This window comes from Cupressus sempervirens, chromosome 3 (assembly GCF_028749045.1).
Source record: "Cupressus sempervirens isolate cs-2001-9-10 chromosome 3, ASM2874904v1, whole genome shotgun sequence".
Classification (NCBI taxonomy): Eukaryota; Viridiplantae; Streptophyta; class Pinopsida; order Cupressales; family Cupressaceae; genus Cupressus; species Cupressus sempervirens.
The window spans coordinates 570,436,598-570,578,167 of NC_143120.1; the positions used below are offsets into that span (position 1 = coordinate 570,436,598).

General features: G+C 36.4%; 2 protein-coding genes across 2 annotated transcripts; one reads left to right on the forward strand and one right to left on the reverse strand.

Annotated features, from left to right (window-relative positions):
- Positions 1-3,559: 3,559 nt before the first annotated feature.
- On the forward strand, positions 3,560-112,990 carry LOC149567704 (uncharacterized). The gene is made up of 6 exons (XM_089820964.1): positions 3,560-3,899; positions 3,983-4,036; positions 45,645-45,718; positions 46,103-46,220; positions 46,380-46,438; positions 112,605-112,990. The coding sequence occupies exons 1-6, from the start codon at positions 3,798-3,800 to the stop codon at positions 112,681-112,683; spliced, it is 486 nt and encodes a 161-aa protein (XP_089677090.1). The 5' UTR covers positions 3,560-3,797; the 3' UTR covers positions 112,684-112,990.
- On the reverse strand, positions 105,287-107,038 carry LOC149567705 (uncharacterized). Its single transcript, XM_089817504.1, has 3 exons — positions 106,163-107,038; positions 105,669-106,076; positions 105,287-105,567 (listed from the first exon to the last, which is right to left on the reverse strand). The coding sequence occupies exons 1-3, from the start codon at positions 107,015-107,017 to the stop codon at positions 105,421-105,423; spliced, it is 1,410 nt and encodes a 469-aa protein (XP_089673630.1). The 5' UTR covers positions 107,018-107,038; the 3' UTR covers positions 105,287-105,420.
- Positions 112,991-141,570: the final 28,580 nt, after the last annotated feature.

Sequence of the window (141,570 nt, forward strand, 5' to 3'; positions counted from 1 at the left end):
TGAATGTTCATACTCTGATATTTTTTACTTTAGTTGTTGAGATCCTATGGGATGATGTATCTTATCATGATGTATATTCTTTTAGCATTGCATACCCTGCAACATGTGCAATGGATAAGTATGCAACCTTTTTGTACTTGTATATTCTTTTGTGAGATTTTACACATGTGGTTATTCCTATGCCATGGATTGACTTAAATATCATACATAAACTTAATAAAACTTATATATGTGATTGAATGTTATAGAACCCTAGAGAAACGAAACAATTATTATTTTGTTTATGTATGTATGTGATGTGTATTTTGAGTTATTGCTATTACATTATTATCTCTTGTATGTTTAATCTTAAACAAAAAATGTTTAGCAAACTTAGCATCATTATAGGTTAATTTCTCTCGGTTCTCTATCGGGGCATTACAATATAAAATGCTTAATGTTCAAATATATTTACATAGTAATCATTTTCTTATAATATAAGTAAAATAAATCAAATAAAATTATTAATTTTAATGAATAGGATTTATGTTAGATATTTGCTCCAAAAAAAATGAATATCTCAGTTTTCTTGGGACCTTATCCTCATATCCTATGTGAGATATATTGACATAAATTATAGTAAATAATATCCCAAAATATTGGGAAAAAGAATTCTAAGCTTGTATTGTATAATGCTTTTATGGAATCAATTAACACTAGGTCTAAAATTAATATCCATTAAAACTTATGCCTAGTTGTATTACCTTGTGATTATATAGTTTAATTTGGGTAAGAGATTTGTTGAAGGTTTTAATTTTTTCTTATCTTATTAGTGATTTTGATTTCACTTTTACTTTGATTGTAAATCTTGTGGCATTCTATAATTTCCTTCTATTGATTTAAAATCCAAACTTAGATTTTATATATATATATATATATTTCAATCTTCTATCTTGTCTAATGTGAGGATGTACTATCAACCTTGGTATATAGTTTACAAGAGAAACAACCTCAACTCTAACTTAATATTCACACCCAACAACGAGAGGTAATCAAACCCTACAAATTGTAACATAATTGTGATAAATATTTGTAACTTATGTATCAAACTAGGAGGACACTAGACTTACTATGAATACCATTAATTACAAGAAAATTAATAATTATATCCAACGAGTCATATGAATTGCATGTCAAATTTGTCCCCATGTAAGATATTTCTAGGCATTGAAATTTCTAAATGTCTATTAGTATAATTTAGTCATAGCTTATAATTAGAGCATAACTAAATTGAGGTGTCGAATTTAAGTGTGTGGGATGTAGGATAAACAAGTCCAAATTTGTTATATGACTACAAGAGTAAATAATATAAGTTCCTTATTATATAAATTTTAAAATAAATCTATTGACTCATTGTTACATGTACAAAAATGTATGACTATTAGTTTATTTATATTTAAATAGCTGATGGACTAATTTTTTGGGAATAACCTCAGGGAAAATCCTCCTATCTCACGCTTTGTCTGACAATGGTGAATCGACAACCAACACAATTCACCACATACTTGATGAAAGCACTCTCAACTTCACCTCCAATGGAAATCTCACCCTCTTCGATGTAGATGCCACCCTCGTCTGATCGACCAACACTTCCAACATGGGCATCATGGGGATTGAACTTTGCACCAATGAAAATTTGGTCCTCTTCAACTCCCTAAGTAGAATCAGTGGCAGAGCTTCAATCATCCCTCCAACAATGGCCTCCCAGTAATGATGGAAATGCGCCTCACCAATTCCATGGCTCCACTATCAATGAGAAAGCATTGGTACACACACCCATTTTGACAAAGCTATCAAGCACGACCTCACTCTGCATACCATGCCTTACATCATTGGTTTTTCTGCATTGGGTGTTATTTCCACCAACACACATAGATGACAATAGGTACCCTGTATTTTATTCTTCAAATTTTGATAGAGATATTTTATATTTAATTAAAAAATGCCAAGTTTTTTATATTATTTTTTCAAAAAAATAGTTAAGTGGAACAAGTTTTCTTTCCCTTTGAGCCCACCACAATGTTTGAGTTGCATAGAAACCCCAGTGCAACTCTACTGATCAATACAACGAGAAAATTTTAGCAAAATAAAAAAATGTCAAATCAAAAGTTATTTTGAGAAATCAAAAAATCAGAGAAAGGAAGCTTACATGACCTAGAAGTGAAGAAAGACAAAATGTTGAGCTTCATAGAAATCAACACTTTCTATGTCAAGATGTTGAGATTCTATGGATTGGTAAATCCTCGATACACACCTTGGCATTTCTGAGCTGGTGATTGTTATGATCACAAACTCCACACCCACACTAACATCTGTGGAAAGTGAATTAATTTCATAGTTGTTTTTCTTGGCTAATAATCACTTTTTCTTTTGCTTGAGGAATCACGACAATGATCAATGAAAATGAGACCATGTGGCAAAAATATTTAAACGATTTTAAGAAGAGAAGACATTAGTGAAAATAAGGAATATTACTAGGGCACGAGGCAATGAATGTTGAGGAAAATTGTATGAAAATTAGAGATTATGCATGGTAGAGGGCTAGATGGCGGACGACACAACACTTGCATATGATTGTGTTGCTTACAAGATGAGAGGGGCTAAATTTTCCTCTCCACATGGTGTCGAAGTTACAATAGTAATGGTAATAATGTGGGTCAAAAAAGGGTTAGTTAGGAAGGGGTTGGGAGGAGTGATGATTGAATCAGTTTGCACTCTTGCCAACTGTTCACAATTGTGTGTGAATAAAAAAGGGTTTTCTAAATTGTATATTGTATTTGATTCATTTGAATGACATGTTTAAGTTATTTCATAATTATGCTTAAGTGTCTAACAAATCATTCAACCAAAATACCCTTAATTTTTAGAAGATATTGATAATTTATTGAGTATGAACTATTATATGCATTGCATAAGATTACTATTGTTGTACATATGGTATTGGGTGTATAAATTATTGTATGAATATATGAATTATTAATCATTATAAAGTGTTGGGCCTATGAAATCATATTTAGACAATAGAAAATAAAGACAATAAAATTATGCATGTTTAAATTAACAAGTAATTGTAAATGTCGTCTCTTAATATTGTTGAAGAGTGAACAATATATTCAAATATATATTAGAAAAGAAATACAAAAGTCAACAACATTTAAAAAATGGTTCAATAGTTTTTATAAAATTTTATTTACTTCTAAGAGATTAAATTTCTTTAAAATAAATGAGGTACCTATTCTAAATTTTTAAATCTTGCACTAGAAAACAATATGTTGAAATTACTACACTGTCTAGTTGTAATAAATATGATGACCAACACTAATGAAACCATTGACTTGGAATGTGGTGGGCTCATGCCTCAATGTTCTATTTACTCTAAAAATGTTCACTCCAAAATGAACATATTCAAGATGTCCTACTAGAAGTCAAAATTCACTTTTCTTATTTTCCTTCAACAATATATCATAGAATAATATCACTATTCCACTTTTTTTAATACAAGTACTCCTTTATAATTTTTGCCCTTTTTGTTTCCTCCAAAGCTTTCTTAACACTCATTTTTATTAATTTATGGCCATAAGCGAATTCGTTTTCACCATAACTTATTCCTCAATTTTACCTTTGTAAACTCTTCTTATTTCCTGTTCAGATTAAATCAGAAGCAATCGATCTGACAAATGAGGAGTGAGAGAGGACCGTGGTTGACGAAGGTAAAGCACCGAACCTATCATTCGTTTGTTGTTTGCGATTGAAGCAGCATGAGCAGAACAATGAGGAGCCTCAACTCCCTCCTTGGAGGAGGAGTGGAGGAGGAGGAGGAAGAAGAAAGTGATGGGCGATGTGGCTTATCATATCAGGAGGTAAGCTAAGTCCGCACAATATAAATATCAAGATTTTTACTGATGGTACTTGGATTCAATTTAATGTTTTGTTGGTGTGGCAGAGGATTTATGGATTCGCAGCATGCTTGGCAGGTGGCCTGCTCTGTACGCTCTTGGTAACATCTACTCTCCGTTCCTCCCAACCGATGCCCAATTTATTTATAATGGAAAACATGGGTTGCATAAATGCTTCTTGTTATATTTACTGACACTTCGCTTATTCACCTCTTTGTCCGTGTACTCATTTCAACCATAGACAACATTTCAAATCATCAAATTGTTCAACTGTGTAACGTTGTATATAACATTTCAAATAATTATAACTGTTTAAATGAAATCTTATTGCTGTGATCGGATGATTACTCATATATATGTAATTGTTTTATTCTTTTTAAAATGTTAAGTTGTACATGGATGGGAACATAGGAATCTACCACGGCTATAGCAAGAAAAGAATGTTGTTCCCAAATGCAGATTCGATCAAAGGGAAATAATATGCCTGTCCACGTTTGAATCAGAAACCACAATGAAAAGGCTCAATGTTTAGAGGTAGATTTCCATATAACTTTCTAGACCAAATATTTGCATACTTATTGCCACCATTATTTTGATAGCAAATTGTGTAGGTTAAAAATTCTAGTCTAAAGACGATGGAATGACTAATCAAAAGCATTTTCGGCGAGACACTCCTTATAACAGTCTCTCCCCAGAACTAGAATTGGGGAGGTCTAGATGTAGTTGAGTGGCTCAATCCTCTCCCTGGAGTAAACTTGTGAACCGTTTTTATGGTAGCTTCCTCAGTTCCAGAGGTCGCTACTCTTTGAGCCACTACAGCTGTGGATGACTTGTTAGGGTTGTTGTGAAACTAAAATGCATCCTTAGGACCACTAGCAGCTTCCTCTATATCTTGTGCCACTTCGAATTCAATGCCATTGGATACAATCTTGTTAATGGATGGAAGCCCTAAGTTTTTTTGCTATGGAAAGCCTCAGTGGCGGAAGTTTTTCAGTTGTCATTGGGAGTGACAAGGAATAAGATGATTAATTTCATGTGGTGCCTGGTAAAAGGGACAATTATATTATATTAATGAAAGGAAATAAAATACAACTTTTCGGATGATCTAGGTGTGGATAAATGTAAATATACAGTAATAAAAAACTATGCTAGATTAAAGAGTGTGACAGGGGCAACACTAAACATGCTTTTTGAAGTGACAGAAGAGAGATTAAAGACTTAGCTGTAAAAGGCAGAATACTTTGTTGGAAACTGGTCCTAATCATACAAAAATGATGCATAGTGAGATGATTTGAGATTTTATAAACTTTGATGAATGATTAGATATTCTGTTCTTTGTTTTGGGTTCATATTGTGCTTAGGGAATTAATCTTTGTGTTTGTAGAAATGATCCTGCTGATCCTTTTGAGAGGCTCCTGCCTATATAAGGGCAGTTGGGAAGTTTCGTAGGAGTGGGACAAATTGTGCCTTGTGAAACAATCTCTAGGATTTTACAAGTTGACTCTTTGTGTTGGGGGTTTGGAGGAAAAGGAAGAGAGACTTGCACAAGCAAACTAAGATAAGGGCAGCAAAACACCAAAACAAAGCTTTTAGGACAGGGTCAAGATTGTGTAAGATGACATTTATAGAGGTTTACCATCCCTGGTTAGAGATTCATGCCCTTGCCCACAAAGAAATGATTTACCATAGACCTTTCACTGTTGGATGGGAGAACAAAATGCCAAAGTTGAGTGACATATGGCAAACTATTCAGATCCTAGCCTTGGGAAGCACCTACAGTGGTCCGAATAAAGACACAAAACTTCTAAGGACAGCGCAAGTTCCTCCATACACAGACATGGTATAAGAACAATATTCTTGAAACACCTAGAATGGGCTCTTGCTTCCAGATAGAAATACTTCATATAAGGGTCAAGTAAAGGAACAACGACCCCCCAAAACAAATCTTCCTAAGGAGTAGGCTGTGGTGCAATTCATCTTTTGTGTTAGGTGCATTATAAGGAGAAAGAGACATTCATGACCATATTTACACCTAGAGAAATATGAAATAATCACACCAACATAAGAAAACCGGATGAGACTCCTAAAAGATTAGCATAAGACACATTGATTAACAAAAAAGGAAAGTTAGCATAGAGAAAACATGCCAAGGTTGGAGAGAGATCTCTAGGATACAAATGCTACAACATACACCTCCGACTGAAAAGCCATGGATTTCTTTTTTAAGAAATTAAAAAAATATCTGCCAATCTATGAGTATATCTTAACTAGTTGAACTTGAGCTCGATCTTCCACCTAATAACAACCAACCCCTAATACAATGTATGCCATTGAGATTTATAACACATGACCTTTTTCAATCATATAATGATCATTCTTCAGTTACAATCGAAGGGCATGCTGAAAAATTAGGCAGGAGTTTATCAATTTTCCATGATGCAGGCATGTGTAAATCTTTATTTGTTGTTCGCAGCATGCTTGTTAGCCGTGGATGAAAAAGGCAATTGTGGTGAGCTTTTACGGAGATGGTCATGATTGCTAATATTAAAACTGTCTATAACCCATCTTGTAATGCTCCACTCGGAGATCCTTGGAACAAGGATAAACAAAGCTAACACACACACACACACACACACACACACACACACACACATATTTAAAGGATTAAGGTGCAACAAACAACATCCACACAAGAATGCAATGGAAGACTAACATAAAACCAACAGCCAAAGATCCCCAAGTGTCACTACTTACCAACGCGTGCATTACCAACTATATGAAATAAACATACATTGTTCATTCCAAATTACCATCTAGTGTTCATTATGATATTCATTTTAAACCCAAAATACAAGTTCTTAGGTAATTAATCATGCAAGTTAATCTCCAATTACCACGACACAAACTTTGAGGGTAATTCCCGAAATACAACCCCCAACCGATCTGTTTTGATCTAGGAAGGTGCAGGACCCAAAAGGGTATCCAAAACCACAACTCAACTTTTTGAAAAGTCCGTGTACACGTTCACTATTTGTCATACGACCAAACAACTTATCAAGCTCGTACGAGTCAGGATTGGCCCTTGGATGAGCTTTCCCCACAAGTTGTACGAGTTACCTTCCCAACGTACGAGTTAGCAAAGGTTCGTACTAGTCGTTGCATCCCCGTACGAGTGAATGGTTGTTTCGTATGAGACTTTGCATTCCCATACGACCTCAGGATGACAACAAAAAGTCAAAACAAAAGAAATGAATAAAGGAGAACCTCCACACCGAGGAGTATTGGATCCGCGAAAATCTAGGAGTGATCTCGCTAGAGCATAGAAATGATCTCGCGAGAGCATTGAAATGAATCTAAATATCTAAACATGCTAAAATACAAACATTACATATAAGGTCTAACTCAATTATGAACATCATCAAGAAAGCAAGTACATAAGCAACATCGCAATGAAGGGAAATGTACAGCTAAAAGATGCATCATCTAATCATGGCATTGATAATAACGTAAATCACAAGGAAACATACTCTGACAACCGATGAATCCAAGTGAAGCATCAAGCTTTGGTCCTGAACTAGAAGTAGACCAACTCTTAACATTGGTCCCCAGTAGTGGTATAGGTAGCTACACCTCCCAACCACGTGGTACCCGTAGGCCCACTCTTGCCATGCTGATCGAGGTAGTTTTTAGATCACAAACACAAAGTATAGTCATCCAAGGATAACACTCATGCCAAGCAAAACAAGGGACTGAGACCTAGATCACAAGACAATGCAATACAACAGGTCCTGGTGAGGCACTCTAGGGGATAACCATGTAGGGACTCCAGTGGAGTGTAAATTGCTTGGTATCGAGAAGCCCAAGCTATAGGTGGTGCAAAAACAATTTCTTTGGGAGGCCATCACATTGTGCCCTTGTACTAACTTGCGTAGAAGACTAGTAATGTACAAGCACCACACCCTCGTATCGACTTCTTTGGGATGCTTGATAACCATAAACGTGTGCACTTATCTTATCATTAAGTTTATTTCCCCATTAGTTAATTTGGTTATCACTTATTAGAACCTCTTTACATTACCTTGTCGTCCACTTTCCTGCCAGGTACACGAGAGAAGCCACTCCACTACCTACCCTACATACCCATGCTCATCACGCGATGAGTGCCTGTAAACCATGCAAATTCCCAACCCAACCCTCAAATGGACAATATTTCCACCGACCTCTATCGGGGAGCTTGGGTCTTGCAAGATCCTATCATACACACGCGCAGATGTTTGTGTGTGGGCAGAATCAACTTCACAAAGGATTACATAATACCAAAACAAGCATTGGATGAGAAAAGCCAAAACAAGTATAAAAATTTTCTCAATAGGGCATATTGTTTGGAGTACGAGTTTGACATGAATCCCAATGAAGACTAAGTAAAAACATGTTCGGATTGGAAACCTAGCAAACATTCCAAATCCATGACCAAGTCAAGTGCCAAGAAATACTCGAGAAAATTGAGTGGCACACAAAACGAGGTGATGTAAAAATTGCTTAAATATTAAAGTTGTCGAAATCAGACGTAATAAAAATCCACTTTCCAAATGGGATCAAACACCCAAAAATCAACTAAAATTTGAGCTACAAGCTCATATGCAAAATTGGGCAGCATAACACTTCAAAAGATTACAAATTAAATTCAAACAAACTACAAATGCTCATACCCTCCTAACCAGGTCAAATTAAATCATGCAAATGGAGGGGAACACTAGTTCTTATCCTCCAACCATTTAGCAACGAAAAACGGAACTTAAAACGAGCTAAAACAATTAAAACTAAAAAGCACTACCTCACAGCCAAGAGGGCAAACGGAAAGGGCCACAGTAAAATAAACATGCTACTGAATCCGACAAAATGACGGCAAGTGAAGATCTTCCCGATATGGATCCAACAAGATCACTCTTGTGTCAATCTGTTGGGCCAATCTCCCCCAATGAATAAATCAAGAAATGCTCACAAAGGGGTTTGAGCAATTTCTCTCCTAAGACATAAAAAGACAAAGTGAATAATGAACTTTAAATAAAGTTCAAACATTTCATTATAAGCACTTTCTTTTCAAAGTGGCTCATAAAATAAAACATTAAAAGACTTAACCACTTAATTTAACCTTTTCCCAAGCAAATTAAGCAATTCCAATTGCTTGGAATTCAACTACGACAAATTAGATGGTAAATATAAAATTAAATTTAAATCAAATATAAAAAATGCCCAAATAATAAATCACAATTGCTTAACATTTTCTGTGACAACTGAGGACTTCTAAATGCATAGACACGCTCACGGGCCTAACATGAATGCATAATGAATCCAGATTTACCAAATTACCAGAGGGTATTATTATTTAAATACATCAGATATATCGCCCATAGAGGGACGACATTGGCTTATTATGAATTGCCAAATCACTAACTCCATGTGCTATTGCCGGGATATAAGTCCTCCATAGTAAACAACCCAATCAAGTGTAGATGCACAATAAATAATATAACCGAAGCAATAGTGTACAAAATTGCTTAATAAACATTTAATTAAATTTATTAAAATACTTAATTTAACTCAATCATTGCATCATAATATGAGTTTATTGATAAAATGATATAAATATTAATAGCTCAAGCACATCACAATGAGTCCAAAAAAATCCATCCAATAACCATAAACAAAGTTTATATTTGAATACAAAACAAACAGATACCATCATAAAGCATCATGTCACATCACTAGCATCATCATGTAGATATGATCAAATTGAACTGTATAGCATCTAACATTTATTAGCTATGATACTGGCAATCAAAACAGTGTCATGTCATCGAAACATCTCAAATGCACACATACATAATATCATAAAGTATCTCTCGAACCAAATAAGCCATGGTACAAAATGCAAACATGGGAGGCTCTACATCCTCCCCCACTAGGTATGGGTTTACTCTTGAAGCCTACAAAGAGATACGGGTACAAATCTCTCAACCATGTGGCATCCTCCTAACTAGCCGAAATCTCATCGTTCGGGTCCCATTGGACCCTTACTTGCTCTATGTCCCGAACTCTGATGATCAGCCTCCAATGTTGAAGGATGCGAATGGGCTCCAAAGAAAGCTACCCATCCTCTACCTCCAAAGCATCCCAATCAAGTATATGTGTCACATCAGGGATACACTGTCTCAAAACATAAACATGAAAGCCATTACTGATGTGCAATAAGCTAGGTGGCAATGCTAGGTGATAAGCAACAAGACCGATCCGCTCTAGGATCTCAAAAGGTCCAACAAAACATAGTGCTAACTTAGAGCCTTTCCCATAACGGCTAGGGGTCTTTTGCGAATGCACTCTAAAAAACACCCGGTCACCAACAAAAAGGTGACGATCTAACCTACGGGCATCTGCATACTCCTTCTACTTGTCCTAGGTGGTAACTCAATGCTCTCTAATACGAATAACCTATTGTTCTATATCTTGAAGCATCTTAGGACCCAGAACTACTTGGTTCTCCAAATGATCCCAACTCAAAGGGGTACAACATGGTCTTCCCTACAAGGCCTGAAGAAGTGACATGCCGAGAGAACTATGATACCCATTGCTATAAGCAGACTCTACCAAGTATAAATAGTCCTCCCACTTTGCTTGTAGATCCATCACATACATGTGAAGCATGTCCTCCAAAACCTGGTTCACTCTCTTAGTCTAACCATCTGTTTTTGGGTGATAAGCTGAACTAAAATTGAGTTGCGTGCCTAACGCATACCTGAGAGATGTCGACAGTTCTGAAGTAAACACTGGGTCTCTATCTAAAATGTTCCTATGAGGGATCCCATGCAACTGAACAATATCCTGCAAGAAAACATGAGCCACTGAAGTAGCTATGTAGGATGCTCTCATGGGTTAAAAATATGCTACCTTGGACAACTTGTCCATTGTTACCATAATAGCGTCATGACAACGCGATGACATAGACAATCCTGTGATGAAATCAATAGATATCATGTCCCATTTCCACTCTAGAACGAAATGTGGCTACAAAAGACCCGCAGGATGTTGATGCTCTTCCTTCAATCTTTGGCACTTAAGACATCAAGCAACAAAATCAGTAATATTGCGCCTCATCCCTACCCAAAAGTAAAACTGTCTAAGATTGGCATGCATCTTCTTGACGTCAAGATGTGGGAATATGGTGCACGATGTGCCTCTAACAATACTAAGGAACAAAGATCTCCTAACATTGGCACATATGTGCGTTCTAAGTACCACAATAGTCCATCAGACTCGAAAGAATAACTTGCAAACCGTCCCTCAATGGTACGTCCAGACTTAATCTCCGCTCTAACCTCTTGATACCATGTGTCACTAGGCAAAGACTCTAAGATATGGCTGCACAAATCCACATGCTTTCTCCTACTTAGGGCATCCGCAACAAAGTTCTCCTTACCCTTGATGTAATGAACATTAAAATTGTACTCTCTCAAAAACTCCATCCAACAATGTTGTCATGCATTTAGGTTTGGCTGAGAAAAAATATACTGCAAGCTATGATGGTCATTGTGTAGCTCAAACTTGTGTCCCAAAAGGAAATGTCTCGCACACAAGCGCTGCTAACTCCAAAAATGAGTGGAGTAGTTCAGCTCATGGTCCTTGAGCTTTCTAGATTCATATGCAATCACTTGACCATCCTGCATCAACACTGCCCCCACACCCTTTAATGATGCATCTGTGCACACTAGGAAATCACCTGCAGGATTGGGCACTGCAAGGATAAGTGTACTGGTCACTTGCTTCTTAAGAGCCTCAAATGTTGACTCTCACTGATTGGTCAAAACATATTTCTTCCCATTCCGTTGAAGAGAAATGATAGGGTGAGCCACTTGTGAGAAAACCTTTACGAATTGATGGTAGTAGTCCGCCAACCCTATGAAGCTATGAAACTCGGGAATACTAGTGGGTGCTGGCCAATCCATAATAGCTCGGATGTGTAGCAAGATCCACTGCAATACCATCACCGTAATGATGTGCCCCAAATACTTCACCTCAGACTGGAAGAATTCACACTTGCCCAAGTTGCCATACAACTGATGGTCACGTAAACACTGCAAAACCTAGTGCAAATGGAACTAAGGTTCCTCTACAGTCCCCAAATAGATCAGTATGTAATCCAGGGATACAAGGTCAAATCGATCGAGGTAAGTGCAAAATACCCCATTCTTCAAACTCATAAACACTGATGGCACATTGGTCAACCCAAATGGTACAACCGTGAACTCATAATGCCCATAGTATGTACGAAAAGCTATTCAATGAATATTAGCCTCATCGATTCGAAGTTGATGGTATCCCGACTTAAGATCAATCTTTGAGAACACTCTCACTCCCTTCATCTGATCAAACAAGTCATCAATCCTCAGCAAAGGATATCGGTTCTTAACTTTTACCTTGTTCAAATGCCAGTAGTCAATGCATAACCGCAATGATCCATCCTTTTTCTTTACGAAGATGACTGATGCACCCCATAGGGATACACTAGGAGGAATATGGCCCTTGGTCAATAACTCCTCTAACTACAACTGGAGTTCACTCAACTCCTGAGTATTCATGCGATAAGGCGCCTGAGATATAGGCTCTGCTCCAGAATGAGATCAATATGAAAAACAATGTCACGCTATGGCGGCATACCCAATATCTCATCAGGAAATAGATTTGTGTACTCATGGAGGAGTAGATGATCATCAAGCGACACCTCTCAACTTTCAAACCTCCTCTAGGTCATTAACAAAGAGTGCAAACATGTAACATCTATGCACACACTCCATTTCAGCTGCTTAGCTGAGATCATCCGAAGTGAGATTGGTCTCTAGACCCCTAGTAGTTCAACTTGTCCACCTATGTCATCAACACACTAAACCAACTTTTGTCGGCAATGAATACTCGCCTTATGGGAGGCTAACCAATCTATACCCAACACGATGCCATAAGATCCTAAGGGTAGGATATGAAGATCAATTGTGGTGGTGAAGGTGCCCAAGTCCAACACGCAACCATTGACTACTCGCTTTGGATCCTGTGGCTAACTGAACATGCCACCTATCTACCTATTGTGTTGCCGCTAGCCCACATCGCTAAACAAGGGATGGTGAAATAAAGGAATGTAAAGTACCGGAGTCAAAAAGTACTATGGTGGAGAGACCAATTAAAGTATCTGTGGTCTCGACTACAGTACCGTGATGTTCAACGCGACAATTGTCAACCACAAAAATTTTATGGAATCTACCTGCATCCCCTATTGTAGTCTCTGACATGGCTGCACCTCTGGTTGGTCTTGATGACGTCTTCAGAGGGCATATTGCCGACTTATGGCCAAGCTGACCACAAGAGAAACACGCCTCATTGCCATAACTATAATCATACTTGTGTCCTTGAGGGGTGCTAGACTACTGAGCGTTCCCTCTGCTAGAATTTTGTTGGCCACTTCTGAGTTAAGCGATTCTGTTGTGACTGTTGACCTCAATGGAAGTCATTGCCTTCCCTCTTGTGGTGTCTGAACCCTAATCTCTTTGTTGGCCCTGTGAAAAGCATCAACTACTATTCCGACTACGTCCACCTCTCAACGATACTGACTAAGTACGAGTCTGTCTTGCAGATTGTGTTTGAGAAGGAGGTGCAACTGACTCTGTAGGCCATGCACTATGACTGCGAATCTGCTTTGCTGCTATAACCTCTAGCCACATTACTCTCCGCAATCCTTGCCTTCTCAGTGACAAATGCAAGTGTCCTCGGGTGGTGCATACAGACATCTCCGATGATGGAGTCCTTAAGATCCCGAACAAAATGCTGAGTGAGGAGTACGTCATCATGGCTATAGCTCGAGTATTGCCTTAACTCAAAGAACCTCATCTTGTATTGCTCCACTGACATGTTCCCCTGCCTAATCTCATGGAACTCATCAGCATGTGCCTCTTTGTACTAAAGGGATAGGAACTTCTCTTTGAACCTCTCCTCAAAGATCTCCCAAGTGAGATCTGCTATGTTGAGTTGGAGCTTCTGCTTCTCTATGTTCCACCAAATAGATGTATGGTCTCTCAATTGTGTCACTGCACAACGGGCTCTTAGGTTGCTCACATAAGGATGCACAGTAAAGCAACATCCCATATCAAGTAAGCAGGTTTCGGTCTTATTGCCGCCTCCTCTACCATCAAAGTATGGTGGTTTAGACCGCTAAAGGTCTCTCATCATGTCAATTTGGATGGCATCCTCATCATCACGGTCTCGACCTCTCCTATGGTACACTCTTCCACTAGTTGGTGTGTAGGAACACTCACGCTTATGCACACGCTCCTCTTTATCCTCATGCTTTGACATGTGGGAGTTTGCACCCTGTTATCCCTCTCCCTATGCACCACCTTGTTGAGAACCCTCAACTCGAGGTCCCAACTCCACCTTGATTATTTCCTTGTCTTTCGCCTTCTTCCAGATGTTCTTCCTCGTGGTGCTTTTCATTTTGTTCTTCTCTACGGTTATTCTATTGGGTTTTCCTTTGACCACCACGTCCATGTGTCAGAGGCATCCTTAAAGGGACAACAAGCCATGAGTTAGAATTCCACAAAGGCGCAAAAGAATATCAAAATCACAAACCATTAAGTAAGATATCACTATATAAGAAATTCAACATCCAATATCATAGTGGGAGCATAACATGAAGATCCCAATGTTGCAACATGGGCTTTGATACCAGATGTAATGCCCTGCCTAGAGATCCTTGGAACGAGGATAAACAAAGCTAACACACACACACACACACACATATTTTATAGGGTTAAGGTGCAACAAGCAACATCCACACAAGAATGCAGTAGAAGACTAACACAAAACCAATTGCCAAAGATCCCCAAGTGTGAGTACTTACCAACGCGTTCATTACCAACTACATAAAATAAGCATACGCTGTTTATTCCAAATTACCATCTAGCATTCATTACAATATTCATTTTAAACCCAAAATACAAGTTCCTAGGTGATTAATCATGCAAGTTAATCTTTGATTACCACGATACAAACTTCGAGGGTAATTCCCGAATACAACCCCAAAACCGATCTATTTTGATCTAGGAAGGTGTGGGACGCAAAAGGGTATTCAAAACCACAACTCAACTTTCTGAAAAAGTTTGCGTGCACGTTCACTGTTTGCCATACGACCAAATGGCTTGTTAGGCTTGTAGAGTCAGGACTGGCCCCTGGATGAGCTTTCCCCACAAGTTGTCTAAGTTACCTTCTCGGCTGATACGAGTCAGCAAAGGTTCGTACGAGTCTTTGCATCCCTGTACGGTGAATGCTTGTTTCGTACAAGACTTTGCATTCCCATATGACCTCAGGGCGACTACAATACCAAAAGTCAAAACAAAAGCAAGAAATAAAGGAGAACCTCCACATCAGGGAGTATCGGATCCACGTAAATCTAGGAGTGATCACCCAAGAGAATAGAAACGAATCTAAATATTTAAACATGCTAAAATACGAAACATACATATAAGGTCTAACTCAATTATGAATATCATCAAGAAAGCAAGTACATAAGCAACATCGCAATGAAGGGAATTGTACAACTAAAAGATGCATCATCTAATCATGGAATCAAGGCATCGATAATAACATAAATCATAAGGAAACATACATCGACAACCAACGAATCCAAGTGAAGCATCAAGCTTCGGTCCTGAACTGGAAGTAGACCAACTCTGAACATCGGTCCCCAACAATGGTATAGGTAAGCTCACTCCTGCTGTGCTAACGGAGGTAGTGCTTCGACCACAACACAAAGTACAATCATCCAAAGTTGACACTCACGCCAAGTAGAACAAGGGATCGAGACCAAGATGATGAGATAATATAGTACGTGTCCTAGTCAGATACTTTAGGGGATAACTACATAGGGACTCAAGTGGAGTGTAAATTGCTTGGCATTGGGAAGCCCAAGCTATAGGTGGTGTGGAAAAAACTCCCCTGGGGAGGCCATCACACCATGCCATCACACAGTGCTCTCGTACTAACTTCCGCAAAATAATAGTAATCGAATAGACACCAAACCCTCGTGTTGGCTCCCTTGGGATGCTCAATAGCCGTATAGGTGTTTACTTATCATTAAGTTTATTTACCCATTTGTTAATTTGATTATCACTTATTAAAACCTCTTCACATTACCTTGTTGACCACTTCCGGGCTGGGGTACACGAGAGAAGCCACTCCACCACCTGCCCTACATACCCATGTTGATCACACGATGAGTGCTCGTAGGCAATGCAAATTTCCAACCCAACCCTCAAATGAACAATACCTCAACTGACCTCTATCAGGGAGCTGGGGTCTTGCAAGATCCTGTCATATGCACGTGCATGTGCTCGTGTGTGGGCACAACCAACTTCATAAAGGATTACATAATACCAAAACAAGGGTTGGATGAGAAAAGCCAAAACAAGTGTAAACAACTCTCAACTGGGCATATTGCTAGGAGTACGGGTTCAACACAAATCCCAATGAAGATCAAGTAAAACTATGGTCGGATTGGAAACCTAGCAAACATTTCAAATCCACGACCAAGTCAAGTGCCACAAAATACTCAAGAAAATTGGGTGGCACAAAATGAGGCAATGTAAAAATCACTCAAAATCAAATTTGTCGAAATTCGACGAAATCGATAACCCACTTCCCAAATGGTGTCAAACACCCAAAAATCAAATAAAATTGGAGCTACGAGCTCGTACACAAAATTGGGCAGCATAACACTCCAAAAACTTACAAATTAAGTTCAAACAAACTACAAATGCTCATACCCGCCCAGCCGAGTCAAATTAAAGCATGCAAAGAAAGGGGAACACTAGTTCTCAACCTTCAACCAGTTAACAACAAAAACCATAACTTTAAATGGGCTAAAACAATTAAAACGAAAAAAGCCTTACCTCATAGCTACAATTGCAAAACGGAAAGAGCCACAGTAAAATAAACAAGCCGCTGAATCTGACGAAAGGTTCAACAAGTGAAGATCTTCTCTCTACAGAGCCAGCATGACCATTCTCACGTCAATTCAGTGAGCCAATCTTGCAACAAACAAATCGAGAAACACTCACAAAAGGGTTTGAGCAATTTCTCTCCAAAACAAAAAAGGTAAAGTGAATAATGAACTTTAAAGTTCAAACATATCATTATAAGCACTTTTTTTCAAAGTGGCTCATAAAATAAAACATTAAAAGGCTTAACCACTTAATTTACCCTTTCCCCAAATAAACCAGGCAAATTCCAATTGCTTGGAATTCAACTACAACAAATTAGCCGGTAAACTTAAAATTTAAAATAAATCAAATATTGAAATTAACCAAATAATAAATCACAGTTGCTTAACATTTTCCATGACAACTATAGACCTCTAAATGCACAGACACACTCATGGGTTTAGCACAATGCATAATGAATCCGGATTTACCAAATTACCAGAGGATTTAATTATTTAATTAAATTAGATACATCATCCATACAAGGATGACATTGGCTTAGTATGAATGGCCAAATCACTACCTCCATGTGCTAGTGCTAGGGATATAAGTCCTGCACAATAAACAACCCGATCAAGTGTAGATGCACAATAAATAATATGGTCAAAGCAACAATGCACGAAATCATGTGAATAAATATTTAATTAAATTCATTAAAATACTTCATTTAACTTAGTCATTCATCATAATACGAGTTTACTGACAGAATGATATAAATATCCGTAGCTCAAGCACATCACAAGGAGTCCAAGAAAATCCATCCAATAACCATAAACAAAGTTCATATCCAAATACAAAACAACCAAATATCATCATAAAGCATCATGTCACATCACTAGCATAACCATGCAGATATGATCTAACTGAATAGTATAACATCTAATAGCTATCAGCTATGATGAATGAGTGAATGAAGGATTTTAATAATGTCCATGAGGCCAAAGAAGCCTATGGGACCCGCCTGCTAACTACAACCTAATCCAGCTATAACTCTTTGACTAACTCTTCTCTTCTTTGGTGCATTTTGATGATCAAGTTTGTAGTCTTGTACAACTGTTTTTCCTCAAAGAGGTGGCTCAACCTGCTGTTTTCTAATATCTCTAAGTACTCGGATCTGATGTTGCTGTACATTGGGCATTCCATGACAAAGTGATGTTCCGTTTCAATCGCTCTCGTGTCATAGAATAGGCAGGTCCTATCTTCCCACTCCTCTTTTAGCACTCTCCATCTACCTGGCTCGCATCTTAGATGGTGAGAGCTAGTCCTAAGCTGGGCTATGAGCATTTTGGCCTTCCACTTGATATCCGCACCTAAATACACTTTTTCCTCATGACAAGTATTGGGTTTAAATTCTTTAACATAGTGGAACTTTTTTCTCCCCATGTGCCTTGTCCACATGATGTTACAGAATCTCTCTCGGACAAACTTCTTGATTTCTTCAGTATTATCTGGGCAGCTATGGATGTTGATGTCCCACTTTTGCATCCATTTGTTGTTTTGTTTCATCCATGTGGTTTTTCTCCTTTCGAGTCTTTCCTCCATGATTAGCTTTGGCCAGTGGTGATTTCCCATTCCCTGGGTTTTCTTTAAGTAACATATCAGCGGACCATTGCATCCACCTCTAGGGGAAAGGCACCCACTTCTGCTCATAATATCTCATAAGGCATCGTGGTTTTAATTCTCAGGCTGCTAGTAATAAGTTGTTTTTGTATCCTTTCCACCTGTCTCCATTTTTGATCCGACAAGCTATTGCCCCAAATTTCACACCCAGATAGAATTAGAGGAGCGACAAGCAGCCCAAAAAGCATTTTCTTTGTCTTCCAATCCCATAGTTCAGCATTCCTACATTTATTCAGTAATGAGTACGTGCCTTCCAACCCCCTTGAATCCTTTTAGATCTGCATGTTTCCCAGTTGAGTTTGTTCTAAAAGTCAATTCCCAAGTACTTGTATTCGCTCACAATCTCAAGAGGGTTACCTTCAAAGAGAAAAGTGTCCAGGGGTCTCTTGTTTCTCCTCAGCGAGAAGATCATGACTTTGGTTTTGCTGGTGTTACTTCCATCCCCACCTCCTGACAAAAGCTTTATAATGCCTTCAAGTGTTCTCGCAGCCCATCAGTTGTCTTGGCGATAATAATGAGGTCATCCACATATAGCAATAATTTTATCACATATCCAGCCAACTGAACTCCCTCGTTATTGTCCCTGTTCAACCATGCTTCTAGTTTGTCAACGTAGAGCCCGAACAAGGTTGGAGATAGTGGGCATCCTTGTTTGATCCCTATATTGCTGCCAAAACATTCTGATAACCCATCCATAGTTCTGATTTTGGCCATGACCTGTTCATATACTCTGTACACAACTGCCCTTAGTGCCATAGGGATTGCCAGCTCTTCCATTCTTTTCCAAAGTTGGTCATGCAGTACTGTGTTGAAGGCTTTTTTGAAATCCACAAAGCAGCAAAAAGCCTCTCCTCTTGGGGTGTCCCAAATTTTCTCAAGTATCTGAGAGTCATCTTGTGATCGATAGTGGAGTGTTTCGGTCTAAAACCTGCTTGTCCCTTTGCTCTTTTCTCCTCTGTTTCAGCCCATTTACTGATTTTCTGTTCTACCATGCTTCCAAATAGTTTGCCAAGAAGGGGATTGATCATGATGGTCCGATAATTAGATGGGTTGTTTGTGTCTCCACTTTTGTGAATCAGGACTACCACACTAGTCGTCTAGTTTTTAGGAAAGCCCTCCACTTCGGTGCTGTTAAAGATATGATGGATGTGAGGGGCAAGAAGATCAACACCCCATTGTAGGTATTCTTCTTGAAGCTCATCAATTTCTTTTTGCCTTTCTTGATGCTAACCTCCTTATGCTTTGGGTAATATCTTCAATATCAAATAGCTCCCCTATGTGCTTAGTTATTGGAGTATCATGCTCGCCTAGCTCGCTTTGGCATATTCTAGCCATTGAGTTTCAATTATGTTATTCTCGGTTTGTTTCTTTTTATGTTTGAGTTCATTCCAGAACTTTTTGGGGCTGTTTTTTCTGAGATTTATCGGCTCAAGTCTTCTTAGGATCATATATTGTTCCTTCTTCCGTTTTAGCAACTTGAAATACTCGTTTTTTCCATCATTCTTTTGCCCTCTCATATTGCTTTTTGCCTTCTTGCATTCCTTAGCAAACCACGGGTTAGCCGGGAATGTGTTCTTATTATCTCTTTTGGGTTTAGTTCTTTTGCATTCCTCAAGTGCCTTGCTAATAATGGGAACGAGGTTCTCGTTGTTCACTTGGTGCTGATTGGGAGCACTTAAGTTCTTTTGCTGATTGTTGGATATCCTATGAAGAGAGTTTCTAAAAATTTCTTGATTTTCGTTAGTCATTAGGATCCTACTTGGTCGAGGGTCTTTTCTTTCTTTGTAGATATGTTGATCGCTTTGTTGATCTTTTATGTGAGTGGCCAGCTTGAGTGAGATCAGATATGAGTTTAGTCCGATTGGACAGTCCTCTATCTCAAACTCCAATATCTTTGAGGTCTAGTTTGGAGAGCAAATGACATAATCTACTACACTTTTCCCATTGTAGGTTTTACAAGTAATGTTTTTTGAGTTAGGCCATTTCTCCGTTCCATTACAAATGACCATGTTTTGAAGGCAGCATATCCCCACTAATTCTGCCCCAAAATGGTTGACCTTGCCTTTGTCGTCCTGTGATGACAGCTCCCAATGTTGGGCCCCTTCTTCCTCTAGCCATAATGGATCCCTGCTTTCTTTGTACCCTTTTTCCAAATTGAGAGTCTGATTGTTTGCTGTCCTAGCATTGAAGTCACCTATGAGTAGGATTTCACCTAAGGCGCTAAATATAGAGATGTCCTTTTTGAGCGAGACAAATGGATCTTCATGGTCTAGATGTATTTTCTTATAGAATTTTGATCCCTTAGGAGCAAAGTAATGTGCTGCCACCCGAGTAGAAACTTGATTTTCTATTATTTTTATCCATATGTATTGGTTGTTTGCGTGTTCCTTTTCCATATTAATAAATCTGCCCCATGTTTCCTTAATCAAAATGGTGATACCTCCGTGCCCTTTGCCACTTTTCGACCTTTCGTTCCACACTGAGAATTTACTGTAACCTTCAAACTCTGGTACCTTGCAACCATCATGTTTGTGTGTCTCTATGAGCATAATAATATCCTCATCCCTAGCTATGGGCCCCAACCTAGGTCCTCTCCTCCATGGGTATCCTCTATAGTTCCAGCTAACTACGGTTAAGAATTCCTGGGTGGGCCCAAGTTCCTATTTGTCATGTGTTATTTTGTCATTGATATGGGCCTTCCTATTTTGCAACCATGCCCATTTTCCGCTTTCCCTTGCTGTTTTCACTTTTTCCCATTCTTTCCTCCTTTCCTCTTTTTGGGTTATGGTGAGATCATCATCAAGGTAGATATGTGTTCCTTTGAGAAGTCTTTTGTTTCTCACGATATTGTTTTTGTCTTCTACGCTCTTCATTGTCACTCTTATGTGTCTATCCTTTGTAATGTTCCCTTTTTGGAACATTAGAAATATTGAAGTCTTATTTTATATATTGTTAAAATTGACTATGAGACGTAGACTCAAATTATTAAAAGGTCAATTTAATGTTATAAAGAGGGCAAATGGTTGTTTACCGCATAGGTTAATTAATAATTGCACACAGAGAAAGAATACGAACATGAACAGCAACCAGCAGAACTCTTATTATTATTCGCATATGCCCACAGTACATTATACTTCGATGATATGATCTATGATATCTACAATGCTTCCCGAAGGGGTTATAAATACTTTCCGAAGAACCTTCCCGAAGGTATCCGTCAGCCAGATACATTATGTTCGCTACATAACAAAAACCTTTCTGAAGGGACCTGTCGGCTACATAACAATAACTTTTCTGCACACCTGCGCTGTTTTGCACACCCGCGCTGTTCTGCACACCCGCGCTATTTTCTACACCCGCGCTGTTTTTTGCTTTCGCGTTGTTTTCAACACCCGCGCTGTTTTGGACTTTCGCGCTGTTTTCAACACCCACGCTGTTTGGTGAAGAAGAGGGTTCGGCAACCAAAGCTGTTCGTTTCGGAAGTATATCTCGGACGAAGAGGTCACTCCACGCTCGTGCTCCGTCGGCACTCCGAGCCGTGCGAGGCGATCTCCTTCCGTCAGGATTCTCTTCCCGTGGCGTATGCAGGTTCAGAAACTCCTCTCTTGCTTCTTCCACCAACTCAAGCTGTTGTCGAGTCTCCTTCAACAATCCTTCCGCGCTCTTGTTTCCGTCGGCAATTTTTTGAAATCTCCTTCGACGCTCTGTCTGCTGAGCCAGAATTAAATTTTCCTGTGCAACACGTATGTCATTTTTTTCTTTTAGCTTATTCTTATCTTTGTTCAACTAATTCGGCATTTAATTCATATCCGCCTGCTTGCGTACCAGGTCCCCAGCAACGGCGCCAAATATTTACCGCATAGGTTAATTAATAATTGCACACAGACAAAGAATACAAACATGAATAGCAACCAGCAGAACTCTTATTATTATTTGCATATGCCCACAGTACATTATACTTCGATGATATGATCTATGATACCTACAATGCTTCCCGAAAGGGTTATAAATACTTTCCGAGGAACCTTCCCGAAGGTATTCGTCGGCCAGATACATTATGTCCACTACATAACAAAAACCTTTCTGAAGGGACCTGTCAGCTACATAACAAGAACTTTTCCGAAGGGACCCGTCGGCCGATACACAATTTCTACCGATGACAATGGTGAAGGAGGAATAAGACAAAATGCTAGAGGGAAGTTGAAGAGTCACAAGGGAATAGGACGAAAGGCAGAGGGGAGTCGAAGAATCTTAGTTTGTGTATTAAAAGTGGAAAGAGGCTCATGGTTGGGGATGCTTGATTTTATGATTTAGTTCAGTTTTCTCTCTTGTGAGAGTTTTCAGAAAGCTTCAGCTTTCAGATAGTTTGAAAACGTAGTCCCTTGTGCTGGCAGACAGTGGACGCAAACCCATTCTTCCGGGAGGCATCAGTTCAGGTGTTTCACATGCGCTTACAGGTTCTTATTCTAGTATTCCAATGTGATTGTTAATGTGTATTTAAGGATTGGATTCGTAGTGTTGGTTATTGTATTGCTGTTGTATAATGCAATAATGTATTTTAAGGAGTTATAAGATGTTTGCTGGTTTTATCTTACTGGGTTGCAACTCATGGTTATATGCTCGACATCTTGAATGATATTGTGAAATAACAGGTTATATTCTTGTGGGGAATGTTTTGGTTTTATTATAGTATTGCATTCCATTTACCTATATCTGAGTTCATGTTATATTCAAGAAGAAGTTAGTGAAATCGCTGTGGGAATTTCTACTGGTTTCGTTTGTGTTCGTAATACATTTTTATCTGGTTAGGGATATTTCAGTGGTATCAAAGCTGGTGTTTCCTGCTAGCCTGTGAAGTTATAATAGAGACAATCTTATGAAGGGTCAAATTTGCATATCCAAGTTTGATTCAGGAGGAAAGATTGTTTCAGACGACTCCATATTCAGAGGTAAGTTGGTCAACGTAGTTTTAGCTTTGTGAGTTTTGGGTACTAGTTGGAAATCATGCCCCATGTTTAGTATTTTTTGGAGAACAAGGGAAGTAAGCTACTTCAGCTAGCGGCAATTTGTGAATCTTGTAATCAGTAATCCGCAGGGTGACAAGGCAGGAAATTGAGATTGTTAGATATGTTAATTTATTCCCGTGAACACCTAATATGCCTTTGCTGTATCAAAATAGCATCAGTTGTATGGTGAGTTGCATTTGGGCTTGCAATGTGAATGGTCCACCATTATTAGTTGTAGGTGGTAGCAACGGAATAATTCGAGTTATTGATGCTACAAATGAAAAGATTGACAAGAGTTTTATTGGGCATGGAGATTCCGTGAATGAAATTAGGACACAATTACTTAAAACCTTCTCTTATTGCATTTGCTAGCAAAAATGAAACTGTACATCTATGGAATGAGCAAACTAATATATGCATTTTGGTATTTGTTGGAGCACATTACAAGTACAGAGATGGGACACTTATATTGGTAACAACCGTGAAATTTGTTGCCAAGCCTGAAGCCGTATGAAGAGTGCACATATAGTGTGTTATCTTTAATTTAACGCATATATGACAGAACATAACCCACTACTGTAGCAAGACACAACTGATAACAAGAATATCGCAGGAGTAAGGATATTTCTAGAAGATAGGTGTATTTGTAAAATGCTACAAGCTCTAAAAAATTGTTAGAAGGGTGTCATTTCACCTTCTAGTGGTTGGGAGAAGAATTTAGTTTATGTCAAATGATTATTTTACTCTAAATGGACTTTCAGTCGAGGAGGTAAGAATTTTGGTGACTATCGTGAATGTATACGGAGAATTAAAACAACACTTCTCGAGATGTCAAATGTGCTATGTGCTCAGGATTAAGCATGAGAGTCTAAAGTTCTCGGCAATCACTTGGTATTAGTTGAGCTGTGAAGAACCGTTTCTTGCTGTGGCTATTGGAATAGCATAACAGCTGTAATAGTTGGAAGGCCAATTTTAGAAGAACGTAGAATTCCATTGACGGAGGGCGTTACTCTGCATTTAGGCTCCGATGGTTTTTTTTTGGATGTATTGAATGTTGCATACAAGGCACAAGTTTTGTGCATGCTCAAGCAATAGACTAAGGGATGTCGAAAGTCAAGAAAGTGTAATAATCGAATATTGATGCCATGGGTTGCTATGTAGCCAAAGCTGTGGTTGAAGATTACGTGGAGGAGTGAGCAATGAGTTACCAGGAATAGAAGTCATTTGCTTTCACCAGGCTTCAACACTATTCTGAATTCAGGAGCAGACACATTAACACATGGGTGGCAGTTTGGGGGAAAACGTGACGAATGTTCTTTTGGGCATCCAACATATAGAAGCGACAACAAGGAGGTGGTGGCTTTCGAGTTGGATATTCAATAATATTTAAGTTGTTTCCTAGTCTGAGAACATTTATCGCATAATACGACTATTTTTGAAAGGTGTGGGTGTTGAGATGCACGATATTCATTCTCTAGAGGCTATAACAGAGAATAATGTGACAGAAAACATGTCTAATAGGAGCAATGCAAGAAGTCAAACATATAAGCATATATTAACGCATATCACTTACATTATTTGAATTTCGCATCCCTATATTTGAGCAGTGGGTGACAATTGAATGTACAACTAGAACTGTAAGCAATTTATTCAGTGCGTATGAATCGGAAAGAGCTGGTGATGGAAATCATTCTTCCTTAGCATTCATGTTGTGCATGGTGGTTGCTATTCTAGAGGACGACTCACATTCTTGGTTTTTTTTGTGAATTTTGAAAGGTGGATGCAAGTTACAGGTCGGGACAACATAGTTCAAGCAAGGAAATCACAGTGTGATCGCTCTTGTGATGAATGTCTTTCTTGAGAAGAATTGTATGCTTTCCATTCACTATAGTTGAAAAAAAAAAATCAATATCTTTGTTTTTTGAGTGGAGTGGTTAACTGTGCATGAAGGAAGTCCATTGAATTTGTCTTGTTGTGTCTATTAGTATGAAAATTAAAAAGGGGAATGTGCATGTTTATGATGGGATGAAGATATCTGTTCCAATCTGTTGTGTTGAGACACCCAAGAAGAAAGAAATTTTGAAGCAATAATCTTCGTTGTTGTTTTTGGTATTTTGGATAGCTTGTTTCAAGTGTTGGAACACAACTCTAAGTGCAGAGTTTACCAGAACTGATACAAAAACGTGATTACTATGCGAGAACCAGAAGATACCTCAAAAGCTCCATCAAAGTTACAAAAGAACTCACGGTTCAGTGTGCAAGTCTCTAAACAGTCTTAAATTCTGGGGGATATGTTGAGTCAAACTTTGGTATTATGATTACACCCTCAAAATATCATGGCTCGGATGGATTCTATGTGGGTGCCAATTAGGACTGCAAAGTCATTAACCAAACATGAGCCAAAGTTGCAGAATGCACATGAATTGCTGGCAAGAGAAAATTTGTCAAGTATTTCAATTTCATTGGCAGCCACAAATGTGATAGATGCATTTACTCACAAAGATGGCAGGAGTTTGTTGTAATGTGATGATGGTAATAAAGTAGGGAAGGTAGGAAAAGTAAAGCATCAACTATCACAACTTTTTGAGCATTCAATGATAAAGGAATTGGTTCCTTTTCAGTCACCAATATTTGATTATTCGAATAAATTTCTCTTGTAAGATGTCTCTATGAGTAATTACAAAAGGAAAGGGATGAAAGGCAAGTCAATAGGCAACCCTTCCTAGGTTATAACAATCCAGAAGAAAGAGTTGAATATTCTAGACAATGGGTGCCCCAACCAGCAAATATAAGAATTGAAATACTCAACATTTACAAAGAGTATCAAAGACTTCCTACCCGAATTTAGAATGATTTATCATTCAGTGATTACTTGGAGCTTCATCTAGAGCAGCAAAATAAGACGGATATGGCAAAAAGAAAGTACTTTGAATTGGTTCAGGATCTCCTTACAAAAGACCAGTGCAAAGGTGTGTATGAAGAATTTCCAGCAGACCAAAATCATCGAATAAAGGATCTTGAAAAAGAAGATCAGTCAACTACCATTGATTGATAGCCGTCCCATGATCAAGTAGACGATGTTAAACAGGGTGCAAGTTTCTACGTTGGCGATTTGGAGGTTAGCTTTGACAAGCAGGTTGATGAGGTCGGTTGCCCACGAGGTAATAGTAGATTGGAATCTTTGCATGATGAACCATATATTTTTGATGCCCATTTAGAGGAACAATCCAAGATGATACTGCAAGATGATGAACCGCTTCAAAACGACAATAATGAAATGCATACCTTAAGGAATCAGCTGAAGGTTAGTAATGACATGGTTGTGGCATTGTTGGTTCATTATGACAGCACTCACAAGATGGTGGAAGATCTCTACAGAAAGGTTCAAAAGGGGGTGGAAGCAGATTGGCTTGTTTCTGATTTGCAAGTGATCAGAACAGCTCTTAAAAATATGAAATCAGATTATTTATATTTGCTTTCCAACATGGATAACATCCTTAAGGTTGCTGAAATACATGTTGATCAGCTGAAAAAGGAAAGGAATAGGATTATGGAGCTCAATAGGGAGCTTAAGTTTACTCAAGAGCTTTGGATGAAACTTGATTTTCTCTTCGGGAAGCAAAAAATCAAATCAAGGTCATGAATCACTCTTGGGAACATGAGGGTAAGGTGAGGCAATAGTTTTTCAAAGAAGTCATTGTTGAGCTCAATAGCATTCAACAAACTTATGACTTGGACAGTTGTCTTAAAAGACCAAGTACCAAGGTTTTTGATCACATTCAGCTTATTGACAACCTTGTGTTTGAACTAGATGCTAATTGGGTTTCTGATAATCCTCTTTTTGAGATGAATGAGGACTCTCCTTTTGATTATCATTCTAATTTCAGAATATGGAATCCTGGTACGATTCCTAGCAATGGATATGAGTCACAGGATGGAAGTGGTGAATTGACTATGGTTGATCATCACTAGATCAATGCTGGTAGGATTTCTGATTTCACGCCATACAGGAGTTGGTTGGATTATTTACATCAGTTTTTAGATAGTTTTTGGTGTAGTATTGAGGAGAGTTATGTGTTGATATTAGGGAATGCCCTTTTAGCTTCATTTTTATTTATAGTACCTATGAACTCGGAGATTCTCCAAATTGAAGATGATAGTTTGGTATTTGTTGCGCCCAGGGTGTTACGCTTAGTTTTTGAGCGGCTTGTTTATTACATCATCTATTTTGGTTGGGTTGTCATCATCTACTAGGTTATGCATAGTTCGCTGATAAATTTCTTTCTTATCATATCAGCTGGTTATGAGAACAAGGTTTGGGATCCAGGTGTTGATCACATGTATTTTTGGTGTGTTGAGGACCTCCTTGTGATTCTTTTCAGTTTGAGGTTGGATTCAGTGGTATTAGTGATGATCAGAGTTGTTCAGTTTACAAGTGTAGGGTTTTTTTAGAGAGTTATATGGGATCCAGGGATCCGGTTGAGAGATAGATTGTAGAGTGACATCTTGCTTCACAGTGTGGCCAGAATTGTTTTCAGTTTGGACTATAGGGCTACTTGCAAACTCGTATGGAATCCTGGCACTGATTGCTTGAGGACAAGCAATTTTAAGGAGGGGAGATTTGTAATGTCCCCCTTTGGGAACATTAGAAATATTGAAGTCTTATTTTATATAATGTTAAAATTGACTATGAGACATAGACTCAAATTATGAAAAGGTCAATTTAATGTTATAAAGAGGGAAAAAGGTCAAGGAGGAATAAGACGAAGTGCCAGAGGGAAGTTGAAGAGTCACAAGGGAATAGGACAAAAGCCAGAGGGGAGTCGAAGAATCTTAGTTTGTGTATTAAAAGTGGAAAGAGGCTCATGGCTGGGGATGCTTGATTTTATGATTCAGTTCAGTTTTCTCTCTTGCGAGAGTTTTCAAAAAGCTTCAACTTTCAGATAGTTTGAAGAGGTAGTCCCTCGTGCTGGCAGATAGTGGACGCAAACCCATTGTCCCGGGAGGCATCAGTTCAGGTGTTTCACATGTGCTTACAGGTTCCTATTCTAGTATTCCAATGTGATTGTTAAATTATATTTAAGGATTGGATTTGTAGTGCTGGTTATTGTATTGCTGTTGTATAATGCAATAACGTATTTTAAGGAGTTATAAGATGTTTTCTGCTTTTATCTTACTGGGTTATAACTCATGGTTATATGCTTGACATCTTGAATGATATTGTGAAATAACAGGTTATATTCTTGTGGGGAATCTTCTGGTTTTATTATAGTATTGTATTCCATTTACCTATATCTAAGTTTGAATGTTATATTCAAGAAGAAGTTAGTCAAATAGCTGTGGGAATTTCTACTGGTTTCGTTTGTGTTCGTAATACATCTGAAATGTTTAGTCTTGAATATATTCAAAAGGGAAAAATGAGCAAATATCTGGTTAGGGATATTTCATCCTTGCAGCCCTTTGTCCACTTTCCGATCCTTTGTTTTTGCATGACCACTCCATTCCACTCTAATTGATCTCTAAGGAAGTCCTTTATTAGTTTTTTTGTGGTTTCATGTTCCCCATAGTCTCTTAGCCCTTTCATAATGAGGTTGGCTGGTCTCCTGCTTATCTCCTTTTCTTCCCTAATCTAACTCCTTATTTGCTTTTCTATGATTTCACTGAGCGTTTTCGCTGCCCCCCTTACTATGTTGGTCCATGATTTGACTTCTTCTATTTGTTCTCTTATCTGAATCCCTTTTTGTTCCATGTCAGCCATGGCTGATTGCATTTCTTTAATTTGTTGATTCTCATTTTTGTCTCCATCATTTCCTCCTCCTATGTTTCCTGCAATCGTTTTTGTTTTTGTCTCTCCTAATTCTTTCCTTAGTAGAGCCAATTCGTACTCCCCTTTTTCCAAGCTGAATTGTAATTTTTTCACTTCCTCTAAGTGTATTGACCTCCTTCGTTAGCTTTTGGTTACTTTTGATGATCTCTCTCTTTAATATCTTTCATATGGTTCTTCTCCTCTAATGCTAACAACCTTTCTTTCATGAGCACTAGGTCGTTAATGTAAATTTCTGGGTATCAAGACATAGGCATTTTTCTAGGACTATAAAGGTTTGGTATCTCATCCTTTATTGCTTTTGTTGGTTGAGATATTTCTATAGTGCTCATGTCATTTTTGATCTGATCCTTTTGTCTCTGTTGTGGGGCCTCATTGCTTACTTTTTTCAGTACCAGTTTTGGTAAAATGACTACCAGCTTGCCCGTCTTTGTATATTTGACCTTTCTGGCATTCCTTCTAATTATACCTTTGTATTGCTTCACGTTCACATAGATATAGTTTCCTCCTGGATGCATTGCATTGATTTGGGGAAAGCTTAGTAGGCCCTGTGTCAAACTGCTGGTTGTTGTTCCCGTGTTGAATGAGTTCCCCAACCCAGCTGGAGAGAACATTCCTAGAAGTATAAAAAAGCCTCCCTGCTGAGTCATCCATAAGGTGTAGTTTTGCAAAAGATCATTTCCTGGAACCAGAGTGGAGTTATTACCAGTTTCCCAACTGTGCGATGTCTCCATGACTGAATGTGATACCTTTATCTTTGAATGGCCACCTGGTGTAAGATGTTTGATACCTTGTTCAACTGGTTGAGGAAAGTGTAACATGTCTATGACTGGTGTTAATATCTTACTCTCTGTTTGGACTTTTGGTGTGATATGCTTGATGAAAGGTGTGCCGTGTATCTATGACTGGCTATGGTTCATTTATCTCTGTATGATCCCCTATATTGATATGTGTAAGAATTTTCCTAAATAAATAATTCAACACCAAGATCAAGAAGCTCAGTAGATAGCACAAGAGAGACAAATGATGATAAAATGAGAATGGATATCAGATGATTGGATGAATACATCATAGAAGAGCCTTGTCTATAAAGGCAACTAAATGACTATGATTCAGCAAAGAGATAATCGTCACAACTAAGCACATGTCCACCAAGAGTGGATTATCCTCCATTGTGCATGAATGTACGTGCAACAATGAGAGGATAAGAATACAAAGGTCTATCTTGTAAAGAGATGTAGTAGACAACATGTGCTCAATTGGAGTGCAAACAATTGTGTTGTCTACATGACAACTCATATGAATATGCAAACTCCTAGGTGTCTACATGACAACTAATATGCTAAAGCATTAACCTAAGTAAACTTAAGTAAAGTGTAAATAGTAAATACTTATTTGCACCAACAATATGCCTTGAGATCTATTCGGTTGTCTGAGGAACTAGTAGAGGAGTGTGCAACGTGTCTATGACTGGTGTTAATATCTTTCTCTCTGATTTGACCTCTGGTGTGATATGCCTGAAACCCTGTTCAACTGGATGAAAGTTGTGCCGTGTGTCTATGACTGGTTGTGGTTCATTTATCTCTAAATGATCCCCCGTGTTGGTATGCACTGAAACCTACTTGGTTGTTTGAGGAACTCTAGGTTCTGGTTCACTTTTCCCCTCTTTTCCCTCCATATCAGGCAGTATAAGATTTATAGTTTACTGTTTGAGCAGATTTGGTTTTTGGTGTAGGGAAGCACACAAAGTGTAGAAGGTTTATGCGGTGGTTTGCTTTGACAACTATATTGTTTATGGCAGGAATAAAAATAGATGAAAGCGAAATACAAGCAAAGTGTCTGAAACTTGTCGCACCTGGTTGCTCTTAGTAAACCGTAGAGCCTTGAGGAGTTGTTTGCTGCGTTGTGTGTCTTCCTGCCTTGTCTGCTATTTTCTGTGACTATTGCCTTGTGCCTGCTGCTTGTGCCTGCTGTTGCTTGTTGCTACTATAAGCTGCTTAATTCTCTTCTTGAGATTCTGAGAGAAAACATGAGAATATTGCCTCGGCATGAATCGGGGCATCTTAAATGCACATATACATGAATATCATAAAGTATCTCTCAAACCAAAATAAGCCATGGTATAGAATGCAAACACAGGAGGCACTGCACATCTTGTAGAAAGGGTCTGAGGTGTAAGAGAAGGCTAAAGTGGGTCATTAAGGAGGTGAAGAGGGCACTTACATAGGACCGAGAAACCCCTATCAATCTTGCCGAACTCTGCAAGGTGCATTTGTCTTTGAGAGGATGAGACATTGATAGGTAAAGAAGGTATAAACAAGCCACTAAGCAAGCAAAGAGGAAGGCTGTGGCAGACATTCAGTCTTGGGCTTAGTATAGAATGGTTTTGAGCTGACTTGTCATGTTTACTCCTCGAATATTTAATATGCTCACATAATGTTATTTATAGTATATGGTTATGATGTGATATCATCTGACCCTATTAATTGAATAGATATATATTTGTGTATGTCGTTGATGCTATGATTGTAGGATTCAAATCTAGGAGCACCTCATTTAAAGGAATATTTACTTGGTAAGATGTAAGTTGTAACCCTAGCTCTAATATGTTGCAATTGATTAAGGCAAATTAGGAAGGGGATATTACAATAAAACAACTCAAAATCCATTGAGAGTTCCTTTTGACTCATTTAGCTGCTCGGTGTGCTATTTAGTTTCCTTCTTGTTGAAAATGCAGAAAGGTGGAATCAAAATTATGTGCTAACTGTTTGCTTATCTATCAATGGTTTCAATCAAAATTACGTGCTAACTGTTACCTTTAAGCATTACCATGATGAAATATCCCAAGTGTACAAAATATCAAAACAGACAAGATATGCAATGATAAACCAACAATCTGAGATTTCAACTAATGTTTAATCAAGTTACATAGCTAAAGAAATCTTGCACCTTGGCCTTCTAACAATTTTCCACATTGGAAATTGAGGAAGGATGCTATCAATACAACTGATGTGCTGATGGCAGAATGCCCAATGTGCAGATGTTTGTATGCCTGAGATGTTGATATCTGTATATTTGGTGTGCTGGTTTTGGTATGTGTGTTCTATTGATGTCAGAATGTTTGTTACTACTGTATGATGCCACTGGTAGATTATGTATTGTTTTTTCTGACTTGGATATCCTTGCGACCCAGCCGAGCGCTTCCCAATGTAACAAATGAAATTTCATTATAAAAGACAGGGATTATTCAGCAAGCTAAATAATGTGATCATAGATAATAAAAAGAAGTTCCTATGCCTAGCCGACTGCTGTAGAAATTGTATTTAAAACATTGGAATGGTGATTCATGACCTGATAAGAATTTGATATTGTTTGAAGAACTTGCAAAATGGATCAGTTTCCTCCAGTTGCTTGAGACGTCACTTCAGTGCATAAAATCTCTGATTCTCGGGCAGAATACTTTCACGGCAAGGAGTAGAAAACGTACTGCTTGATCAGGGCTCAACAATCGATATTGCAGGGAATCGATACAACTAGAAGTTAAGAAACTGGTGGATTGAAGGCGATAGTAATTATTGGTGATATGTTAATTACTGCAGACAGGAAAATTGGTTGTTATGGAGGCAAAGAGATTTTCTGAAAACGTAGTAGTGGAATGATAATCGGGTGTATGTAATATAATATATCCGTCTCTCTCTCAGCTTCCATATATGGAGAGTGATAGAGACTTCTTGGCTTCCGCCGGTTTAAAAGATTATTTGTCATTTCAAATTTGCCAAGTGTTAAATCGATTGGAAAAGAAAGGGAAAAAATAAAAGGTTGGAAAAAAGAGCTGGAAAAAAAATATAATTCGGTTTATTTTTATAATATGTATGTGCGTACGTTCATGTGAATATATCAATGGGGTGACATCATTTTATTAAGTTATTATAATATAATGGTGCCATTTCATTTTTATATTTATATGTACGTATATATATGTACGTAGGTATATATATATATATTATAATAACATGATGGAAGATCAATTAAAATCCCTTGAGGTATGTTTTATATTTTAATTAGATTATTTTATGTTTTCTTAGATTATTTTCTTAATAGCTCATGTAGGTCCCACAATGTATCCTGTGTTTAAGTCGTCGTGTCCTTACCAAAGAAGTTTAAGGTCATACCTGCCAATCCTGATGACTGAACTAAGCGAGCATCCCATTCCGATGATCCCGTTTAGCAATGCTTCACCCCCTTGATCTTCTCCTGCAATCACTCATGAAAACACTTCCGCCATAATAATAATTCATAATAATTTCATATAAACATCTAAAAGACTTTAAATTATTAATCATAATTTCAAAATCTAGCCACTGCTAACATCAAATAACAGTTAATGATTAACGACCATCTTCATTAACAATTAATACAATGTATATAAATAACTATCTATTTCACATGATCATGAAAGAATAATCTGTTAAATCCAATGGTTATGAACAAGTTTTGAAATTAGGTCAAATTTTGGGATGTAACACCCAACCAGCCTTACCTTGGTCTTACTTATTGCCAAGTTGGGGGAAGGAGGGGGTGAGCTGGGGGAAGACTAGTCCCATGGGGGTTTACACCATCACTTGCAAACAGCATACAACAGACAAATCTGTCCCTTGCAATCGAACTTGAGATCAGTGGGGAGCGAACCCAGCACCCAAGGCAACTTCACTGTATGATATTACTAGCAGATATATGTATTGCTGGTGCTGCTCCCCAAAGGTATGATATCACTGTAACTTCTATGGAGATATTGCTAATGTGTCACTGTGATGTTGTAGAGATGTATATTGCTGTTGATGTACCTCTGATATCATCCCCATCACAGGATATATGTATCACAACAATGTTAAGGCTGATATATTCAATGGATATACTGCTGATGTTTGTCTCTACTGATTTAGTTGATATTGCTGATATGTGAGATGCTGTTATGTTCTTTGTTATCGCCGACACACACACATGTATATATCTATATAGATTACTGTCGCTGCTTTGAAGGTTATTTGATGTCACAGGAATATCGGCTGAAATAATTCAAGGATTCATAGATGCAAGGAATAAATAGATTGCTGATTATGTTGTTTATCCAATATACTCGATCACTAGTTATAATGGTATCACAAAAGTTGAATTTGGTATTATTGCCTGATTGATCACTGAACCAAAAAAATGCCTTGTCAAGATTGCAATTCTTGATTGCACCAATTTGGTCTCCAAGGAAGACTTCACGAAATAGGTTAGGCAGTGATGGGGAGTTTCTCTCACTTAGAGCTATCTTGCTCTATCCAAGGCCTTCTCTTAGCCTTTCTAGGGTTCATTCTTGATACCCTTCCCTAGAGGATCTTTTCCTAATCCTCTCCAACCTTGAAACTCACCTATCAATCCTTGTTACACTTTTCGCTCTCCAAACCCCAACTAAGCAACTTTATGCTCAGCAGGTTGACAAACTCACCAAGGACCCCCAGCATGGAAAATGCACCTTTTGTTCATCCTCATGTTGTTCTTGATCTTTCTCCAACCTTTCTGCACCAACTTTCCAAACCCAACTCTTCAAAATCACCCAATTGCTCTTTTAGGCCTTGTAGCCATATGAGCCCCAATTAGGCCTCCTACAAACAACGAAACTGAAATAACTTCAAAGGCTCCTTAACAAGCCCTGTTGGTGTCTTCTTGACTTTGTTTCACATCAACCTAGACTCAAAGACTTTCTAGGTTTCAGACTCCCATGGTGTCCGTATAGTACTTCTGCTGAAAACTCTATTTTTGAGGGTTTCTAGAGCAATGATAGCAAATGCTTCACCATATGCTGAGTTTTCTTTCTCAAGCCTTCTCCTCTGGCCTATGGACCCTTGACTCTTCCTACTACATTGCCCCAACCAGGTTTTGCTCACCCCAATAACCCATTAAACTCTCCTTGCAAGCTTCTTGTTTCTGAGCCAAACACTCCAAGCTTGCCTAGGGCTTGCTTGCAAAATTAACAAAGTGGATTCATTTCGAATTCTCCTATATTTATACTATGTACAATGTCTGCTTCTTGATTCCAAATGGACATCAAGTTCCCATTGCTGGAATTCAAGTTGCAGACATTTTCACACAAACTGCTATGTACAAGGCAGTGAAACAATGAAAACTAAACTAATTTCAAAACAGCAACAAGTGGATTCAAAATTCCAATATAAACATGCACAGATAGTTCACAAGTTACACACTAACTAATCCAATGACGTTAATCAACCTTTCAATCCATTAAATTCGAAATGAAGGTCAAAAACCCAAAACTGTCATTATAGTCAGTGCTGATCTTGCTTCTAGTCTGTACAAAAATGGTCTCTCTCTCAGTTTAGGGTTTGGATGAGCTTTTATATCCCTACTCCATCTATCCTGACCCTAAGGTCGAGTCTCAGACCTAATAAATGCATCTTCCAACTTTTTAGGAAAAGTTGTCATGAGCAACTTTGACAATTTTTGAGAAACTACAATCATAATTTGGCAAATCAGATGATATCCATTTTGACTTCTATCAATGATAATATCTCGTCCCTTATTGGAATGCTGAAAGCCAGAGGTCTTCTGGATGAAAACGAGGAAAAGGACAGAGAAAGAGCTAGAATGAAAGAGGGTGTGACGACTGACATTACTTTTAGCAGCATGGATCGGGATGGTCAGAAGAAGCAAGAGCAGATGGCTGAGGAGATTAACAAAGCCTATGAAGCAGCGGAAACGATGCAGGAGCTCGAGAAAAAGACAGAGGATTAACTTTGGTTTTTCTTTTCCTATCTTTTGAATTGGTAGACTGCTGTAGGTTTTTGGTTAGTTGGCTTTTTTTCTGTCTGTTGTATTGGCCCTTTGGTTGGCCTTCGTTTTTTGGCTAGGCTTTAAATGGTTATTATCAGCCTTTTGATATGTTTTAACTTTCGGGTTTCAAGATCCCTGTGAAACCTGTTTTTCTTATCAAAAACTTTGACAATTTTTGCACAAATGACCTTGCATCATTCCCAACTCGATATGTGACTCCAAACCATCCAACTTGACCCAAAAACACATAAAAACCACATTTCAACAAGTATCCATCATTTTTGAGGTGTTTTGCAACTTTGACCATTGTTGACCCCTGTGTCACAAGGTTCGCCGGATTTTCAGCATCAGGTTCGAAATTCGGCGAACCTTTAAAAATAAAAATAAATTTGCTTTAAGTTCGTATGGGTAGAACTAGCTGCAATTTAATGAATGAATATGCTTTTTCGAGGGATTTTCTAGGGTTTTCGACAATTCTTTTATAAATAAACGTTTTGTAATTACTCAAAATGTGTTTGGAAATTGACAAATTGTTCTGGACAACATAAATTGTTTCGTGTTGAATTTGGACTCTGCATCGCAACCTTTGCAAAATCGTCGATGTTGTTTTGCTATCACTGCTAGCCCCACTATTCTGCATTATTGCCCACCATTTTTCTGCACAGTCACCATGCCATTTTCCTGCATAGTTGCCATGTCATTTATCTGCACCCTCATTTTGTGAATCTGCAATGGAATCATCTTTGCCATTGTCTGGAACAGTTTAAACTTGTCAATCTACACTCCCAATCTTTTTCGTCTCGACGTTCGCTTCAATAAATATTTATGTTTGTTTTATTTGTTTTTAGGGTTGGGTGGTTGTTTATGATATTTTCAAATGTTATCTTGTTTATTTACTAAAATATTAATACTTATGATATCGTTCGTTTGTGTTTTATTTATTTATTATTAGATATTTTATTTTTATTAGTTACTCTGACATTAATATTTATGATTTTAGGTTTTAGTTTTAGCTCTATTTAGAAATCAGCATAATCATTAATGTATACTCTTTTTTTTTCTTTTCTTTTTTTAATTTTTTGATCGGTAAATGGCCGAAGCCTTTGATTATATTAATTTAATAAAAATGAAAATGCAACTTAATGTATACTCTTATTAGTTTTGTTTATTATTATATTATTTTAATTATTTTTAATTTTGTTTATAGTAAAGAAAAAAATATTATTATACTTTAAATTTTTTATTTTAAACTATTGCAATGTAGTAGTTTTGTTTTGTTTTTAAAATTTAATATTGTATGCAAACTGTATTTTTCCTCTTTTTAAAGTCTAATAAAATTATTTTTATTTGTAGTTAATTATAATAGAATTGGACATTTGTTTATTTCACATTATAGAGTTCAAAACAATTATTTGATTTATCTTGTTTAAAATTTAATATTTTTGTTTGTAGTTAATTATGATAGAATTTGACATTTGTTAATTCCACATTATAGACTTTTAAACAATTATTTGATATATCCTTAGTTACCGATTCGGGATACGAATCCGATTCGGGCACGTGAATCGGATCCATGGATTCGTGAATTTTTTTTTTTTCCCGATTAGGATTCGTGGAGGATTCGCGAACATATATATATATATATATATTACTGATCTTGCCCAAGCCCCAACTAGTAACAGATATATATATATATATATATATATATATATATTTCTCTCATTTATTAGTATATATAATGCATAAAAAGGTCATTTTAGCACTAGAAAGCCAAAAAATATATTTAAAAAAGTCATATTAAATAACTTAGACTCACTTAAACCTGTCGATCCTTGAGGATTCATGCTGGATCCTTGAGGATTCGTGCAGATCCGGGCAGGATCCTTGTTTTACACAGTGGATTCGTCAGGATTCATGGGCCATGAATCCGGACGAATCCACTGTGTAAAACAAGGATCCTGCCCGGATCTGCACGAATCCAGGCACGAATCTGAATCCGGATCGGACCCGAATCCGGATGCGGCCTCTAGGGCACAAATCCGGTAACTAGGGATATATCTTGTTTAAAATTTAATATATTATTTAAAATAATTACTTTTTACTATTTAAAGTCTTAATAAAATTATTTTTGTTTGTAGTAAATTAAATTATAATTTTTCATTTATTAATTTTGCATTATAAAGTTTAAAATAATTATTTGATATATTTTGTTTTAATGGTTTTAAGACAAAAATTGAATGATTTAATTAAAATAAAAAATAAAAAATCTGAAGTATGGAAATATGTAACAAAAATAATGCTAAATTCTATTGTACTAAAAATTATATTTATATTTTAAAAAAAAATTTATAAGGCGAATTTTTTTTCCAATTTTTTTGCTTTGCCGAACTTCATTCGAACTTGATAGTTGTCGAACTTGAACTTGAACTCGAACCTTGTGACTTAGGTCGACCCTGTTAGGACCTACTAGGTCTTAACAATTAAAACATGACTCAAACTTGCATTCAACCTTCTCATACCTCCTCCTACACACCTTGGGACTTCATTACTAGTCCTTATTTGGTCAATGGTTGGCTAAACCATTTACAAGCCAAAAATGACTATTAGGGCTTGCCTTTCCCCTAAGGTGCTCCTGCACCAAGCGGACTAGGGAGTGTCTTACACCTCCAAAACTACAAGCCTATGAAAAGAAATGGAAGAGCAAATGAGCTGATTGATGATAATAATGCTCCAAGAATGTCGAATATATATGATGTGAAAACATCTCTTAAATAAGCAAGTTCACCTAGTTAGATTGGTGCCCAAAAATGAATTATGCAAATAGGCCCATGCCAAGGGGTAGAGCCAAAAGCATGCCACAAATAGGTCCCCATAACATTCACTTAATAGCTGATGAGGAACCATATGAGCTATAAGCCAAATTAATATTACATTCTGTTTGAAGAATAGGGGCATAATAGTTTTCCCTTCTCGGAATTGCTTGCCCACAAGTATTTTAGATTAGAATGCTCCAAAATCTGCTCACTCTCCCATGTGGCATCCTCAATCAGTAAGTCCTTCCACCTGACAAGATACTCTTTGATTGTATAGGACTCGAGCCTCCTTTCTTTGAAATCCATGACCTCAACTAGCTCCAATGCATGCTTACCTTCATCATCAAGTGGCAGAAGCTTTTTTGAAACCATAACTCACTGTCCAAGAGCCTTCTTAAGGCAATAGATAGGAAGCACATTATGCATCCTTCTGTTCTACATAATTTATAACTCACACACCACCTCTCCAATCTGCCTAGTTACCTTATAAGTACCTCAAAAGTGAGGCCAAAGCATCTCCGCACCACTCCTCTTCAAAGAAGATTGCTTGTAGGGCTATAGACAAAGATAGACCAAATCCCCTAGCTTGAAATTTCACTCAATCCAATGTCGATCTTCTTACATCTTTTGCTGATTCTATGCTTGTCATAGATTATCCTCGAAGGACCGAAGGATATCTTGAGTCTCTTGATGCCAATCCTTTTCCTTAGGCGCCCTAATATCTCCCAATGCCAAATCCACAAATGGAGTAGCCTCATAGCCATAAAGTGCCTTGTAGGGTGACATCCCAATTGACATGGGATAGGTGGTGTTCTAGTAGTACTTTCTTAGATATAGCCCCCTCTACCCACTTGTTCATTATCTTAGTTTGTCCATTTTCTTAGGGGTGATAAATGGTGCCTGGAGGTAACTCAATACCAACCAACTTGAAAAGCTTTATATAGAAAGTGCTAAGGAATCTACTTTTTGTATCATTGACCATATCTTGCAACTCCAATGTAACCTAAAAATCTCCTGAAAGAACAATTCTACAACTTGAACTTCTCTCAACTTTGATAGAGTGGTTAGAAGTGAGCATACTTAGTCAAATGGTCAATCGCCACGTAATGCACTCCTTACCATGTACCTTGGGAAGGCCTTTGATGGAAGCCATTGAATTGCTCTCCCACACAATAGGTAAGGGCTGTAGTAATGCCTTCGGAAATGTATGCTTGGGCTTGTTTTGTTGGATTGTGGCACTATTTCTGATGAGCCACAAGAAATCATCCTTGAGGCTCTTCCATGAGAACCTCTCACCTATTTGCCTATATGTCTTCAAGTATTTGTGGTAATGCTTCAATGGTGACTCATGAACTGTCTTCAAGATCTTATTAAGCTTCAACTACAGAACCAAAAAGATTCTATCCTTGTAGTAGATGACATTATCCACCACCTTGTACCTGTCATAATGAATCTGTTTGTCCATTAATTGGAAAGCCAAGGCATTCTTGGAGTACTCAACCAACAAATGGACCCTCCAATCAGTTGAGACTTAGGAAAAAGAGCATATCGTAAGTTTTTTAAATAAAGCATCGACGATAGTTTCTTCTTCCCCTCCACATACTCAATGTCAAAAATTAAAATCATAGGTCTAAATCTTGTTCACCCAGTTTCATTGCCTCTTATTTAAACCCTTCTGCTCCAAGGAGTTCTGGAAGCAATTGTAGTTGGTCCTAACCATGAACTTCCCCCAACTAGGTATTGCCTAAACTCTTAAAGTTTCCAACTGTGGAATGTGATGGGGTGATGATTTTGCATCAACACTGCTCCAATGCCCTCTCCTTTTGCATCACACCCGAGGATGAATGGCTAAGAGAAGTTAGGTAGTGCTAAAATTGGGCACATACTCGGTTCCCTTCTAACTTGTCGAATGCATGTCGTGCCTCCTCTGTCCAATTGAAAGGATCCCTCTTTATGAGGTCCATCAATGGGGCTCCGAGTTGCAATAATCCTTGCACGAAATTCCCTATAGCAGCTGCATAGACCAAAGAAATCGCAGAACTCTGTAAGTGTCCTCGGGGGTGGCAATCAAGAATCACTTGTTTCTTCTCCTAGTGTATGTGCACTAATGATGTTACCCAAGTATAGGATCTTCGTCATGCTAAACTAACACTTGGATTGGTTCACATACAATAACTATGCCTCCATCATCCCCAAACTCTCTTCCAAGTTCCTTAGATGTTCCTCTCATGTCTTGCTATATATGAGTATCTCATCAAATAACACCAATAGAAACTTTTGCAACTTTTTGTTGAAGATGTGGTTTATGCAAGACTGGAAAGTGGCAGGCACATTGGTCAATCGAAAGGGCATGACCAAGAATTTGTAGTGATCATAGTTGCATCAAAAGACAGTTTTGTGAACATCTTGCCCCCTTACTCAAATTTGGTGATATCTGAATCTGAGATCAATCTTTGAAAAGTAGACTGCTCCACGAAGCTCATCCAACAACTCATCAAGCCATGGAATGTGATATTGATTCTTGATTTTCCTCTTGTTCAAGGCTTGGTAGTTGATGCACATCTTTAGAGTCTCATCGTTCTTCACCATGACCATCAGAGATGCAAAAGGGCTTGAGCAATGCCTGATATGTCCCATGTCGAGAAGCCGTTGAGTCCCCTTGTCTATCTCATCTTTGAACTTCTTGGGATGTCAATAAGGAGTCATTATAGCTGGCTTACCTCATATAGTCATGACTATATGATAAGCAACATCATGTGTTATTGACTATGCACACAATATCATTAAGGTACTGCTGCTATGTACCTCATAAGATGGCTCAAAAGACATTGTAGAAACTGCTGTTTTGACATAATCTTAGCACACTTCTTCCATTGTAACTGCATACCCATCCAAATCATGATCCGAGGACCTATTAGCAACTACTGAGTTTTCATATTTTTTTCTCTCAGTTCTGACTTGCAAAATCAGACTACTTGTGGCTTGCATCCACGTCACATAACTCGTCTCTAACACTCAAATCTTCAGTGTCTACATAGGAGGAACTTATACAACCATCTTCCACCTACGCAATGGCTGCTATCACATGAGTAGGCTCAATACTAAGTCTGCTGTCATGAAAATCAGAATTGTTGTCCTTGTTGATAACAACTTCTTGAGTGCCAACATTCTCTTCGCATTTCACCCTCATTTCCATTATTTCCTTTGTACTCATAGAATTATTTCTATTATTGTTTTCTTCCTTTTTCTTTGCAAATAAAGTATCCGAAAGTCCCAAATGTTGTAGAAGCCTTGTTAATTCTTATCATAGTTTTTAAAGGCCTATATGAGCTCTGGCATGAGATCATGTATAGACTTTGAAACCAAACAAGAATGCTGGTCACTCAAATATCACCTGTAAGAGCTCTATGAAATTTTAATTCCCAACCCCCAACAGGATGGCAAGAAACCACTCTAATACTATGGTAAGAACCTAGATTGTTCTACCACTGTCTCAGAATGTTATTGTTTTAGCAATTATTTGTTTTTTTGGTGTTTTTGATGTTTTTTTTTTTGATGTTTTTTGACAATAATGGATTTCAAATAGAAATACTTGAATATAGACTAATTACAATACCATTTATCACTAACAGCTCAATTTCAATATTCCTCAATGAAACTATTTATAAAGGCAAATACAATGCATGGGAAAATCTCATTGGAATTAATTGAAGAAAAACCTATGTTTGTTTGCATGTACCAAATTAACTCCAAATTGATAACACAGCCCCTGTAGTAAATTGGTTGCTGGCATTTACAGTCCAGTTTTGTGTTGCAGCTCATGGAGAATGATGTCCATTTGTTTCTAAAGTTAGAAAATCTTGAATGAAGGCACTGGACATCAAAATGTGCCTCTTGAAACACTGGCCCTTCCACTTGAAATGCAGCATGTAACAATGTGTCCTGTCCTGTTTATTTCAGCGGCAGCCTCTACATTCCCAAACACAGACCCTCATTTAGCAGTGATCTACATTCATAGATCATTCACCCTCCCTGAGGTTGAATGCTGAATTCTTCTGCCAATTTGTTCACAATTTATAGCACGATGATGGTTCTGTAATGAGACACCTAAAAGCACAATTCACTGACATATCCAGCCAATTCAAAGTGCATAACTTAGTAGAATTCACAATTCCACAAGTTCCATTTCCCTGAAACCCTTGGATCCATTTCATCACAATCACAAATTCACAAAATGCATAATCAGATCCATCGAACTTTGAGTTTGAACATATCTACAAGCTTGAAGACAAATCGACCAGAGGCTTCAAAAACACACTAATCATATCTTGCAACATAACATAGATATTTGAATTGTATTTTCTTTTTGTTGCAATGTTTGAAATATAGTAGTTTATCATATTTCCCTCCAATAATAAGCGCCAAGTCACTTTATAATTTAATAAACATACGATGCACCTGAGCACACTTTATAATATAAAGTTTTATATTTAATAATTAATAAAACGAGATTTAATTAATGATTATGAATGAATTTAATAGCTCATTAAATTCTTGAAGGACTCATTTTAAATAAAGTTACTCACTGCCTGACCCAGACGCCAAGGTGCCCTACCAGGAAAAAGTCCCAAACTGTAAGAACTGCTGAAGTCCCCACAACTCCATTTTACTACCAACTGTTCAAGTGCCTTGCTTGGAATAGTAATTGAGACTTTCCCGAAATAGTAACTTCCTATTATTAGTAAGTGTGCAAATCTGACTCAAACAAAGAGCAATACTGAACATCTCTGACCACTCGAGTGGGAAAATAGCCTGAGGCTAGATCAACTGAAACCCTCAATCCACTAGACTAGCCTATGAGGGCCAATGATAGGCAAAACTAAATAAACTCTAATGCTCATGAAAAAGGGGATATTACAAATTCATTATATATAATCAAGATTTATATTACTATTATAATATTATTCATACACCAGTTATAACTCGTTATTAATTAAAATGATAAACATAAATTGATCATACGTTATGGTAATTATACTACTGCTAATTTTGATTGTACTTTCTATACAATAGTGTATTATCAATATCAATGTTACGTCCTAATTAGCATTCTTAACATACTAATTTTTCTCAGCGGTTTGCAACAGCAATAATGTATTATTTGTAAAACCTTACTATATTACAATTAACATTTATAGTATTCTAATATCTCATTATATTATTCGTACAATTTTAACTATCTATTTATAATACTTTATTAATAAAATACCATAAAAATGAATACTAATTTATGCTAATTAGTAGATATTATAATATTTATTAACATCATCACTAATTACATATGATTTAATACACTATCTTTTACTATGTATAATTACCATATTGATTTTATTTTCCTGATCTCATTCTTTTGTTGAATCCTCCTTTTAAGTTTCTTTTGGCACTTTTGCTCTTGGCTTCTGTTCTCATCCCTTTTCTTCCTTTTCCTTTTAATGATAGATCATGGAGTGCAATCTGAAATATTGATTGAAAAAATGTCTACACAGTTAAATCCAGAAGCACCTTTAAAGAACATACAAGTGGTTAGTTCTTGGGAATATGTAGGAGTTGTGAGTTCATCTGCCTCTCTGTAAGCTTTTTGAGAGTCCACTTACATAATATGTCATGAAGCTTCAAGATTCTCTGAAAATGTGCTCCATTTTCCAATTTCAGTTGACTCTTACATAGCACCAATTATGAGATGGGAGTCACCTTCATACAAAGTCTAAGAATCTTAAGCAATTTAGCTAGTTTCAAATCCTCTGCTAGTCCTCCCTTCTGCCATTTGATTGATGTGATGTTAGGCTGATTGATTGGGCTCTGACAAATGAATCCAGATCACTTCTAATAGCCCAACTTGCCCCTGCCACTTCCATATTGTCTACAGGTTCTGTTCAAGTTTATGTATGTGACACAAAACCCCTTTTGGTTTGGGGATGGTTCACATTTAATGTTGTTTCTTTTTTGTTTACTATTAGTGATTTCTTTACCGGGGGCTGACTTTGTTGCAGTCTTATCGTTACCAACTGGTCTTGTGTTAGATACATTGCAAATTTTAGATTATTAACCATATCATCTTTTGAGGTATGCGATTCGTTGCATCTTCCTTGCTTGATTAAAGAATTCTTTTATGTGTAAACTGTATCAGTACTTGTGTTAGATTCTTTCATGTACATTGTTCTTAACAGCTATTTGTTTCTTTTTGCCTGCTTTTGATCTTTTTCTTTCTTATATTAAGGTCTCACTAATTGATGTACCACTTGCTGCATGTGGGTTAAATTTCTCTTTACTTCCTTTCTTTTCATTTGAAAGTTACTTTAGTATCATTCATACTGATATTTTCTTCCAAGTTTGTTTTGACATTCTGTATTGTTTATTTCACTCACGCTAGCAAAAATTCCTGTGCATTTGGTTTGCGGAACTTGAAATAGTTGAAAATGATGGCACAAAGGAGACACTTACATAATAGAACTTTGTTGCTTGGCTTCATGCAGTCATTACTCCTTATCTTCAGACCTATTAAGTTTGCACTCACATTCACATTCGGCAACCTTCTTTCGCTAGCGAGGTTTGTAAACAATTGATTAGTTTTTGATAAAGTTTTTGATATGATTAGTTCATGATATAAAATTTAGCTATTTTGACGTGTATGATCCTATTAGCCATTATGTTATGTTTTCCATGACATCTTGTGTGCCTGAATAATCTCCTGTTGCACTACAGAGCACTGTTCTTTTATGTAGGCCTGTTGTTTGGACATGTAGAACACACAATTTGCCTGTTTCTGTGGCATATGACTAATTACCTAAATGATTTAGATTTGACATGTGAAATAGTATTTCAATAATTTTATCTTCACGATGTTCTCAGATTCTCTTGTTTGCTTGGATTTCTTAAATTCTGAATTTCTTTGCATTTTTCAATATTAATATTGTTATATTTTACCATACAGCACAGCATTTCTTGTAGGGCCCGTGCGACAGGTGAACATGATGTTTGATCCTGCACGGATCATTGCATCTGCTATATTTATTGGTAGCATTATTATTGCTCTAGTTTGTGCTCTTTATGTAAGTGATGCCATGCTTGTTTGTGAAATCATTCCTTTCAATATGACAGGAACTAGTCATTGTTACAGAATTTGAATCACTTGGCAAATGATTCTACATCCACAACCCAATTTCTACATTGGTAGCTAATCATTAGCATATATGCTGGTTGTTTTACAGATTCATAATAGGCTTCTAACACTTATAGCAATTATCGTTGAATTTTGTGCACTTATCTGGTAAGATAATACTTTACATATACTCTCGTTGTTTTTGTTATATTGGATCTTTCATTACATAGCAATTGCTTTATCATTGACATTTTTCAATACAAAGTATATTCACATGGTGGATTTATTTCAGTACAAGTTTTTGTTTTACATACAAGTTTTTAATGCGATTCTTATGGTAACTGATTGTGATGTCTCAACTACCGTATTTTGAAATTTTATTAATTTTTGCAAGTCAATAAATGTTCATTTTTGCTGATTTATTCACCAGGCTTTGTCAAACAATCTGTTTCACTTTCCCTTCCTTTGTGAAATTGGGATGGCTACCAATGTATCAGTTTTGATTTAGTTGTTATTATATTTGATGTTTCTCTAATTTTTCCTTCCATTCCAAGGTAGACAATTTTTTAAATGCATTTTCAAACGAATGTATAAATTGTTGTTGAAGAGATTCCAAATTAATGTAAATATGACATATAGATATGACTTTTTTTAAAGTTGCGTACATTGGTATGCTGGCCACAGCAGGCGAATGGGTTAGAGTTCTACATATGCATATGAATAAAGTTCCAACACACAAAACACTGAAAACTAGAAATTGAAAATTTGAAAGTGCTTTATAGGATTAAGTTGTTGCAACCATAGATTGCAAACTCTGCAAATATTCGCTGAGTTGTGGAGTAGTCATTATTTTGTCAGCTCCTCCAGTTTTGACAAGTTCAACTTTTGAGTTTTTGGAAATGCAGCGAAAACAAAGGTAAAAACGTAGATACAGGTCAAACATTGGTTAAAATGTGTTTTTCACTGGTTTTTCTTTTCTATTCTACCATGCATTTTCTCTTTGCACCCCCTATCATTGAGGTTCTTCAAAATCTGCCAGCCCTTCCTTATGGTTTAACTTGCCGAGTTTTTGTGAGTCATTTTGGGTTTGCCAAGAACTCTGTGAGTCAAAGTCTGTAAAATTTGGTAGCAATAATGGCATCTTATGATGTTTGAATCATAGCATAAACAGGTAATTTGTAAGAACACCTGCTGGTTTTAACTCTAACAAAAAACAAAATTGCCTTAATTGCAAGCTCTATCTCTCTGTCTTTGATTTTCAGATTGTTTTTGCTTGCTTGTAATGGTTTCAAATGAAGTTTAAATGCTTGCAAATGATTATTAAGATATCTGGGCAAAAAAATAATTTGTAAATACAATCCTTCTTGTGTTTTTGAATTCATACATATGATTTCCTTATTTAAAATGTAAACCTACAGCCAATGAACATTTTCACAAACACTTGGCATGCAATTTGTTAAGCTGATTATGAGCAATCTAGATATAGCATTTCTTCTAACATTTGGCGTGCATTCTTACACCTTTACATAAAATAAACCATCTACAATGTCAAATGCTATGCATGAAGTAAGAAATTAAATAACTAGTGAAACCTGTAGTAGCAAAATTTATTCAAATTGACATCCAAATTGATATTGCAGCCATGATGAAAGGAATAAAGCTAGGCAGCTAAGTTAGTGACTGAATTTTCTGTTCAAAACCCACATTTGCCAACCAAATGATTGACGACACCTTCCTAAATCCCACGCTGCTCACAAAGAGAGTGCGGCTGCCATTAATTCACTTCAAAGCACAGGTCAAGAAGTTACAATATGATTCCGATTTGTCTCTCAATTCTTTGTAAATAATCTGAATGCAAACTGTGATTTAATATCCTTCAATTCATCACCATTAATCTCAATCATGGCTAAGTTAGTAGTGGTTCACAAGAACCTACCTCTCATGAGAATGAAGGGTCCACTTAAAACTTACTGCATCTAGGTGATGCTCACATAGATGAAGCATTGGGCCTTCCCGGGAGGTCACCTATCCCAGTAGTACTCTGATGCAATTGTACTTTTTCACAGAGTTTCCTCCAAGGTTAAGCCCACTTAACTTGCCTACGTCATTTGTAAAAACTTCAGCTACTGTTGTACCTTATGAGCCATTCATCATAGAACCCCTTTAGCTCATCAGTTGGTAAGTAGGAGGCATTTTCCACAAGTAGTCAAATTATGGCATTTGCTATCAAGATTATAGCAGATTATAAGCAGATCTATTTGCAGAAGTTGGCACATTTATGAGCAGATTTTTGAAGGAGAATTATTGTGTTAGAGTTTGGTGCTTCTCCGTTGAAGAGATTAGTGTCGTTTGCTAGGTTGTTGCTCTATAACAGGGACAGATGTCTCTTGTGGGTTGTTTGCATACAAAGATATAAGGGGATTGGTGTCTTTTGTGGGTTGTTTTCCTGCAAAGATATATGGGGATCGGCATCTCTAATAGGTTGCTACCTTGTTGGTACACAAATGCCACTGCGAATGCTTTCTTTAGAATGACCTTGTTTATCCTATGAGCAATGACAACTTTGCTGACAGTTGAAGAGACTGCAACTAGATCATGATCAAATTGCAATCTTCCTTTGCGTTTGAGAAGAACAGCTTCCTTGTACGATGGGGGTATTTGCATTGTTGTGTTCTTTTCACCTAAAAGTACAAAAAGGGGAAAGCTAACACTAAAAGAGACTAGGTAGTGGAAACTTATTGGTAGGCATACGAGTGCCGAATACAACTTCATGATTGGTGACAATTACAATAGGGGTTTACAATAATCAATTTGGATATATAATGGTGATGAAAGGAGGGAAACATATTTCTACATACAAAGAAACAAGTTGTGTTAGCACCTTCAAGCCAAAATACTAGGGTAAGAATGTGTTTCATCTTCAGTTGAATTAAAGAGTAATAGATCATAAGTACACAAAGATATTAACAATTTGACATATGATAAATTGATGATATCATAAACATATTCAAGACATACGAATCAAATATATTCCTGAGTTTCCTTGTTGTAAAAGTCCCCCCTTTACATTACAATTTGCCTTGTATGTATAGACTCACAAAATAACTACCTTCTTTTCTAGGCTAGTTACTAACTTAATTTTGCATAATTTGAACAAGGTTATTAACTTTACGAATTTCGCGCAAAAATATTCAACTACTTAACCTTGACTGGAAGTGACAAATGTCACTATTTACAAAAAATGGCAAAGTTAAAACTTATTGCATCATAGAGAGAACAAAATATTAGTCTCGTCAAAGTGGAATGTATCTTGTAATAGAAACCAACATGTTCTTCAATTAAATCTACTCCAAGTCCAACTTGCAAAGTTGTTTCTTTTGTGCAATCAAATATCCGTAGTTAAACACATCACCACTAAGAATATGTAATGTACTCTTTTTGGGATATTAGAAAATTAAAAGCCAAATTCATAAGATATTAAAAGTGACATATTTGGAGCTTAATGAAATTAATAAAAGTCATTTTAATATTGAAAAGAGGATAAAAAGGTGACAAAGAGGAAGACAACAAAAGACAACAAGGGGAATGTGAAGAGTCACCAAGGTGTGCTTAAAAGAAGAAAGAGGAGCTCATTTAAGCATGCTTGGATATGTTTGATTTTTATTTCTCTTGAAGAGATTTGAGAAGCTTTGAGCTTTTATTTCTGAATCCGGAGGATGGAAACCTTTAAGCTTCTTGTTGAATTGGACAGAAACCGGCTCATTTTTAGAGTGGGTTTTGACAAAGCTCACATTGTAATACACACTTATTTCTTGTTATCCAATCACCTTGTAGTTTTTGTATTTAAGATTAGATTATGTTATTGTACTGTTGAACAAAAATGCAATAACATTGTTGAGTATATTATACCTGGGTATTTTCTGTTGTTTGCTGGTTAATCTGACATATATATTATTTGTTTACATTTCTGAATTGTTTCAGAGAAATTTGGAAAAATATCTGGTTGGGGATATTTCAGTGGTATTAGAGCTGATTTTTCTACCAACCTGTGAAGTAAAGGATTTTATCAGAAGGGTTTTATTCAAGAGGATTTACAAAATTTGCGAGATTGGTAGAAGTCTTCAATCAGAACATAAATTGATAGGGAGTTGGTTTGATTCACAAATATTATCCAAAGATTTAACATTGAAGGATTTTTAAGATTTAACTCTGCATTATTTGTTTGACAAAGACACATGAACACGAGGGTAGTAAGACTCCTTTGTTTGAAGGATACTGGAAAGCATCAGTGTGGAATGAGGCAGCAAGCAATGGTAAGGGTCATGAAGGCTTTATGATTCTAGTAAAAGAAAGAGTAGGATGTGTCATCCAATTGGAAAAAGAAGATAGTAACAAGCAGTAATTATGGTTCAAAATTATGGAATAAAACAATCTTCTTAGGCTCGCTGCATGTTACTTTGCTCCACAGGTTTCTAATATCTATAAGAACTGTGGTTTGGATCATAAAGAGCCCTATGCTGCTCTAAAGAAAGATGTAGTAGTGTTTTCGCAGTAGGGGGGTGTTCTTCTTGTTGGGGATTTCAATGCTAGAACAACAAATTACCAAGCTAGCATATTTTGGCACAATGCTAACATCAAACCAATTTGGCTCACAAAAAAAGAGTAAACATCATTGGGAAAGAGTATCAGATGACACTAGAGGCTACAACCATTTTGGAGAGGAATTGATTACCCTATGTGGTACTTGTGATTTAATAATTTGCAATGGAGTGGATAGATGGTCAAAATCAAACATTTTCACTTGCAATACCTACAACAGGGCCAACATGGTTGATTATGCTATTTGTTCGCATAATTTATATGATAGAATTGAAGAAGTGGTGATTGGGGAACACGTGGAATCTTAATTCAGATCATAGACTACTGCACAAAAAAAATTTGAAGTGGGGAAGGGCTAGGCAACCTAAGACAAAAGACCATTGTTCTCTTCAGCCACCCTTACAGGGTAAAATTTTGTTGACTCTTGAAAATAAGGACATCCTTCAGACTGCACTTGAGGGATTGTACAAGGCAGAGGGAAGGCATGTGCATGACATCAATAGCCAATCATTATCTAATCTCATTCATATGGCTCTCTCCAAGTGCAAAAGAACAAAGTAGTGAAAATCTGAAACAAACTGTTTTCCAACCAATGCTTGGTTTGATCAGGAATGCAAAGTGGTCAGGAGAAAGCTAAGAGAGTCTAGCAAAACTAGCATTGACATTAAAGTCTACAAGAATACTCTAAAGAAGAAAAAAATTGAGTTTATGATCACAAGGAGAGAAGAGTTAATCTTTCTTAGTAAAAATAATCCCAAACTTTTTTTGAGAGAATTTCAACCAAGAAAGAAAAAAACTGAAAATAATATTACAGCCACTCAATGGTTTGAGTATGTCAAGCAACTTTATGAAAAGGATGATGGTGTGGACTCACCACGCTTGGTCAAGAATGCAGATGCTCTTTTTAGTATACAAGAGGTTGAGAGGGGTATTAAGATGTTAGGCACCGGTAAGGCAAAGGACGTGGCAGAGCTCCAAACAGAGTATCTCAAATGGAGCATGGAAACTCATTCACCTCTCAATACGAGAATCTTCAACAATCAGCCAACATGGGTTTCCTAGTGATTGGACGACTAACCTCATCATACCCTTTTACAAGAGTGGTGAGGTTAACAATCCCTCTAGTTATAGGACCATAATGATCAACCCCCTATTTGCAAAACTTTTTGGCAGCATGGTAGAAAGCAGAATCAGCAAATAGGCTGAGGAGAACCACACACGTGCTAGAAGTCAAGCGGGTTTTAGGCCAATTCATTCAACTATTGACCATGGCATCACCCTGAGGCACATTATTAAAAAAGCATGGGAGGGAAAGAATGAGGTTTTCTGTTGCTTTGTTGACTTTAAAAAGGCTTTTGACACTGTCACTAGGGGCAAGCTTTGGACTAGGATGGAAGAATTGGGTATCCCTACGAATCTCAAAGTTGCTATTCATAGGATGTATGAAGAAGCAGGAGTTAAAATTAGAACTTCAGAAGGCATTTCAGAGTGTTTTAGGAGTGATATTGGGGTCAAGTAGTGCTGTCCGCTTTCACTAACTCTATTCGGCATATACATTGACAAACTTGAAGAATGTTTAGACATGCAAAATGGTGAGGGTATCTAGTTAGGCGAGTTTGTGATAAGGATGCTCTTGTATGCAAACGATCTCATTTTGATTGCCAAATCCGCCCATGGTTTGCAAGATCATTTACTTTCACTCGAGCACTTTTGCAAAATGGTTGGGATGCAGGTTAACATCAACAAGACTAAAGTTATGATATTTTCTAAAAGAAAATAAATTCTATTTTGCATTTCAGTCCTACAATGGAGACAAATTGAGATGATCCAAAAACGCTAGATTACAAGCAAGTTTTGAATCAAAAGCACGGTCCCATATGATATCATGCTTTGTGAAGTGGGGGCTATACCTATTGAGGCCAATGCTTAGCCCACCTCATTGACTATCTTAAAAAAATTGAAAAAATGGATGCAAGTAGATGGCCTAAAGTGGTCTTTGATGATATTTGTGTAAACCTAAAAAGACTTGGATGCAACAAAACATCAAGTGGATGAGCAAATGGGATATTTATTCCAACATGTGTCCCCCAAACAATAAAGAAATAAAAGTATTTGTTACGAAGAAATTCCATAAGAGAAATTGGGGAAAAGGGCTTGGTAGGAAAAAGACTTACTACCTCAACAAATTCAATCCCACATGTGACCAATGCCAAAAGGAGTGTATAGCATAGTACCCAGAATCGCCTAAAAATCGCCCAAATCGCCCAAATTGTGATAAGATTCATGCTTGGCGATTTTTTCTAAATCGTGAATTGCGGGAGCTGATTTTTTTGGGTGAATCACCTAAATCGCTAATTCATGGTAAACATTGCTAGAATCTTTGCTGTGAATCGGCCACGACAGCTAGGAAGTTGACTTGAAAATTATTTATCGCTAGAATCTTTGCTGTGAATCGGCTGCGACAGCTAGGAAGTTGACTTGCATCATTTTGGCGGCATAGTAATTCAACAAGGAAATGTTGTATCTGTACAGCAGAAAGATATTGAGGAAGCAGGAGTTAAAAAAAAAAAAAAAAACGACGACAAATAAAAAATGTTCAAAATGCATAATGGACGATGCCCAAGGGAAGTGAAAGACATAATTAGATAGTAAAACATCAGCGGTTGCCAGAAAGAGTGTGGGATCAGAAGAAAATCACAAAAATACTGTGTTCCATGCAGTTTTGTGTGGGTTTCAGAGTGCTAATTTGGTCTTGGCAGTGGGGGCGCTGCCCCTTATCCCCGCTGGGGGTGTTGCCCCTTAGACCCCTAGTCATTGCGGTTATCAATCATGGGAAGTCTAACCAGTTGATGAGACCTGAAGTTGCTGCAAGCATGGAGTGTTTGTAGTGGAGAGAACAACAGAGCAAGCCTTTTGAGAGGGGTGATATGCTTTGAAGCACTTGGAGTAAGTTTTGGACGTGAAGCTATCTTATAATAACTAAGGCAGCTATCTTATAAAAACTCTTTACCCCATGTGTTAAACACAAACTTCTATGTTTATGTATGTTAAGTTTTAACTTCTATTTGATGATGTTATAGTGTGTTTAAGTTATTTTCAATAAAGGGTGCATGAAATAAATTTTAAATTGTTAAAATCTCTAAATTTAAAGGGTTTTTTCAAATTTGCCGATTCATCGCCAATTCATTGCCAATTCATGATTCGATTTGGCCTTACCGATTCTGATTCTCATTACTTTGGTATAGAGGCCAACATACTGTAGACAGCTAAGATTCTTATTGCACAACTAAGGACCAACTCTCATCAATTCCGATGTGAGACTGGTCAGTGGAAGAGACCAAAAGAGCTCTGGGAAGAGAGAATATGCATGTTTTGCAATTCCAGGAAGGTGAAAACCAAACAACACTTCATTATAGAATGTGAAGCATGCATAGAGAGCATGGTCAAATTTGTGGATTTCCTATCTGACAAGTCTTGGTACAACCTATCCAACAAGGAGAACATTGAGAAGTCTGGTGGGCTCATCATCAACCTACACAAAAAGCGAACTGAATTAACAAAGTTGGTGTAGCAGCCTTGTGGACGACCTTGTGGACATTAAAATCTCATCTATCTACTAGAAGGTTTGACAGAAGGATTAATTTATCCTGTGGGAGCTGCCTTTGTGCTATTTCTAAGATTCATCCTGGGAGTTGAAAATTGTCGTGAGTTAGCTTCACTATGAGAAGCAACCATTCAGGGGTATGAATTCTATAAGTAGGTTGCGATGAAGCCTCAGTCGAATATTAGAGTTCAATACTATTTGCCAACAATTATTACATTAAAATGTCTATTGTGGATATTGTTTATGGGTTGAACATTAGCCAAAAGCAAAGTTTGGACAAATATTTGTGAATGAAGCCGTAGGTCATGGACAGAGGTTTAAAAAACAAATGATTATTTCATTCAGACTTTTCCTTTACAAATTTGGCTGTGCGTCTAGAGCCTTTTATGAGGAGGATATTTTTTCACCATATTTTAATGATTCTGACTTTTTACAACTCTTTTGCTGAAGAATTAAACATTTAATTAAAGAGTTATGCCACTGATGTTAATTTAAGTCAGGCAAAGCATATTCTTGCCTCAAATCTTATAATAAGAATTGGTATTCATATCATTAGGAGACTTTGGTGATATATTCGAGCCAAATAATTTAATTCCGCCAAATTAAATTGGAACCTTAGTCAAATTGATTAATTTGGGGCTCAAACTTATAGTTGAAGATGATAATAATTATTTGCAAGTAGATCAAATAGGATTGTGGGTATGTAATGAAGTTTGGTGCTGAATATTAATATTGAGGGATTACTCCATTGTTGTGAAAGAAGTAGGTGTGTAATGTGGTCTTGTGCAATGGTTGCATTGTTAGATGTGGAGCATTTTGAGTTCAAGTGAATTTTTCTTCGTGAGGACATTTTGTGTCCTAGCATGAACCATCTTTAATAAGAATATCGATGCCATTGTGAATAGATTTCGATGCCAAATGGGAAATATTGGACCACAGAAGGAATGAAACTTTGAGCGAAGGCCCAACCCATTAGGAATTAGAGAGTGCTTGTGTGTTGTCTAATGTGAAGGAAGAATATGTGACGACACCCGATTTCCAATAGCTCAAGTTGAGATACTTTATCTTCTGTAGAATTGATTAGAATTTGTGGCTCCATAGAAGCAGATATTGCCGTTACAAAAAATTTCAGAGGTCTATTAGTAAAACCAATATTCAAAATGTTATATTGCTGTGTATGATTCTATCAGAGATGGTCTATGGCATGAGTTAAATTGAATTTATTAAGCTTGTAGGGCATAAAATGATTTTTGGAAAGTAACAATTGGAAGAATTGTAATGGTTTGATAAAAGTTCTCAATTTGAGTTGTGTATTATTGGACTCTAGTTAATGCTTGAGTGGCATAACTATTATTTGAGCTTTAAAGGTGTCGTTACTAAGACAGGGACAAACGCTTGGTGCTTATTGATAAAGAAAAATAAAATTATAGATGTAATGATAGCCTAGGAATATTGGCGCATGAGAACGTTATTTCTAGACAAAGATTTTGAAAAAAGAAATAATGACATGAGTGTTAAAGCAACTAAGATCGTTTATGCAAATGTATAATCATTGCCATTGTAATTGATGATTTCCAAATGCAGATTTGAATATAAATATGAGAGGAGACATGTCTCTTCAAGAGACATGAAGAGACATGTCTCTATAGTTAATCACCATTTAGTGTATAACTATATGTATAACTCATCTTTAACATATATATAATATTATTATATTATTATGTAATAATATATAATGCATAATAAATATAATACATATTATAATACATATATCATATATATTATATATATAAGATATATAATGCATAATATATAATATATATAATATATATAAGATACTTATCTTAAGGACAATTTATCTCAATGAGGTAGCTTTAATAAAATCAATCCAACAGAGGCTACAACAAAGTCATGCCTCATAACTTATGTAAGTCATAGACACACACACACACACACATACATACACATACATACATATATATATTCTTATCAGTAATATGAGACATAAAACAATGTTTATATAAATCATGAATACAAATATTCGATGTAATGAGTTTATCACTTCGACTGATGCTATACTTCAACACTCCCTCTTAGCAAGGGAGAAGTAACAAAAACATTTTATGAGACATCAGAATCAGGATATCTATACATGACATATTATCTAACTTTAACACTCTGAAATAGTGACTTGTCAAATAACTATAATCACAATGTTATGAACACTATCTTAACATATATTATGATCTCTAATTGTCCAAAACAATATCTAGAGTAATCATAATGGATGTGTTATCTACAATCTCTAATTGTCTGAAACAATATCTAGAGATGTCCATGATAACATAATAGATTCGTTACTTATGATCTCTAATTGTCCGAAACAATATCTAGAGATGTCCATGGTAACATAATGGATTCGTTATCTATGATCTCTAATTGTCCGAAACAATATCTAGAGATGTCCATGATAACAGGGCTATCATTTGCAAGATCATCACCTTACAAACAATTACCTTTTGTTTGTTCGTTATCATGGTGTCTGACAAAATCTGGCCCAAAGAACCATGATAACAGGTGGACCATTTATAAGATTGTCACCTTATAATGGTTACCTTCTGTTTATATATGTTAATGAAAGATCGTCACCTTTCATTACATATCATATGTGAAATAGTAACCACCATGAACCAAATCAGAGGGTGATACAAAGGGTTTTCACCTCATACTTCTCTCATGGAGGAGAGCATATTATAAAGGATTTCCCTTACAACTTCTTCTCATAGAGAGATATCATCCACAAAGAATTGCATCTCAAATTTTCTCCCTCTGAACATCGATCCTAGGAAGTCAGGTCCTCTAGTTACTTCCTCATAAATTCTCTTCACCCAAGGATGCTTGTAAAACTCACTCTAAATCAGTTGTCTGATTTTCTGGTAATAATTCATCACTTCCTCATGATATACGTACGAGTAGGCCCATCAACATCAATGTAGTCACCCATATGTATTTCTCGACTCCCTCTAAGTATCAATCTTCTAAACTCTTGTGTTTCCTTAGAAGAAGTGTTATACTCCCTCTTAATGTAAAAGGATCTCATAATTTCAATCATCAAAGATGTTTGCTTCAAGAGCCTCACTTCATCCATCTTGGGGTCTTTGGAGCTACTATCATTAGATTGAGTCTACACAATATTTGGTAGCATGTGTAAAGTACCAACCTTCTTTTCCTGTAAGAACATCCTCAAACATAAAGGAAAAGATCAAGTCAACTAACCCTTATAGTATGTATAGAATTACAAATAAGTGAGAGACTACAATAAGTAAGTAAATATAATACTCAAGGATAGTAAATATTTATTTGTACATCGATGTTCTTGATACAAGATGCTCCAATGAAGGTCCATATGCAAAAAACCAGCAAATGCCTCCAATAGGGAATGGAACATTGGTTAAGGTAATCATTCACTCCCACAATGTAAATTCCTACTTATTCCATTGTTTAGAATTTCCAGTTACTCATCTTCCCTTTTACTTCTATTCAATGGTATTCCATATGGACTTGCAGATTCATCTAATATTATTTCCACTACATTTAATGAGTGGACAACCTTATTTTAGGTGGTTGTAGATTTATGTAAATATGGGTATCGAATAGTGCTATAACTCTCCTTGTACTGAGGTGACAAATCTGTTATAACTCTGATTCTCAAGCAGATGACAGGAGCTGAAAAGGGGATAAGTTTTACTGGAGTATATTTAAAATCTTGCACTACAAGGTGAATTCCATATGTCTGATTTACATCCCAATAATTTATCCTTCTCTGGCATTCTCAGATTGATATGAAGTAGCTACTGATAATACTTCTCTTTATCTCTGTTTTCTGGTTGTCATTTCTTTCCCAAGTACGTTAGTATATTTCCTTATTATGTCTAGTCTTTCTATTTGCTTTATGTCGCGAGGCTAATTTGGATTGCTATTAAGATATCTTCATAATTCAAATCCTCATACTTTGCCTAATATTTCTCCCACTAATTAGATATAGGATGTCTCATGTATAATTGTATTTGTTTTATATTATAATCTGAACTTCACTGTCATTCATTCCCTATATTCTATCTGAGACACTTCTGATTGTCTTTTTATTCTTATGCCAGTTGTTCAAATATACAGATTCGATGGATAAAATGGAACTGAGGTCTAATCTTAATTGTTGTCCATACAGATCTGGAGGTTGTTATCTCCCTCCCATTCAATAGACATTTGATTGTCTATGACAATGGATCTGTCAAATGGGTATTAAACTTTTAGTCGATCCCACTATGTAGTTCTGCGATTCGTTTCAATATATATGTTCTGATGTATATTCTCTTGCAGGTATAAATGATGTATATGTTTCTATATCACAATAGAATTATGCTTGTTGTTTATAACACTGTGACCTCTATTGTGATCTATGAGCTGTTGCCTCCAAAACTGGATGAAATTTATCTGTTGCAATCACAATATCTCCATATATATGTGCGTGAATTTTTCACAATATAATCTGTAGAGTCGATGCACTTTATTGATCTGAATGCTCAGTTTTGTCGTGTTCTTTATATGCAATACAAGTTCAGGTCTCATGATGCTCTACAATGGCTGTGAGAGACTCTACAGTAAATAGAATGATGTCAGATTTGACTATGCCGAGTTAAACAAATTGGAAGAGCTGTCAACTAGTGCAGAAGGAATTAAGACTTATTTTAATTGATTGATATCTGTTCTTGACTTATACGGGGTTCGATTTTATCTTATTCTTGCAAGATTAAAGACTTTCAATGCATATTAATTCCAACTCAGCGTTTATGTCATTTTGTCTCCTCCACTGAGTATAAAGAGTATATACACATGCTAAATATTGTTGCAGACATGAGCATTGGTCAATGAAAGGTCATTGTTTTCTCTGTTAGGAGATAGTTCATTTTTAATCTCTTGATGGAATGATTTTGTCTTGCCTTGCAATCCGCAGTATTTGAAGTGCTGCCAATGATGCCACCATCTATTTGTAAGTCCTAGTGTGGCATTATAGACTAACACTCTCGTCTTTGTGCATATCTAATCTTGGTATTGTTGATGGTAGTCGCATCCTTTCTTCGATGGGAGGATAGACTTTGTCTTAATCACTTGTTTGCAAGAGTTATCTATCGATCCAAGTATTTATAGTATACAACATAAATTCTAATGATCTTTGTTCACATCTTAATCGCTTTGAAGCATCGCTATTTTGATGATAATAATTTATCGATGATTATCAAAATGATTAAATGTATTTCATTGACTGACAATCTTTTGGTGTTTCTTCTACTTTGTTCCTCTTATATTTATATGCCCTGTGAAGCTTTGACCTGTGAAGTCTTACGGAAGAGATTTAGTTTGACGACACTATTCTATACACTTAAAAAAATTTCATTCATCCAAATGTATGTCCTTCCCTATTCTGTTCATATCTCCCTACTTGGACGTCGGTGTTGACAATAGCTATCACACTCTTGTGTACATATAAATGTAGTGATGATTTTTGTACTCAATGTGAAGCAGGGTTCATTAATTACTGTCATCGGTGGTATTTGGATTTCCTTCTCTGCCATCTTCCTTTGATTAGTCGTTCACGCCATTCCTCAACTATTGTCTCTTCTTAATATCAACCTTTCCTACATTTGCAGTCTTGCTCTGATACCATGTTAAAGTAACTAAGATCGTTTCTGCAAATGTATAATCATTGCCATTGTAATTGATGATTTCCAAATGTAGATTTGAATATAAATATGAGAGGAGGAGACATGTCTCTATAGTTAATCACCATTTAGTTTATAAATAACTATAAGTCATCTTTAACATATATATAATATTAATATATTAACCATATATGTAATATAATATAATATTATTATATTATTATATAATAATATATAATGCATAATATATATTATATATATGAGATATCTTAAGGACAATTTATCATCAATGAGGTAGCTTTAATAAAATCAATCCAACAGAGGCTACAACAAAGTCATGTCCCGTAACTTATGTAAGTCTCACACACACACACACACACACATATTCTTATTAGTAATATGAGACATAAAACAATGTTCATATAAATCATGAATACAAATACTCAATGTAATGAGTATATCACTTCAATTGATGCTATACTTCAACAATAAGAAGGCTTCCGGGAATTCTGAGATCGCAGGTACTGCTATAGAGGAATCCTAGGCCATCAATAATTTTTGGGATTTGTAGACAGAACTTGCATTAGGATTAAGCTTGAATTGCAAGGATTGCTGACGGAATCTTGGAGGTTAAAACTTGCTGCTTGAAGTGAAGACGGGCCTAACACTAATTCTGTTGCTGAATGATGAAGAACATTAAGCTGGGCAAATAAGATTGTTGGATGATTCTCTCATCTTGGTCTAGACAAGTTTCAACAGGGGATATGTCTTGTGTAATGACCTTTACTCAAAGGTCACTAAAAACTCTTAATACTGAACTATGCAATTACGTCAAACACTTGGCATGTAGTCTGAACTGTGCAATGTAACATACTGAATATGTGCTAAGCAATTTCATCAAACACTTGGCAAGCAATCAACTACACTGCTGAGATATAAAATGCTTATAATTCCACCCTACTCCATGATACCCAAACAGTGCCAATATATATATATACGCTTTCAATTAAGATGTTGCTGCTCTTACAATCAATTACAACTTCAGATTACCAGTAATTTATGGTCTTCTACTAAATTAACAATGCATTGTCATGACTGATTACAAAGGATTAAACATGCTTTTGTATCACTATCCAAGATATACCAATGTCCTACGCAGTTGGGTACAAACAGAGACTACATTCATAATCTTTCTTGTCACATGAACAACAATTGACATTTAGAAATGCATCTCGCATATACAGCAGTGACTTTATTCATTAAACTCTCATATACAACATATATTCAGATAATTGTAATTGAAAAGAACCTGGGAATGATGCAACAATGTTGTCTATATGCTGAAGATACAGTGATTAGACTGCGACCTTAATCTGTCCCAAATCCAGCAACTGTACGGTCTGCAAGTACAGCCGTACCTGTACGGCCTTGTTCGATTTTAGTATAAATTGTTTCCTTCCCCAAATGGTGCTAAATCATGCATAGTCTGAATCGCCCAGGTCTTAGGAATGCAAAGAAATTAGCAACTTGAATTTCGAACCAGGTATGATGAATTTATGACTCCAAATATGCTCCCAATCTGATCTTTGAAATTGACCAGTTCTGCATCAGATTTGTGCATAAATATTGTCCCACTCTTTGCAAAACCCTTCTAACAAATATGATGCAATCTTTTCACCAAAATGACTCTAGAGATGTTCACTTTGAACCCTAGTCTGAAAACTCAATGAAGCTCAACATGAAATGGTTGAATACCACTTCCAATGTGCAACCCTTCAAAAGATCTTTCACTTCCTCAGTTGTGCAATCTCTTGAGAGGTATCGTTCTCAAGGATTATGCTGAATTTTTGCAGACCTGGATGGTGCCACAAATGCTCAAAGAGAATGGTAGTAGAATCATCAATTCCCGTATGTCCAAATGGGAGCCCAAGCCCTCTATTTATCTACTTTCCTAAGAAGTTACTAAGAACTTCTAGAAACATCCATTATAAATTCCCATTATAATGCACCTTTATTATTAAATAACTTTATAAAATAAAAAGTGCAACTCAACTTCGAATTATAACATGTGGGCCCCATATAAGAAGTAATGATAAAATATAAATAAAATAATATCTCCAGGAGCATAATAAGCCATCCAATCCCCAAATAAATGTTAGAATGACTCTCTTCTCACAACCACCAGTTTACGAGAGTCCGTGATAGACTGATCCGGCACGCAAAACAATGTCAGCCAAAACGGGGACATTACATCTTGTGCTTGTCATTGACAGAACACTGACATTTGTCCTATTCTAAATCAACAAAGACAAATTAAGGGAATAGTGTTTTCAACGGGATGCAGGCCTTGGTCAATAATCTGTAGTTTTCAGGTGATTCTTGTCTACAGATTGCTTTGAACCGGTCAATCAAAAAATTTGTGAAGGGTTGAACTTTAAGGTACACAAATTTTCTGTGTGGGAACTTATTAATAGTTCCATCTAGTTAAAAAAACTCATTGCTGCTGCTGCTGAATGAAACTAGGATTGCTAGAAAAATCGGAAAAGTAGTGTAATGCAGAAGGAGGGTACAGGTCTGCTGTGAAATTTGTACTGAACCACTATTCCGTGAAGAACTAGGAAGGTGATGGGAAGTCTCCAAATCTTTAGGAGTTGAAGTTAATGTTTTGATTCTATTTCGACATCTCTGTGAGACCAGGAATGCCATTGCTCTCCTTGTAGTCAGATTTGTATAAGAATGTAACATTAATTTCCAGTTCTATTATGTCAGTAAATACAAGCATTGAATTTCAGTTCAGTGTTGTTTCCTTTCATGTTTGGCTTATAAATCTTGCATTGAACACACAATCAGAAGTACATTCTATCACTTTGTCAAATAATAACTCATAACCAGCTTTTATGCAAACTGTTTGATGAATTACAAAGAGAGGAGGGGTGAAAGTTGTCTCAGACCAGTAGGGAATCATTGACAAAATAGAGGAGGAAGTTTGTGAAAGTTTTTCTACACAGGTACTTGCAGCTGGTGAGAATCAGATCTGGGTGGTATTCAGTTCAGAAAAAGCTGGTGAGAATCAGATCTGGGTGGGATTAAGTTAGGGAAAAGCAAAATAAACACAATGGAAAATCTGAAAAATTACACTTTCTCGAAGATAGGGAATCGGGTGTATATCACTGGATTGCAATTGGATTCCGTGAAATTTTGAGATGTCTTCTTTCTAAGCTGGAAGAAGTGGGTTCATGTTTATCCAAAATGGACCAGTTTGATTGGAGGTTGTTGAATTAGGCTTTCCAGTCCTCAATGGTTACAATAGTCCAGTACAGGTTTAATGGAGTATCCATGTGAAGTTGTGAGACTAACGGTTGCTTCATGTCTCAGTGAAATCATCAAATAACAACTCCTACTGCACCTTATAATAATAACATAGTGAAGAAGGTTCTTCAATTGATTGTGGATAGCTTGTGTGGATTACATAATGTCAAATACCCTACCTTTGGTAAGAGGGCTAAGACTTTAGAGATTATGGAAAAAGATGATTTTTTATCATTATGTAACATGTTGGATCTCAATTGTGAAGGAATGATTCTTCAGATGTTTCAATGTTTCCTAAATGAATGCAGAAACTATCATTCAAACAATGTGAGGGCTTGCATACAAACCATCATGTCATTAATCTTAGATGAGGATGATGACATTTGCAAGCAATTGCAATTGGATTTGTTGACAATTTGGAGAGGGAGCATAAAATCTCACCCATGGCATATGAGCTTTCAAGTGAATTAATTGAGCATAAGGTTGAAGGGTTCAAGGGATACATGATTGAAAAATGAGCTTAATTCAATATGCATATAGGTTGCAAGCTTTCTAAGAATGAGCAAAAACCAAATGAGGAAAGAGAAGCTTTGTTTCACATGCCAGCATACCTGGTCAATCACAATTGTGGGGACAAGGTAGAAGAGGCAGCCCAAGAAATTCAGACCAGCATTGAAGAAGATAAGAACGCATCAATTTGGCTCCAACATAATGATATCCAAACTTGGGAAGGAGATGTAATCAACTATGGTTAATTGTAAGGAATATACTATCCTCTTATTTGGTGACTTGGAAGCGGTTACTGACACGTCGTTTTATGAGGATGTTTATCTTCAAAATGTTCCCAAATAAGGAAATGTATCTTCCCATGATGATGAACCATTTGAAATTGATGATGTAATAGCATATGAGGCCATACATTTTAAGGAGGAAAATACTCTTAATAAATCTGAAAATAGTGCAATAGATAATGAAATTTCGTCCAACCAAGGAGCTGTCCAAAATTGTATTCATGAGTTAGAGCAAGATGATGATACTAAAGGGGATGATTTGAAGGACCAATCAGAAATTTCCTTTCTTGATGAGGAATTTGGAGCATGTAATTTGGAGGATAGGCTAGAAAGTCTTGGATGACATGATTGTTTCACCCTTAGTGCACTTTGATAATACCCAAAAAAATATCGAAGAAACTTTGTGGGAAGTCCAAATTGAAGAAAGAGAAAAAGGAATAGTGAATAGAATTAATGGTGCATAACTTCTCACAATCAAAAGGGCATTGACAAAGATGAAATCAGATTATTTGAAATTGCTCAAAGATAAAGATATAGCCATCAAGTTTGTAGGTGATAAAGAGGAGATCGATGAGCTTTGTCTTCAACCGAGTTTGGCACAATACTCATTGTAAAAGGCTGAAAATCATTCTTCTATGGCAGCCACTCACAAGGAAGGTGGTCTTAGTTCAAAAACCAAGGAGATCATACAAATTGTTGAAGGAATCAACACCATTTGTGAAGGTGAAAGTGATCATAGAATTTCCACCTTTCCCTATTCAAACTAGACACATTATGCTAATGACGATCAAAGGGACCGGCAAGAAGTTAGACTCAAGAATTCTGATTTTTACAACAACAGTTGTATGCCTTCCCAAAACCATGAGGTAACAATTTTTTTTACATGGAAGTAAAGATGAATCAAGTGATACTAGCTCTGAAATTGACCAATTCCTTGGTGGAGAGGTCGATTTCATTGATGACTTGTAGTGAATCAGAAAGTCTAGAGTTGGCTTTAATGAGTAATGAAGGCTCTTACAACATGTTTGCAGATTTGCCACTGAGTTGTTATGAGATGGTAGCAATTTACTTATTAGTCGGTGAAATTTTCTTCATCCATACTTCATTTATTAGTGGCTGCCTTGCTTGGTCTTTCATTACAATTTCAGATTTGGCGTAGTCTATAAGAGTTATTGAGTTGCGTAGGCATTTGCAGAGACATGACTATGTGTTAGATAGTGCACATGAGATGAATTTATTTTCTATACACGGGAACAATGACACCTTCAATACCATTCTTGATGCTAGCATATCTTATAGCAGCGACATTTGTGGCCTAATGGGTTGATCTTTGTGCATATTGGAGGTGTTTTGGCCATTTTTTGGGTGGATTACTTATTTGGATGATTGTTACAAAAAGTGGGGAGAATGATAAATATCTATTTCTAATCCCTGGATCGAATGGATAGATTGGTTTGGGACCTAGATGTTGACAAGATGAGTGCTTTGCTTCTTATGGATCATGATGAGTTATTTCTTAGCTCGGGTCTCAGTGTTGTTATTTTCAGAGTGACCCAATAGTTAGGTGAAGTAGTGTTTTTCAATTGACTTGGGATCCAAGGATTTAATTGATGGATGAGTTGCATCCTAACATTTGACTTCACGGTGTGACATGTCTTAATTTCAAAGATTTCGAAATGAGTTATAGCAACTTACAGATCGATATAGAATCTTGGTATTGGTTTACAGGTTCATGATTGCTCGAGGACAAGGAATCTCAAGGAGGGAGGACTATAATGTCTCCTTTTATGGACAATAGAAAATTAAAAGCCAATTTCATAAAATATTAAAAGTGACTTGTTTGGAGCTTAATGCAAATTAGTAAAAGTCATTTTAATATTACAAAGGGGATAAAAAGGTGACAAAAGACAACAAGAGGAATGTGAACAGTCACTGGGGTGTGCTTAAAAAGAAGAAAGAGGAGCTCATTCCAGCATGCTTGGATTATGTTTGATTTATGATTTCTCTTGGGGAGATTTGGGAAGCTTTGACTTTTAGTTTTTGAATATTGAGGACGGAAACCTATAAGCTTCTTGGTGGATTGGATGGAAACGTAATTCATCTTCATAGTTTATCTACGACGTAGTTTACGTCGTATTATAGACTCATTTCTTATTATCCAATCTGGCTGTAGTTTTCTATATTTAAGATTGGATTATGTTGTATCGCTAAACATTAAATGTATCTTATGAAAGGAAACTAGAATTATAATATATCAATTTTGTTTTGAGTTGTCTTATTTCATAGAATCTGATACTTCAAATATATCTTTCAAGTTAATTAATACAAAAGGAGAAGTATTTTGAGATGCCCAATTTAGACCTTGTCTCTTCTTATATTGTCTTTAATTTGATGTGATTCAATGAAAAAATGTATATCATTTTAGTTGTAATTCATTGTAATCAAGGATTGTAAACTATCAGGTTCATTATACCTAATATTTTCTAGCAATTGTATTACAATGAAAATCCTATGGTAATAGGTTATAAATTGTTCACCAAGTTGACTCTTTAAGTTCGTTCATCAAATCACCCCGCTATGTCTGCCCACCAAGTACTCTCACCAAGTCGACTCTTTAGGTTCATTCATCAAGTCACCCCGCCAGGTCGGCCCACCAAGTGGACTCTTTAAGTTCGTTCATCAAGTCATCCGGCCAGGTCGGCCCACCAAGTCACCAAGTACTCTCACCAAGTCGACTCTCTAAGTTCGTTGATCAAGTCACCCCGCCAGGTCGGCCCACCAAGTCGACTCTTTAAGTTCGTTCATCAAGTCACCCCACCAAGTACTCTAACCAAGTCGATTCTTCAAGTGCGTTCATCAAGTCACCCGACCAAGTACTCGCACCAACTCGACTCTTTAACTCTGTTCATCAAGTCTCCCAAGTTCACCATAACCAATAGAGGAAAGAGATAAAGGAATAACCATGTCATCTCTCACATGACATACATGAGCACAAACCAGTGATCACAATCTCCAACAAATCTATGCCTATCATGGGGTTTAAAGACAAAGCATACTTCAGATTCCTAGGTATATTGTGCACTCTGTTGGAATATTAATTATGGTTGGTTGTTTCTCCCTGGAGCCAAATGCACACCTACTTATATCTAGGTATTTTCTGGTGTTTATTGGTTAATATGATATCTATCTATCTATATATATTGCATGACATTATCCGTTTACATTTTTGAAAATTATAATTTGAGAGAAATTTGGGGAAATATCTGGTTGAGGATTTTGCAAAAGTTTGAAATGTGCTTATAAAGTTGATTCAAAAGTCTCATCGACGTTCTTAAAGCATGTCACTTATTACCATTAAGAATTTATGAGCATCTTTGAACCACCATTTTGGGCCTAAAAAATAATGTGTCCATTAACATCATTTCTCATAATAGTACCCTCATAGCATTGAATTTACATTTTCTTAAAAATTTCTTACTTAAGAGTATCAGAAGGCTTTTATAATCCTTTCATAGCATTTTTTGGTCTTCAATAGGCTACATTTGTAGTGATTATTGAATCGATACTTGGTTATCTTGATGTAAATCAATATGCTCTTTGCATTCCTGGATATTTGAAGAAACTTGATTTGTATCTTAATTATCATAGCATATCCATTGTGTTTGAGCTAATCCAATGTTGAACTTTATTATGTCTTCTCTTTCCGACGCACCAAAAAAATTCTGGGAACCAATCTTGTTTGCTTCCCTTGATATCAAAGTTCATGAGCTTCTATACTTCTTCATATCAACCTATGGGAGGAATACACCCCATAATAATTCTTTTAATGATGCCAACTTTAATAGTGATGTAGTGCAAGGTAGGAGAATCCCCAAAGGAGATGTCCTAACCTCCTACAATTATCCACACAGCGGAATATAGACAATAATACAGATATTTCGATCCAAAATAATGCCAATTCTTATAATAGAATCATAAGATTTTCATTCAACATGCCCGACTGTAAGGCCTTCCGGGTTATGGTCAAATACATCAACAATTAGAATAACAGTTCTACAAGACCTTGCAAGATCCAAACTCTAGCTAGCCTAGATCCACAATTTGATAGAAAACCCCAAGAAGAATCTAAACTTGCACTCGCAAGCCACAAAGCAACTTTTTTGTTTCTCAAGCCCACAGTTAGCTAGTAACTCTGCTGAACTTTGCTCCTCTTAGCTTCTCCATGCTGAACTGAATGCTTCCAATCCATGACTCTAGACTTCACAAGATCCTCTACTTATACTAAACCAAGCCACAGGTTGACTTAGAAAGTTACATTAAATAAACACTCTCTTTAAATAAACTCTTAAGCCACAAGTCGGCTTGGCAACAAACATTAAATACACGAAATAACTAAATACTTAAGACAAGCCCAAGTTTACAATGCATAAGTAACTCATAAGACCAAATAAGAGTACATGATCTTAGACATAGGTCCATGTGCCATCCAACGATCCAAATCCAAGAGCGTATGAGCCAACTCCCACGGATTGAAGCTCGCGAAAACAATCTCCAAGGTTTGTCTTAGAAATCAGGAAGACGTTACCAATAGCCACCAAAACGGCTCTGCTCCAAGATGATAACTCCTACGATTATGCGTACTTAGGACAAGGTTCCCCAATGTGCCTTAAACACATCCCCAAATGCGCAACCATAAGTCCACAAATCCAAGCTTGGTGCCCTTACATACAGGATTGTTGACTACCACAGGATGCTCCTACATTGGACACCCCAGGTGCAAAGAAAAGATGTTCTTAACAATTGGAAGAACGTCTTTCAAGGTTCAACACATGAGCCCTAAACTGGTTCTTTGCATGCATGCCCTCCAAGTTATCAACTTGTACACTCTTGCCTTTGTTCCATTTATGGAAATCTTCTTCTGCAATAAACAACTGGTTACTCTGCTTGTTCACATCCTTCCTTGGTTTACCACAGGTTTGTTTCCCATGTTGATCTCTAGCCCCTTGAGAATCCTTCAACTCAACTCGCCTACCAAAACTTAGGTTACTCCTTCCAAGTTTTGCATTCTGTAAAGGAATTAGAGAATGCTTTCAACCACCCTTCTCAACAGTAAACACATTCTTGACACAATCATGCACTGCCCTGCAATCATATTGCCAAGGTCTACCAAGTAATATGTGACAACTACTCATGTTCACAATATCACATAATACCTTATCAACATACTGTCCAATTTGACAATTAACAAGACATTGCTCCCTCACTTCGAAAGCAAGTTCATCTTGCAACCAATTAATCCTATAAGTACTAGGATGTCTCACTCTCTTATACCAAGTTTTTGAACTATCTCCTCAACAACTAGGTTATCAATACTACCACCATCCACAATCACATTCCAACATTTACCTCTAGACTTACGAGTCCTGAACAAATTTATCCTTTGACAAAGTTCTAACATCTTACCAAATAATACTCTTCGAATCAAATTATCCCCCTCCACCTCAGGCTCATTCATTGAATCCACATTCTCATTTACCACAACAACTGTTTTATCACCAGCCTTTTGGGGACATTCAAAAGATCTGTGTCCTTCTCCACATTTATAGCAAGTACCTTCAAATGTACCTCTACCTATTCTTCTCTTTTGCTCAACAGGTTTTGGTTCATCCTCAGCAATCTGTTTGTTCTTCATCAAGTGATCTTGCTTCTCCTTCCCTCGAGAATTACCTTGATGTTCTCTCTTCAACTTATCTTCTGCCCTTAGAGCATATTGATAAGCATCTTCTATTGAATCAATCTTCAACATACCAATCTCATCTTGAATATTGAATCTTAAAGTATTGATATATCTAGCCACCTTTTCTTTAGAAAGTTCTCTATGTCCAAACCGAATAGTCGACTTATAAAACTCCTCGGTGTAGTCCTTCACAATCATATCCTTCTGCTTTAGATTCTGCAACCTCTTAAACAACTCAAGTTCATAATCAACAAGAATGAACTCAACCTTTAGTTTGTTGATGTCAATCTCCATCTAGTGATCTTCATTTCACCTTCATCTTCTCTATCTCTTTGCAAATCTTTCCACCATAAAGAAACATGTCCTTTCAACTTAGTCTCTGCCAACCTCACTCTGAGCGGATCTCCAATATCCGAACTCAAAGTAGTCTTCCATCTCACCAATCCAATCATTTAGGTTTTCAAGATTCAAAGTACCTGAGAAATTAGAAACATCCATCTTGTGCTTCAGCTTCAACTAAGCTCCAAATCTATCCAACCAACCAACTTTGTCTTCCACAGGTCTCTCCATGCGATCAATTCTGTCCTCACCACTAGATCCAACAACCTTGAAGTCTTTAGTAGCTTCCTCATAACCATCCTTTGTACACACATTCCTAGGTACACTAACTATAACTCTCATGATCTCAGCGACCATATCATTCCTCATCAACTCCATCTCAGATCTGAAATCTACTTTAACCTTCTCTGAAATCTTAGTTTCCACAGCATCAAAGAGATCTGCAATTGCCCTAGGGTCCAATCTTCTCGGAGGCATCTTCCAAGATCTTCAAAAACCCAAAGCAACAAATCCACAAGATCAACGAGCTCTGATACCCACTTGATGCAGTGCAAGGTGGGAGAATTCCCAAAGGAGATGTCCTAACCCCCAATAATTATCCACACAATAGAATATAAACAATAGCACATATATTCTGATCCAAAGTAATGCCAATTCTCATAATAGAATCATAAGATTTTCATTCAACATGCCCGACTGTAAGGCCTTCTCGGTTATATGGCCAAATATATCAACAATTACAATAATAGTTTTGCAAGACCTCATAAGATCCAAACTCTAGCTAGCCCAAATCCACAATCTCGTAGAAAACCCCAAGAAGAATCTAAACTTGTGCTCACAAGTCACCAAGCAACCTTCTTGTTTCTCAAGCCTGTAGTTAGCTAGTAGCTTTGTTGAACTTTGCCCCTCTCAGCTACTCCATGTTGAACTGAATGCTTCCAATCCATGAATCTAGACTTCACAAGATCTTCTACTTATACTAAACCAAGCCACAGGTTGGCCTAGCAAGTTACATTAAATAAACCCTCAAACCACAAGTCGGCTTGGTAGCAAACATTAAATACATGAAATAACTAAATACTTAGGACAAGCCCCAAGTTTACAATGTATAACTAACTCATAAGACCAAATAAGAGTATGCGCTCTCAAACATAGGTGTACATGCCATCCAACGATCCAAATCCAAGAGCGCATGAGCCAACTCCCATGGATCGAAGCTCGCGAAAACAATCTCCAAGGTCTGTCCAGGAAATAGGAACACGATACTAGTAGCCACCAAAATGACTCTAACTCCAAGACGATAACTCCAATCATTATGCACACTTAGGACAAGGTTCCCCAATCTGCCTCGAACACATTCCCAACTGTGCAAATCATATGTCCACAAATTTGAGTTTGATACCCTTGCATACAGGAATGCCGACTACCCTAGGATGCTCATGCATTAAATAGCGACACATTTCATTGTCAACCACAGACCAATATTTGACTGCAACCAAGGCAATAATGATGGGTTTCACACACTATCTATGGCAACTCCCTCAATTTTTAAAATCAAATAGAGATGCTCATTTTCTTTCTCCTTTGAAAAAGACATTTCTTTTTATTTAGCATCTTCAACTCTTTCTTCATCTGAATCCTATGAATGCTTGATTTTTTCTAACAATCTCCATTTGCTTATGAATTGACCTTGTTGTAAGTTTTGTGCTGAATGTTTCCCCACATTTGAGCATAGGTGAGGAAGATACTAGCAAGGAATGTGGGAGTTGACTTAAAAAATATGCGATTTCCTTTTAAGGCATTGTTTCAAACTTTCAACCATCTTGCATTTGAATATAGTACGATTGATGTTTGTTAGATGACATCTCTTCAAAGTATTGTAGAACAGTTTGTGGATTTTATATATGCTCCTATGTTGTGCAATAACATTGTATATATGGTTGACATGCTTTATTTGTATTTGCACATTTTGAATTGACATGTTTTTTTCAACAAAATGAGTTATGCGTTTATTGCAATCATTCATTCGCTAATCTGATGTCTTGAAATGTCCCTTTTCTGGGGACATTAGAAATATTAAGGGGGTCATCACTATAATATTAAAATTGACTATGAGGGCTGAAATTTCATTAATTAAAAGTCCAATTAATATTTCAAGTGGGCAAAAGAGGATGTGGAAAGATAAGACGAAACCTAGAAAAGAAGTCGAAGGGTCATTATTGCGAGAATAAAAGGAGAAGAGGCTCCATCCTTTGTTATGCTTGATTCTACTATTCAGTTCAGTTTTCTCTCTTGGGGAATTTCAGAAAGCTTCAACTTTCAGCCCGTGTGAGGACGTAGCCCCTCGTGCAGGCAAGCAGTGGACGAAAATCCATTGCCCATGGAGATATTATCACAGGTGTCTCATTGAGCTTACAGGTTCTTCTCTTGTTTTCCAATCTGACTATATTATCTGTGTATAAGATTGGATTTTGTGGTTGGAAGGTTATTGTATTGCTGTTGTAGAGTACAATAACATTTAAAGTTATTCGGAAGTAGCTGGTTATCATATTTGCTGTTGTATGAGATAACAACATGTTTCTGGTTTGTTGAAAGGATGGTGGTTTTAGTGTTTTGATTTGTACTGCTCTGTTCATATGCTTGAGTCCTTAATGACATTTTGAGAAGACAGATTTATTGGAAAGTTCGGGTTTTCTTGCTGTTCGTATTTTCATCTGCATATTGTTGTATGTCTGAACATGTTGTTTGAGAATGAATTTGAGCAAATACCTATCTGGATATCATCTATTATTCATATTGCCGGTTATTTGTTAAATGGATTCGTATTCTAAGTGTTACATTTAAAAGGGAACGAAAAAGTCAGGTTCAGGACAGTACGGTGCTGGTTGGATTTATTACAGTACTGGTACGGGTCATTATAGTGGTATCAAAGCTGGTTTTCCTACCAGCTTGAAGGATTACATTGAGACGAGGATATTCTTTTCTGAATTCTAGAAGGAGAGTAATGTGATGAGATTAAATTACCTATAGAACTATAGATGTTGTGAAGTTTATGCCTCTGCATATACACTCGGTTATTACAGGGATATGCATTTCATACATTAAGCAGGTCGTTGCTGGAGAACACTGGAGTGGCTGGTCGAGCTGTGAAAGAATCAGTCATATCCTGCTTGCTAATAGCTCAATCTACACAAGAAATTTATGCCACAACCGTGGATTTTACAAAAGTTCCATAGGAAATATACTTCTTCCAAAACAAAGACCCATTCTTTGCAAATTCTGCTCGAGCAAGTCTTCAGGGAAAAGAAGCTATGAAAACTTTCATCCAAAAGGAAAGGAGATTCCAAAGGCACGAGAAGAAGTAGCGAAGTTAGGGACGGTAATTGGGCTTGATCTTGGAACAGCATACTCCTGTGTCAGTGTGTACAAGAATGGACATGTTGAAATAACAACAAATGATCAAGGAAATAGGATTACCCCTTCGTGGGTTGCATTCACTGATTCAGAATGACATATCGGGGAAGTTGCTAAAACCAGGCAACTCTGAATCCTGAAAGAATAGTCTTTGATGTGAAACGGTTGATTGGAAGAAAGTTTGACGACAAGGAGGTACAAAGAGACGTCAAACTTCTACCATACAAAATTATAAACAAGGATGGAAAACGTTAGTCGATTTGCAGAGAGCTATAAGTCCATTCGTGGCTCAAAGATTTGATATCTGTGACAAATATTTGTGTAAAGAAATTTGCAGGTCAAGCCGATCGAGGGTATTTTCAAGTTTTAGGTGCTGGATGAACCAAATTGAAGACCAGGAGGCTTGGAACAAATTCAATTCAAAAGAGCTCTTTTAGAGATGGATTGATAGAGCTTTAAGAAGTGTTCTAAAGGTCAAGTTCACAGTAGCTTGATTTAAAAGTTCAAACTCTCCTCCGGAAGTGTGCCTTGAACTGACTTGCCTGCCAAAAAGGCTCTGGGAAGACTTTCCAACTCATGTTAATGTTCAACAGTCAGAAAGCATAAAGAGTGGTGTAACACTCCGTTTTAGTGTCCGCCAATGGAAGATAAAGTTTCGGCTTGGGATTGCGTTATTTACGGCAGATTAAAAAATATATATATAAATACGTTAGTCAAGCTAGTGTAACACCATCTATGGAAGGATCATAGCATAACCGACAGTGGCGAGAACTATTAACGACATAGTTGGTAGTGGAAGAAGCGGGAGACTGAGTTCAAACGGGTCACATCACCTTCAGCATCCCAGTGCCAAGCATGCAGCAGGAGTAGATACTATTATCGTGGCAATATAAACAAATTTATTGAAGACACCAAGGTAATCGTTGGCACCAGTCAAAAGACTTATTCATCAGTTTCGATTACAAATTCGAATTGGATTAACAGCTGTCAAGGAGAGCTACTTGTCGAAATTTTGATGAACATAACCGACAAAACCCAGTTCATTTGATATGTTTTAATAACTGCCAATACCACAACTGGAAACGACGCCTTCAAAAATTGGTGATGTGAATAGTAAGCGTTTTTGGGAGGATTCAAAATTCCACAGGATGCCACGTATTCCTGAAGGGGTCAGATTTGGGATAAATTAAATAAGTTAAACTTAGACGGTAACTGTCGAATACTGAAAAGAATCAACGTTCTGGTGAATACATTACTATCTTGTCGTGCATACTAAACAAACGTGTGGCCAGGAAGCTGGATAGAACTGATGAAATTAGGAGATTTGTTCTCGTCTCAATCTCAGTACAGAAAGTAACTGGTGCCAAGAGTTGGATAATGCAGTGACATCTTCGAACCCAGACAAGTGGCCTGATTGTTGAGAGACGCACAAGATTTGAAAGAAGAAATAGTTCTTTCGCAATTGCATAACCATTGTGCTATTTGGAACAATTGGCACATTTATCTCATTTGCAATTATTTCTTCTAGTGTGATGCTGCTCTTCAAGAAGTTGGATATTGATTCTTTTTGAAATAGGAGATTATTTTGCGATTGGAACTATCTTCTCTGCATTCAACTCAGTTGCACTCTCCAGATACTAAATCAGGATGAAACTCCTCTACTCTATAGTTTGGTATTTGGGGAAGGTGTTGTAAATGACGCTACAACTGTCGTTCTTCTCAATGTTGTTCATAACTTTGACCTGCACATTGACCACAAGGCTCGAAGGGATACATCTAGAAGGATAATGAAGTTCTTTTTTAAATCTGAGACTTGTTGATAATAGGAAGAATTTGGTTACACAGGGAACCTAAATGTAAAGGATGCTATAGACATAACCACAGGTTGATTGGATGAGCTTTTATTAAGACTATTGCAGCAGTGCCGCTGAAAAGATTGGTTTTGGTGTGCCTATGAATTAAGCGAGACCGATACGGTAATTGGGTAATGTGTGATCAAATGCACCATCTCTACTTTGTTTTTGTTGACCTTTGGCGCTTGCCCGTTTGATTGTTGAGCTATGGAAACTGAGTGTCACTGTCGTTTGATGATGAATACTGAAGTTGCTGTGTTATTGTATTGGTTTTGAGTGGAATTTGTAATTGTAGCAGCTGTTGATTTGTATGAAGATTTTGTGCCAGGGTGTCAAAGATCAATTATATTATATCAAAAGAACCCTGAATCGTTTGATGCAGAGATTCAAATAGGAATTAAGTTTCTCGTTGAGCGCTATATATCACATGTGGAAGTGAAGAAACCCTACCATGTGAAGAGTACTACATCTGATAGCAATTTTTTTAAGCACCTGATAAATTGGGTCAAATTTGGAACGACAAATACAATTTTTAGGTGCATATTCAATAGAGAATTGGAGCTGAAGACGGTTATGGGAGCAGTTCTGATGAAATAAATTGTTTTCTTGAGAAAATAGCATATACTTCAGACACATACAGGAGATTGTTAGAGACATGCAGTTGAATGTGTGAAAACAGAAATATCAAATTAGATTCAGTGTATTTTTGAGGGGTGATGCTCTCTAAGCTAAACTTCAGCAATGGAAAGAGTTGTAGATCGTATCAGGAAAGCTACTATGAAGTCACGAGAGCAGTTAGGCTCCGTTGTAATAGCTAAAATAATCGACATTTATGAGGAGTACAGGGGACTTCCTACCAGAATTCAGAAGGATCTATCATTCAATGAGTATATGGATTTATATCTTGAGCAGCTAAATATGACAGATATGGCAAAATGGAAGTACCTGGAGTTGGCCCAGGATCTTTTTGCATATGAACAACACACAGGGGTGTATGAAGAAGTTCGGATAGACCAGAATTATCTTTTGGATGATCTTGAAAAAGAAGAACAGACGACTACCGGAGATGAGCAGCCTACTCGCAATTATGTAGAAGATTTTACAGAAGATACAAGTTTCTTCGTTGTCGATTTAGAAGTGAGCCTTGATAGAAAGGTTGAGGAGGTAGTTTTCCCACAAGGTAATAGTAGTTTGGAGCATTTTTATAACGAACCTTATATTCCTATCACGCAAGGCTTGAAATTGGAAGATCCCCCTAAGATAACACTGCAAGATAATAAACAGCTCCAACAGAACGATAACGAAATGCATACCTTAAGGGATCAACTGAGGGTTATTGAAGATATGGTTGTGGCATCTTTAGTACATTATGACAGGACTCATGAGTTGGTCGATGAACTTTGCAGGAGGATTCCAGGAGAAACGGGAAGAGATTGGAATGTTGATGACTTGCAGGAGATCAAGAAAGCCCTCGAAACTATGAAGTTAGATTACTTGTATTTGCTGACCGACAGGGATTATATCCTTAAGATTGCTGAGATATATGTTGAATAGGAAAATAGAGGGAAGGATGAGATTGACGAACTTATTAGAGAGTTGAAGCATGTTCGTAAGGCATTGGATGAGGCTCGATTCTCTCTTCAAGGAACAGAAAATCAGATCAAGGTCATGAATCTCAGGAACATGAGGATAGAATGAGACAGGAATTTTTCCTAGAAGTCATCGATGAATTTGAGAGCATTCAACAAACTTATGACTTGGACAGCTGCCCCAAACGATTAAGTAGCAAAACCTCAGATCACTTTCAGTTGGTAGTTAACCCCTTGTTTGAAGTGGCTGCTGATTGGACGTCCGATAACCCACTTTTTATGATAGATGAGGGAGTCTCTCTTGTTTGCCTTGAGGAGGAAGAAATTGATTTCAATCCTTGGAATACTGATTCAGATCCTAATAGTGATTCAGAAACTCAGCTTGAGAATAATGAATCAACTTCGGTTGCTCATTAGATAATTAATCCCAACATATTTTCTGATTTCAACCCTCTCAGGAGTTGGGTGATTTTCCTTCATTAGCTGCTACGTAATTCTTGGTGGAGTAGCTATGCGAGGAATGTGGTTATTTTTCCAGCATCTTCCATATTCATAGCACCTATGTACTTGGGAGTTCTCCAGGGTGATGACGATGGTATTGGTTTTGATGTCCTTGAGAAAGCGGTTTTAGCTTATGAGCAGCACATTTCCTACATCACTCATTTAGGGCAGGTCTTCACACTCTATTGGGTTACACATGGACCTTTGATATGCTTCTACCTCATCATAACAACATAATGACATAACAGAGTTTGGGATCCAGGTGGCGACAGGTTTGACACGATGTATTGGTTGATCAAAGTTGTACAGTTTACAGGTGCAACGTTTCTTCATAGAGTAATATGGGATCCAGGAATCCGGTTGATGGGTGGTTTGCAGAGTGGCACTTTGCTTCACAGTTCGGCCGGGATTGTTTTCAATTTTGGCTTCAGGGTAAACTGCAGATTCATATGAGATTCTGGTATTAATTGCTTGAGGGCAAGCAATCTCAAGGAGGTGAGACTTGTAATGTCCCTTTTCTGGGGACATTAGAAATATTAAGGGGGTCATCACTATAATATTAAAATTGACTATGAGGGCTGAAATTTCATTAATTAGAAGTCCAATTAATATTCCAAGTGGGCAAAAGAGGATGTGGAAAGATAAGACGGAACCCAAAAAAGAAGTCGAAGGGTCATTGTTGCGAGAATAAAAGGAGAAGAGGCTCCATCCTTTGTTATGCTTGATTCTACTATTCAGTTTAGTTTTCTCTCTTGGAGAATTTCAGAAAGCTTCAGCTTTCAGCCCGTGTGAGGACGTAGCCCCTCGTGCAGGCAAGCAATGGACGAAAATCCATTGCCCATGGAGATATTATCGCAGGTGTCTCATTGAGCTTGTAGGTTCTTCTCTTGTTTTCCAATCTGATTGTATTATCTGTGTATAAGATTGGATTTTGTGGTTGGAAGGTTATTGTATTGCTGTTGTAGAGTACAATAATATTTAAAGTTATTCGGAAGTAGCTGGTTATCATATTTGCTGTTGTATGAGATAACATGTTTCTGGTTTGTTGAAAGGATGGTGGTTTTAGTGTTTTGATTTGTACTGCTCTGTTCATATGCTTGAGTCCTTAATGACATTTTGAGAAGACAGATTTATTGGAAAGTTCGGGTTTTCTTGCTGTTCGTATTTTCATCTGCATATTGTTGTATGTCTGAACGTGTTGTTTGAGAATGAATTTGAGCAAATACCTATTTGGATATCATCTATTATTAATATTGCCGGTTATTTGTTAAGTGGATTCGTATTCTAAGTGTTACATTTAAAAGGGAATGAAAAAGTCAGGTTCAGGACAGTACGGTGCTGGTTGGAATTATTACAGTACTGGTACGGGTCATTACATGTCTGTATGAGGCATTTAGACAAACAATTCATGGTTCTTTCAATACTTCTCCATTTTGTATGCATTTACCGTAATACTTGTAACAAACAAGTCTAACAAAAATATGACTTTTCTCTTGGCTTTGATGGATCTTCATACTTTCTGTCAAAGCTTCTCTTTATACATTTGTGAGGATGTTGGAAAAAGTTATTTAACTGACTTTCACTTGCTGGTCTATATTTTCTTAGTGTTTCCAAAGATTTTCAAACAAATACATTTTCTCTTGAATCATTGCAGTGATGCACTCCATAAAATGAAATCTTTGCAGAGTAGCTGGAAACTCCTCTGCCCCTCTTTGGGCATGTATATCCCTGCATTTGTGTCGGTAATGGATATATATACAGTATGGCATGGATAATAGATATACATTGGATTCCCTACCCATGTGTACCCAAAAATCCTTGACTTTTTGCAATTATATGTCTATATTGCTTTTGAAGTAATGAAATTATCTTGTAACAACTAGAAAATTGTGTTAAATATATGTGCATTTTTTTATGAATGTATCCAACCATATCCATATTAGGGAGGCCATATTCGTATCTGATACCGTACTTGTATTTGTATCCATGCAACTTTACATCTTTGCAAAATAATACAGTCACATGGCCTAGGATTCCACATTTTGAATGTGCATCCTTATAGCTGCCCATTGCATTTGATTAGATGTTTCTAAATCCTTTTTAACCGGTCCATTTTCTTTTCGACCTGCCAGTATTATAACTGGCACTATATCAAATTCATGTTTGTGTACCGATTCAAGGAACTTGTAACCATTGCACCTTGTGAGATGACAAATCTCAAAAGCATTGTGTTAAACAATCAAGATGCACTGTCTATGATTCCATAGTTTTGGCCTATCTTTGAGGCATTCGGTCAAACACTTTGTCTGCTCACCCACATATTACATATCGCTTGGCCTGGTACTTCGAGTGAGATGATTTTTGAACGAGCTTTCATTGCTACATGAAGTTCTTGCACTTTGTCGTAGGCCTATGCAAGAGGAAGGATGACATTTATTTTAACATCCAGTTAATTGTTTTTATATACAGACACATCTTCTATATGCATGTTTATCAAAGCAATTTTAATTGTAATATCTCTCTAGAATCCCCATCTTTCATGCTTTGAAGGATGTCCACGCTTATGTTCAAAGCTCCTGTCTTGGTCTGACGTAGACTTTAGGAAAGGTTGCAGAGCTCAAATTCAAATCTATAAATTTTATTTTCCATATTGCAACACCTTCATTATGGTGCAACATGGAGATGGTTAGCAATGGTTGTATGGTCTAGCTTTAATCCTGCCAATTGCATTCAATTGAAAATTTCTAAAGATTTTCCAACAAGTCTATTTGTTCATATTCTGTAATCACAATATATTAGGAGACCACATTCCTTGAAATTACCTGTATAACTCCCAAGCACAGCCTGCAATTGGTCTGCTCAAATAAATGACAACCTTTTGAAGCATTCTGTCGAACAGTTCATGTGCCAAGTCTCTTCCTCCATGCTCTGTGTATGCCAATGTCATGTCTTCCTCCATCTAATTAACTAAGATTTTAGTTAGCCTATCTTGTACACCTTGGTAGGCTCAAGTTATGCATCTAGGGGTGGGAAAATGAGTTAATAATAAATATATTTATTATTTCCTCTCCTGGTGTTCCTTATTCTTAATCGCACTTGGTGTTTGTGGGGCACCCTCTTACTTGGCAACTTGGCTGACGTCTACTGCCCTCCTGGCTGCCACCATACATTCTCCCTCAGCGGTGGTGTTGTAACACCCTACTCTACATGCTATTACGATAATAGATAAGCTTCTACTATTAGTTAATGGTTATCTATTTGTAATATATTGTAAATATTAGAATGTTTCTAATGTTAGTTAGTCTGTAGTTATCAGTTAGCTTTCTTTAGCTTTCTTTTAGCTAGAATAGAATGTTTCCGTTCTTTATGGTCATTTCCTAAAGAAACATCATTTTATTCTTTTGTATATATTGACCTCTTAGTCTTTGTTAAGATCAAGAAAATATTTACCAATTACTTCGCAATATGGTATCAGAGGCAATTCTTTGAATTTTTTCAAAAAATATTATAATTTCTTGTTCGAATTTATCAATGTAATTTTTTCGAAATTATTTTCTGTGATACCTACTTCTTATGACCATTTTACTGCAACTGCCATCTGTTTTTTTTGCACACTTCCGCCATTTTTTGTGTTTTTTTTTGCAGCAGGGTCAATTGTTTAAAACCCTAATTTTCTGCACTGGATCCAAATTTTTTTTTATAGTTTCTTGGTGGGATTTTCAAGATCTCAACTGGGTTGTCATATTTTTTCTGGGTGCTTTGAATTTTGAGCTAGCAGATCCAAAAATCAACAACATTCTTTCTGGGTTTTTAGAGCTCTCTTCTGGGTACCCCTTCAAATTTTTTGGGTCTTTCGTTTTTTTGGCTCGAAGTACGTACCTTCAAGTTTCCACACTTTTTCATTGAAAAACGTGCTATGGCATTTTTGACTAATATTATGCTCGAGAGCAATTCTAATGGTTGGAATTATGGCACTTAGAAGCTGCAAATAATAGCAATTTTTAAATATCAGAATGCTGATCAGATTGTTTAGGGTGTTGCACAGTGTTCGATTGCCCTTGGTATTGATCAAAATACATGAGATCTGAATAATTGGGAGGCGGTGATGCTTCTCAAATTATCCATAGCTAATGATCAACTCTCTCATATTCCATTCGGCAAGACAACTACCGAGATATGGGCAGATCTCAAAAATCTTCATGAGACTTCTCACAAAAGCAGAGTTTTTTGCTTGAAGAACACTCTGTTTTCTATTATCATGGATGAACGAACATCACTCTAGACTCACTTGACTAGGATTCAGAAAATTCGTGATTAATTGCTTGCCATTGGTTGCAAGATGGAGAAAGAGGACATTGTGGTCATCACTTTTAGGAGTTTATCCAAGATATATGAGCATTTTATCGAGACTCTCAACATCACTTCTTCTGGTGTTGATCTGAAATTCACAGATCTCTACACACTCCTGTCTCAGCAAGATCGGTGGAAACAACATTTTAGTAGCAGTTCTAGCTCCACCTCCTCAGAGAAAGCCTTTGCTGCTAAATCCTTTCAGAAGGATAAAGGCAAGTCTCAACAGTCTTCTCAGCAAAAATCGTCTGCTCCAAATTCAGAAGGCTCTTAGAAGAAGAACATTCAATGCAATTATTGCCACAAGTTTGGTTACATGAAGGTTGAATGTCAGAAAGGCTTAGCTGCCCAGTCAAAGTAATCAGGTTTGCAATCCAAAGCAAACAATGCAGAGCACACTAAGAAGACAAAATCTGCCTTTTACGCCTTCATGGCTAAAAGACCTACAGATCATGCGAAGTCGTCTGCCTGGTACATTGATTCAAGTGCATCTTGTCATTTCACCCATCGTAGAGATTGGTTTACTGACAACCAACCTTACTCAAATTCTGTTATTTTTTGTGGTGGAGAAGTGTACACCGTTGTCGGCAAAGGCAACATTCAGATTCAGTCTACTAGGAGGAATCTTATTTTTGTCGATGTGTTCTAAGTTCCAGGGATGGAACTAGATCTACTCTCAGTCAATCAGTTGTTGCGACATTCTCCACAGTTGGATGTCACCTTTAGTTCACATTAGTGTACCATCACTAATAGGGCGACTTAGTCTATTGTTTTAGCGAGTCTTGAGGATCATGGTCTTTGTCGATTTACTGATTTTGGTGATTCTCAGGACTTAGCTATGGTTGCTCAGCAGTCTTTTGTTAGCATACTTTGACATCAACAATATGGGCACTTAAATTTACATTATCTCTCTCAGCTTGCTCAGAAACAACTTATCCTCGATTTGCCAGAGATTCAAACTCAACAACTTGAAGGTTTTGATGCATGCCAAGGTGTGAAGCAGCATTGCACACCTTTCACCAGTGGCGATTGATGGCGAACTTCTCAGGTACTTCAGCTTGTTCATGCTGATATTTGTGGCCCTATGGCCACTCTTGTTCTTGGGTCTAGGTATTTTCTATTGTTTGTTGATGATTTCAATAGAAAAATGTGGGAATATTTTCTTAAAAAGAAATCAGATGCATTTCTCGTCTTTTGGAAGTTTAAACCTTTAGTTGAAAAAGAATTTGGGAAATCTATTATTACTCTTAGGTCAGACAATGAGGGGAAATTTTGATCTAATGAATTCTCTAGCTTCGTGGATACTGATGGCATCAAACGTTAGTTATTAAAACCCCACACACCACAACAAAACTGTGCAATTGAACGTCGGAACACCGAGATGGCTCAATCCATGCTCGAACATAGACATGTTCCGAAGAAGTTCTGGGCAGAAGCGGTTTACACTGCAATTTATCTTTTGAACTGGTCACCCAGAGTGGCGGTCAATGGTAAGACTCCGGAAGAGCACTGGTCAAGTCACAAGTCGAGAATCAATCACTTGAAAGTTTTTGGCTCCCTTGCTTTTGTGTGGATCCCTGATGTGTTACACGCCAAGTTGGATGCCAAGAGTCAGAAACTATGCTTGCAGGATACAATAGTCTTCTCAAAGCCTACCGCTTGATCAACACTGAGACATCTCGCATCTTGTACAGTTGTGATGTATTCTTTGATGAGCAGTGAGGACCATTCATGCCTGTTTCTCCTATTCCTAATCCAATAGACCAGCTTACAAAGGCTCATGATTTAAGAGTTAGACTTCCATTAGGTCCACCTAATGGGAGGGCTTTAGTAGCTCTTGCAACTCCAATTATACTAGTGATCCCTGTATAGACACCTCCAACTTCTCTTGCAGGATTACCTAGATTTGTAGATGCTTCACCTGAGTTTGATCCTGATTCTTCAAATGAGGAACTTGATCATAGAGCATCTCTTGATACTAATGTTGGTCATTCTCCTTTGTGGCCTAAGTGGTGGGCTAAGACTCTTGCTAATCTTTGTGACAAGCTCATTGATGGGAGAACTACTTAGATAGAGAGCAAACCTACAGAGTCTGTTAACTTTGCTCTCATGGCCAATATTCACAATGTGTTTGAACCTCAAACATATTTCGAGGCTAAAGTAATTCCAAAGTGAGAATAGGCCATGACATCTCAACACCAAAGCCTGTTGAAGAATAACACATGGGTCTTTTTTGATCTTCCACCAGGGAAGAAACCCTTCAGTTGCAAATGGGTTTACAAGATCAAATGCAAATCTGTTGGTACTTTGGATAAGTACAAAGCTTGTTTATTTGCAAACGGCTTTTCTTAGAGTCAAGGCATTGATTATGAGGAGATCTTTGCTCCTATTACAAAGATGAGCACAATCAGATTAGTCATAATCATGGCAGCACAGTTTGGTTGGAAGGTCTATAAGATGGACGTCAAGAGTGCTTTCTTGAATGGTGATCCCCATGAAGAGGTCTACATGACGCAACCTCCTGTTTTCAAGGTTGCCGATAAAGAACATCAGGTTCTCAGAGTAGTGAAAGCTCTCTATGGCTTGAAGCAGGCCCCTAGGGCATGGTACATGAAAATTGATAAGTACCTCAGTGATTAAGGCTTCCAAAGTAGTTCTTCAGACTCAAATTTGTACATCAAGACTATTGACAGTGACATCATCCTTTTGGTTATTTATGTGGATGATTTGATCATCACTGGTAGTTTGGCATCTTTGATTAAAGGATTCAAACAAAATTTATACCAGTCTTTTGATATGACCGGCCTTGGGCTCATGCACTATCACCTAGGCGTTGAGGTTTCACAACGGTCTTTTGGTATATTCATCTTTCAGTCCAAATATGCCAGGGCTCTGTTAGACAAATTCCGTCTGCAGGATTGCAAGCCTGCATCTACACCCATGGAGAAAGGTCTCAAGTTATCAGCCAAGTTTGATTCTCCTCTCGTTGATGATACTACATACAGGCAACTAGTAGGCAACCTCATCTACCTCTCCGCTACCAGGCCTGATATCAATTTTGCAGTCAGCTACATCTCTTGCTTTTTGACAACTCCCAAGGCTGATCATTGGATGATAGGAAAGCGTGTGCTTCGTTATGTGAAGGGCACTATAGATTATGGACTTCTTTACTCTCGGAGTTCGAATCCTAGACTCAATAGGTTCACAGATTTAGATTGGGTAGGCTCCGTTGACATAAAAAGTCAACTTCTGGATGTGTTCAGTTTGGGATCCAGTGCCGTCACATAGATTAGTAAGAAGCAACAAGTAGTTTCTCTCTCCTCTACAGAGGTCGAAGACAAAGGGATAGTCACGGCAAGTTGTGAAGTTGTTTAGCTTCGTTAGATGCTTGGGGATATGCAAATGATACTAGTAGGATCAACCACTTTCTTTGTTGGTAATGAAGGCGTCATCAAATTAGCACAAAATCCAATTTGAACGAACCAAGCATGTGGATGTTCATTGTCACTACATACGACAGCTAGTTTAAGACGGGACAATAGACTTGCAATATGTTCCTACCACGGATCAGATTGTAGACATTCTCACCAAGCTTCGTGGTCCTGATAAGTTTGTTAAATTCAAAGGACAACTTGGTTTTGTGGATAGATTAACCATTAAGGGAGTGTATTTCGATAATATATAAGCTTCTATTATTAGTTAATGGTTATTTATTTGTAATCTATTGTAAATATTAGAATGTTTCTAATATTAGTTAGTTTGTAGTTTTTGATTAGATAAACAAGTTTTACAGGGACCTTGAAACCCAAGAGTTAAAACAATAACAAGGCTGATAATAAGCTTGAAAAGCCCAACGAAAAGAGTTCAAGTTCAAAGGCTGATAATAAGCCCAAGGCCCCAGCCTAAATACAAAGATCAAAGAAAAGACCAGGAACAGAAACAACTTAGAAACGACAAAGGCAAAAGCCTTGACAAAAAGCCAAAAAACAGAATGAGACAAAAGAACAGGCAGTGGATTAGTCCTTGTTCTTTCTCTCCAAGTCTTGCATGGCCTGAGTAGCCTCATAGGCCATTTGGTTCTTCTCAGCCTCTTTCTGGTGTGCCCTTTGATCCTCCTGGTCCTGACCATTGTTGATGTTGTCCTTTGCAATGTCGACCTCCAGTCTGGCTTTTTCCCTGTCTTTTCCTTCCTCTTCTTCCTTCATAACTCTGTCTTTGATCTAGCGAGTTAAAGACATAATGTTGTTGTTAATGGAGCTTAGCAGCAAAATCATTTGGTTCGAGAGATTATGATTGTAGATTTCGAGGTTGTTAATCCTTCTCTCCACCAGGCTGAGCCTCTCACCGTTGCCGTCTCTATTATCAGATTCCACTCCATTCCTGTTATCCTCCATATGACCCACCCGCTCTTTGACCCCCTCCAGCTCATGGAAAAGCCACTTGATTGATCTGAAGTTATCAATCATACTATTACAGGCATTGTTCAAGAGGTTCCGCCTAGATTCCCTTGCATTATCCAAAATAGCCACAATCGCTGGGTCTATGAGTTCTTCAAGCCGCTCCTCTTCTTGGTTTTCCACAAGGACCTGCGGGTTCATGGCCTCTCTAAAAATGCCCATTTTTGAGGTCCTAACATTAAAGTTTTTCCAAGCTTTCCTCTTGTCTTTAACCTGCACCTCCCCACCCTCAATCTGAGAACCCATTTTTTGCTCCTCTGGTTGGGCTTGAGTATGGATAGGAGAAAGAGGTAGCGAAGACATATCCCGTTCTTGCTGCAATCTCTCATCCTCCAGACCCTCCCTCTTGCATTTCTTCCCTCCCCGGTCTTCCTTATTATCCTCCTGCATCTCCTTTTCCTCCTCTTTCGTCTCCACATCCTCCTCATCATCGTTGTCAACCTTCACATCCTTCATAGGTTGCTTCTGCCCATGAGCCCTAGGGCTTTTCCTACTTGGGGTAATGGAAGAAGGCAAATTCTTGACCTAAAGGATGACAATTTTATCAGCAGAAGAAATCTCGCCACCCTCAAAGCTAAATCTCTGAATATCATCCGAGTTTGATGAGAAGCTGGAGCTTCCAGAGGGCACATTCTCTGTCTGAGGGGGGGCATTGCTTATAGTCTAAGCCTTAAAGTGCTCATAAATGAGCAGCATGAGCCCCTCATGCAGAGCGGGGTTATCAGTGGGCTTCTTTTTGAAGCTAACCACCGCCTTGCTCATGGAAGTTAACAAGTAAAAAGGAAAAGAAATTTTACAGCTATGCCAAAAATGATTCAAAAGAACAAAATGGTGGGTACAAGCCCGATCAAACCTAGGGTCCAGAGTAATGTACTCGATTACAGCTCTCAGAACATAACTCCACAGTTTCTTCATGGTATCAGGAACATAGTACGTGTCAATCTTCTTCAGGGCTTTCAGTTCCTCTATATCCTTCACAAAATCCCGCACAGTGTTAGCCGAGAGCTTCTTGTCCCTGAAAGACTTAAAACCCTCAATCGAGATTTCGGAGACAGTCGATATCACTGCCTTAGTGATCATGAAAGAAACCCTATTCACCTTAACTCTGCTGTCCTTCCATGAACCCACCATACTATTAGTCACCTCCTGATCAAAACCATGCAGTTTCGCAATGTATTTGGTGATCCCGCCTTGATCCAGCTGCTCCCAAACTTTTTCCCCCCTCCTCCATTTCTCCATTTCACCAACCGGCTCCTTTTTGCACCTTTCGCCAACCATATCTGCACTCTGCGCACCCTCAATTCTCATATGCACCTCACACTGAGACTGAAAGGATCCTCTTTGGTTGAGCAGAATACAGAAAGAAATAACCTTTTTGTTGCTCCTATTGCAAATGCAAAAAAATACCCAGAAAGCTTGTCGAAAAGTCTATAATAAATTACAGCTATTACAATTTCCCATGCTACCTTTTTGGGAATCACCCTTTCCCCTTGATCCATTCATACTCATAATTGCACATTGATCTTCTCCGTACTTCCTTGGATCTTGTCTAGTTCAATCATGCTTTTGACATCCGCCGACAAAATATTTTCGAGATGCAATGTCATAATTTGGTTTGCGTCGATCCCTATATTTGCAAACCTGTCAGCAACCGGGTTAGCTTCCCGGAAAATATGCGTGACGTGGACTCTATCGAATTTGGCAAGAGTCTCACGAGTCTCATCAATAAGATTTGCAATCAACCATGATGGCTGAGAGTTGCCATTAATACAATTTATAATGTTGTTCGAATCCCCTTCAAGCCAAAGGTTAGTAACTCCAATTTCAAACGCCAGTTTGACAGCATTACACACAGCATTTGCTTCCGCAAAATGGTTGGTTTGAAATCCTAGCGGTAGGGAAAAAGCCACAATACCATCGCATTTTCATTCCTTATTATGCCTCCACTTCTCGAGGAGCCAAGATTTCCCTTGGACGCTCTGTCAAAGTTGGCTTTATGCCATCCTTCCGGGGGGAGAAGCCATTTGGCTTCCAATCTTTTCGTCTTTCTATCTTTTGCCTTCTCCTTTTTTCTGCCACATAATTCTATATCTCCCCCTTTCCTTACTGAATAGTTTTCCTTAATGTTTGCAAATATTTTCTTTCCTATCACTATAGCCGGCTCCTCTTTATCTCTGAAGATTTTGTTATTTCTCTCCTTCTAGATGGTCCAATAGAAATGAGGCAGGATCTAGGAACTTAATTCCTGCAAATCAGACCCATTGAACATGCATTTCCATTGACAGAAGAAATCCAAAAGGTTAAAAGGCACACACCAGCTGAAGCCCAAGTCCTGGGTTAGGAAAACCCAAACCTCTTTGGAGAAAGAGCAACGAATGAACAAATGATTGCCAGTCTTCGTCTGATCTTTACATAACTCACATCTGTTGGGCATAATATGACCTCTTTTAATGAGGTTATCTTGGGTGAGGATTTTGTCCTAAAGAGCCAGCCAATAGAACATATTAATTTTTGGAATGAGGCCAAGAAGCCAAGCCCTCGACCAAGGAGGAATCTTATTTAATCTCCAAAGGGCTGAATACCCAGAGGTAGCAGTATATAGCCCAGTGGCGTTATCTTCCCAGACCAATTCATCCCTGTTGTTATTTAGGGCCATAGAGTTTAGCATTATCATGATAGGATTAAGATCTTCAGAGATGACGGAAAGGTCTATCCATCCCTGGTCGTTCCTATAGTTACTAACTTTCTGCCCAAAATGGTTGATGCAATAATTCACCCAAACCTCATAGCTGGGGATATTCACAAGAGGGCCCTGAATAAGCCAACTATCAGACTAGAACTGGATATCCTCCCCATTTCCCAATTTCAAAGAGACTCTAGAATTTGCCAGGTCCTTGGCTTTTAAAAAACCATTCCAAACAGCGGAACCTCTTGGGATATCTTTGCTGAAGAGGGTAAACTGTTTAGAGGGCCTCTTTATATAGTTGTTTTCCATAATGTCTCTCTATTCCCCTGTGCTACTGAAGATACGCCATATTTGCTTAGCCAAAAGAGCCTTGTTGAGGTGAGTAAGCTTCCTGATGCCTAGACCTCCATATTTCTTGGGCAGGCAGACTTTTTCCCAAGCAACGAGAGGATACCTTTTATTCTTTTCAGCCCCCGTCCATAAGAAGTCTCTCTGAATTTTTTCCATCCTCTCAACAAATTTCCCAGGGATCACAAAAAGGCTGAAAGCATAAATAGGCAAGTTCTGAAGGGTGGATATAATCAATTGGCATTTTCCAGCTTGATTAAGAGAGGCCCCTTTCCAACCAACCAGCTTCTTACTAAATCTGTCCATAATGCCGTTCCAGAAAGAATCAGGAGGATTCGTGCCCAAAGGAAGCCCAAGATAGGTAGAGGGAAGCTTCCCCACACTACGAGCCAGAATTATGGAGATTTTCTTCTGTCTGTCCTCAGGAGTGTTGATAAAGAAAACATAACTCTTTTTCCAGTTGATGGACTATCCCGACCCTCTGGATTAGATATCCAAGATGTCCTTCATTGCCTTTGCCTCCTTAACAGAAGCCTCCCCTCCCATTATAGTATCATCAACAAATTGCTGATGCGTAAAAGGGGCACTTTTAGAGGAAGGTTTAAAACCTTTAATTCTCCCTTCCTTCTTATTCTTCTCTATAAGTTTGCCTAAGCATTCCACCAAGATTATGAATAGAATAGGCGAGAGAGGATCCCCTTGACGAAGACCATGAGAAGGTTTGAAAAAATCGGAGGGGGATCCATTGACTAAGACAGCAAGTGAGGAAGTAGTAACCAGCTGAGAAATTAGCTTGCAAGTTTTGTCATCAAACCCAAAAGCCTTCAGCATCATATATAGGAAAGACCAGTCAACTCTGTCATAGGCTTTTGAGAGGTCTAGTTTAAGTAACATCCCTTCCCTTTTTCCAGCTTCCATAGAGTGAATCACTTCATGCACCATCATTATGGAGTCTAAAATTTGTCTGCCCGGGACAAAACCAGTTTTCTGTTGAGAAATTATCAAAGGGAGGAGTTTGAGCAACTTGGAGGTAAGAACCTTCGAAATGATCTTGTAAAAAGAATTGCAAAGACTAATAGGTCTAAACTTGTTCAAAGAATTGGCTCCAGGAACTTTAGGAATGAGAACTAAAAAGGTAGAGTTAATCTCCTTGAGAATACTTCTAGCCCCAAAGAATTCCTGAACAGCCTTCACCACATCCTTCTTCAAAACAAACTAAAACAATTGGAAAAAGAAAGAAGGGAAACCATCAGGGCCAAGAGATTTATTTGCTGGTAGAGAGAAGAGAGCTTCATCAACTTCCGAAGCAGAGGGGATGGCTCGAAGCAGTTTATTACGGTGAGGGAGGATGATCTGAGGGATGCAGGAAACAATGTCATCCTGATCCACTTTGGATAGCATAGGATCCAAAGACAACAAGGAGGAGAAGAAGGAAACAACCTCAATTGAGATATCCTCATTCTTGGTTAGCGTTCCCTGACCTTTCTTTAAACCTGTGATTCTGTTATTAGCACGATGTTTAAGAGTAGTAAGATGAAAAAACTTCGAATTCTGGTCTCCCTCTTTGAGCCAGTTAACCCTTGATCTTTGTCTCCAAAACTTCTCCTCTTTACTGATAATATTGTGTAAATCTGAAAGGATAGACAGCTTAGCCTCCCTGTTTAGCTCGTCATACCCATCCTCCTGAATTGAGGCTTGGATAGAAGAAAGATTGTCAGATAGGACTTCCTTCTCAAAAAATATGTGGCCAAAATCTGACTTGTTCCAAGCTTTAACCATCCTTTTAACGTTGCTAAGTTTTCTAGCTACCCTGTACATCGCTGTGCCTTCCACATCAATAGTCCACCAGAGCTTAATCTTGTCTAAAAGATCAGGGTGGGAGGTCCACATTTTTTCAAAACGAAAAGGGGGAGGCCTTTTGGGGCCTAAAGGAACAACCGAAAGGGAAATAGGGGAATGGTCAGAACCCACTCTGGGCAAAAGAGCTAATTTGCAAGAGGAAGACTGCAGCTAGTCGGGAGCAATAAGAGCTCTCTCCAATCTGACCTGAATACATTCCTGACCAATGCGTTTATTTGACCAAGTAAAGGTACCCCCATGAGGTCCATATCCAGAAAAGCCAGACCATTAATGAAGTTTGAAAGGTCATTTTTACTTTCCCAGTCCAGAGGCAGACCTCCCTTCTTCTCCTCATCCAACAGAGGAGTGTTAAAGTCACCCATAATTATTCCTTTCTTTAAATTGCTGCTCTGCACCAGACTCCGAGCTCTAGTCCAGTAATTCTTTCTTTCTCTCTTATTGTTGGGAGCATATAAATTCAGCAAGAACCAGCTATCATTGGAAGGAATATGAAGAACTTTACACAAAAGAATATTACCTTCATTGTAAGCAAATTCCATTCTAAAATTTTTGGTGTTAAAAAGGGTCAGTAGTCCCCCAGAGGCACCATCAGAGTCCAAAGCCTCCCCACTCATCAAGTTGCCTGAAGTGGTGTGCTTTCAGTCAAAACTTGGCACGCATATTCAGCAGTTGGATTATGAGACTATCCCTTTTGGATGTTTTCATTGTTTTAAGACAGGCCATAAGGCTTTTCAATGCCCGAAAGTAGTCAGTTCAGAAGAAGAAGAATCCCTCTGCTGCTTCTCTCTTCAGGGTTAAGAAAGTATGGAAAATAAAGACCACCAACCAGGGCAAGAAGGGTCCTCTTTCGGCGAATCAGAAGGTAGCTGAAGATTCAAAGAAGGTAAATCAATTGCAACCCTCTGATTCCACTCTGCCTCTGGGCACAAATGGAAAGTCTGTTCCTCAATTTGAGCTGTTAGATACAGCCCCAAACTCCTCTCTAGTCATTAGGGAGTGGCAAATGATTAATGTCCAACCCCAACTGACTGAGGGTGCTCTGGCTGAGGGAAGATTGGATCCTCAAGTGATTTCAGGAGATGAGGAAGGCAAGAATGCCCCACAACAAGCTGCTTAGGAGGCTGTGATGTTAAGCTCACCACTTTCTGTGGGTAGGCTTGACTTGGCTTCCATTGAGGTGGAGAAGGATAGAATTAATAGGGCTATTATCATCTATCAAGACCCAGAGGAAAACCTTGTTTCCTCTATTGTTGGAGGGACCAACTCAGGTAAGTTGGATGTTTTGGTGAAGGAACTGGACCAGTGGGAGGATCTTCCAACCAACCCAAAGATTGCTCTTAAGGCTTCTAGGTCGTTGACTTTTGGCATGAAGAGTGAATTTCTTCTATCCCCTAAGCCCAGGAAGAAAAATGTGAGAGAACCTTCTTTGGCCTTTCCGGTGGAGACTAGAATCAACAACAAAATAGATGTGGGCTCAGCGGCCAAAAGAGGCAAAAAATCAGAGAAGGAAGCCAGAGAGGAGGAGACCAGAAGAAGCTTGGCGAATGGGCGCTAGAGAACTCTTCAGGAGTGTTCCAAGAATTAATCATGAAGATCATATCATGGAATATTAGGGGCCTTAATGGAGCCCATAAGCAAGAAATTATCAGGAACCTGATCAGAGATCAAAGACCAGACATTTTGATGATCCAGGAAACTTAGTTAGTCTGTAGTTATCTGTTAGCTTGCTTTAGCTTTCTTTTAGCTAGAATATAATGTTTCTATTCTTTACGATCATTTCCTAAGGAAACATCGTTTTATTCTTTTGTATATATTGACCTCTCAATCTCTGTTAATATCAAGCAAATATTCACCAATTACTTCGTAATACATGCTCGGCCAAGCATAATGCTTCTTTCTTCCATGACAGGTGTGGTTGGAAGGCTTCTTCTCAAAAGGCATCGATGGAGGAAGACATTCAATGATGAAACATTTTCCTTTTCAAGGTAAATAATGTGTTCTACAAGGGACGAAATCCCCCCTGTTCTTTGAATAGGACATAGCCCCCCTATTCATAGTTTTATTACTCTGTCCAGTATTCCTGAAGTGTGTGCATTAACGGGAAATATGTTGGCAGGTCTACAATTGCATGGAGTATTGACCAAAGACTAGCGATTGTGATCAACTTTGAGTTGTATGGTCGAGTAGGAAAGCTCACACGAATATGGAGTTTAGTTATAGTGAGGTTTGTCTTGGTTGGGAGCATAGAGTAGTCGACGGCTGCATAAGCAATTACACTAGCCAGGATCCTCGTGTTAGAACACAAGCATAGGTCGAAGATGAGAACATCTGTTCGCGTGTGGAGTACGGGTGACAATGAACAAGTTGAGCGTCACCTAGTGAAGTAATCATTCCATCAGTTGAACCTGTGAGTTATTTTGTCAATGGGCTTTATACACTAGGTTCCCCTGTTAATCTAGCATGTATTGAACATTAATGTTTTGGGATTAGATTGAATAATCTAGAATCATTCATTTAAATATTTTTGTTTGGAAATTTGAGTGCATGATTGGTGCAGGGGCACTTAGGAATAACAAGCAAGCACATGGAAACAAGCAACAAACCATGAAGACTAGGAAGGAATGGAAGACACTTAATGACAATCAAAGGTCCAAGGAGGTCAAAGGAATCCTAAATGATGCAAATCATATCAGCTATGATGTATTGGCTCCTATAATGGTTTAAATACTATGAAATGACCTTGAATGAATTAATATCCTTGAAAGGATTAAATAAATGCAATTTGGACCATTAGTGTCCCAATGTGTCTAGAAGGTTTTAAATAAGTTTAAATAAGTCTCCCAAGTGTTGGAAACACCTTAGTGAGAAGATTTAATGAGTTTTAATTCATTTTCATAGTTACAAGTTTAAATTTTCAATGCATAACAGTTAATAGTCATTTAGGAGGGAAATGGAGTTTTGGTAGTTTAAACACTTTACTACTCCCTCAAACTGATTGGAAGAGGTTGAGGAAGTTAATATTGATTATTTTCTGTATTTGAAACACCATTGTATGGCAAGAAAGCCTGGAGTGTACAGACAACACAAAGATTTAATGAAAATCAGTTTTGGATCAACATTTTCATTGTTTTAAGCATTGATGTTCTTTGTTTTGGTTTGAGATCCATCATAGAATAGGTTTGGAAGTTTCAGTAGGTTATTGGAGGACATTGTTACACATTTTAGAGGGTTTGAGAGTCATTTTCCATGACTGTAATTTCATGATCAGCAAAGTAGTTTAAATTTATGAGTTTTCCTTTAATTGTTTTGAAGCTTTCTTGGTAACTAACACCCATCCCATGGACTCAAAGGCCTAGAATCCATGGAATGATGTATACTAACCTTGCATCATATGAATCTAATCTGATACATGCAACAAATTGATTGAGAGTGTGATCACAGGGCTATAGCTGGGGATTTTCCCATTGGAAATGTTGGTACAAGTACAACAGCAAGAGTTTGGCCTTAAGGGCAAGGTCTTTTTATGATTTGGAGAATCATATATTGACATATTAATGGTGAATCAATCACCAAATAAGTCCGGAAGAGTTTGGAGAAGTCAGATTGGAGAAACCCTCAAATCAAGAGTTTGAAGCCATTAAATTGGGGTTTTGATGTTACAAGTGTGCTGGGTTGATCTCCTTTTGGATTTAGAGGTTTTAAGTCATTTAGTGATATTGTCCAAGGTTTGAGAACTTGGAGATATTTCTATGTGGTAGTTTCTTTGTTAAATCACCCTATTTTGGTGAATTTTGGAGTCACATAGTGAGGAAAGTCATACATGGTCCAAAGGAGTCCATCTTGTAGTAGGCTGTGGTAGGGCCAAAAGAGTATCCAAATATACCATTTATTTGTTCCATCCTTTGGAAAAGTTTTGTGTTAGGGGGCAAAATGGGCAAAATGCTGATTTTTAGGCCTCTTTAGGCTAGTTTAGAGTATTTTTGCTATTGTGAGTGGAAAATAAGTCTAGGAACTTTAAAACCATCTTAATCCATCATTATATACATGAAACACTTCAAATCTATCATTATTTTGCATTGTGAAGAGTCTTGGTTGGGTGGAGTCTTGTAAAGCCATTGTGTACCTTTTGGAAAAGCGCAACCTATCTTGTGTAAAAGGTCCATCACCCTTTCCTCTACACCAATGATGGAGTTCTGATGTCTTATTACTGAAAGGTTTTGGTTATTAAAAATCACTTTCTATGCTTTATTACTCTGGTACTATGCATTGTTTTGAGTTTATTATCAGTCTGTGATTACTACAGAGCTAAGTTACCAGATTCTCTCCTAAACCTAGGAATTCCTGGTTCAATTCTCTCGAAAGTCTCGTCCTTGTCTGATTTTGTCAAAAGTCTGTCACACAGACTGAATTTTGTTGGAAATTCTCTCAAAGGAACCCTGATAGAATTCATACGACTTTTGAGTGACTTCGGATTCCAGTGTAGGAACCCGGATAGAATTTCAGAGAATTTGGTCAAAAAACACATTTTGTTTATTTATTCAAAAAGTTTTTAATGCCAAATTAGACTCAGAGTTAGACTCAAGCACATGGCTAGACTCAAATTACTAATCATATTTAATTTAAATTAAATGCTACTTGAGAAGAATCAGGATGTATAGAAGTGACACATATCTATTACGGAAAGTATGTTGTGCATATAGGCTAACATGCATAGAAAAACTATGGATTGAACAAATTTTAAAGAGATCTTTACTGTTGTTAAATCTGGATCCATAGCCTGCTTTCTTGGCTTCATCCAGTATGATCCAAAGCTGCTGTCTTTGAACCATCGATTATGACAATTAATGTGTGAAGCTTAAAATATGGCACAATCACAACATTGGCCTTAAACGGGCTTATAGCATTACTTTTATTTATTCTAATTTGTAACAGCAGAATGATGATGATTTGCTTGATAGTTTTTTATGATATTTGATTGTGATGGGTGATTATTAATGTTGACATTATTGTTTTCGAATTGAAACATTGATATGGTGGTGTGTGTTGCTATGACTTTAAAATTAGCATAGTGGTGTATGAACTTATTTGTTGCTGCATATTTGTATATATGTATATATATTCTTGTATAGACGAACCAAAACGTAATCCAAACCCAACTTCAAAAAAGTTGAATGAATTTCGGACCCGAATCTGAACCGGCAACTTAGCTACAGAGGAATCAAGGGGTGGCATTTCAAGTCAATTAGTTACACACATAGTAGACAACATAACCTAATATTTGAGACAAGCCATCATAGTGGTATTAGAGTAACGAATCTACTGCCTTGTGGAATTTTTTCTTGAATACGCTAGTACAATAGAGAACTACGTGGATTTGCAAACCTTCACAAATTCTCGAGGGCAAAACAACTTTAGAGATCATTGAGGACATTCAAAGGCCGAAAAGGTTCCAAATGCCATTGAGGAAGCAAATATGGGAAACGTTAAGGGCTCTAAGGGAGGGACAAAATCAGGTTACTACTATTCTGCAACAACTCACGCAAGCTATTCAAGAGATGAATATTGGGCCTAGAAGACTCTAAAGCCATCACACTTTGGGTGGTAGTGTAGTTGGGTCACCACGTGGCAGAGATGCACCCACTCGAACTATAGATAGACCCCTAATGCCAGTTTTCGCTGAACATCATGATGGCTGTTAACGTTGGAGTTGTAGGAGACATACCTGATGATGTCATGGTTGCATATCCTGAATGGGATTTGTTACCAGATGTTACATCCCAATTTTTGACCCAATTTAAAATGTTCATATAGCCGTTGAGGTTCACATGAAGTCAGTTGACAGTTAGATTTGTTATAATCCTGTGAAATGGTAAGATGGTTAGTCGTTATAATTTCAAATGAAGATCTCATGTTCGTTGATTATTTATCATGAATTCATGGAATTGAAAAGGCGGTTAGCCCTTAATGATTATTTATGACTAATAACTTGTTATGGTAATATGATTTAACTGTGGAGAAATTCCTTGTAGGGAGCACATCAAAGGGGTGGAAGCATTGTCAGAAAAGAATTGGGCACAGGAGCATCACCATCATTGGGCAAATGGGTATGAATCGTGAATCACCATGGTCGAGGACCTAGCAACTGCATAACAGGATACAATTAATGGACACGCATGGGCTATTAAATAAACATTTTAAATATTAATCTTTTTAATTTAAATAATGCGTACCTCAAATGGTTTTTGATTGACCTTTTCCACCACATCATTTTAATACATATTTATGTACGTACACAGATATAAATTAAAGATGACATTATAGTATTAGTTTATACAAGATTTTATCTATTTAATATGTACAAGAAGATAAAATAAATCTTCTAAGATGAAACATGTACTTAGATATACATATTTAAAAGGTACGACCTTGGATAAACAATTACCCTGTGCCATCTTAATAAAATATATTTACGTGCAAGTAAATAAATATGTTTATATTATTCTTTTGATTTGTGACCTTCCAAATTTTTTTTCTTATTTATTCAATTCTTTACTTGAAACCAAAATGCACATTTGGCATATTATATTGAGAACCAAGTCTCTTCTTTATAGGTTACGGCTTCTTGGAAGCCAAAGAGACTTTCGAATACCTTTTATTATGAAGCCAAGAGAGAGACGGAAGGCATACATATATCACCCAACTTTCTTTCCATCCCACCCGATTTCTTTTTATTGCATCCGACTTCTTCTATTTAGCATCCGTCTCCTTTCTATATTACATATATCTCTGTAGATATTGTACAATATCTCTGCAATTTACCATTGCTAAACAATGCAATTCTCTTCCACATTTTTGGCTTTTTATTGAGATTTTGCTGAAAACGTGATTATCAATCACATTGAGTTTGCGCCTAGAGATTTATCCTATGGAAGAGCTGAATCATTAGCGTCTAGCAAGACTCCATTCTTTTTTCCAGATTTTACTAGGTTATGTGGTTATCCATATTCCAAGCATTGCAATATGTTTCATTATTAGTTGTTACTGCATTCCGATTTATATAATAGTAAGCTACAGTTTTATATTAAGTTGCAAATCATCTTGCTTGAGTATCATCGGTTAGACCCTCTCTAGGAAGGAGTTGTTTATGACAAATAAAAGCCAAGTATCTTTAACTTGATATCATAATTTATTTATGCCACTAAAAGTCAAAATCAAATGATATTTTTCTGCAAGTCTTTAAGAACACAATTTTCAAATCACAGATTGTGATAAACAGGAAACATATAATATTCATGTATTAGTTGAGGATCAACGGACAGAGCCGATTGCTCTGAGATTCAAACACCTGGGACTCACTTGACTATATAGCCAAGGAAAAGGGTAAAGGGGTGAGAGAAAGGAATTCGCAATAACATGAAACAGAATCAGATGTGACATAACAATGTTTATCATTTTAAAAAGGAATCAATTAATAGCTCATGCATGATCATATTTATTGTTTTCTCTTATTGTCAAGTCGAGTGGTGTGATTTGATACTAGGATACGCAGTGGCTGACAAGGTGTTCCATGTCTATTCCGGGTAGGGAGGGTCTTTCTAGTTAAAGAAAGTGTGGGGAGAAGTTTAAGGTCTGTGGTTGGGTGGTTAAGCCTCTGACAATGTTTCCCCTCTCTGCAAGATGTTAGGACGTGCATCAGATAAAGATAAGTTGAGCATTCAAACATTTATTGGTAACAAGTATTTTTACTTTTATGATATTTATACAAGTAGAAGATATGATAGATTAATCTATATTGTTAATTTGGTTATTTCCTTTGATGAAAGCAACCTTTCTTGTCAATGTAATTGGTAACCATTTAGATTGGTTGACCTTCCAACTGAATTATGGAATATATATATTGGATTGTTATTTCAGTCTTTTATATATAAGAATAATGATTATAAGCATATCTTCTAATCTTATGTTATTTCCATAGTTAGCAATAGGAAGAAAAGAAATGAAATAGAGGTATCTAAAGCCCTAAATGATCCAATGGTAATTGATGCCCTAAATGATCCAATGGTAATTGATGCCCTAATTAATATAGTGGTATCTGATGCCCTAAATGATCCAATGGTAATTGATGCCCTAAATTGATACAGTGGTATGTGATGCTCTAAATGATTTAGTGGTATGTGATGCCCTAATTGATACAGTGGTATGTGATGCTCTAAATGATCCATTGGTAATCGATGTCCTAATTGATATAAGTGGTATTTAATGGTAATTGTCATTTGATTTTTATATAGTTGTATTGGATGGTAATCATCATTTGATCCTAAGTGGTATTTATGGACTAACCTGGGTGTTTGCAGAAGCATCCCTAGATTGATTTTGGTTTCGAATTTCATGGTATGTAGATTTTAATTTCAATAGAAAATTTAGTGATGGTGTTTTCAATTCTTAGTTATGAAGTTATGTTTAACTGATTGTAACCGTTAATCTCATTCACATGAACGTAGCTGATATAACTGTCTTCCTATGAAAATGAAGTAATAATTGTATTTCTTTGATATGTTAGTTGTTATTTAACACCCAGCAAAAAATGGTTGTTACACCAAACAATTTTAAAGTTGTTTTAGGCTTTGTTCAGTATATGAACCAATGAAGGGAATTAATGAGAGCCATACAAGATAGGAGGCCAAGGACCCCAAGCAAGGATCTTAAACATGCTATGAACAAGCTCACCTTTCCCATAGTTGGTGGCAGTGGAAAAACTACAACTAGGGCTTGGATACAAAAACTAGATACTTTCCTCACACTAAAACCCATGCCTGAAGCGGATGCAATCAAGTTTGCTACTATGCATTTAGATGGGCCAGCTTATGATTGGTGGCACCATGGGTTAGTAACTCAAGATTATGGCATGATTAGTTCGTATGAGGAGTTTAGTAATAAACTAATAAGCACATTTGACAGGAAGGACATAGAGTTTTACTAAAGAAATAGCTCAGCTCAAACACAGTGGATACTTACATTGATGAATTTAAGAGGATATCTATCATGGTCCCAGACATGGCTGAAAACAGAAAGGTAGTGCTGTTCGTGGAAGGATTGAGTGCGAGCTTCAAGGGATTTTTCGAAGTGCTGAAACCAAATACTTTACAGGATGCAATCAAGATGGCACTTGATTTGGATAGCTCATCTTCAGCGGTTTAGCCTTCCAAAAAGCCCTTTAAGGGACCTTAAATCAATCTGAAATCCTCAAATCAGAATAAGGGTGACCCACCCAAAACTGATTTTGAGTCAAGAAATGAGCTAAGAAGGAGAAATTTACGTTTCACATGCAAGGAACCTTAGTCATCAGATCATAGATGCAGAGGGAAAGGTAAGGTTCACTATATTGAAGTTGTTTCAAATGATGAAAATGATGGTAACAAATCTGATGACAGCAAGGAGGGTAATGTTCATGAGCAGTCCCAGTTGGGAAAGGTAGATAAACAGGTTCTAGATCAGCCACCTACAGTTGCTACTCTCTCAGGAGTTCCTTAGGTAGCCTCCTCTGTCTTAAGGGAGTGGTTAAGGGGCAGCAAATGGTGTGTTTGGTGGCCACAGGGGCCACACATAATTTCATTAGTACGTCTATAGAAGCTAGAAGAAAGTTACAAGTAGACTCCATTCCACACTTTGATGTTAAGGTCATTGGTGGAGATCTTAATTGTTCAGGGATGCTCTCTCAGTTGGACGTTCAACTAGGTAATTACACTCTCACAACAATTTTTTATGTGATTGAGTTAGGTGGGATAGATGCCATTTTAGGCCTATAGTGGCTCCAGACTCTTGGTAGATATACCATTGACCATGATCAAATGTAGATTGAATTCACTAAGGGGGAGCAGCGGGTCATTCTCAAAGCTATGATTGATAGAGGTCCCATGATCGTTTCAGCTCATAGAATGGAAGCCATCTTGAGACATAAAGAGATACAGAGTGGGTAGCGCATTGTTTTATCTCCACTAAGTTTGTTTCAGACTTGGGATAGCAACATCACGTTGATGTTCAGTCAGTATTAGACAAGCACAAGGTGGTCTTTGGTGATATTCCCCCGAGCATACCTCCTGATCGTGGGTTTGAGTAAGTGATAGAGCTGGAGGAAGGTGCCAAGCCGGTTATTATGACACCTTATCGTCATCCAAGGCACTACAAGGAGGAGATAGAGCAAACTATTTAGGAGTCATTTGACATGGGACACATAAGGCTGAGTTCTAGTTTGTTTACTTCATCCATGGTTTTGGTCAAGGAGGATGGGACTCTACGTATGTGCATAGATTACATTACATTGAATAAAAGGACCATTAAGAATAGTTTTCCTATACCCCATACTGATAAGCTCTTGAATGAGCTATATGGAACTGCCTACTTCTTGAAGATTGACCTCCGTTCTGGATACCATTAGATTAAGGTGCATGAGAAGGATGTGCATAAGACGACATTCATATGTCACTATAGCCACTATAATTTTTTGGTGATGCCTTTTGGGCTCACAAACGCTCCTGCTACATCCCTGTCATGCATGAATCACATACTTAATAAGCAGTTGCGTAAGTTTATTTAGGTGTTCTTTGATGATATTTTGATTTCCAACAAGACATGGGAGGAACACTTTCAACAATTTGATGAGGTTCTAGGGATTATAGAACAACATTCATTATTTGCTAAAGAATCCAAATGCGAGTTTGGATTGACAGAGATCTTGTATTTGGGGCATGTCATTAGTGCTAATGGAGTCAAGTTTCACTAGGAAAAGATTCAAGCTATTCTAGATTGGCCACCACCGAAGAATGTATCAAATTTGAGAGTATTCCTTAGGTTGTGCTCTTACTACAGGAGGTTCGTGAAGGGATTCTCATAGGTCGCAATACCTCTTACTAATCTTACAAAGGCGGGGGCTTTCAGATGGTCCACAGATTTGAAAGTGATATTTGATAAAGTCAAGAGGGTAATGAGCACGTGCTCGGTGTTAGCGCTACCTGATTTCACTAGACCTTTCATCTTGGAGTGTGATACATCACATGATGGGATTGGGGCGGTACTCATGCAGGATAGACATCCTATTGCTTTTGAGAGTAGGAAATTGAAAAATCATGAGCAATTGTACTCCACCTATTCATGAATGCTCTAGCCAAGTTTAGACAGTACTTGGTGGGTGGACAATTTATAGTAAGGACCGATCATAATAGTTTGTGTTTCTTCTTGGCCCAGAAGGAGTTAAATGAGAGACAACAAAAGTGGTTCAACAAACTTTAGGCATACAACTTTGATATTGAGTACATCAAAGGTAAGAATAACGTAGTTGCAAATGCTTTATGTTGGAGACCAACGAGTGCCACATACTATGCTATGTCAGAGATTTCAGCTGATTTGAAAATAAACTATTAGTTGAGTATTCCAAAAATGCCTTCGCTTGTGAGGTTATGGATGGCCAAGTTCAAGATGACAGGTACAAGGTAATAGATGATGTCATTTACTACAAAAACGTAATTTACATGGTTCCTTAATCCATATTGAAGGAGCATATTATGCATGTCATTCATGACAATGCTACAACAGGCCATCCTTGGTATTTCAAGACCTATAAGAAAATACGTGAGAGGTTTACTTGGAAGGGTCTTAAGGATGACATTCTTCGCCATGTTAGGGAGTGCTTACCTTGCTAGCAGAACAAGTTTGAAATTGTACACCCCATTGGTTTATTGCAGACCCTACCAATATTAGAACACAAGTGGGAAAGTATATCCATGGACTTTATCACAGGTCTTCCGAAGGTACAAGGTAAGGATGGTATCTTTGTGGTTGTAGAAAGTGTTAATTTACGAGATTTCTGATAGAAATGATAACAGATTTATATCACACATTACTTACTCTAGGTTATTCAAATGCAACAGGTAGTTGCCTTCAGAATGCTTTTGATATGTTGTGATTGGAATGTCAAATGCTGACAAGAATGTAGTTTGTAATCTGCAATGTTTCTTTGTTGATTATGGGACTACAAGTATGTTATGTCTTTTATATTGCCTTGTCCATTGATGAGAATAACTATATATACAAGTGTGAAGAGTTATGACCCCATACGGGCATGACTTAGGGGCATGACTCTACGTGGCCAAAGGCCACATAGGGTCATGACCCTACGTGGTCATAAACTAATGTTTGTTAACCATAAACATACAACAATTTAATCATGCCTGATAACCATGTTCGATAATGATCTCAGTGCTTATCGATGGTAACACAAATGAAGCCCGATCCCTGATCGGTGATGATAGATAAATCTGAAAGTAATCCGATGAGTATTGGTGGTAGTCATAATACCAAGAATGAATCGGTAACAACAGTGTATATATATATATATATATATATATATGTATATATATGTATATATGTATATATATATATATGTATACATATATATATATGTATGTATATATGTATATATATGTATACATATATATATATGTATATATATATATATATATGTATACCAAGAATGAATCGGTAACAACAGTGTATATATATATATATATATATATATATGTATACATATGTATATATGTATATATATATATATGTATACATATATATATATGTATGTATATATGTATATATATATATATATATGTATACATATATATATATGTATACATATATATATATATATACATATATACATATGTATACATATATATATATATATATATATATATATATATATATATATATATATATATATATATATATATGACAAAGCATAATGTATTCAGATGCTCAGTATTACTCGACTGAAGCTAAACTTTCAACAGAAAGGTTAAGCAAATGTACACATTTCTTTGCAGTAGTGCTTCACAGGTTGCCGCATTATTCTTTAGGGAGATTTTCGATTACATGGTCTACGTAAGACCATTGTCAATGATAGGGATAGTAAGTTCCTTAGCATGTTTTGGCTGGACCTTTTTAGACTTGCAAGGACTCAGTTGATACCCAACACTAGTTGCCATCCCCAAACAGATGGCCAAACAAGTGAATAAATGGATAGAGGGGTACCTCCATAACTATATCTCCGGGCAACAATGAGCATGGGTTGAATGGTTGTATCTGGGTGAGTATTGCTACAATCATAGTTTAAAAATTCGGTATTGGCAATATCTCGGCTGACCCAAAAATTGTGAAAATATCGGAATCGGCAAAAACTCGGCAAAGTATTCGGCAATAAATCGGCACTTTTATCGAACATTTGAAAATATAAAATTTCTTAAAATATTTTTAAAAATGCATACATACACACTACATTTGTAGAACTGTGAACATATAATGATTTGAGATATCTACCATATATGAAGCAAAGTTCTAAGTTAAACAATAATTCATAATTTCATAGGAATTATAACTTAGTAGATTAACATAGTAATAGAATCATAAACCGAAAAACAAGTATAATTGTATAACATCAAAATATAAATAAGTTCAATACATATAGCAATCAAACTCCATGAAAGTTCGAAATAACAACTTCTGAATACATATTAAGTTCAAGTTTTAGTATCAATGAAAACTAAAAGTAGCAATCATAAATTGCGTCTACGAGTAAAACTCAAAAAAGATCGCTGCTGCTGGGTGAGTGGTGTTGAAGTAGTTGCTGTAGCAACATCCTCAACAGGTGCCTCACACTCCACAGAAGCCTCTGATGGATGACCAAGCTCAGGTTCCACCTCATGTGCTGCCACATCTGCATCCCAGTCATCTGCCTCCATCTCAAACTCAGCTAACTGCTCATCTGTCAATAAAGGTTCACCCACATCCTCATCTGCACCCTCACCATTAGGAGGAGCAATCCAATCTGCTGAATATGGATCAATGTCATCCAAGTCTAGTGCTGCATATGAAGCTTGCCCTTTCACCTTCTTCTCGTGCAAGAGAAGGTTGTACTTCACATAGACCAAGTCATTTAGGCATTTTTGAGTCAACCTATTACGTTTCTTTGTGTGTATGTTTTGAAAAGTACTCCAATTTCTCTCACAGCCAGAAGCACTACAAGGCTGCGATAAAATTCGGATGGCAACTTGTCGAAGATTAGGCGTTGTGGCACCATAATCTTCCCACCACAGATCTGCAAGGTTTTAAAAAATATTTATGATGCGGTAAAACTTCCAATAAACTTCACGAGTGAAATAAATGGTATGATAAAAGTAAACGCAAGTTCTTTTTCACCTGGCTGCAAAGTGTATCTCCTACGCTTGCAATCAGGAGAAGAAAATAATGGCCCCTCTTCCCTCTTATAGCTCTGCAACTCATCAAGTATATGTCTCGGAGGTTCGTATCAGCAACCAATCTTCGAATACATGTGTCCAAGCCAATTTGAACCTCTGCATCTGCTTTAAAAGTGTTGGAAAAATAGTACTTGGGGTTCAAGTAGTAGGCAGCAGCATGAATGTGTTGGTGGAGTTTTCGGTTCCACCTACGATCAATGATGTTCCATACGGGTCTATACTTGGTCTCATTTGACCTATACAAGTGCTGAATGGCCTCTTTTGCGCTACCCATAGCCTCATATAGAAACCCCATGGGGTTTTTATCCCCATCCACAATTCGTAGAACCTTCACCAACGGCTCTGATACCTGGACATAATAAAACATAAAAAATCAGCCAACGAAAATATTTCAAAATTAAATTCTAAATCATCAATTAAGATTTGAAAACTTACTTTGAGGGTCTCCTCCATTAGCTTTTCAAAGCTACTATCAAACACAATCCTCACAATCTTCTCTGCTTCAGGCTTCTTGGCATAAGGACTCTCTAACCATTTCTTATCAAGAAACATGCGCCTAAGGTCTAACAATGTCTCTGATATGCTTTGCAAATTTAAAAAATTAGTAGCAAAGCGTGTGACCCCTGCTCGTACAAGATCCTTACCACTAGTGTGCTTTCTCATAAGACTCAAGACCCATGTATGATTGTAGATGTACTTCGCAATATTCCTTCCATCTTCAACCACCTTCTCCACCCAGCTCAATTTCCCTAGATCCTCAAGAAGCAAGTCGAGACAATGGGCAGCACAAGGGCTCCAAAACAATGTGGGATGTCTCTCCATCAGAAGTCTACCGGCTGCCACATACGCAGCTGCATTATCAGTCACAATCTGGATGACATTAGCCACTCCCACTTCTATTACCACCTCATCCAACATGTTACACAAATTTTCTGCATTTTTCACTTGATCAGAGGCATCAACTGATTTTAGAAATACCAACTGCCCCCCTGAAGCAACTAGAAAGTTGATGAGTGTCCTATTCCTGCCATCAGTCCACCCATCAGAGATAATAGTGCAACCTTTCTGTTCCCAAACTCTTCTTTGCTCTTCCACAAGCTGATGAATGTTTCTTACTTCGTCATCTAACAACAGCCCACTCACCTCATAAGGAGTTGGGGACTTGAACCCCTTACCAGACAAAGAAATAGAAGTTACCACTTGATCCCAATATGGACTGCATAAAGCATTGAAGGAAAGATCATTCTGCACCCAAAATCTCATAATTGCCACTTTTGTCTTTTCGTGCATCTCTTTGTTCCATGCAGTACCTAGTAAGCTGGGTTGAGCACCAGGAGTGTTACGTGGAACCCAATAATCTGCTAAAGACCCACTCACACTTCTCGATCCTCGTATCTGAGGCCCAATAGAAGAAGAACTTTCTCCACCTGTTTGTGATCCTGTAGAACTAAAAGTCCCCATTGGCGCTGCCATGGCCTCGAATATCCTCTTTTTTGCTGCCTTACTTTGTGCATATTGTTGAAGGCTTGCCATAGCCTCTCTTGTAGCCTCTTTTGGACACACTAGGCACGGTGTAATATCATTGCATGGAATCTTTGCAACATGATATTTCAATCGGCTGATTCCTGAAGTCATGCATTTAGAGCAATGGATACACTGGATATCTCCTTTGTTTGCTCCTGGGATACCATGTTTCCATAAAGGGTCCTTTGCTCTGCCACCACCAGTCATCTTGTTTCAGTGACACACACAAGTCCACTGTACAAGAACGAAAAATCAGATTACATTCCAAAGTAAAAATCATCATGCAGAGTTACATTACCTTCTACAAGATAACAAGCTATAACACATCTAAATCAATTTATTACAAATTAAAACTTTAAAAATTATATTATGTTACTGAATGCCAATTACTATTAAAGATCCTTATTAGGCATAACTGCGGTTAAGCTAAGACAGTAAATATAATGGAAAATTCAAATGCGTGAGGAGAAACTCTCATTGTCAGACTATAAAATTATAAGGACTCTATATTAACCCACAGATTGGCATTCTCTGTCATTGAGCTTTTTCTAAATGTTGAGCACTTTTTTGGAAAAATTCAGAAGTTTCTCAAGGTTGAAAGGAAATGTGCGCAAAGAACAATGGTTGGAAATTGGAATAATCAAGTGAAAGGTGGGTCATGAAAATAATATTACAAAGGTAACAGAATACAAATATTTAATCTATATTTGTGTGTAATATTATTCAATCTTCAGTCGGGAAGCATAGAAAATGAATATCAGAAATATAGTATTATAATTTATTTATATTTGTTTGTAATAGCAGAATACAGTCGGGAAACTCAGGCAAATACACCCAGGAGTATGTCTTCGAAGGCATGTTCACAAACCAGTGCTGAAGCAGTGAAGGCCAGTCGAGTCTAAAACCAATCTTCTTTGATCCCTCGTGCTGATGCAGTGAAGACCAGTCGAGTCTAAAACCCGTCGGCGAGAGAAAATGACCTAAATGCTAAAACTCATGTCGACCATATACATCAAACCTAATTTTTATGTCATTTTCTGTTGACTTTCTTTGACTGCGATTTTAACTGCCGTGTTTTTCGTTTACTTGCGATTTTATTCCAAAAAAGACGCCGCGATTTTTTGAAAAAAACGTTGCCGAGTTTTTCCGCGTTTTTATCGTTTTTCCTGCCCACTCGCGATAACTCGCGATTTTGGCGTTATTTCGCCGGTATTTTAAACTATGGCTACAATTCTACTTATCATATGACCATTGGAATGTCCCCTTTTAGGGCACTTTATGGGCATGAGCCTTTATCTTTTGTGGATTTAGCTTTAACAGATAGTCGGACACCATTGGCCAAGGATTGGTTGCAAGAGCAATAGGATATATTATTGGCACTCAAGGAGAACATATAGTGGACCCAAAATCAGCAAAAAGTTTATGCTGATTGACATAGAATTGAGAGGGCTTTTGAGGTAGGGGAGATGGTATTTCTGCGACTCCAACCCTTTAGCTTGAGTTCACTGAAGAAAAGTGGGTCTGAGAAGCTCTTGCCTAGATTTTATGGACTCTACAAGGTGATAGAAAATCGAAGAAGCAACTTAACGAACTGGAACTACCAACAAAGAGTTGGATTCACAATGTCTTTCATGTTTCGTGCCTCAAAAAAGCACTTGGGCAGCATGTCACTGTTTCATCAGGGTCACCCCGACTGGACGAAGAAGGAAGATTGGAGCTTGTACTTGCAGAAATATTAAACACAAGAGAGAGGCAACTAAGGAACATAACCAATAGAGAGTATCTTGTTAGATGGGATAATTTACCGATTGAAGATGCAACATGGGAGAGTGAACAAGTTTTCCAACACTCGACACTTCGATTGTTTAGGGACAAGAAATCCTGAGAAGGGAGGACTGTCATGTCCCCTTCCATCTAATTAACCAAGATTTTACTTAGCCTATCTTGTACACCCCGGTAGGCTCAAGTAATGCATCTAGGGTTGTCGTGGGGGTGGGAAAATGAGTTGATAAATATTTTTATTATTTCCTCTCCCAATGTACCTTATTCTTAATCACACTTGGTGTTGGTGGGTCACTCTCTTACTTGGCAACTTGGCTGATGTCTACTGCCCTCCTGGCAGCCACCACACATTCTCCCTCAACGGTGGTGTTTTAATGCCTGACTCTGCATGCTTGGCCAAACATGACACTTCTTTCTTCTGTGACGGGCATGGTTGGAAAGCTTCTTCTGGGCGAAACATTTTCCTCTCTAAGGTAAATAACCTGTTCTACAAGGGACGAAATCCCCTTTGTTTTCTGAATAGGATGTAGCCCCTATTCATTTTTTTTATTACTCTTTCCAGTATTCCTGAAGTGTGTGTTCATGGGAAATATATTGGTAGGTCGGGAATTGCATGAAGGAGCTGTAACCGGAGACTGGAGATTATGATTAGCTTTGAGTTGTATGGTCGAGTAGGAAAGCTCACGCGAATCTGGAGTTCAGCTATAGTGAAGTTTGTCACTGGTTGGGAGCATAGAGTAGTCGATGGCTGCATAAGCCATTACACCAGCCAGGATCCTCATGCCTAGAACACAAGCATAGGTGGAAGACGAGAACATCTGTTTGCGTGTGGAGTATGGGTGACAGTGAACAAGTTGAATGTCACCTAGTGAACTATCATTCCATCAGTCGAGCCTGTGAGTTATTTTGTCAATGGGCTTTATACACTAGGTTTGCCTGTTAATCTATGCATATATTGAACGCTAATGTTTTGGGATTGGACTGAATAATCTGGAATCATTCGTTTAAATATTTTAGTTTGGAAATTTGAATGTATGATGGAGTTCTGATATGTCTTATCCCAAAAGGTTTTGGTTATTAAAAACCGCTTTCTATGCTTTATTATTCCGATACTGTGCATTGTTTTCAGTTTATTATCAGTCTGTGATTATTACAGAGGAATCAAGGGGTGGCATTCCTGATTTTAGTCAATTAGTTTCACACACAGCAGACATCATGACCAAATATTTGAGACAGGCTCATCATAGCCAATGAGGATTTTGTCAAACAGTTAATGTGCATTATGTGCTAAATGCCTAAGATTTATTTTCTTTTCTAGCATGCTTTTCAACTATGAAGGTTCCTGCAGAGGTTTCCAAATCAGCTTCAAGGCAGGGCCATAGTGTTTTCTTGATAGTTTTAAGGGCTCCTGAGGTGAATCTTTGTGAAACAATTCACAAAGTGGGTCTGTGCTTCAACATATTACATATGTCCCTTGAGTGGTACGCTTTGCTGCATATTCATAGACAATATCGAGACTCACTTCGAAGAAACCAGACCTTAATTATAACTTTTGGAACCTTTCAGAGCTTTTCTTTAAAAGCTATCGATTGAGAAGCAATAAGGTCCAAATGCATTCTGTGGTACCAATTCCACCGCTGTGTGTATATACTGTACTCATTTCATGAAACCATGCTTATTTGGAGGTGATCTATCAAACAAATCAGAGGCATTGTTTATAGTGGAAACCATCAATCAAACTTTTTAATTGTCTTGTCTATTCCTCCACAGTTCATGCTTTCTTGAGAGCTTCTAAAATCTTTGTAATAAATCAATTCTGTGCATATCCCATGGTCATGATGGTATATATGCCCACATTTATTTGAGCATTTTGTCAACTAATTCATACACATTTCTTGCAACCATTGCATCCATTTACATTTCCCTTCCAAGGTAGTTACAACCACTTCTTGAAGTAAGTTAGAAATGCTTGGAATTTGAGCATTCATAACCATTGGAGCTAGAAATGCTCACTTTTTGAGCATTCATAACTGATTGGTTTTGGTTGCTCAAATTTTGAGCATTCATAACCTATAGGTTTTGGTTGCTCAATTTTCGAGCACTCAAAACCTTTTGGTTTCATTTGCTTGATTTTTAAGCATTCCGAACTATTTTTGGTTGTGTATGCCCAATTTCTTAGCATTTCTAAATTCTGGCTTAAAAATCTGGAAACTTGAGACTTTTGAGCGCTTTGAGTTAAAATAACTTGAGGGATTTTAACCATTTTCCTCTGGACTTGGCTCATTTTAAAGGTAAATAATTGAGGAGCATTAAAATTATTAAAATAATTTTATTTTTCTTATAAAAAATAAAAAACTTCAATTAAAATAACCTCTGAGAAAAACCAGAATGGTACCAAAATAATACCCACGAGAGAGTTTGCAAATTGAGGGCTTTGGACTGTGAATATATGTATATGCATTACAGAGGCTGTTACAATTCGGGCTTCAAATTTGACATGAAGATTTTATAGTTTGAGTAAACAAAATTCTAGGCAACATACCTGCAATGTTGTTTTAAGGTATATTTATATAAAAAACATCTCTTTGCTTTGGTTTTCTCCCAAAAGGGTTTAAACATAAATCTTGTTTTCTTAATTGTTCATGTTGTGTGGTAGATATTATTGTGCCTATTAATTTGGAAAATTAAAAACTACATTACATTGATTGACATGCTTGATGTCCATATATCAGAAAGTAAAATCTCACAGCACATTCCTTGTTACATATTAGATTTATGAGGTGAAAATTGACGAGCATAATTCCCAATTTCAAGCTAGGTCCTTTTTTCAGACAGAAATTAATGCACCACAAATCTCTATGGCTGCAATAATTATAGCAGGATTACTCTTTTCTCTCTTGTGAAGAATTCTAACTGTTAAAGCTAAATCCTCTCCTTTTTGTTAAGATAATAAATAAAGAGCACTGTTAGATGATTCTGGTGTACACATAGCTTTTCATTTTCCTATGCACCTGGGTTATCAAAGTTATATTGCCAGAATTTGTTCTAAGTTCTCTGATTATCTGCTCTCTACGTGTGTACTGGAAACGACATTTTTACTAGTATTTGCAATTGTATTATCTTAAATTTTCTGCTTCATAGCTTCTTTCATGGTTATCTGGATACCACATTGACGTCTTCTGTTTCTTCTTATTATATTCTTTAATTGATCGAGTTAATTGACTTCCTAGGAGAAGTACTTGGTTTGTTTCTTTCAGAAATTAAAATTGGTTGTTTACAGTAGTGCCCATCATGTATATTGAATGGAATCTCATATATCGTACGATCTTTGTCAGAATGGTTATTTTTCTTCGAAATAACTAGGATTGAACACCATAGAGCAATGTATCCTCATGTAATAGATTTCAATTACGGAAACAATCACAAATGATCTTCCCAATCATCCAATTTTGTTTGATGATTTAATGAAAGCATGTGTAAATTTCGGAAGCAATTCAATTTACTAATTCAATATTAAGGTTGTTTTGAGTAAATGTCTCACAGCAGGTTATGTCTATTATTTTTGTGACAGGTATAGCTTGAGCTATATTCCTTTTGCACGAGCAACTGCTAGAAAATGCATGGGCGCTTGTTTTGAAGTAGAGTTTTAGACAATGATTATCTAATTTGTGTTAAAGTTGTTCCAGGAGAGAGAGCTTTGACAGCAATCGGGGTTTTAAAGAGAGTTACACCTGTGTGAAAAAATAAAATTGTTTATCATTTTTTATCATCATCTTGATGATAGATTGTGGAGTGTGATTAAGAATGTTGTTGAAAAACTGAAGAGTTTTATTAATGAGTGTTTTGCCTTTTTTATTGAAATTGATTATACTTGAGCAGTTCATGTTCTCACCATTTTTAAGGAGAAAATGTAAATGGAAACTCATTGTCCATATATTATTAAAAGATTCCATACTAGTGCTTTTGTTCCTCAATTGGGTTGATTCAATTTGAATTCGATAATAGTTCCTTGCTTTGGCTATTTTTCTTTCATTTCACTTTTGGTTCAATTTAAATTCGATAATAGTTCCAAGGACAATTCCATTAAGGTTTTGGTGTTAGAGATGATCACATTACTTACCGATTGGAGAATTCTTCTAGGCATTCTTGTAATGGCCCATGAGAGTATGAAATTTTAATTGATGCTTATGAGAATTATTTAGATGCAAAGGTCACTTTGACGCTTTTTTTAGTACTTCCTTTTATGTTTAATGTTCTCAATAATTTATTAAAATTCTCATGTATCTTATATTGTGGATAATCTATATGCTCCATTTTATGCTAGATGTATCGTTGGGTAAGATGCTTACTCACGCCATTGTTAGTATAGGATTTTCTTTTTCTTATGTTGGCAGGGAATATTTATTTTCCTACACACTATTAAGCTTGGTTAGGTTAGGTTAGAATAGTTAGGAGGACATATGGCATAATCCCATGATCACAACTATCATTCACACCCACCTTTTGGTAGTTGAATGTCTCACCTTGTTTTGGACTTATTTGCCACCTCCCATAACCATTTCTTTGTTTTCTCTGAGTTGGTGTAATCATATATTTGACATCTACCAGGTAGGTAAAATCCTTTCTATTTTGGGCTATTGAGAGTTATCGATTTACAAGCCTTTGCTATATAAATAACCCTTGCCTCTCTCCATGCAGAACTCACTGGCTCACTTGTTGATGAGTGCTAGTTTAGTGCTAGGAGAGTTCAAGTTTTTTTTAATATCTGGTTCCCTACCCTTGATTTCTTCAGTCATTTTGATCTTGGGTGGCGCCATAGGTAAATCCAACTTTCATAGTATTAACTAATGAAACTATAAGAATAAAAACATGAGATGAATCTCAAAATCAAATATAAGTACTTTCTTTTTAATTTGTTTTGTCCATTAGAAAATTTCCACGAGCTCCAAGCATATTTCCAATTTGAGAAAGAAAGTCAAATAAAACCCAGTGTCTGCTAGCATTTATCTAGAACACTTTTGTTTTTGAGCACTGTCCTTAATTTGAATCAAACATGAAAAACACCATCAATTGTCAATAATGTGAGAATTTTTTTAATCTTGAGTTCTTGTAGACACTAAAAATTGTGATAGCGAGTGATGATTTAACTAATGTTCATCTTAATTAAATAATCTTTATTATTTAATTAATGTGCTATTGTTCCTAATTTGGATTTTAAAATCACCATTTCCCTCCAGTTATAATAATTTGATAATTTTAATTAATTAATTAATTATTGAACTTTTATTAATTTTTTGACAAGATTCTCTAATTCATCTAAAAAACAATTAAACAATTTGTATTGTTTAGTTGATTTCTTTCTAAGTTTTGATTACATAATTATATTATTTAATTAAATATATTCTTCCTCATGCTTGTCACCATAATTAAACAATAATTCCAATTACTAACCATGTCTTCTCAAATTAAATTAATTATTTGATTTATTTAATTTTTAATTTTGTCAAGGCAAACTTGTTCTTTTGAAAATATATAAATTAGGTAGTTTATTTATTCCCTTTTATGCACAATTAAATAATTTTAGTTGCACCTCTTTTCAATGTCATTGATCAATAGTTCCTCTTTTATTGATATCAATCAATTTAGTCAACTCCCACTCAACAAAGTTAACTATTCAATCTACTTTAAATTTTATGTCATTTATGTGATAACTATAGTTACAATTAATCATAGCCATTCATTATCAATCATAACCCCATAACCAAAGCTGATAATTAAAGTTGAAAAATCTATAATATGAAAGTGGCTCTTCATTATTTGAGAAACCTAATTCTTGAAATTTTATGATGTCACATTTGAGAAAATATGAGAGCCTACATTGCATAAGGAGACAAATGCGAGAGAGCTTTGTTTTAATGTTTAAATTTGATTTGATTTGAATTGTTTATTTTACAATGCATTCAATTTTATCTATCACTTTTCAGTGGATGTTTAATTTGATCTTTTGTGGTTGGATTCATTAACCGTGTCATAGGATTTGTGCATTCAACATTCTAGTGAACATGATGTGAACACTTTTATCTACTGATTTTTGGAGTTACTTTTAATTCTTGTAGGGGTTCATTTGACATAATTATTTATTAAATGACATATCTGCAACGAACAAAGACATAATTGTTGCATTCAAAGCCACATTTTTTTGTTACAAAGACATCCATGGATAAAATGACAATTGCTTCATAGATACTCGCCATATGTTTCCCACAAGGTTTACTCAATTGAAGAGAAATCTTCTTTAAACCAAACTCTAGCAAAAGGCCAAAAAACAAGTACACCTTAGGTGTGGCAAGGTTGTTTGAGTTAAAATACCAAGTTGTGGGTTGAGATATTATAATGACCTTTTGCTTTAGGATATGATTGTTTTTAAGTGCTTTCATTTGTGATAAAGCCTAGTAAAAAATTTGGGGATTGGAAAAGTCCTTGAACATACACAAATTGGTAAATTCTAAACCTTGTTGACAAACCATATTATCTTATGTGTGTTTGTGTTTTACAAATTTGATTGATAATTGGATATTTTTGAACAAAAAATGCAATTGTGAATCCTTGCTACGTAATTATTCTCAGATGCACATACACAATATTCATAATTTATTTTAGCAAACCATTTGATGGAATCACCTAATTTTTCTATGCAATTGCTTACTTTTTATATGCAACCATCATATTCTAATACACAATTGCATAGTTTTGATATGCATGTGTTTTGATTAAGTAAAAACAGGTTTTGAAAGGACTCGAAACCTTGTACAAAGGGAGTAGAAAGATATAAAAATGAGAATCTTAAAACAATTGTGGAAAACCACCCGACAAACTAGAGGGACACCAAAGTTCCCAACAAGAGGGAAAACAACCCAAGAGTCCACAAACCATCAAGATTTACATTTTGGTCCAATTTTGATATGCATATGTTGATTAAAAGCCACAATTGCTATTATCATGCTACATAGTTGCATATTCTTGTAATGCATTTACCAAATTGTGCAATGCACTCACTACATTTTTATAATACAATCACTAGATATATTGTTCCATAAAATTGCAAATTAGTCAAAATTAGGGTTACTAGATAGACTAGAAACAATTGTTTAACCAAAAAACATAGTTATTAGCATTCCATAGGGTGCATACATAATTTAGGGTTTCCTCTTTGGATACATCATTAGGGTTAACCTTGTATATTTTAAAAATCTAAAACATCCAAAAAAGCATAGGTTGCATTTCCTAGTGTTTGGCATTCTACCTTTAGAACTATATTTGGAAACTAGAGGTTTCACATTTTGGCTATTTTCATTGTGGTTTTTTGAATGATTTTGACCTCTTGAAAAATAATCATCTTTTTATCCCAATCAATACTTTGTCTAACAATCAGTTTTTTAACTTATCATTATTGTCCCAATTTCAAGGTCCATAAAATTCTCTTAATTAATTAGGGTGTCACCTAAAAGTTAAATCCTCAATATTTCCAAAATTTTCCTTTTTAGGGATCTTTGTTCACATCTTAGTTCATACCTTGATCATTACTTTTACCTTCTTGTATGCATTTTGGTGTCATACCTAATTGTCGTAATCGTCATTTTGCATTGTGCATTTAGTCTTGCATTTTAAAAAACTAAAAAATCCCCCAAAGTTGTCATAATTAGATATCATAATCATCATTTTGTATTTGCCTTGGTCTTAAATTTCATTATTTCAAAAAGATCAAAATAATTGTGTGTTGCCTAGTTGTCTTAATTGACATTTTATGCATTCTCATAGTCTCATTTCTAGAATATAAACCTTAGAACCAGTTGCATATGACAGTCACACAATTACAAATAAAAAAGATAAAACTATATCCCAACAATGACCCTACCTTCAGTCCAACCAACAACTTATTATCCATGGATTTTAGCACAACCTAGCAATGCACACATAGGAGATGAACAACTTGACCACTATTACCTCCATTGCCTCTTTTGAGACATGGATTTTTAGCTGAAAAAATTAGGGTACAGTTTACCCCATAGGAAATAAAAAATGCACGACAAGACCGTAGAGACATGGTTGTTATGGATGCATTACTATTTGCTAACCCCAATCGATAATTTAACTTTCTTGCATCAAATAAAGAAAAATTGCTTGCATGATTTGACACTTCCACCAGTTTGGAATAAGTTCCATAGACCCAACCCATTCAATCGGGAATACTCATGGCACTACATCTTCTCAAATATTGTTGAGTATGCCATCTAGTAGGGTATCATGTCATGACCTCTACAACGTCACTAACAATGGCATACAACAAACTTCTCTTTACTAGTAATCGAATGACCACAAGTACCAACACAAATACCTACATCTCCTCATGTCCCCGACTGTCTCACAAGGCATATCCCATCCCCTTTTTGCATCAACAGTCAGAAATCACAATTGGGCTTGCAAGATGAGAGGTAGAATATTGGCCTTCCGAGCAGCTTCCAGGTTCAACTCCTCCTTTCTTTCAAGGGCAAATCCACTTCTCATACCACAAAGCTACTTGTTATCTAGCCGCTTTTATGGGAGGATTAACCGCCGCAATGCCCGGCACAACAGTCCGTCATGCATTCTCCCTCTCCAGCAATCCACCATTTGAACACGTGCGTTTGAGAGATTTTTTAAGAAATGTCAGAAATATTTATCATGTTTGGCATGGTCATAATTAAGCCAAATTGCTTATTGTGAGAGCTTTGCTCTCCGAATGTAGTTTTTTTTTAATGATAATACTGTAAGACCTTACGGGTTTTAAGGTTTTTTTTTGACGATGTAAAAAATTAATTATTAAAAATATAACTTTTCTTTTACCATTGTCAATCTTACTGGAAAGTTTCTAAAATTTTGTTTATGAGGCTATTTGTAAATTTATATAATTATTTGATTTTCTATTTGTAAATTTCAATGTACGTTTTGTATAATTTTAATTTGATTATTATTTGAATGCCAAATATATGTTAATCATAATTTTTTTCTTCAGATTTGTAAATTAAATGCATGTTAATCATATATTTTCCAGGTTTCCTTTTCATTGTGAAGTTAATTGCAAGTTTATTTGATTTTTCTTTATGAATCTATTTGTAAGTTTCTATAATTATAGAGGGCTTTCCTCTATTTATGATTGAAGTTTCTACTAGTATATATATTATATATATATAATAAGCTAAGAAATATCTTTCTTGAGGCATCTATTTTCACAATTCCATAATTTTCATCATCACAATTTATGTAGTCTAAAAGACATGAGAAAATGATTCGAAACTCTTGATTTGCCTTATTTTTACTTTCATAAATTTCACGATTTTAATTATAATTATATTTAGTCTATTTTTATGACATGTAAATGAACATCAATTTTTTTTTTTAAATGAAAAAGTTTACACTGAAATTGCTGCCTCTCGACTTAATAATTAACTAGCTTATATATATTATATATATAAAATAAGACGAGAGATATCTTTTTGAGGCATCTATTTTCATAATCCCATAATTTTTATCATTGCATATTTATGTGAGTCTAAGAGGTGTGAGGAAATGATTCGAGACTCTTCATCTACCTCATTTTTACTTCCATTTCCTCTTATAATTATATTTAGTCTATTTTTATTTTATTTTTTTGACATGTAAATGAACATTAAATTTTTTTCAAAATAGAAAATGTTTACATTAAAAATTGCTGCCACTGTAAAAAGCTTCTCGACTTAATTAAGCTATTTTCAATCCTTGCAGTTTCTCTATTTTTTTTTTCTAATGCCCACCCTTGCTCTGTAGTCTGATAAGCGTTTTCCTTCTAATTATTTTATTTTTTGGACACTTGGAATTTAATGTACGTTGCGGAATGTAATTATGCAATTTTATCACCCCTATCTGTCGATCGATGCCTTTTCCTCATATACTCCAGATGCTTTTATTTTAAATCTAATTTATTTGTGTTCAATTTAAATCTGAAAGGTGCATTAATAAATGACTCTGGAGCACGAAAATGGATGGAAGGAGTCAGTGATTCTAAGACGAGCAGGTGAAAGAAATAACCTTCGCCTGTCCCGAGAGTCAATTCTAAATATCCATGGCCTTGGTTGAAAAAAAATTTGACTGGGTTGAAATGTAAATAGAAATTTTTTCATATAAAGAGTTGACTATGAAATCTTTCGTATTGACAACTATGGATTGATTTTGCGATATCAATCCAATTCCCTGCATTGCAAATTTTTCATTTGTTTTTGTCAAATCCTCCATCTCTTGGAATGCAAAATCAAGAAAATAGGCTCATATTTATGAGGAATTTGTCTTTGAAATTGTATCATTTTCTTATATAGAAACCCTTTTCTGGGGTTACAATTTTAAATGATTATTTTTTGTTTGTTGCTCAAGTTCGAATATGACCAAGTTGGAATGGAATACCAATGTATATTAGTATTAAAAAATAAAAAATAAATGATCAATTTATAGGAAATATGTAGTTCATACTATCATATATTTTAGTTTTTTGATTTTTCAATGATAGTCTTAAAAAAGTATATCTTTAAGAGCTATCAGATTTCCACAATCCATCAATGTTGAGATTTGCTATCCGGATTTGATTGTGTGACCAATTTTTTACATCAACGTTTCGGATCACACTCTGTGATCCTTCTCTTCTATTGTATGCATCCTGATGATGGATCACATAGTGTGATCTGAAAAGTTGATGTAAAAAATTGGTCACACAATCAAATCCAGATAGAAAATCTCAACAACGTATATCTTTTGAAATTTCTAAAAAACAATTTATAAACTAGTATTTTTTTTGCTAGTGATTCGTGATGGTTAGATTGATTATATTGGGGAAGCATTATTTCCATATACTTCTTTTTCTTATAAAAACACTTGTTGATAAATGAATTATGAAATGTCTATTTTGTGTAAGATTTTTTCTTTTCTCGTGTCTATAAATTTGTTAAGACTAGTGATTGTTCTTGATTATTTTTGTAAAATTATTAGTGTCTTTTATTATGTGATTTAATAGTGGTAATAATATAACAAAATGTTATATTTTAATCATGTACATAGAAACAAATTGTGGATGAATTCACTAGTTATTTTGTAACATTTTTACCAACCTTTTCTCATTATAACTACTTCTTTATATGACACAGTTTATAGGTGAAAATCAAATATCCTATCGGCTCCTTGTTGCATGCACAAAAGCATGTAACTACTACTCAAGGTCTTATTTTTTTTCTTTCTATAATGACTTTTAACAATCAATATTTTGCTAACAATCAATTCTGTAATCTATTCTGTCAAAATTGAAATTGTCGATTTTATTGTTCCTTTTTTGTAAATCATTTATGGTGAAGACTTGGGGTTCTTAGTCCTTGTTTAAAGGGAGATTCTTTCTCTAAAATTGTTCTGTATGGATTTAATCTTCTGGTTTGGATGGTATGCAGTATTCACTTTTAGGGCTTTTGACAAAAGCTAAGGCTATTATCATGTGAAAAATTTTATATGAATTTTTTTCAAAGTAAATTTGCATGTACTGGAAAATGTTTTAAAGTTGAGTTGATCGAGTAGTGGTAAGGATGACAATCATTTCATAATGACTTAATATTTGTTGTGTTCGAATTCATAGGCTTCCTATTTCCACAATTTCAATTTCATATGTTCTAGAACGAGTATAGCTCAACTCAAGTGCAATTAACTATATGTAAATTTGTCTTTCATTTCTGACATAAAAACTATAGGTTGGTTATGTTGGGCTATAATTTCTAATTTTAATTTTGCCAACCATATTGAATTAATTTTAAAGTCTTTTAGTATTTCCATTGGTTTCATTAATGTGAGGACCTTAGAAGGGACTATTTAAGAAAAAAAACCTTACCTTATGTAGTGCCTCTCCCATTTGATTTCTATAAGTTATCCTGATAGATGCAACCTTGTTGATCTTTCCTTGTGGAGTATTCGTGATTGCTGATCTTTCCTTGTGGAGTGATCATCTTCACCCTTGAGGTGATTAGATTAATGTTTTTGTATCAATTGCTTTGATTATGCTTATGGCTTATTTATGAGATTATGATGTGTTCAATGGGTTCACTGAGGTTTGTGCCAATGGTTACCTAGATTGATGTGGTATCATGAGTTTGTTCCATGATTACCCAAGACATGTGCAGAGTTTGTACTATGTATTATTATCCTACTACATTGGACTAAGTTCCTGTGGCAGTGGTTAGTCATGTATTTGACCATGTTCACTTATGTGTTTTAAGTGCCTTTTCATGTTGTTTAAACAACCATTATTAAGTTCTTAAATAATTAGAAATGAATTGTCCATGTTGGATTCATTGGTTATGTGATACGGATATTATGCAAAATGGGCTATTTAAATCGATAATTTTAATGTGATCAAATAAATGGTTATATAATGAAATTTAATGCATTTATCACTTCAGCTATATTATTATATGCAATTGCACTTGATCGTGTTGTTTAGTGTGCAAGATTTATATCCTTGGCAATGACACATGGAGTTAGTGATTCAATTGTTCATATCTAGCCAATGTCATCCTTGTATGGTCAACGTATCCTATTTAATTATTTAAATCAAATCCTCTAGTGATTTAATGAGTCCAGACTCATTTGCATTATGTGATTAGACCAGTGAGTGTGCCTATGCATTTAGAGGTTCGCAATTTATGCAAAAGTTATTAAGGAATTCTATGATTTTGGTTTAAGGGAATTTTGGGTTTTATCTTATTTAATTTAACTCCCAATAGCTTTTCCATAGTTGAATTCCAATTACTTGGAATAGCCTATTTTTGTTTGGGTAGATTTCGGGTTCAATTAGGTGACCTAGTTTTTTACCCTAATCCTTTATTCACTTGAAAAGTATCCAAAAAGGAATTTTATTCCTCACTTCTCACTTTCTGAATTAAGAAACTTGAGAGCAAATTCCAAATCCTCTTCAAGAGAAAATATAGTTATGTTCGTTGTAGGAGCTATAGGCGTGCGATTAATGCGAGATTGGCCTCATTGGATCCAGCTCAAGAAGACCTTGGATCGCTGCGACTTTTGACAGTTTTCACAAGATTTTTATTTTATTGCTCATGTTTTTGTATTTGCCCTTTTGGCTATGAGGCAGGGATCTCCCATTTTATTGTTTCAGCTTCGTTTTTGCTTTTGTTTTTGGTAGCCATTTCTTAGGAGGCTGAGAATTGGTGTTCCCCTCCGTTTATGTATGCTAGTTCTACTCGGTTGGGTAGGTATGAGTATTTTCCTACTTTTCAAGATGGGGGTTTGGGGTTTTGCACCATTATTTTGGTTGTTTTTGCATACAGACTCTAAATCTAGATTTTATTTGATATATGTGGCTTTTGTGCCCTAAGACGAAATGGGTCTTAATTTTGAAGTTTTTGAGTTTTGAGATTTTTGCCTTGATTTGCATGTCACCCAGTTTTCTCAGGTTTTCTTGGCATGGTGTTGGTTGTGGATTTAGATTATTTGTAGGATGTCAATCCAACCAGTGTTGCATCGTTATATTTGCATTGGGGTGCATAACACATTTGTACTCCTAATTTTGTGTTCAATTGAGTGATTTTGTACCTGGTGTTATTGTTTTTGGTCAAATCCTTGTTGTTATTTCATGGACACTAGGATTCGTGTAGAATTTGTACTTCCAAATTTTTGGTTGGATGAGTGAGTTCATGATGTTTGGTTTTGTTGTATTATTGGGATTCGTGTAGAATCGATACTCTTAGATTGAGGCTGGTTGAGTGAGTTCATGATGCTTGGTGATTTATTATGCATTGGGATTCGTGTAGAATGTGTACTCCCAGATATAGGCTAGTTGAGTGATTTTTTATGCTTGTGTTCTCATCCAACCCTTTTTTTATGATTTTCACGTTGTTGGTGCACCATACACGAGCACATGTGCGTGTATTTGTCAGGTGCTTGTGAGGCCTGATATCCCAGTTGTTTTCAGTGGGCTTATGTTCTTTGGGGTTGGTTTGAGAATATGCATTGCCTACATGGAGGGTAGCACTATGGAGGGGCTTCTCTCGAAACCTTGGTGACTATTTCCTAGAGGGTTGGCACAAAGAAGTTTCTAATAAGTGATAACTAAATAATTTTTTTGGTAATAAATCTAAGATAATAAAAAGTAAAGTGAGCACCCAATTCAATTTGAGGACACTTGATATGTGAGCACGTAGTTAAGTCCAAGGAAACAATGTGTATGCCTCCTCAGGGAGTTGATGTTGCATGATACTAGCTTGGGCTACTTGATGCCATGCTACTTACCCTCCAGCGACTCCCTACATAGTTGACCCATAGAGTGTTTGACCAAGACTTGTTCCACTTGCATTGTCTCGTGATCTTGGTTTCAATCATCTTTATTGTCTGGCGTGAGTGTTAGCCATGGACATTTTCTTTGTGTGTTTGTGGTTGGTTCATTATCTCCATTAGCATGACGAGAGTGAACCTATAGGTTCCATGTGGTTGGGAGGCATAACTACCTATACCACTGCTAAGGACCAGTGTACAGAGATGGTCTATTTTTAGTTGAGATCGATGCTTGATTTTCAATTGGTATTTTTAGGTTTTCCAGTGTATGTTTCCTTGTGATTTATTGCTTTCATTGGAATGCTTGGATACCATGTTTAGATGATGTTAGTTTCATTTGATGCATTCCTTTATTATGATGTTTAGCATATAGTTAGATGATGTGATTCACTACTAGTTGGAGTATCTATTCTTTGATGGATTAGCATGTTAGATCTTCTTATTCTTATGATGTTAGTTACATTTGTAGTAGTAACTCCCTCATAAGACAACTCTGACTATGTAGTTGACAATTTGGGATGTTATGCGCGGGGGATGGCTAGGACCTTTGAGGTCGCATGATGTTATTATAGTTGGGAGGAACCACACATGAGTTTTAGTTGTGTTGATGCTTTGATGTTTATTTTATGAACCACATATGTACATTGCGATGTTGCATTCCACATGTTCTTTCATATGTTGATATAGATTAGATGGATAGATGTTTTCTACTCCCTATTGCATGGTGTTTTGTATTTCATGCTTCTAAGTGACTTATCCTTGATTACAATGGTTCTGCCACTCCTTGGTGTGGAGTTTCTTACCTTGTTTTCCTCCTAGACTTGTCATTTTGTTTACTAGTTTTGAACTTGGGCGATATTTGTTCAACATTGGGCGATACAAAAAAAGTATCACACCATAGTAGTGATAAATATTGTATGATACTGGTGAAGCATCACTCAAGACCATACTGAGAATTATCACCTAGCTATACTGAGAAGTATCGCCTGGCTATAGTGAAAATCATCCCTTAGGAAAAAAGTATTGCCTAGCTATAGTAAGAAATATCTCCTGGTTGTTGTAAAGTATCACCTGATTTCTTGCAAAAACCTGATCGGACAAATAGTAGGCATCTCTGTACTTTACAGTTGAGAGTTGAAGGGTGTTTTGGGTACCCTTTAGGGTTGCACTCCTTCCAAGTTCAAAAAATTTTCTATGGGGTTTAAAATGTATCATTTAATTCCTTATACCTAAGATATATTTTAATATATGCAATGATTCATTTGAGACAAGTTCTAAACCTCTCGGAGATAAGATAAATATTCTAGGAAATTTCAGGGCTTGAGTATTTCAAACTTAGCCAAATTTTAGGGGTCAAAATTTATCTTTCAACATGGTGTTTAGTAGATGAGTGGTTATAACTTTGAGCCCACGTCTTGTGTATGACCATTGTTGGTCTCTGCTTGTATTTCTGGATTATGATATGACTAGTGGAAAGGGATTTGTTGTTTAACCATGTTAGGAGCTTTTACCTTGGGTTTGAAAGAGAACATCCCCTTGATATATTCTCATGATTCGTGTGATCTTTGATTTGTGAGTTACGGTTGAGCTTGGAGATCTTTGGAAGTAGTTGTAAGACTTTCGCTAGTATAGGAGAACATGTGAGTCTTGCCATGTTCCCTATTCTCATCACCTTGTCCTGGTGTTCCATTATTGCACTTGGTTACTTTATATTGTTGTTAAGTAACTTATTGTAAGAAAAAAAATAAAAATAATTCAATGCATGTTTCATCCTTGTGTTTCAAGGATTTTCGAGCGGGACATTACACCTAAGTTAAATGAGATCAAATAAATGATAGCCACAAGGCACATGCATTTAATAAAAATCTCATAGGCACTACAATATGTCAATTACTTTTCACTATTTCTTTGTGCAAGCTGGTTAAGATACCCGACAGTGGAACTTTTCATTGATGATAAGTGCATATTGGTTATTTATCCATTTATTTGGATTTTTATGGGCTCTCTATATTTTTTGAGGTTTATACTATTATTGTATTTGGTTGTTCAAAGATTTCATCAATGCAAAACCAGAACAAGATATAAACCCTATACTAATGGCTATGCTCTTTCATATGTCAAGCCATGCACATTTTTAAATCATCTATTTTGCAATGATAATGGGGTACTTTGCATAATATATTTAAATAAAGGGAATGTGTACAGGCTGACCACATAAACAATTGGGTCTTCAAATGAAGTTTGAATATGAAATAAAAAAGCCTTCTCTGGTATGACCTTTTACGTTTTTTACCCCAAAAACTTCTTCATGAACATGCATTTGGATAAATTTATAAATATTAATGTGCTTTAGCTTGATTTGTTGTTTCCCCTTTTTTTACTCTAAGGGTTTCCTAAGGGGTTTTATTCCTCGCTGAGAACTATGTAATAGTTTTTTTTTGTAGGGATTTTATTATTGTTAGAGTGTTAAGTAGACTAAGTCGCCTCAACCTTTCTTCTCTAACAATATTATAAAGACACATCTCAAATCTACAACTCTAGAAAATTTATCAATGTATTATCTCTAATTCCCCCAACCACCCAAAAAGATCAACAAAAATATACTAATCAAATCTCGGTAGAAACTAGCCATTCCCTCTCCATTTAAGTGCTCGATGTTAGCATTTTACATGCCTAGATCTAAGTAGAAATAGTATGTGTACCCCTTGAAACCACAAAAGAACTATGAAAAAGCATCATCAACTTATGCCCTAAGAACACTGTAACCCTTGTTGAATTTGAGCAATGCAATTTGTTTCACCATTTTTTTTGGGATGACTTCCTATCTGCAACACAAACATGACCCCCTAGTCCATCTATAAAACATGCCCATTCTATGGCATTCATTTTGTAGTGATTAAAAATTGCATTATGCTTCCTTCACAAAGTTTTATTTTATTTTTTTGTCCATTAGGTTTCCCTTTTTGTCTACAAAGATAATGAACCAGGGGGTGCAAGAAACATGGTCAAATGTATGGTTCATGACATTCTCTATTAGAGTCAAGAAAAGGCTTCCTAATTTTCTTTTAGTCTATGAACTTGAAATATGTGAAGTTGGGTTATTGATATTTGTTCAATCATGTTGTTTATTTGTTTACAATGCCTACTATCTATTAGAATGATGGAATAATTGGGGGGTGGGGAAGTCAATTATCCTCGGGTCTAGATGTACTAATTCAACTTTTACTAAATTTAAACAACTTATTCAAAATCATAAAACCACTCAGCCAATATAGGAAGTCATCAACAACTTAACTTATTCATTCATCCCTTACCTCTTTCTTTAGTATATGTTGAATAACAGTAATAAAAAATAGTAAATAACATGCATCACACATAAATGTGTTAGAAATGTTTAGAATAATTACAAGCGAGGGTGGGGGGGATATCAGTTACAACTTGCATTGCATAATGGAAACATTATCAAGTGTAAGCATTCATCACAATTTGATAATAGGATTTTACGTGGAAACCCAATTTGGGAAAAACCAGCAGCAACATGTCACTCTTTCTCAATCTTTGAAGTGAGCTCTATTAGGAGCCAACCTTCTTAAAGGTTACAAAACACATTTTTTAATGTGAACCGGTTAGAGGATTTAATCACCCTATTAGGAGTGGCCTTGTAAGAGGACTTTGTTCATTACATTTAGAATGTCACCCAGTTAAAGGATTTACATAGTCTATTAAGTCTTGAAATGATTGTTAGGTCAACCTACGTTAAAAGGATTTCAATACAGACTATTTACAATGATAAGAAAGAAAACAATAGGTTTGTTTTGTGTGATTACAACTCACTTTTACTGGTTCAGATCTATGTTAAGTCCTTATGTTGTTTCACTTATAAGCCTTTCACAGTCATCTCTAATCTTGATCTGCTTGGATACCTTTAATTTTGAGAAATCAATCCACTCTTCTCATCAACATTTAAGCCTTCTCTAATTCACTTATCAATAACAACATCATAGCTGCAAGCTTTCTCCTTTAGCTTCGTATTCACACACTTGTGTGTTTCTAATCAACCTTTCTCTGTAAGCCTTCCTTCATATACAAACACACTCATACACACACTGGCTAGGTTGGGTTGGGCTTGACTAGACACAACACCAAATGATCGATTTTGTATCTCTTTAAATAGGCAATTTGTGCTTCACCATTTTTAACATCTACTGTAGATCTCAGGATTTATGATCAGATTCAACTCAATTTAATGTATCTATTCATCTTCTTGATCATCCTCTAGAAATTTCTCTAGAATTTGTTTGTTAGGTCTTTACCTAATTACCTCCTTTAATTTAATGATCCAAATCATCAATCTTATCTTCAACACATTTTACATCTCCCATGAAATCAACTGAGTCAGCTTGATCATACAATTTTTTGAATTTGTTCACTTACGCAATCTCAAGATTCTGATACCCTATCTATAAATTAATAGGATCTCTAATAGAGACAAGAAATATTATTATAGACTGGAATAGCTCAAAATTACTTAACAATATATGTTTGATGTACTAAATCTGATTGTAGTGTTGTGTCGATCTTCTTGTGCAAATCTTTGTAACATAATAGTAATGGTGAATGAATAACTATGTTTGATCGATACCTTTGTTTGTTGGAAGGAGAGATCACAATATGACTGAGTATGTTGTGTTATTGATATCAGTCTACACTGATGTTCTCCATATTAAATATGCAAGGCACTATGTCCCAGCAAAGACATGACTTTACATGACCAATGGCCATGTAGGTTCATGTCCCTACGTGGACATAACCTTTGACCATAATACAACCCGATAACCACTCAATAAACTAATAAACACATTCAGATCATCTCATCTTATTTTAAGAGCCCGATTAGATAAGGAATGTTATATATATATGTATGTATATATGTATGTATGTATGTATGTATGTATATATGTATGTATGTATAATTCTTATCAATAATATAAGACATATAAAACAAATACTCAGTATAATGTGTACTTCGCTTCTACTGAAGCTACACTTTAACACTCCCTCTTAGCAAGGGAGAAGTGATAAAATCCTACATGATATCAATATCAATGATATCTATGCATGATAACACTTTATCTAACTTTAACACTCTGAAATAGTGACTTATCACATAACTATAATCACAATATTATGAACACTATCATAACATGTATTATGATCTCTAATTGTCCAAAACAATATCTAGAGTAATCATAATACTTTCATTATCAATGACTTCCAATGTATACGGAACAAAAGTGTCATAATAATAGGTCTATCATTTGTAAGATCATCACCTTACAAAGCTTACCTTCTGAATATATATGTACATGAAAGATCATCATCTTTCATTACATATCTGATGCAACTAGACAAATTTAGAAGCATAAACACATATATAAAATTGAAACTTAAATTCAATATTCAACATTACAATTTAATCATACCTAGTTTTCTTCTAAAGTATTCCAATTTTACTTTGGCAAGAGGTTTGGTAAAAATAACTGCAGTTTATTCATTTGTACTTATGTAATCTAATTTGATAACATCTTGATCTACCATATCCCTAATGTAATGATAAGGTATTTCAATATGCTTAGATTGAATGTGAAAATTGGATTAGCTGAAACCTTAATACAACTCTAATTATCTCAAAGAATGATAGTTGGCTTCAAGGGCTTCTTAAACAATCCAACTAGCAATTTTTGTAACCATACTACTTCTCTAGCTCCCATGGAGGAGACAATACATTCTACTTCAATGGAGCTTAATGCAACTGAGGATTGTTTTCTGCTAAACTAAGAAATCATCCTAGATTTGAGATTGAAGCAACATCTTGTAGTACTTTTATGTTCAATAGAGCTACCTGCCCAATCAGAATCTAAGTATCCATGAAGATTGATTTCAACTTGATCATATATAAGTCCCATGCCAACTGTACCTCTTAGATATCTTAAGATATATTTGGCTGCCAGTAGATGTATCTTCTTTGATTCACACATGAATTGACTTAAGGTATTAGTAGCATAACATATATCAGTACGAGTGTTCGCCAAATACATTAATGATCTGGAATGATCTACCTATAATACGTAGGATCAGTAGGTTCAGATTTGACCATATCATCCTTCAGTTTATGTAAGTTGACTTCCATAGGAGTAGTAACTAATTTACAATCCATCATTTCAAATTTTTCCAAAATAACAATAGTGTTTTTTTCTTGATTCAAGAAAATGTAGTTCCCCTTTTGCTAGACTTCTAGACCTAGAAAGTAGTGAAGAAGGCCTAGGTCTTTCATATCAAACTATGTTGTTAGTTCCAGTTTGCACTTTTTTATAAGATGTTATTCACCTGTTATGAACAAATAATCAACATATAATACAAGAATAATCATGTCATCACCATTTATTTTGAAGTATATGTTTGGATTAGCTTCATTCTTAGAATACCCTAATTATTTTAGGTAGCCATCTATTCTTTCATACCATGCCCTAGGTGCTTGTTTAAGGTCATACAGTGCTTTCTTTAATTTACACACATGGGAATTTTTTGTTATGAGTGATGAAGCCTTATAGTTGCTCAATATAAACTTCTTCTTCAATCTCACCATTTAAGAATGTTGTTTTAAAATCCATTTAATGGATTTTCCATCCTTTGGATGCTGCAATTGCTAAGATAGTCCTAATAGATGTGTACCTTGCAACTAGAGAAAAAATTTCTTCATAATCAATTCCTTCCTTCTGTGAGAACTTGCGTACCACAAATTTGGCTTTGTATTTTTCAATGTTGTCGTCACGTGCATGCTTGATTTTGTATATCCACTTAGAAGAGACAACTAATTTTTTCTTAGGTCTGGGTACAACATCCCACATATCATTTTTTAGTATTGATTGATATTCTTCAATCATTGCATCTTTCCAAGGTTTTCTTGATAAGGCTTCTTCCACATTTGAATGTTTTGTTTTGAAAAGTTCAGATAGGAGTGCCACATAACATGAATGATTTCTTGTTCTCTTGCTTTCTCTGGTTACTTCATCAGGTTAAATATGGTTCTCTTCTATCATTTTCCTAGCCCAAAGTGGTCTCTTTTTGTTATTGGGATTTTTAGTATTCTTTGAATTTGAGATAGTAGGTGAAGAAGGTTCAGTGTCCTTCTCTGTGATATCCCCATCTTGACATATATAATCTAATAATAGATAAGTATAATATAAGTATTATACTTATATTAAAATGATTAATAATGTATATAAATTAAGAATATATATATTATTATATATATTATCATATAACTATATGTGTATATAATATATATACTTATATATGTTAGATATTAAAATACTATATTAATTAATATATATGATTAAATATAATAAGGAATATGCTTAAATATAATATATAATCATAATTAATATATATAATATGATTATCTTATTAATGTAATTAATATTAATGAAGGGGCATGACTCTTGGAGATATGCATATAAATATAGGATGCCAGATAATGAAAAGGGGATCAGATAAGAATATTATTACATAATGGATACAAATAAAAGAAAAATATGAGAATGTCTTCAAATGGGACATTACAAGTGGTATCAAAGCATGATTTTACCATCTTATGAAGAAAATTTGAAGACGGGACATTAGGAATCCATGGAAAGGAGAAAATTGAATTGGCAATGTTAAAATTAGGAGTAGCTTGAAGGGAAATACACCCAGTCAGTATTCTATTTCCCAACCACGTGAATGAGAGAAGCTGTCGGTATTCAAGAACATATATTACAAACACCAGTACCCTGCCAATAAGACCAATGAATATTCACACCAACATCTAAAAGGAAGAGTATTGGTATATTGGAATGATGATGAATGAAGAATCGATATGCAAAAAGAAAGGCAATAATATTAAAAGATATAGAAGTTGTGTCAATGGATTCTTTGCAAAGAGTGAATACTAGACAATATGGAAACATATATATCGAATACTTGGCTTTTTGGATAAACGTAATTTCCAAGTCATCTTTAGATCTGGTAGTTTGTGGCTTGTATCACACAACTTATAGGCCTAGTGGATTGTAGAAGCTTGAGACACATCTTCATTGACCGAGCCTTGTATTATGGGTCTAACCTAATCATTTTATTCGATCATAGATTTACTCCTTGTTTATAGAGGAAAATGAAGATATTTAAAAAGATAATAGCTAAAAATAAATGATATTGAGAACCGGGGATCAGACATGAAGCACCATGTCACTGAAAGAGGGAAAAGATTGGATAATAAATATTATTATGTGCAAAAGCAAGAAAATGATCAAAATACGGGTCATCGGTGCTATTAAAAGAAAAATTCCAAGTCTAACAAGATGCACAAAAATTTAGACAAACAATAGTTCAAGGCAGATGATATTTGACAGAAGATGTCATCGAAGAAGAGAGAAAAATGAATTCTATGATCTCTGAGATAACATCATTACAATTATGAGATATATCAAATACAATTATAATTAAGGGTTACAAAACTGCAGGATATAAGAAATGAATAGGTTTGTGAATGAGGTAAAAATAGATGACTACACTACACACAAATAGCCCAATCAAAATACAAGAGCATATTAAATGTTTGGATCACTGCATAGTTACCAGTTAAATCTATGAGCCACTACTAATCAAAAAAATATGTGATTTTAAAAAGGAAATAAGAGAGCATAAATATGGAGTGACATGTGTCTAAGGAAGAACTCCTAATCTAGCTTGAGACTCAACATATCTCTCTATGTTTGGACTCATTTGTGACAAGCTATCATTTGGACTCAAGCTTCCAGGAGGATAAGTAATAAAACAATAAAGTCTACAATGAATTGCATAAATTTCAAGCACATTTTTCTAAATAAAGATAAGTTCTATTTCCTAAATTATTTTTGAATATAAATATCTTTACTTAGTTAGAAGATATTGTAATTTTAAGTCAGAGTTACTATTAAATTTTCAATCTTATTTAACAACATTATATAACCAAATCACTAATAAAAATTTTGCAAATAATATTGTGTTATTAAGCAAATCTTGGTTGGAACTAGTCATCTTGCCATTAAAATTGAAGGTTGACAAGATCCAATCTTAAGGCAAAGAGAAAGAATAAAATATCGAGCTAGAGAGGATATAAAGTGGTGAATCAAATTACCTCCTAAGTAGACCACCTTGATGGATGTCAAAGGCTGTCATCAAGGCCAAGAGGGCCAAAGTTTTGCTCTTGGGCTTAGGTAGGATGTTTAAGAAGAATAAGATAAGCTCCTAAGTAGACCACCTTGATGGATGTCAAAGGCTACCATCAAGGCCAAGAGGGCTAAATTTTTGCTCTTGGGCTTAGGTAGGAAGAATAAGATTACCATCTAAGTAGAACACCTTGATCGATGTCAAAGGCTACCATCAAGGCCAGGAGGGCAAAAGTTTTGCTCCTGGGCTTAGATTGGTTAAGAAAAATTTGACATCATGTCAAACTAATTCATTTAAAATCTCCCAAGTAGACCACCTTGATGGATGTCAAAGGCTGCCATCAAGGCCAAGAGGGCCAAAGTTTTGCTCTTGGGCTTGGTAGGATATTGGTTCAGAGCTAATTTATCATGACTAATCTTTTCTTTGAGGCTATTATATACATGTGCATGGTAACAATTATTTGTTCTTGAACATACTAAGGAAGTATATTTTGTAAATCAATTTCTTGCCTCTATTTTCATTGTGATGAATAAATTATAGAATGTGTCTGCATCGTGTTTGCTTTGTGTCTTCATCTATCTGCATTGTGTTTGCTTCATGTTTTCATTCATTAAAGATGTATAGTCCATTAATCTTTTAGGATTTTGGTATGCAAATATATTTTGTATCTATGAAGGAATTTTTTTATGAATAATTTTGCTTGAGGACAAGAAAATTTGAGAGGGGAGGACTGTGATATCCCCATCTTGACATATATAATCTAATAATAGATAAGTATAATATAAGTATTATACTTATATTAAAATGATTAATAATGTATATAAATTAAGAATATATATATATTTTTAGATTATGGTAAAAGTAGGTTTTGAAGGGGCCTCGAAACCCTTTAACATCAAGAGAAAAGATAAAGCAATAATAACCACCAGGAAAAATAGTCCTGAAACCTACTAAAAAATAGCATGAAAATCAGGTTTTATAGGGACCTGAAACCACAAACATAGTCCAATAAAAGTACCCAGGTTTTACAAGGACCTAGAACCTCAAATATAGTTTAGACCAAAAACTAGTAAACAGGACCAAAAATAAGAACCATTTACTACAACTAGCAAATAGGACCAGAACATGAACAAAACCAAAGAACAAGACCCAATGCTGCTATTGCAGCTCCATAATCATCTTGACAGCCTCCTTACCAATCATAGTAGTATCCTGGATGGAGTTAGCAGTTGAAGAAAAATCAACTATCGGGCTATCTTCCTCGAGCTCTACCTTGTTCTCTTGCTTAGACCCTTGGAAGATATAATTTCTTCATTAGCTCTTTTGCCAAGGCTTGCAATAGTAGCACAGATACTAGATGTAACATGTTCCATCTTTGTTCCACTTTCCTTGATAAGCATTCTGAGATTTTTCTCATAGTCTTTAATTTTATTTGGGATATCTCCCATTTGCACCTCCAATTGGCTAATTTTGGCACAGTCAGTATCCTGGTTGTGTTGCAGAGTTTCCACTTTCTTCTTTAGCCCCATCAATTCATTATAAATCCATGAATCAACTTGTAGAATGGAGTCAGATTTGAGCTTGGTAGAATGTAGGAAGGAAAGCTTGGTTTCCCTCTATAGAGAGTCACTAGTGTCTTCTGCAATCTCATGAGGAGGGGAACCAACCTTGTTGATATGTTCCTCCCTTTCCATCTGTTCCTATTCCCTAGTCTCAATAGGGTCCTCATTTTGAACAAGGTCCTCCTTATCTTTCCCCCAATCTTTGTAGCAAGTGAAGTAGGCTTAACCATATGATCCTCCTCTCTCATATCAATAGGATTCTCAACTAGTTTTTCTTTGTCTTTATCACCTCCACCAGAAATAGTCTGATTGCCCTCATTATTAGAGTTACTCTGTTATGAGTTTCCTTCACTTATTTCTTCCACATTCCCTTTCTCATTTTTTCCTTTGGTCTCCAGACACCCTTCCAAATTGGAACTTAAATCCCCAACATCCATACCTTCCTCTTCCTGAGGGATATCATTCTCAGAGCTTTTAGTATTCTCAGACTTAGAATCCTCTTCCACAATTTGTTTTTGAGAATTAGAGGGTTTAAGTTTAAGAACCTTCTCTTTTCCTTTTACATTTTCCTCCATCTTACTCTTTTTAGAGTGAGAACTCTTATGTTTGTCAATAGAAGGAGTGGAGGCTATGGATTTATTTTTATAGTAACCCTCTATGAGAAGTATCAGACCTTCATGCAAAATAGGACGAGACTCCTTCCTATGAGCATACAAAATTTGAAGCAAAGAAAATCATAGATAGAAAGGGAAAGAAAGTCTATCCTTATGCCTGAAATGGTTGAGAAAAAAAAAATTAAATTTATGGACTCTTTTATTTCTACCATCGAGGATGAAATACTCATGGATACAACATAGCACATCTCGCCAAATTTCTTTTGTTTGTTCCACATCAAAGAAATCTCCATTCTTTTCCAGTTGTTTCTCCTCAACATCCATCTTTGGAAATTTTTCGTAGGTAGCATTAGAGATACTAGTTTGTTTGGTGAACTTAATACCAACCATGGGGAACCCTGTGATCTCAGCTATGAAGTCCTCCATTGATTTCACAGTGACTCCATGAAGAGTGACCCTATCATCAGACCAATTTTTGAAAAAGGTAGTCATGACATGAGGTTTAAAACCATGTAGTCGCTCCAGGTAATTGATCACCTTCCCTTTCTATAAAATCTTCCAAACATCCTTGCAAGCCTTCCAATCATCACACTTTTTAGGTTCTTTCTTCCATGGTTCACCGCCCATTTGCAGAGAATAGAAAGAACCTAAAACCAGAAACAACCAAATGCAGAGAGCAAACAAGTTAAAATGAAACTAGGTTTTTGTCACTTCAAATGGAGCTCACTTTTTTGATGATACGTGCAAAAGCCACATTACATTCACATGAATGTACTTCCTCGAGGAAGGTAATCTGACAGCCATAAGGCCACTCCATAAAATCATTAAATTTCTAATCCTAGCAAATCTTTTCCACTTTCGAATGAATGGCATCATAATTAATAATAGCTTTAAGATCAATGTGCTTATTTAATTCATCAAGCCACCTCACCTTATACCCCGTCTGAACAACATGGTTGGCTATCTAGTTAGAAACCCCATTGGCCTCTCGATATGTATGGGATATGACCACTTTTTCAAATTTAAGAATTAGGTATTTGATCTCCTTAACCGTAGCCTCTATTGACCATGAAATTGAGTTTTTATTATTTAGAGTGTTAATAATATTCCATGAGTCACCTTCCAACCATAATTTAGGATACCCCAAATCAATAGCTAACTTCATGGTATAGAGGGAAACTATAGCTTCATCAATATGGCTATTAGAATGACCTATAGGAACTGCGATAGCATCTATAACATTTCCCACATGATCTCTCAAGACACCTCCACATCTCGCTCTTCCTAGATTGCCCTTAGCAGTTCCATCAAAGTTCCCTTTAATCCATCCATTAGGAAGAACGTTCTATTTTATGATCGATCTTGGATTATTAGTTTTCAAGTTAGAACCTTTAGATCACAATGGATTATCAATTTGAAAGGTTTGATTAGTTTTCCTCTGAGTTTTAAAATTCTCCTTAATGGCTCTAATAATATTTTGACCAAGCACCCATCCTGGTAATTCTTTATTTCTAAATATTATATTATTTCTTTCTTTCTAAATGCCCCACCAGAGATGAGGAAGAGTTAATTTCCAAAGAAATTGAACATCAGGATCCTTAGAAGGGCATTTCCAACTTTTAAAAGAGAATTCAACATTGTTTTGATGGACCCAGGTCATACCTCAAAAATTAAGAATCTCAATCCAAACTTGTTGGGTATAAGAGCAATTAAAAAACAAATGATCTCTATCTTCAAATCCATTTTTTCATAAAGTACACCTATTAACCACATTAATACCTCTTTTTTGCAAATTGTCTGGGTCAAAATTTTATTTTGAAGCAGAATCCAATAGAAGATATTAATTTTGGGAATGAGACCCTTAATCCAAGCATAAGACCAAAAAGGTTGGTTACCCTTTTCCTTAGAGACGAAGATAGTGGAGACTTTAAATCAGCTACTAGGATCGGCATGCCAAATAATCTCATCCTCAAGAGAAGGATAAAGAGAGACAACATCGAGAGATAATTGGATGTTATTGAAACCTTGATCAATGTCAGTCAAATTCACCGAGGAATCATTCTGCCAATAATGACTAACTAATATGCCATATCTCTGCTTGCATAAGTCAACTTGATTCTTGTCTTGGAAATCTTCAATCAAGGGATGATCCTTTAACCAGACATCTTCCCAAAATCTCACCTTAATCCCATTTCCAATTTTCCAGGAACACCCTTTTCCAAGAGTTTTCTTAGTCCCCTAAATAGCTCCCCATATGAAAGAAGGAAGAATAAAATCAGGAGAAGAGAGGAAATCGGGAAGAGATTTAGCATTGAAGATGTACTTATGTTTCCATATGTTGCTCAACTCTTTGTTATTATGGTAAAGTCTCCATCCTTGTTTGGCTAAGAGAGCTTTTCATACTTCTAATTTTCCTGATTCCCAATCCCCCTTCACTGATAGGTTTGCAAACTTGATCCCAAGCAATTAAAGGCATTCTCTTTTTTTCCTTAGTGCCAGTCCATAAAAAATTCCCTTGAATTTTATCAATAGACTTAGCAAATTTTATTGGAATTCTAAAAAGACTTAAAGCGTAAGTTGGTATGCTTTAAAGGCAAGCTTTGAGGAGAATTAATTTACCTGCCTAACTTAATAGATTCCCTTTCCATCCTACTAGCTTCTTGCTGAATTTATTTATAAGATCTTCCCAAAAGGAATCAGGGACCTTCAAGCCTAGAGGAAGACCCAAATAAGTTGAAGGGAAAGATCCTATAGAACATCCAAGGATATTAGCAATTTTATTTTTTCTAGGGATAGGGGTGTTGATAAAGAACACAACACTTTTATTCCAGTTAACTAATTGGCCTGAGGCAGAAGAATATAAATTAATAGCTTGCTTCAAACTTCTAGCTTCCTTAACTTCATACTTTCCCATGAAGATGGTATCATCAACAAATTGACCATGAGAACAAATGAGATGATGGGAAGAAGGTTGCAAGCCCTTAATAACTCCTCTTTGGACCAAGTCCCCAATGTATCTCCCCAAACAATGAACCATAATAACAAAAAGGATTGGGGATAAAGGATCACCTTGTCTCAATAATCCTCGAGAAGGATTAAAAAAATGTGAAGAGTTTCCATTAACTAGAAGAACAATAGAAGAGGTTGAAATCAACTAATGAATAAGACCAACAACCTTATGGTCAAAGCCAAAAGCATGTAAAATGTTTCAGAGGAAAGTCCAATCAACTTTTTCATAGGCCTTAGCAATGTCTACTTTCATAATGAATCCCTGATTGTTAGAACATGACAAGTAATGAATATTCTCATGAGCAGAGATGACAGAGTTAAGAATTTGTCTACCTGGGATGAAGCTATTTTGTTGATCAACAATGATCAAAGTAATCACAAGAAGTAATCTGGAAGTGAGAACTTTGGATATAATTTTATAGAAAGAATTACAAAGGCTGATCGGTCTAAACTAATCAAGAGAGTCAACTCCAATTTTTTTAGGAATCAGGCACAGAAAGGTGGAATTGACTTCCTTAAGCTTTTGTTTAGCTCCATAGAATTCCTTCACAGCATCACAAACATCTTTTCCAAAAAGTTTTCAAAGTTTTTGGAAGAAAAACATGGGAAATCCATCAGGACCAAGTGCTTCATCTCCTCCCAAAGAACAAACAGCTTTGAAAATTTCATCATCCTTAGGAATTGAGCTTAAAACTTTATTCTATTCCTTTGAAACTAGTGGAGGAATCACTCTAAGGAAATCAGCCTGATGATCCAAATTAATGTTGGGATCAGCAGTCATTAGATTAGAGAAAAAAGTCACCATTTCTTCCATGATTTCCTTATCCTCAACAATCTTCAAGTCTCCCTTTTTTAGATGTGAAATGTGAGTTTTGGCTCTATGCTTCAGAGTGGAAAGATGGAAAAATTTGGTATTTTTATCTCCTTCACTCAACCATAACAATCTTGATCTTTGTCTCTAGTAGATTTTTTCTTTAGTAATGATGTCATGATATTGGGCCAACTTTTCGTTTTCTTCTATAAGAAGGTCAGGAGTATATCCATTCTTCTAAATTTTATCCTTGATTTTTTGAATATCCTCCTTCATAGCCAATTTTTTCTCAAAAATAATTCCAAAGTAGTTTTTATTCCAAATTTTGACTTCCCTTTTGACATTTTAAAGCTTAGAAGCAACTCTAAAGAGAGCTGTACCTTCAATATCAATACTCCACCATTTTTCCATTTTACTTTCAAACTGTGGGTGTTGCATCCACATCTTCTCAAATCTAAAAGGAAAATTCTTCTTAAAAATAATCTTTGCAGCAATGAAAATGAGGAAAATGATCCGAGCCAATTTTCTGTCAGGCTTCCAACTTACAAATAAAATCTTTTGTCCAATCAAGAGAGACGAGAGCACGCTCTAGCCTTGCCTGAATACACTCATTACCAAATCTCTTGTTACTCCAAGTAAACTGAATTCCATGGAGATCTATATCCATTAAACCCTCTTTGTTTATAAACTCCATTATGTCTAGTCTCCCTTCTAGCTATGTAGCATTACCTCCCATTTTCTCATGATCCTAAAGAGGAACATTGAAGTCTCCCATTATAATCCATCATCTAGAATAATCCTTACTTTTAAAATTGGAAATAGAATCCTAGACCTTTTTTCCTTAGATGCTTAATGTTGGGAGCATATATATTCACAATATACCAACCCTCCTTTTGGTCAACACTAGTAATTTTGGCTATCGTAAGATATTTACTAGTAATCAGAATTGTTCCAGAATAACAATTCTTCTTCCATAACATTAGAGTTCCCCCTGATGCACCTTCTAAACTACTAGCATTTATAGAATAATTTTTAAAGTTTTTATCTATTCTGCTTTCTCTTTATTCATCTTAGTTTCTTGTAGCAAGAGAAAATCAGGGTTCTGTTCTCTAACAAAATTCCTAACAACATCAAGTTTATGAAAGCTATTCAACCCCCTAATATTCCAAGTAATGATTTTCATTTCTATCTTTTAGGAGTAAAATCCAGAATAGTTGTTTGTCTACCATTAGTAATATTTTGCATACTTTCTAACTCTCTATTTTTCTTAGAAGTTATTCTTCCATATTTGTCTGGGGAGCCAACATCTGGTTTCACCTTGGAATGCTAACCTACTCTTTTTCCAAAAAAATTTCGGGGTAGAAGCAAGAGGTTTCACTTTGGTTTGTTGTTCTATTTTACTGCTTCTAGTCTCTACCCCCTTAGTGTTTCTCTTTTTTTCAGCCCTTTTTCTTTGATTTGGTTTATGCTTTGAGTTTTCTCCATTTTCTTTCACAACTTCTAGCAGAGGAGGCTCATTCGTAGGAGAATCATTATCATTCTGAGAATTTAAAGGGTTAAACACCTGAATCTCCTTGGACTAAATATTATGAAAATCTCCCTTCTCTAATTGATTTCTAAATTCAACCAAGATTTCTCCTTCCTCAAGCATGATCTTATCATCTAAATCTCCCCATCGATCTTCCATCCTTTGATAAATAACAAATTGTTTTGATAAACCTGCCAGATCATCTATTCTTTGTTCAGGCATTATGGTTCCTAATTGCAAACCATTCCCTTCTTTTTTAGAGTTTACTTTCATAGTATCAGGCATAGAAATAATCCCTTCCTCATGAAGATTCTCAATAACTTTATCTACCTCTGCATGTGGAGCTTTTGAATCTACATTCTTCTTCTACTCTTTGAGATGAGCTTCTTTGGGTTTCCACACTTTCTTTTGCTGAACCTTAGCCTTTTTCACTTCCTTTTCATTGCTAGGGTAATTTTTACTTTTGGAGGGACAATTTTTAACTAGATGACCCTGTTTCTTACATGCATAGCAAGAGTTTGGAAGATCTTCAAAAATAATTTCATGACTTTTTTACCAAGCTTAGAAATTAATTCCACCTTTTCTGGAAAATGGTTCAGATCCACCACTTTAACATAAAGTCTAGCACTTTGGAGTTTGGTTCTAGTAGCCATAGCATTATGCAGTGCCACCAGTTCACCACAAGAACTGGCAATACCTTTAAAAATGTCCTCATGCCAAAATTCTAAAGGGAGTCTAAGGAGTCTAGCCCAAATTAGGGTAGTTAAGAAAAAAGAATCTGATAAATCCATGTTAGGCTCCCATTTTTTAATAGTGAGAGAACATTTTCCAAAAGAACACGATCCTCCACAAAGAACTAGATTCATGTCTTCCTTACAGTTGAAAATAAATGAGAAGAAACCATTCGACATGGGTGCAATATCAACCTCTCCTCGAATAACCCATTTTTTGTTTAACCATTTTTCTTAGAGAATCTAAATCTGGTCTTGCCCCTAGAAATTTACTCACTAGGGTGAAATCCATGGAAGATATGAAAAAATCAACTAAAGGGTCTAGGATAAAAACTTGAAACTCACCTTTCTCCTAGCAAGACTTAGCAGTCACTAACGGGAAAAATGATTTACTAGTAGGTTTCTTGCCAAACAGGGAAGACCAAGTCCTTTGTTCTGAGAACCCTACCTTCAACCTTTCTGAGGACTTTACCTTATTAGATTCAACATTATCTTTCTCCTTCTCGAGATCCTACCTTGATGCGTGAAAAGAAGAAGGGGAATCCAAGGGAGGGTCATGGACCCCACAACTTGTGGCTGATACACACGAAGACTTTCCATTGCCCACATCAGCCAAAGATTATGTCCCATCATTCTTCCTAGATC

What these genes read in the sequence shown, in the direction of transcription:
- LOC149567705 (XM_089817504.1), bottom strand. Translation starts at nt 107,017, where the DNA reads ATGCACGAAAAGACAAAAGTGGCAATTATGAGATTTTGGGTGCAGAAT. An exon ending in TAATGGAGGAGACCCTCAAA is followed by an intron (nt 106,077 to 106,162) that starts GTAAGTTTTCAA and finishes TATTATGTCCAG; the next exon opens with GTATCAGAGCCGTTGGTGAA. An exon ending in GAGATACACTTTGCAGCCAG is followed by an intron (nt 105,568 to 105,668) that starts GTGAAAAAGAAC and finishes AAAACCTTGCAG; the next exon opens with ATCTGTGGTGGGAAGATTAT.
- LOC149567704 (XM_089820964.1), top strand. Translation starts at nt 3,798, where the DNA reads ATGAGCAGAACAATGAGGAGCCTCAACTCCCTCCTTGGAGGAGGAGTG. An exon ending in GCCTGCTCTGTACGCTCTTG is followed by an intron (nt 4,037 to 45,644) that starts GTAACATCTACT and finishes GGCTTCATGCAG; the next exon opens with TCATTACTCCTTATCTTCAG. An exon ending in AACCTTCTTTCGCTAGCGAG is followed by an intron (nt 45,719 to 46,102) that starts GTTTGTAAACAA and finishes TTTACCATACAG; the next exon opens with CACAGCATTTCTTGTAGGGC.